General features: G+C 42.0%; 3 protein-coding genes and 1 pseudogene across 5 annotated transcripts; 3 read left to right on the forward strand and 1 right to left on the reverse strand.

Annotated features, from left to right (window-relative positions):
* Positions 1-18,927: 18,927 nt before the first annotated feature.
* Positions 18,928-21,490, forward strand: LOC120055465 (adiponectin-like). Its single transcript, XM_039003326.1, has 3 exons — positions 18,928-19,028; positions 20,053-20,419; positions 20,569-21,490. The coding sequence occupies exons 2-3, from the start codon at positions 20,095-20,097 to the stop codon at positions 21,132-21,134; spliced, it is 891 nt and encodes a 296-aa protein (XP_038859254.1). The 5' UTR covers positions 18,928-19,028; positions 20,053-20,094; the 3' UTR covers positions 21,135-21,490.
* Positions 21,491-23,207: 1,717 nt separating this feature from the next.
* LOC120055732 (WW domain-containing adapter protein with coiled-coil-like) lies at positions 23,208-39,489 on the reverse strand. Of its 3 annotated transcripts, none has more exons than XM_039003667.1 (13): positions 39,262-39,489; positions 38,977-39,010; positions 36,979-37,165; positions 36,090-36,169; positions 33,550-33,665; positions 30,781-30,875; positions 30,134-30,394; positions 29,272-29,397; positions 28,111-28,262; positions 27,750-27,835; positions 27,391-27,571; positions 25,014-25,141; positions 23,208-24,891 (listed from the first exon to the last, which is right to left on the reverse strand). In XM_039003667.1, the coding sequence occupies exons 3-13, from the start codon at positions 37,109-37,111 to the stop codon at positions 24,822-24,824; spliced, it is 1,428 nt and encodes a 475-aa protein (XP_038859595.1). In that variant the 5' UTR covers positions 37,112-37,165; positions 38,977-39,010; positions 39,262-39,489; the 3' UTR covers positions 23,208-24,821. The 3 variants fall into 3 exon arrangements, with proteins under 3 accessions (XP_038859595.1, XP_038859594.1, XP_038859593.1); XM_039003666.1 differs by having other exon boundaries at positions 27,391-27,568; positions 39,224-39,489; XM_039003665.1 differs by having other exon boundaries at positions 39,224-39,489.
* Positions 39,490-46,681: 7,192 nt separating this feature from the next.
* On the forward strand, positions 46,682-89,448 carry LOC120056236 (MAGUK p55 subfamily member 7-like). Its single transcript, XM_039004487.1, has 16 exons — positions 46,682-46,748; positions 47,400-47,518; positions 48,238-48,315; positions 53,080-53,160; positions 55,764-55,898; positions 59,516-59,597; positions 59,949-60,034; positions 61,765-61,845; positions 62,220-62,416; positions 62,653-62,717; positions 67,892-68,062; positions 81,406-81,486; positions 83,889-83,982; positions 87,177-87,285; positions 87,515-87,658; positions 89,239-89,448. The coding sequence occupies exons 1-16, from the start codon at positions 46,682-46,684 to the stop codon at positions 89,446-89,448; spliced, it is 1,800 nt and encodes a 599-aa protein (XP_038860415.1).
* Positions 89,449-96,537: 7,089 nt separating this feature from the next.
* LOC120056237 overlaps positions 96,538-144,179 on the forward strand; it is a 57,657-nt pseudogene continuing 10,015 nt past the window's right edge.

Genomic DNA, 144,179 nt, shown 5'->3' on the forward strand with positions numbered 1-144,179 from the left:
CCCACGCCCATGTTCGCCTTAGATGGTAGTCTTCTCCCCAGTATCAGATGTGAGACACTACCTTTAACCCTCACAGTATCTGGTAACCACAGTGAGACCATTTCCTTTTTGATTTTTCGTTCACCTTTTACACCTGTTGTTTTGGGTCATCCCTGGCTAGTATGTCATAATCCTTCTATTAATTGGTCTAGTAATTCTATCCTATCCTGGAACGTTTCTTGTCATGTGAAGTGTTTAATGTCTGCTATTCCTCCTGTTTCTTCTGTCCCCTCTACTCAGGAGGAACCTGGTGATTTGACAGGAGTGCCGGAGGAATATCATGATCTGCGCACGGTCTTCAGTCGGTCCAGAGCCAACTCTCTTCCTCCTCACCGGTCGTATGATTGTTGTATTGATCTCCTTCCGGGGACCACTCCCCCTCGGGGTAGACTATACTCTCTGTCGGCTCCCGAACGTAAGGCTCTCGAGGATTATCTGTCTGTTTCTCTCGACGCCGGTACCGTGGTGCCTTCTTCCTCTCCCGCCGGAGCGGGGTTTTTCTTTGTTAAGAAGAAGGACGGTACTCTGCGCCCCTGCGTGGATTATCGAGGGCTGAATGACATAACGGTTAAGAATCGTTATCCGCTTCCCCTTATGTCGTCAACCTTCGAGATTCTGCAGGGAGCCAGGTTCTTTACTAAGTTGGACCTTCGCAACGCTTACCATCTCGTGCGCATCAGAGAGGGGGACGAGTGGAAAACGGCGTTTAACACTCCGTTAGGGCATTTTGAATACCGGGTTCTGCCGTTCGGTCTCGCTAATGCTCCAGCTGTCTTTCAGGCATTAGTTAATGATGTACTGAGAGACATGCTGAACATCTTTGTTTTCGTTTACCTTGACGATATCCTGATTTTTTCACCGTCTCTCGAGATTCATGTTCAGCACGTTCGACGTGTACTCCAGCGCCTTTTAGAGAATTGTCTCTACGTGAAGGCTGAGAAGTGCGCCTTTCATGTCTCCTCTGTCACATTTCTCGGTTCTGTTATTTCCGCTGAAGGCATTCAGATGGATCCCGCTAAGGTCCAGGCTGTCAGCGATTGGCCCGTCCCTAAGTCACGTGTCGAGTTGCAGCGCTTTCTCGGTTTCGCTAATTTCTATCGGCGTTTCATTCGTAATTTCGGTCAAGTGGCTGCCCCTCTCACAGCTCTGACTTCTGTCAAGACTTGCTTTAAGTGGTCCGGTTCCGCCCAGGGAGCTTTTGATCTCCTCAAGAAGCGTTTTACATCCGCCCCTATCCTTGTTACTCTTGACGTCACTAAACAATTCATTGTCGAGGTTGACGCTTCAGAGGTGGGCGTGGGAGCCATTCTGTCCCAGCGCTTCCATTCTGACGATAAGGTCCATCCTTGCGCTTACTTTTCTCATCGCCTGTCGCCATCGGAACGCAACTACGATGTGGGTAACCGCGAACTGCTCGCCATCCGCTTAGCCTTAGGCGAATGGCGACAGTGGTTGGAGGGGGCGACCGTCCCTTTTGTCGTTTGGACTGACCATAAGAACCTTGAGTACATCCGTTCTGCCAAACGACTTAATGCTCGTCAAGCTCGTTGGGCGTTGTTTTTCGCGCGTTTCGAGTTCGTGATTTCCTATCGCCCGGGAAATAAGAACACCAAGCCTGATGCCTTATCCCGTCTCTTTAGTTCTTCTGTGGCTTCTACCGACCCCGAGGGGATTCTCCCTGAAGGGCGTGTTGTCGGGTTGACTGTCTGGGGAATTGAGAGACAGGTAAAGCAAGCACTCACTCACACTGCGTCGCCGCGCGCTTGTCCTAGTAACCTTCTGTTCGTTCCTGTCTCTACTCGTCTGGCTGTTCTTCAGTGGGCTCACTCTGCCAAGTTAGCTGGCCACCCCGGCGTTCGGGGTACGCTTGCTTCTATTCGCCAGCGGTTTTGGTGGCCTACTCAGGAGCGGGACACGCGCCGTTTCGTGGCTGCTTGTTCAGACTGCGCGCAGACTAAGTCGGGTAACTCTCCTCCTGCCGGTCGTCTCAGACCGCTTCCCATTCCTTCTCGACCATGGTCTCACATCGCCTTAGACTTTATTACCGGTCTGCCTTCGTCTGCGGGGAAGACTGTGATTCTTACGGTTATCGATAGGTTCTCTAAGGCGGCACATTTCATTCCCCTCGCTAAGCTTCCTTCCGCTAAGGAGACGGCACAAATCATCATTGAGAATGTGTTCAGAATTCATGGCCTCCCGTTAGACGCCGTTTCAGACAGAGGCCCGCAATTCACGTCACAGTTTTGGAGGGAGTTCTGTCGGTTGATCGGTGCTTCCGTCAGTCTCTCTTCCGGGTTTCATCCCCAGTCTAACGGTCAAGCAGAGAGGGCCAATCAGTCGATTGGTCGCATATTACGCAGCCTTTCGTTTCGAAACCCTGCGTCTTGGGCAGAACAGCTCCCCTGGGCTGAGTACGCCCACAACTCGCTTCCTTCGTCTGCTACCGGGCTATCTCCGTTTCAGAGTAGTCTTGGGTACCAGCCTCCTCTGTTCTCGTCCCAGCTCGCCGAGTCCAGCGTTCCCTCCGCTCAGGCTTTTGTCCAACGTTGTGAGCGCACCTGGAGGAGGGTCAGGTCTGCACTTTGCCGTTACAGGGCGCAGACTGTGAGAGCCGCCAATAAACGTAGGATTAAGAGTCCTAGGTATTGTCGCGGTCAGAGAGTGTGGCTTTCCACTCGTAACCTTCCCCTTACGACAGCTTCTCGCAAGTTGACTCCGCGGTTCATTGGTCCGTTCCGTGTCTCTCAGGTCGTTAATCCTGTCGCTGTGCGACTGCTTCTTCCGCGACATCTTCGTCGCGTCCACCCTGTCTTCCATGTCTCCTGTGTCAAGCCTTTTCTTCGCGCCCCCGTTCGTCTTCCCTCCCCCCCCCCCGTCCTTGTCGAGGGCGCACCTATTTACAAGGTACGGAAGATCATGGACATGCGTTCTCGGGGACGTGGTCACCAGTACTTAGTAGATTGGGAGGGTTACGGTCCTGAGGAGAGGAGTTGGGTTCCATCTCGGGACGTGCTGGACCGTTCGTTGATTGATGATTTCCTTCGTTGCCGCCAGGGTTCCTCCTCGAGTGCGCCAGGAGGCGCTCGGTGAGTGGGGGGGTACTGTCATGTTTTGTCATTGATCATCATGTCTTGTCCCTGTGCTTCCCTCTGCTGGTCTTATTAGGTTCTTTCCCTCTTTCTATCCCTCTCTCTCCCCCTCCCTCTCTCCCCCTCTCGCTCTCTCTCTCTATCGTTCCGTTCCTGCTCCCAGCTGTTTCCCATTCTCCTAACTACCTCAGTTACTCTTTCACACCTGTCCCCTATTTTACCCTCTGATTAGAGTCCCTATTTCTCCCTCTGTCTTCCGCTTCTGTCCTTGTCGGATTCTTGTTTGATGTTTGCTGTTCTGTGTCCTTGTTCCGCCCTGTCGTGTTTTTGCCTTCTTCAGATGCTGCGTGTGAGCAGGTGTCTATGTCAGCTACGGCCTGTGCCTTCCTGAAGCGACCTGCAGTCTGTGGTCGCGTCTCCAGTCGTTCCTCTCTACTGACGAGAGGATTTCAGTTTCCTGTTTTGGATTTACCTTTGATATATCCAGGAGAATCATTGTTTGTTTAATACTGGAATAAAGACTCTGTTTCTATTACGTCGCTTTTGGGTCCTCATTCACCAGCATAACACTACTACTGCCTGCATCACTAATGTCACTATTAACTAGAGGTGTTGCTGATGTATGGTGGATGTGTGGACCTGCCAGGCGGTTGACCCCATTTTGAAAGGAGATTATCAGGGAACATGTGTTTTGGCCAGTCTGATAAACACCATTGCCTATTATTGAGGTTACAGCTAACCAACTTTTGGGAGCTGCACATGACAGAGGCTTGGGACCAACCCAGGAGACGGCAGAAACGTGACGCTCCTTGGTCCAAGAGTACAGATAACATCCACACCAATCTGTTGGGGGTCCCAATAGGGGTCCCCCACGAATTCCAGACATTAAACAGGAATGATGGCCTGTGGCATCTGATGCCCATCATTGGCCCAGCTATTGTTGATGCTAAGCATAATGCCTGGATCAATTATATCTACTATAATTAATGATGATTTGTTAAATACACCCACACAGCACTTACGGGGATGGCTGAACAATTGGATGCTACCTCTCAAACCAGTAGACCAAGTAGACTAGCACTGGACATGATTCTGGCCGACCAGGGAGGTGTATGTAAAATGTTTGGAGAACAGTGTTAGACGTTTGTCCCTAACAATACTGGTCCGGATGGGAGCATTTCAAAAGCTCTGAGTGAGTTGGCAAGGTTATCGGTGGAGGTGAGGGGTCTTGCAGGTGTGGAGGAGAGTGGACTGTTCCCCTGGCTGGGTGGTTGGTTTGGTAAGTACACTACAGTGATGATTACTGGATTTCTGACCCTAAGTTGTTGTTTTTAATATGCTCATGTTCCGTAATGCCTGTATCATACCTTGTTTGAAGAAGTCTGTTACAGATGTGGAAAGGGCCTATGGTATGATGCCGCTGCTTGATGCTCCAGTTGGAGAGGCTGATACGATATCAAGCTTTCGCAGGAGAGTGGGCCTGACAGAGGGGGACCCTTGGTTCGCTGTAGTTGATGTTGTCGAATGAATAAAAAGTGATGTTTGTCCTCCCTGTTGTGAAGGTTTGAAGTTCCCGGGTGGCGACGAGCCCACCTGGTACAGGTTGTACAGAGGGATGGACCTGAGGGTTTAACATGATCTAGCTATTTTTGTCACGTCTCTTTTGAGACGTGAAGAGAGGGAATTAAAACTTTCTCTCTGAGAAAGTTTCCCTGGTTGTTTACTTTTGCTTTTCTTACTCTTACCTAGTTTATGTCACGTCTCTTAGGAGACGTGAAGAGAGGGCATATGAAACTTTCTCTTCAAGGAAGTTTCTGCATATACTACTCCTGCTTGATCCCATGTTTATGTCACGTCTCTTAGGAGACGTGAAGAGAGGGAATCAAAACTTTTTCTTCTGGAAAAAGTTTCCCTTCTTGTGCCCGGATTCGCTTAAAGTTTATGTCACGTCTCTTGTGAGACGTGAAGAGAGGGAATCAAAACTTTATCTTCTGATAAAGTTTACTCTAATTTTGCCATTTATAGCTTTTGTCCTAGCTTTTGTCACGTCTCTTATGAGACGTGAAGAGGGGGATTTGTAATAAATACCATTTAAAATAACACAAGCATATTGCTATTACATTGTTATAACTAACTTCTTTCTAAGCAGGGTTTCTCACACACCCAAAGACAGATGGCTGGCACAGACCTTTTATAAACACTGATAAGGAAAGGCCTTGATCAAAAGAGTGCTTGGGTCCGCATTTCACGAGATAATGAGACACACACACATACTCAAGGACAGAGGGCTGACTACGCACACACAAAATCTCCTGTTTTAGCTGAACATTTGATAACAAAGAACTTTTGCTATAAGACTCAGAAGGATGACGCCCAGCTCATCAGGACCAATCTGAGAAGACAACAACCTGTCCAGAACCAACCAAAGGACCAGAACTTCCAGACTCAACCTACTTTCTGTGTTGTATAAAATGTCTATGCATTCTGTTATCTGGGCTTTTTCTGGAGGTTCTCTATGAGCCGAAGGAACGAGACCGTATACGCTTGTACCAGATATCTTTACTCATAATTAAACTGTCGCTTGTCATACAATTTATCACCTTGTCTGAATCGATCCTTGACCGGCTCGCCCTTCTCCATATCCAATTATCAACAATCGTCATCTTGTGGTTATTTTAGGAGATTCAGAAATGTTTCTCTGGCAGTAATAAGGATGATGATCAGATAGGCTAATACAGTGCATTCGGAAAGAATTCAGACTGCATCCCTTTTTCCATATTTTGTTACATTAGAGCCTTATTCTAAAATTAATTAAATAAATAAAATCCTCAATCTCCACCCAATACCCCATAATGACAAAGCGTAAACAGGTTTTTAGAAATGTCATTTTATTCAGACCCTTTGCTATGAGACTTAAAATTGGGCTTAGGTGAATCCTGTTTACGTTGATCATCCTTGAGCTGTTTCTACAACTTGATTGGAGTCCACCTGTGGTAAATTCAATTGATTGGACATGATTTGGGAAGGAACACACTGGTCTATATAAAGGTTCCACAGAGAACCTTCCAGAAGGACAACCATCTCTGCAGCACTCCACCAATCAGGACTCCCACACCTTAATAGGATGTTTAGTATTGACAAGTTTTAAGAAACAATTCCATTAGTTCATTGTAATTTGCAAAAGAAAGCCACAAAAAGGCCAAACGTTTCAATGAATGCCACCAAAATGTTCTGTAGTGCACTACTTTTCTTCAATTGCAATATTACTGTCACAAATTCCATATTGTCTGCATAATAAAATGCAATTCAGCTCAAGACACCCATACATACTAGAGGTCGACCGATTAATCGGAATGGCCGATTAATTAGGGCCGATGTCAAGTTTTCATAACAATCGGAAATCGGTATTTTTGGATTTTTTTTTTTACACCTTTATTTAACTAGGCAAGTCAGTTAAGAACACATTTTTATTTTCAATGACGGCCTAGGAACGGTGGGTTAACTGCCTTGTTCAGGGGCAGAACGACAGATTTTTACCTTGTCAGCTCAGGGATTCAACCTTGCGACCTTACGGTTAACTAGTCCAACGCTCTAACCACCTGCCTCACGAGGAGCCTGCCTGTTACACGAATGCAGTAAGAAGCCATGGTAAGTTGCTAGCTAGCATTAAACGTATCTTATAAAAACAATCAATCAATCATAATCACTAGTTATAACTACACATGGTTGATGATATTACTAGTTTATCTAGCGTGTCCTGCGTTGCATATAATCGATGCGGTACGCATTCGCGAAAAAGGACTGTTGTTGCTCCAACGTGTACCTAACCATAAACATCAATGCGTTTCTTAAAATCAATACACAGAAGTATATATTTTTAAACCTGCATATTTAGCTAAAAGAAATCCAGGTTAGCAGGCAGTATTAACCAGGTGAAATTGTGTCACTTCTCTTGCGCTCATTGCACGCAGAGTCAGGGTATATGCAACAGTTTGGGCCGCCTGGCTCATTGCGAACTAATTTGCCAGAATTGTACGTAATTATGACGTAACATTGAAGGTTGTGCAATGTAACAGGAATATTTAGACTTATGGATGCCACCCGTTAGATCAAATACGGAATGGTTCCGCATTTCACTGAAAGAATAAACGTTTTGTTTTTTTCGAGATGATAGTTTCCGGATTCGACCATATTAATGACCTAAGGCTCGTATTTCTGTGTGTTATTATGTTATAATTAACTCTATGATTTGATAGAGCAGTCTGACTGAGCGATGGTAGGCACCAGCAGGCTCGTAAGCATTCATTCAAACAGCACTTTTGTGCGTTTTGCCAGCAGCTCTTCGCAATGCTTCAAGCATCGCGCTGTTTATGACTTCAAGCCTATCAACTCCCAAGATTAGGCTGGTGTAACCGATGTGAAATAGTTAGCGGGGTGCGAGCTAATAGCGTTTCAATCGGTGACGTCACTTGCTCTGAGACTTGGAGTAGTTGTTCCCCTTGCTCTGCATGGGTAACGCTGCTTTGAGGGTGGCTGTTGTCGATGTGCTCCTGGTTCGAGCCCAGGTAGCGGCGAGGAGAGGGATGGAAGCTATACTGTTACACTGGCAATACTAAAGTGCCTATAAGAACATCCAATAGTCAAAGGTATATGAAATACAAATCGTATAGAGAGAAATAGTGTGAAGGATGGTTTTGTTCTCTTTTTAACAAAAATATATGCCTTATAGAAATAGGACATGTTAATCACAAAACATAGCGTGACTGCAGAAAAGCTGTTGTTAATCTAGGGTGTCGACTGTGCTAACCACAAGGTTGAGACAAGATGGAAAAATGCTGAATAACAAGAAAACAGGAACTGAGCAGTGTAGCCACCGACAACTCAGCTCAAACTTCACAACAAACACTTCCGGATATCTGGATCCTGTGTGCTGTGAGGCTGGGACCAGCCTGGGCACCACCGATAGGCTAGCAAGTTTAAACCACGCTAAGCCTCTACTGTGACAGGCCAACTCTAAAGTTGGAACTACCTCTGTCACAGTATAAAAGAAGATGTCTGTACTATTTCAGTCAGTTCTCTGCTTTACCCTGCGTGGTGATACAGTGAACCTGTATATACAAAAATTGCATTTACCATTTATTGCTTATGTTAAATAAAAATACATAAAGTATATTCGGTCTCTGAATCACATTTTATCCTGATACCAGATTCGATTGACGCAACCCTTTACAATAGTCCTATAATTCCTATAATAACTACAACCTAAAACTTCTTACCTGGGAATATTGAAGACTCATGTTAAAAGGAACCACCAGCTTTCATATGTTCTCATGTTCTGAGCAAGGAACTTAAACGTTAGCTTTCTTACATGGCACATACTGCACTTTTACTTTCTTCTCCAACACTTTGTTTTGAATTATTTAAACCAAATTGAACATGTTTCATTATTTATTTGAGGCTAAATTGATTTTATTGATGTTTTATATTAAGTTACAATAAGTGTTCATTCAGTATTGTTGTAATTGTCATTATTACAAAAAAAACGGCCGATTAATCGGTATCGGGTTTTTGGTCCTCCAATAATCGGTATCGGCGTTGAAAAATCATAATCGGTCGACCTCTAATACATACCTCACAAGACATACCACTAGGGGTCTCTTCACAGTCAAAAACGAAGTCACGTCAACACACAGGATTATACAGAGCCATGATCACACGGATCTCCCTTCCATCTCAAATTACTCAAACTTATTTTTAAAAAATTACATATTACAAAAAAATCTACCATCTAATGGAACAGCGGGGACCGAGACGGGACACAGACACTTTGTTGTTGTATTGTTTGTGTATCGTTATATTTTTTATTTGTGTGACTGTCCTTGTCTATCAGTGTATCAGTATTTTGTTACTTGTCATGTTTTGTGGACCCCAGGAAGAGTAGCGGATGCTTCTGCAAAAGATGACGGTCAAATGTGTAGCAAATTCAATCCATAAGAGAAATCCCAAATATTTCCTCATAATGACAGTGAAAACATGTTTATAGAAATGTTTGCAAATGTATTGAAAATTAAATACAGAAATATTATTTCCGTAAGTATTCACCTTTTGCGGCGATTACAGCTTTGAGTCATCTTGGGTATGTCTGTATCAGCTTTGCACATCTGGATTTGGGGGATTTTCTCAAGCTCTGTTAAATTAGATGGGGAGCGGCAGTGAACAGCAATTTTCATGTCTTTCCACAGATTTTCAATGGGATTTAAGTCTGGGCTTTGGCTGGACCTCTCAAGGACTTTCACATTCTTGTTCTGAAGCCATTCCTGCGTTGCTTTGGCTTGGGGTCATTGTCCCGTTGGAATGTAAGTCTTCGCCCCCCAGTCTAAGGATGTTTGCACTCTGAAGCAGGTTCTCATCAAAGACTTGCTTGTATTTGGCTCCATTCATTGCTCCATCTATCATTACCAGTCTCCCAGCCCCTGCCGCTGAAATGCATCCCCATAGTATGATGCTGCCACCACCATTCTTCACAGTAGGGATGGTATTAAGACAGGTGATGAGCTGTGACTGATTTTCTCCAGACAAAGCACTTTGCATTCAGGCCAAAGAGTTACATTTCTGTCTCATCAGACCACAGAATCGGTCACATGCCTTTTTGCAAATTCCAGGCGTGCTGTCATGTGCCTTTTTCTCAGGACTGGCATCCGTCTGGCCACTCTCCTATAAAGCTCAGATTAGTGAAGTGCTGTAGAGACCGTTGTCCTTCTGGCACGTTCTCCTATCTCAGCCAAGGAACTGTGTAGTTCTGTCAGTGGTCATTGGTCACCTCCCTGACCAAGGTCCTTTTTAACCGGTTTCTAAGCTTGGTCGGACGGCCAGTTGTAGGCAGTCTGGGTAGTTCCATATTTTTTCAATTTCCTAATGATTAAGACCTGTGCTGTTGGAAACTTTCAACCCTCTAGAAATTGTTTTATACCCTTCCCCAGATACATGCCTCACCACAATTCTATCTCAGAGATCTACAGACAGTTTCTTGAACTCCATGGTATAGATTCTGCTCTGCTCTGACTATCAACTGTGGGACCTTAGATAGACAGGTGCGTTTCTTTCTAAATCATGTCCTAACAATTGAATTGGCCACAGGTGGACTCCAATCGAGTTGTAGTGACGAGGATGATCAAAGGAAATTGGATGTACCTGAGCTCAACTTGGAGTGTCATAGCAAAAGGATGTGAATTCTTATGTACAGTACATTTCTAAAAATTATGGGGTATTGTGCATAGATGGGTGAGAAAAAAAATATATTTAATACATTTTCAATTCAGGCTGTAACACAACAAAATGTGGAATACAGACATTGCTTCATCGCTTCTAATGTTATACCAATACGTATTTGCAAGTCTCAGTTAAGATATTTAATCTCTTGGGACTTCCCGGTTAATGAAGATCACCATAATAGTTCAAGTGTATTTGTGGTCATATAAGATGAAGACTTCGCTATTAATTGTTGTTAGTAGCGGTAAAACCTTACAATCAGGGATGCAAACTGCTGAGGGCACTGAAACATGCAAAAAATCCCTGCTAGGGGGAAATGCAGGTTTTAACTAATTAAACAACAAAGAATATGATGTACATGATCAGTCTCTGTGTGTAAAATAACAAGTGGTTCATGTGAACCTAACTCACAGCTAAAAAATGTAAAGAAAGCAATCCAGTGTTATTTGTTGCCTAGACTTTACTGCAAATTACACTCAAGTCTTGAGAAAAAGTCAAGTTCAACACAACAAAATAATATATTTGGGCTACACTGCACATTATTACATTGTACACTTTCTGCCTGTGGACATGTGTTCTACAACCTGCCAGCAAAAGTGAGAAAGAGGGAAAGTGTGTGGTGTTCCTTTCACCTCTATAGTGGCATCCAGCTAAAGCCAGGCCCAAGCTCCAGCTACACTTGTTTAGTAAGCAACGCCTCATTTTCACTTAATTCCCTCATTCTAAAAAATTAACCACATACTGTATAGGGAAACATTGCTTAACAGATAGTGGTTAGTTCGTTAGCTAATGACCTAGTTAACATTTCACACAGATTGCCAGGGTCTAGTAAGCAACTAACGCGTTATAACTTGAGGAACGGCAAGGAGTCGTATACCAGTTATAGCGAATTGGTTATGTTACTAATGTTAGCTCATCTGATGTTGTAACGTTAACGTTAGCTGTCTGACTTTATTAGCAAGCTGATTTTCACACCATAAACTCAATTATTTGATCAGATAAGTTGGCTAATGTTGCTCAACATTTCTCTGGTTAGCTAACTGTGAATTCGATCCAGCTAGCAAGATACTTAACAATGCTAATACTTGTTCCACCACACTTTCTCCCTCACCTCAAACTTTCCAAACGCAGGTGGTTTTTCGGTTACAGCTCATGAAGTACACTTCATCGCCTTCTCACCCCGTGCCCGTGGTCAGGCTTCTCGCCTAACCTCTTCGTTATCGTTCAGGGGACGCGCTGCTGTAACTGGCAAACTGCCTTTCCAGAGGGCGCGCTGATGCTGTAACTGTTCAATTGGTTGTCTCTTCTTTCTTCAGTCTCGTGCTGCGCTGCATTCTGTTATGTGAATGATTGGCTGAGCCTTGGATACAGCCATTTCTCAAAACGCACACCACTCGTTCGCTTTTTTGTAATTGCATAGTAATGGAACAAGGGTTTTGGAATAACATTACCTATTTCTCTTGTGTAATTACACAAATCGCTCAACTCCTATGCAATTACTGTAATATGTAACTGACATGTTACTACAAATCGCTGAATCAATGACAAAAGGAAAGCCTACATCTCATGTGTTGAGCTTGTAATATAGAGAAGGTCACCCCAGTTCATTGGCACTTGGGGAACCTTGGCCACAAGCCAATAAATCGCCTTATGTTTTACATAAACTATGTGGCCTCTAATGACCCCCTTGGAAAGGTTATAGAAATGCCACGTATTTCACCTGCGATTAATCACATTCGTAATATTGTCTGGAAGTTTTCACAGGTGACCTTCATTAGAAGAGGGCAGAACAATTGTGCAGACTCCCAGGGTCGGTAAATGTTTCTGGGTGCCTGTATTATTCACTTTCTGTCTCAGCCGTACACAACCTTGCCTTAATAAATGTAATTACAGACAGACAGGTTTTACATCTTTATAAAAGCCTCGCTACTCTTTCATCTTGGCCTTTTGTTGATAACGTATGCAAATAGAATTTCTCAGAACTGCTTTGCCACCTATGTGGAAATGCCCTGGCCTCCATCCACCTGTTGGTAAGGACCAGTGAAAGGAGTGAGTAAGAGACTGAGAATTTAAAAGACTGCAACAAGTGTGCAAGGGGTATTTATTTCTGCAGATTCTTTGCTATCTTTGAAGTGGCATCATATTTACAAGTGATGTGTGTATACTGTCTTTATCCACCCTATTTATTCTTCTTTGAGTAATTGTTTCATTGTGAATTGTAACATGTTGGGAGACTTGGGTATGTCTAACTTGTCAATATGGGATTCGAATAAAAAGGTCTCCAACAATTTACCAAAAAGTCTTATGATCTGCAAGCATTCGAGGACTGTCTCTACAATAAAACATTTCATTTGCTTTGGAAAAAATTACTTTGATCCTGTGCTTTATCTTTAGGAACTAGTTATTTTATTCCTTTGAACTGTAGACCTGAATAAAACTATTTCTTTGGGAGTTTTCCAGGTTATGAAATCATGACTCTCACGTTAGCAGAGAGCACACCCCTGTGGTGATTTTGTGTTAGTGCAATTTTACTATGGTTAGCATATATATACTGAACAAAAATATAAACGTAACATGCAACAATTTCAAAGATTTTACGGAGTTACAGTTCATAGAAGGAATCAGTCAATTTAAATAAATAAATTAGGCCCTAATATATGGAATTTCACATGACTGGGCAGGAGCACAGCCATGGGTGGGCCATGGAGGGCATAGGCCCACCCACTTGGGAGCCAGGTCCACCTACTGGGGAGCCAGGCCCAGCCAATCATAATGAGTTTTTCTCCATAAAAATGTTTTATTACAGAAAGAAATATTCCTCAGCACCCCCCTCCTCCTCTACATCAGTAAATTGCTTATTGTATTATTTAAATTACATTGCCTACTTGGGGGAAATGAAATAGGAATCAATCCCACCCATCTCTGTACCCAGGGAATTGTCAATTGGTTTTCAAACTTTCCGGTATATTAACCATGATGGTGATGTTTTAGATTAATGATTAAAACTTTGAGTGAAACTAGTTTTTAACCAATTCTTTAGCGCTCCTCAGTGAATTGTGCTGAGCTATTATTTTTAGCGAGTCAGAATTTAGAGGAAAGTAAAAGTTTTGCATATTTATCAACAGTCAGTTAGAAAAGGAGCAATCAACATGTTCATAGATTACTTTTCTACTGAGGCTAAGGTTGGTTTTGTAACGGCAGTCTAGCTCTTCCTCCTCCTCGGACGAGGAGAGGCGAGAAGGATCGGAGGACCAATGTGCAGCGTGGTAAGTTTCCATGATTTAATAAACACGAAAACAATATACAATTACAAAATAACAAAACATACTAACCGTCACAGTCCCGTGTGGCACAAACACTGACACAGAAAACAACCACCCACAAAATCCCAACACAAAACAAGCCACCTATATATGATTCTCAATCAGGGACAACGATTGACAGCTGCCTCTGATTGAGAACCATATTAGGCTGAACACAGAAACAGACAAACTAGACACACAACATAGAATGCCCACCCAGCTCACATCCTGACCAACACTAAACAAGCAAAACACATAAGAACTATGGTCAGGACGTGACAGTACTCCCCTCCTGAGGTGAGGACTCCGAACGCACCACTAAAACTCAAGGGGAGGGTCTGGGTGGGCATCTGTCCGCGGTGGCGGCTCCGGCGCAGGACGAGGCCACCACTCCACCACTGTCTTTGTCCCCCTCCTTAGCGTCCTTTGAGTGGCGACCCTCGACCCCGACCTTGGCATAGGAATCCTCCCCAAGGCCCCCACATGATTTAAGGACAGAGAGGTATCTCAGGACAGAGAGGTAGCTCAGGACAGAGAGGTAGCTCAGGACAGAGAGGTAGCTCAGGACAGAGGGGCAACTCAGGACAGAGGGGCAACTCAGGACAGAGGGGCAACTCAGGACAGAGGGGCAACTCAGGACAGAGGGGCAACTCCGGACTGAAGGCCAGCTCCGGACAGAGAGGCAGCTCCGGACTGAAGGGCAGCTCCGGACTACTGGCAGCTCCGGACTGAGGGGCAGCTCCGGGCTGAGGGGCAGCTCCGGGCTGAGGGGCAGCTCATGACTGGAGGGCAGCTCTGGCAGCTCCTGACTGGCTGGCGGCTCTGGTAGCTCCTGACTGGCTGGCGGCTCTGGCAGCTCCTGACTGGCTGGCGGCTCTGGCGGCTCCTGACTGGCTGGCGGCTCTGGCGGCTCCTGACTGGCTGGCGGCTCTGGCGGCTCCTGACTGACGGGCGGCTCTGGCGGCTCGGGACAGACGGGCGGCTCTGACGGCTCGGGACAGACGGGCGGCTCTGACGGCTCGGGACAGACGGGCGGCTCTGACGGCTCGGGACAGACGGGCGGCTCTGACGGCTCGGGACAGACGGGCGGCTCTGACGGCTCGGGACAGACGGGCGGCTCTGACGGCTCGGGACAGACGGGCGGCTCTGACGGCTCAGGACAGACGGGCGGCTCAGACGGCGCTGGGCAGACGGATGGCTCAGATGGCGCTGGGCAGACGGATGGCTCAGATGGCGCTGGGCAGACGGATGGCTCAGATGGCGCTGGGCAGGCGGGCAGTGTAGATGGCGCTGGGCAGACGGCCGACTCTGACCTGCTGAGGCTCACAGTAGGCCTGGTGCGTGGTGCCGGAACTGGTGGTACCGGACTGGAGACATGCACCTCAAGGCTAGTGCGGGGAGCAGGAACAGGGCACACTGGATTCTCGAGGCGCACTATAGGCCTGGTGCGTGGTACCGGCACTGGTGGTACCAGGCTGAGGGCACGCACCTCAGGGCGAGTGCGGGGAGAAGGAACAGTGCGTACAGGGCTCTGGAGACGCACAGGAGGCTTGGTGCGTGGTGCCGGAACTGGAGGTACTGGGCTGGAGACACGCACCACAGGGAGAGTGCGTGGAGGAGGAACAGGGCTCTGGAGATGCACAGGAAGCCTGGTGCGTGGTGTAGGCACTGGTGGTACTGGGCTGGGGCGGGAAGGTGGCGCCGGATATACCGGACCGTGCAGGCGTACTGGCTCCCTTGAGCACCGAGCCTGCCCAACCTTACCTGGTTGAATGCTCCCCGTAGCCCGACCAATGCGGGGAGGTGGAATAACCCGCACTGGGCTGTGTTGGCGAACCGGGGACACCATACGTAAGGCTGGTGCCATGTACACCGGCCCGAGGAGACGCACTGGAGGCCAGATACGTTGAGCCGGCTTCATGGCACCTGGCTCAATGCTCACTCTAGCCCGGCCGATACGTGGAGCTGGAATGTACCACACCGGGCTATACACACGTACAGGAGACACCGTGCGCTCTTCCGCATCACACGGTGTCTGCCCGTGGTTGGGAAAATAATATAAATAAATTAACGATTCAGACAGTGAGGGTGCATTTATTTGCAATTGGAGCAGCTCCTTACCCACAGAGGAGAGGTTGTGATTTGAATGGTGTATCAGAGAATATTTGTGTTGGATGAATAGCAAATATGAGAGTTCTCTGATTATAATTGGCAGATAAGGTTTATGACGGTGCTTCATAGTCTTTGTCCTGGAAGGCCATCTACACTTCCCTATGTTATTTATTTGGACAGTGAAGCTAAACATTTTATTTAGCTCTATAGTCCAACATTTTGGATTTGAGATCAAGGGCTCTATTTTAACAAACCTAACGGAATGGTAGATCTAAGCACTGGCTCTATAGGTCCGGAAATATTTTTGCTATTTTCACAGCCGGAATTATAAGTGCAGTAGCTGGCAGGGCCGCGAAAGGACTGGGTTTTGATGAATAAACAAGTTGTAGGTCTGATGAAGGCTTGGCCATTCACTGGCCAATTAATGAGCTCCATGGCTTAATACTGAATGCATTTGTCTCAAGTTCTGTAGGTTATTGACGGTCTTTGTGTTGTCATCAACTCTTATTCGGCTGGGTTAGTGCAACACCCGGATCTTTGGGACGTCCCTACCCTAAACCCTAACCATTTTAAATGTCAACTTCAAATGGGGTAAGGACGTCCCAAGGAACCCGGATACTAGGCTTCTGTCAATTGTATTGTTGCCTATGTGCGAGGCAGATTTTTATTTTAAATCTGCAGTTGATATGCCATTAGAGGGAGGACTGAATAGTTTGGAGGAGCCTTTGGTAATCGGACAAGGGGCGCTCTTTGAAAACGGGGACGGATAGCAGTTCTGGGAATTGTGAGTAATGAAAACGCATGAATGCAAAAACCTCGAACATTTCAAGGCACTCTCAGTAGACCATTTAAAACCCCTTTATTCATAGGCTACCTGGCTAATGGCCAGGGTAAAAATAAGCACCTTATGCGATACTGCTAAACCAGCCTTGATTAAGGGGAGGGTAGGCTATGCTTGGTTTTTAATCAAATTAAACAGAATGGGGGGAACCAATAATTTTCCAAATATGAGATTCAACGGCATAAAAGGCACATCTCTCTTCCATGGGCACTGTGCGTCATGGCAGGTTAGGCTGTGCTTCCGCCCTCAAAATCCATGCCATTACCTTAGCGCAAGTGAGCTGATGATACAGGTAAATTACCCAACCTTGCGTTAAGGCTGGAAAATACCAGTGTGTCAGTTTTTACATTACGAAATTGCAAACTAACTTGCGTTTCACACCTGCGCCTCCTTAGCGCCAGCCAAAAATAGAGCCCCAAATGTTTTATAAGGCGACAGTACAGAAGGTGAATGGTAAATAATGTAGTGTGTCATAATGTATTGTGTCATTTTCGAGTCACTTTTATTGTAAATAAGAACATAAATGTTTCTGCTAATCATGGTAACATGATTACAGATAGTCCTGAATTAATCGTGAATAATGATGAGTGAGAAAGTTAGACGCATAAATATCATACCCCCAAAGAAATGCCATCCTCTAGTGTTATTTGCAATGGTGAGAGGTTAGCATGTTCTTTGTGCATCTGTAACTTTCTCACTCATTATTAACAATTCATTCATGTTTATCCGTAATCATAGTAGCATCCACATGAATATATAAGTGTTTAGAAACATATTACATTCTTATTTACAATAAAGGTGACTCCAAAATGACACCATACATTATTTAGCATTTATTTCTATTGGGCACATCCAAAACAAACTGCAAATGCATCCAACAAGTTTGTAGAGTCACAAGCTTGATGTAGTTATTGCTTGCTACTGTAGGAACATGACAGAAAATACTTGACTAAATGTAATACACTAAGTGAATTTGTCCAAATACTTATGACACCTTCAAATAGAGCCCCACAGTTGTGGTGTCATAATACCCATAAAACCTAGTGGTCAAACAAGGAAATGGTTCCAATCGTTTTTCCATCATTCATTTTTCCCCATAGGGAATTTTAGAAACACTTAAAATTAGCAGCTAATTAACATTTCATTTTGGGGGGGTAAATACAAGCGAATATATTGATAAAAGTCACCCTGTCCTAGAGAGATTTGCACGGTTATCAAAACGTCACACCAGAGTAAGCCTACACAAAACACAGCCCTTATTTTAAGTGTTTTTAAAATCCCCTATGGGAAAAATGAATGGTGGAAAAATTATTGCAACTATTTCCTTGTTTGACCGCTAGGTTTTATGGGCATTATGATTCATACCGTGGCACTCTATGGGGGGACTAGATTCGTAGTGCATTAATTTCTAGATGTTAAAACAGATATGTATGGAAATAACCTCAAATAAAAGGTGACATTCTGCACAAATTATAGAGCCACATTAAAAGTTTTAGCTTCACTGTTCAAATACATTTGTAGGGGAGTGTATCTGATACGGTGGCTGTAAGGGGCAAAGTAACATTTCTCTAACTTGTATTTGTCGAGGCTTCTTCTTCCAGGTGTGAATCAGATGACTGAGTAATCGGTTCTAAGGTCCTCATGACTGTCGAAAATTTGAGATTTGTATCCACATTATTATAAAGCCCCACACACTCACAGTTTTCAGTTACTAATACATTGATGTCTCCAGAGAACAAATAAACCGACATTTCAGGTTTTTCAAATAACTGGCGTTAACATGTCCAGTTGATAGCGGACAATGATACAAATGTTTTCAGAAGACAATTTCCACCACAAATGTGTTAAGTGTGTCTGACAACACCATGTCTACGTGACAAGGCAAACAAGTAAAGATAGCTTTGTGGATCGGTTGTCTTGGGAACGAGATGATTCACGTCAGGGACTTTTGTGCCACACATATTTGGAATGGAAAATAAACATTAGCCCTCGTTGATCAAAGGTTTCACCAGGTAAAAAAAAAGAGATTATGCTGTTTCTGGAGAGAAATTGTTCACCTTAAGTCCCCCCCCCCCCTCTCTAAGTGACACTGTGACCAGACTGGCAGAGAGTCAGAGTGGACAGCCATGGTTAGGGGGGAGGGAAGGAGGGGGCACTCTAATCCCCACTGCCCTTTTGGATCAGCAGGCCCATAAATAAAGTAGGACAGAGATAAATATAGTGTGACCGGCAATCAGTAATAAGTTACACATGTCCCCCAAGGACACTGGCCACAGGACAACTGGACTGTGACACACTGCAGCGCTGAGTGAGGGTGGTTTTCTTAGGGGACGCCACTGAACACTCACCTCTCCGAGGGGGAAAAACATAGACAAGGTAAGGGACTGTAACCTCTGACCTTTGTGGCAGGTTTACAGGTATTGGCAAAGCATGTGATCAGATGATGTTATCGCTAGGGAGAGGAGGTCAACTGTCCAGGGGAACACTGTTTACATATTCACTGTAAACATTTTGGATAAAAAAAATTGATATTAACCTATTTTGGAATTGAATCTTATTTCATACAACTTTTGAGTTATTTTCTTTGAAGTTGTATTGTATCTTTGCTGGTAGATGGCAATGATTTTGGCCAAGAGCATTATATGTATAGCTTTTTGTTCATTCGTCTCTTAACTGCAATAGCGTCTTTCATTTAGACGTTAAATACCCGGCAGAAAACTAGTCATGGCTGTACAGCGTGTGCCTTACAATCAATAGCTGCCGGGCGCTCTGGAATTATACGTTTCACAGCATTTAGTGCATGTCCAGACCCCCCAAAAATGTTTTTCTAGCGTACATGTAGCAGGCATAAAAAAGTTTTGGGGTCTTACCATGCCTTAGAAGTATTCCATGTTGTCATAATAATGCCAGTCAAAAAATGGTCAGAGGTCAAATATGGGTCAGATTACGGTAATATTGCCAAAAAAGATCCAGTAAAACTTCTTCAACACTATACATGTCCTTTGCTCAAAGCAAGCAGTTTGCAGATGGACTCACCACCAAGTGACCTCAATATGTCATACAGTTTTAACTAAATACTAAAAGGTGGAACTTGTCAGAGGTTTCTCCTTATCCAATATCAATTTACAAGCACTCACTCTCAGGGACATTGCATGCCTTGGGCATGGGGCCTAGCCTTGACCCAAAGTGAGAGAACGCTTGCTTTATTTAAGCTTTATTTAACTAGGCAAGTCAGTTATGAACAAATTCTTATTTACAATGACGGCCTACACCGGCCTAACCAGGACGATTCTGGACCAATTTTGCGCCTCCCTATGGGACTCCCAATCACGGGCGGTTGTGATACAGCCTTGATAGCACTAACCTGTGTGATACTGATGTGTGTTTATTGTTCCATCAGTGTCAAAGGTTATACAGGTTGAGGGGTTATATAGAAAGTGCCATGAAGCTACTGTGGAGCCTGCTGCTGCTGGGCCTGCTGCTGGCTGGGAGCTTTAGCGTGGCTCAGGAGGAAGATGGAGAAGAGGCAGAGGAACCAGCCGAGGAGGCAGCTGTAGAAGATGAAGAGGCAGCTGCAGACACTGAAGAGGCGGCGGTGGAGGTGGCAGAGCCTGAGGGTCCTGGGACAGAAGCCGGCCTGACTGACGACCGGCAGCCTTGTGCCATGTGGCTGGGAGGAGTGCCAGGCACTCCAGGGCACAGTGGGCACCTAGGGAGAGACGGGAGAGACGGGCACGATGGCCCTCGAGGTGATAAAGGAGACACAGGTAAGAAGACCAACTGTACTTTGCTGTTGCTACAACATCCAAAGTTCACAGTAAATCTAATCACAGTAACCCGCATGAGGCACAGTCAACGAACACCAGTACAGGCCTCTAAGTTCGCCCCGACTCTGGTGATGTCTTTGTGTGTACAGGTGAACCAGGTGAGAAGGGAGAGCCCGGCGAAAAGGGCGACAACGGTGCTCCGGGACCTCGCGGTTTCCCGGGCAACCCCGGTCTGAAGGGGGCACAGGGCGAGAGCGCCCTGTTATATCACTCCTCCTTCAGCGTGGGCCTGACAGATCCCGTCCCCGCCACCAACGTTCCCATCCGTTTCAACAAATTCTTCCACAACGAGCAGCACCACTACAATGACGTGAGCGGAAAGTTCCATTGCCTCCTCCCAGGGGTCTACTTCTTCACATACCACCTCACAGTCTACACCAAAGATGCTCGGGTGAGCCTGTTCAAGAACGACAAGCCCGTCATGTTCACCTACGACCAGTACCACGAGGGCAACGTGGACCAGGCCTCGGGGGCCCTCATACTGAGGCTGCAGTCTGGGGACGAGGTTTGGCTGCAGATCTACGGAGATGAGGATTTTGGGGGGGTGTATGCTGACAACACCAACGACTCCACCTTCTCCGGGTTTCTTTTGTATCCCGACATGGGAGAGTTGGAGGAAAGGAGACGTCGCTCTGTTGGAGTTAGTAGACACTGAGGTTGTGCAGGACCTGAAGGGTGATATATAGAGTTGGGTGGGCTGTAGTGACTTTTTCCTGACTGCTCTATAGACATACATTGCCCTCTGACTGGGGACTGTGGGGGGAGGGGTAATAAGTAGCTTCTAAAATTAGTACATTTTTAAAAGGGTGCACCAAATGTTTTAAACTTGTGTTAGTTCTATAATCTATAACCTGTTCCGTTTCAAATGTTAGGTGGATTCTAGCATTAGAGACATTAGTATTCAATATAATAAGTTGTGCACAGACAAAAAGTTTATTGACTAGATGGCTTTATGTCAGTGTCACATATTGTATCTGTGAAATAATAAAATGTGTTATAGCAAATGTAAAATGTCATCATATATGCTTTCTTTGTCAGATAGCCATTTCACATAGCAGTGGTTTGTAAACAAGATCAGCTGCTACTATAGGGACGTGGGTAGGTTTGAGCAAATGTGTCCAAAACACTTCAGGAGTGTGGCAGGCTAGTCACCCTTTGGACATTTGCTGGCTCCCATTTAGCCAAACAGTCAGGGTTTGATGACTAGGGCTTTTATCTTTATCATTGGACAAAGTTACTTGGTGGATGCAATCCCCAAACTGAATAAATCTGTATTCTAGTAAAAACTTGCTCAAAGAAGTTTCACTGTGCTTGTCTCTATGCCAACATTGAGGCTTAAATAAAAACTGGAGATCAGTGCAAATTGTTGTAATGTGAGCAGTGGCTTCTTGATGTGACTCAGGGAACCCACCTCCAGAGCCAATGGGTGACCTCCATGTACATTGCGTCACTTGCTCATGGACCAATTATAACTAAGCTCTTCATTCTGGAGGGTCTATAGTGCTAAGACTAAATAGTAACGAAATATTATCATGCTGCTATTGGCCACTGAAAGGGTCAGGGAACCACAAGAGACTAGTCAGGTCCATATGAGTAGTCAATAGTACCAATAGATGTGTGTTGAGGAATTTCTAGAGTAGACAAGTGCCTTGTTCAGGGACTTGATACAATAAGTGTTTACATGATCGGCATGAGGGTTGCATATGTGTTGGTTTGCTAGTTAACAGACACTTATTGGTTGAGAAGAAAAAAAGACCAAGTCAATGACAGAATGCTGGCCATAACACCTGCCTATGAAGGCCCCAATGGAAAATTAATACCTACCCATCTCCTGTTCAATGTTACGACCCACTTCCTAATGTTGCTAAGGCTCTTGAACAAAACTATGACGATGAGAGACAGAAATGTAAATATGTATTTTATACCTCAACCTTCAAATCATGGTGCTCTAAAAATAGCTCTCTACCATAAATAGTAAAAAAAAAAATACACAATTGCTAGTGAAGAATGTAAATGCTTATGAAAGATAACCTCTGATTCATTGCTTTAGGCACCATCAAATCCTTAATAAGGGCCACTATTCATGCATCTATCCAGTTGCTGAGGTCCACTGATTGGATTCATATTTCCTGATTGAAACGTAGGTTGAAGATATCTTCAACCTAGATTAAAACCATCCATCAAAATTCTGAGGAATATCACAATGCAAAACTTGATGAGCTCAGACAGCTTGAACAGATAGCAATCAGCAGTGAAAGACAGGTAATGACAGGGAAGTCTATTCAGTAACCATTGAGAAATATGCAAAATGTTAATTAAATGCCTACAAGGGAATCTAGGTGACAAGCCACAGAACAGAATGATCATTGCCATTTCCAGCTGTATATTGCCATCTAGTGTCAAATGACAGGAGCAACTGAGCATCACGTTTGAATTAGCACAACTGTACTTTTGTGTTTGCAGGTTAAGTACGACCAACATTTCTGAATTCATGCAGCAATCATTAAAATGACGAGCATGTTTACAACACACAGAAAGAAGAAAGATTGTGCTTTGTCATGGAGGGCACTCGTTGAAAGGATTGGGGTGTTTTGTGTCATCTTCGGCAGGTTTTGCAGTTGGAGGCAAGGTACCATTGAGCTTTTAACCACATCTCTGGAATAATGCATATGCCTGCTTGCAAACATCCGTATAACAGTGATAAATAAAATATGAGAATATCAAGAGATTTGTGGTAGAATAATTTATTTTATTCTGATATACTTTTAAAGAAATAATATACAAAGCTATTTTCGCCCCATCCTCACAAAAACCTCTGGTCCCCCACGATCTGAAAAGTGCGTACGTCACTCCAGTTCTACAAACCAACGCTTTGGCCAGTGCCTTCCCAATTTCAGCATGCCACTGATTGATCAGAGAGGTCTTAGGAGAAGGAAGGCGAAGCTAAGTTTGTGGACGTGGAAGAGTGAGACAGCATTGTCGTGTGAACGTTTCATTGTAAAATAGTTACTTTATTTAGTGAGGCCTAAAAAAGTTTAACTCCGGTAAAACAAAATGTTGCAAAAGTTAACTACGGAGTCCATTTAATTACTGCTGTACTGGCTTAGCTAGTATAGTCAAGAGAAAGGTGAGTCCCATGAAAAAATTATCCCATCCTGTTCACAAGGACACAATGAATAATGTGCAATAATTTAGGTTTACATAACCACGTGAAACTAAAGACCCTTTAACAATTTCGCAAGAAACTGCACATGATAAGGAATGAATTATTCTGCAGACTCAAGCTAGACAAAACAGACAAGCTTACAAAACATCAAAGTTCAGGGGAAACTGGGAAAATAATCAAGTACAGATTAAATGGGAGTTTAGATGCAGGGTTAAGTCTACGGAGGGTATTCAGAGGGTGTGGAGGACGAGAACGTTGCCCTTTATTGTAGGATTCTGTTGAGGGTTTAGTGATAGGGACTGGGAGGTTACCAGAAGGTTACTCCATGGGGAGGCATGTTCTGAGAAGTCTCCTGGCCCAACGTTAGAGGGGGTCATAGTCATGTTGGGGTGGGAAGTTAAGAAGTCTACAGACTATTTCCATCCAGCAGGAAAGTGGGGAGAGAGCATGGACAGACAGACAACTTCCATCAAGCAGCTATGCATCTTTGTCAGATCACATTAAAAAAGTACTCCTAATAATGAACCCATGATCCTGGGACTGCTAAATTCATGATTCCTTACTATATGAGTCTGGAAATAATCAAAGTTGGCTCATTCAAGAATCTTCTTTGCACTCCTTCAAGTCTATGCTGAAGAAGTGTTCATGAATCAGTTGATTCATACATCTCAAGCCAATCTGAGTTCACGCTAGAAACTTCAGTTCAGCCACAAGTCAGTGGAGAAAAGTACACATTCCCAACCAAAACTGGCTATTCCAGAGGAAAAGCGAGAGATTCTCAGTTTCTCCAGTGCAACAAACAGTCCACGATTCCAAAAGGCGGCAGCTGTTTCTCAGGTAAGAAAAAGTTATGACCTGTATGTTCCTCAGAATCGACCGGTTTGGGTGTCCATGAAACGCTCAACTAGGCTTCGTATTCTTTCAGCCTGCAGTTTCATAGAAAATTGTAATCTTGGACGCCTAATAAAATATACACTTTCAGGGGCTTCGGCAATGGTACGCTTCATTGCTTGGCCCATGACGTCTTCAACAGGCCCAGACTCTTTTCCGTATTCCTCACTTGCCCTTTGGTTCATGACGTTACAGAAGTGTTCAGTCCAGGGCACAGAGGACCGCGTTGAGGGCTTCGACTGCAGTCTTAAGCAGTTCACCGTCCTTCGTCTCCCACACAGGTTCTCAGACCATGTAAGAGTTCTGATTCTTCAGCTTGTCCAGTTCTTTGCTCTGCTGTCTAAGGAACAGTATTCTGGGAGAAAGAAAAGGACACAGTTTTAAGAAAATAAGCAATTTATCGTGTGACATAGACACAATTCCTAGACAAGACAATTATGATGTGTGTTTGTGTGTGCTCGCTTGTCATGTTCTCACCTCTGTTCCCTCAGCGTGGCCTGGATCTCACACACTCTGACTAATGATCTGAGGTTTTTGAGTTCAGTGCAGATCTCAGACATGTAGAGACTGCCCATGTTGTGGGCATCTTCCCGTAACCGTGCTGCCTGAAAGAGAAAGGCGGAGCTGGTTGAGAGAATGCACCAAAACACACATGAACTTTTAGCATGGAGCAAATATCAGAAAGTAAAAATAAGCTTCTACAGAAGGAAATCACCAATCAGAAATGTGTTTCAGTACCGGTTAGTCAGACTACCGAAAAGCCTACACTCACTAAGTATAGGGTCGTAGGCCTGCCTATTGGTTCCATAACCTGCTATCAATGTGTGCAAAAGAAGTGAACCCTTGTTGTCTGTGTACCCTAAGGCAGGCAGCTTATCTGCTGCTTCTGACTAGCCAGCTCCAGCATTTTTTGGTAGTTCAGCTCTTTGTAGTTGAAGTGATGGCTAAATATATACTATAATAATAATACTATAATGTCTCTTTTCTATCCATCAGGTCTCCATGAGCAGGTGTAACTGAAATGTTTGATCATTGAAAGGCGAGTTTGGCTTTTTTGTATTCAATCAACTCCCAATATGAAATTGCCTGAGCGTGGCCTTGAGTGTAGCTACTGCCATGTACAGTTGAAGTCGGAAGTTTACATACACCTTAGCCAAATACATTTAAACTGAATTTTTCACAATTCCTGACATTTAATCCCAGTAAAAATTCCCTGTCTTAGGTCAGTTAGGATCACCACTTTATTTAAAAAATGTGAAATGTCAGAATAATAGTAGAGCGAATTATTTATTTCAGCTTTTATTTCCTTCATCACATTCCCAGTGGGTCAGAAGTTTACATACACTCAATTAGTATTTGGAAGCATTGCCTTTAAATTGTTTAACTTGGGTCAAACGTTTTGGGTAGCCTTCCACAAGCTTCCCACAATAAGTGTTTTGGCCCATTCTTCCTGACAGAGCTGGTGCAACTGAGTCAGGTTTGTAGGCCTCTTTGCTCGCACACACTTTTTCAGTTCTGCCCACAAATTTTCTATGGGATTGAGGTCAGGGCTTTGTGATAGCCACTCCAATACCTTGACTTTGTTGTCCTTAAGCTATTTTGCCACAACTTTGGAAGTATGCTTGGGGTCATTGTCCATTTGGAAGACCCATTTGCAACCAAGCTTTAACTTCCTGACTGACGGCTTGAGATGTTGCTTCAATATATCCACATAATGTTCCTTCCTCATGAAGCCATCTATTTTGTGAAGTGCACCAGTCCCTCCTGCAGAATAGCACCCCCACAACATGATGCTGCCACACTCATGCTTCACAGTTGGGATGGTGTTCTTCGGCTTGCAAGCCTCCCTCTTTTTCCTCCAAACACAACGATGGTCATTACGGCCAAACAGTTCTATTTTTGTTTCATCAGACCAGAGGACATTTCTCCAAAAGGAAAGATCTTTGTCCCATGTGCAGTTGCAAACAGTAGTCTGTATTTTTTTGGCGGCGGTTTTGGAGCAGTGGCTTCTTCCTTGCTGAGCGGCCTTTCAGGTTATTTCGATATTGGACTCGTTTTACTGTGGATATAGATACTTTGTACCCGTTTCCTCCAGCATATTAACAAGGTCCGTTGCTGTTGTTCTGGGATTGATTTGCATCCCATGATGTCAAGCAAAGAGGCACTGAGTTTGAAGGTAGGCCTTGAAATACATCCACAGGTACACCTCCAATTGACCCAAATGATGTCAATTAGCCTATCAGAAGCTTCTAAAGCCATGACATCATTTTCTGGAATTTTCAAGCTGTTTAAAGCCATAGTCAACTTAGTGCATGTAAACTTCTGACCCACTGGAATTGTGATACAGTGAATTATAAGTGAAATAATCTGTCTGTAAACAATAGTTGTAAAAATTACTTATGTCATGCACAAAGTAGACGTCGTAACCGACTTGCCAAAACTATAGTTTGTTAACAAGACATTTGTGGAGTGGTTGAAAAACTAGTTTTAATGACTCCAACCTAAGTGTATGTAAACTTCCGACCTCAACTGTAGGTACGAAATGTGATTGTATAGTAGTGCTATTTTAAACTGCTGTTACTTAATAATATGCACACAACTCAATGACATGCACATATCCTACTAACATCAATGCATGACTACTAAATTGCGATCACATAAATCTTAATTTAACTAATATGACCTTCTGTGTATTCCTGTTATATCCACACAGTGTGGTATTATTTTCATGATTAATATTGAACCCATTAAAATCTTAGTCATATAGTTGACAGATATTAACATACAAACTACTAACTCGGTGTTCCCATATGTTGATCATCCCGTTATCGCACTTAACAGTGGAGCTCCCTACCTGCTTCTCGATGTGCTCGGCGGGCCAGTTCTGGACGTGCCTGATGAGGTTCTCATCAAAGTGAGAGGCCAGCGAGGGAGTGAAGGAGCCGGGAGTGCTGGACTGGGCTGAGGCGACATTGAGAACCGAATGGCCGCCGGTGGCGTTGCCGTTAGGTCCTGATGGCGGACTCCCCTGACTGCTGGACAAGAGAGAAAGCAGAGTAGTTATAAGGAGAGTAAGGCTCCGTCCAGAAACAACCTCCAGTCACCTACACACTTGTGTTGATTGGAAAGGTTTGGATAGGTGGCTACTACAAAAACGCTTTTATACATCCAATCCTTCCAGATATACACAAGTGCCTCTATATTTCAAACTACCTCCGCTGTCGGAGAGTTCGGGGGTCCTCTGGATGTTTCTCTGCTGAAGCCTGTTGAGAAACTGGTCCTGGTTTCACTGGGGTAACCTACAGAGGCACAGAGGGGAGAGGTAGGGATGGAGAGGGTAAGCCATTAAAAAGGGAGTGTGTAAGAGATAAGAAAACAATTAAGAAAAATAAAGCAAGAAACCGGGAACGAGAGAAGAGAGCAGAGGTGAATGGAGATAAAAGAATGGTGACGTGCGGGAGAAAGAAACACAGATCACAGGGTTGAAATTATTATTATTTTTTTTTGTAAACAATACACCCCCAATCATAACAATATTATTTGACAAGTTTAGAGTTTCCGTGGAGGTGCTGACCTTTGGTTGGGAGGAGGCAGGAGGCATGCTGAGTGCAGGTTTCTGGTTAAGGAGGTTGGTCTGGGGCGTGCCGTTCCTGGGTGACACATATGAGCGGGGTGAGGAGGTGTCCGACATTAGCGATATGGGTGACTGACTTGCCTGCTGGGCCGCTATTGGTTCATGTCCAGGAGGGGAATAGGACAAAGGAGGAAATATTTTTAATGATAGCAACCTTAATCTCACATACAAAAGGTTATTACTATACGGAACAAAAATATAAACGCAACAATTTCAAAGATTTGACAGTTCATATAAGGAAATCATTTAATTTAAATAAATTCATTAGGCCCTAAACTATGGACTTCAAATGAGTGGGCAGGGGTGCAGCCATGGGTGGGCATAGGCCCACCCACTGGGGAGTCATGCCAAGCCAATCAGAATGAGTTTTCCCCACAAAAGGGCTTTATTACAGACAGAAATCCCCCCCCCCCCCCCACCCCTCCCCCTCAGATGATCAGGTGAAGAAACCAGATGTGGAGGTTCTGGGCTGGTGTGGTTACACGTGGTCTGCAGTTGTGAGATCGGTTGGACGTACTGCCAAATTCGCAAAAATTACTTTGGAGCAGCTTATGATAGAGAAACTAACATTCAATTCTCTGGCAACCACTCTGGTGGACATTCTTGCAGTCTGAGACCAACACTTTACATGTTGCGTTTATATTTTTGTTCAGTATATAAATTATGAATATGCCTATAAGGACCGTAAGGACCGTCATTTTAAAGGTTTTATTTTTCTTATGCATCCAAAACTTTGTGAAACTCAGTGGCTATTGTTGCTTTGAGGACTACCCTGGTTAAATGCGTCAATAGCAAAGTTTTCTAGATTATTCAACAGAAAACCTAATCAGATGTTGACCTGAACTGAAGGACGCCCATACTCCTTCTTGAGAGATAAGTAACATTTCCAGTTACAGATTTGAACAATAACAGCTTCCATGAAAACATTTAATAGGAGAATGCTTACAATGTATTTCTTTCTAAATAACATGTCAGAGTGCAATGTAAGCATAGCTCTTTTTACCAACCACAGGACACTGAAAAATCTGTAAAACCAGTCTAGCTAACAAAAAGAAAGGCATCAAAAAGATCACCCGAAAGGTGACATAACAGCGGCCATACCTTGGTTGGAGGATTGTTGAGCAGCTTGGGAAAGCAGAGAAGTGATGTTGAAAGCAGACGGTCCAGCAGTGAGGAGTTTATGAAGCATAGACTGCAAGGACGCTTGGGTGACAGCAGCCGCGAGGACTGTAGGAGGGAAAACACACACAGGACAATGAGAAAAATACAGATACGTACACACAGATATAAGGCAACAGACTTGTGTATGTATGTAACACATACACAGATGGGTCCATACACATACATTAACAAAGGGCAAGAGAGGAGAGGGGTTGTTGAGTGACACAGTGAAAAGGAGGTGAGCAGACATGATATAGGCTATACAAAACTGTCATTGAATGGGTGGTTTAATTTGATGATTTTATATTTACAACCCATTGGTAGGTAGGCAAGAATCCATTTTCTCAGGATCACTCATCCACAACAATAGAACCCACCAACCCTTCGCCTCGATTAAGCTACTCCCTATATCGTGAATTTAGCCTATTCAATATCTGCTCGGAGTAAGAGAAACTCTAAACCAAATGGGATCAGACTGAAGATCAAATCCACGTTGGTTTTGTGGTCATATAATGACTCCAGATATCAGAAAATCCAAATGTGTGTTTCACATTTCAGTACAGCGGTGGGGGGGAAGGGGGGTAAGTCCCATTTTTTTTTTTTTTTTTTTTTTTTTTTTAACAATACTTATGCTCCATGAACATTTACAAAGAAAACATGACACTCAGATATGCCCTTTGAGCCCAAAGTCATATTTTGTGACTTGGGGCTTGTGCCAATTAAGCCTTTTTCAACCGGTGAGCCATTTGAACTCAGGTACACTAAAGATCAAGAAGGAGAAATGTGGAATTGGCCAACTCACCCTCATTGATCTTGGCCATGTCCATGCTGCCGTTGTTCATCTGCAGGGTGGCTTGCAGCGCTGGGAGGAGCTGCCGCAGGAGGGCGGGGTCTTGGAGCAGGCCCGAGGCCTGGGTTTGGACAGAGGGGGACACCGGGACCGTGGAGGAGGAGGAAGATGAAGGGGTGGGGTTAGAGCCAGAGGCTTGGTTCAGGCCCGGATTGGTGGAGGAAGAGGACTGAGAAGGTGCAGAGTTGGAGGACTTGTCCCCTGAAGTGCCCTCTGTGGGGCAAAAAGAACAACAAGTTAGGACTGCGGACACTGGCTTGACAAACATAGGATGCACCTCTATAGTTCATAGTGACTTCCTTTCCTCAACTTTTTTCACACATTGAAAAGGTGATAGCCATAATGCATAGAATTGTCAAGTCTTTTCAGATCAGTGCAGAGGAAGGAGAGGACACAAGGAAAATAAGTAACTTCTCACTATTGACACATTGGCCATATTATAAGACTGTAGATGATTTCATATACAGGTATAGTCATAATATCACAACAAAAAGGTACTCTTTAAATAGGCAGGCAAGTCAAAATCCAGATGTTACTGCTGCATCTGAAACCTAGACTACACCTCCCATACGCTCTACCTCTGTAGTTTTCATACTCACTTGTGGTGGCTGTGTCGACAGACTCTCGTCTGTAGTCCCGGTCTTTGGGGAAAGTGTTGGACTCCCTCTTAGATGGGTCTTTCTGCCTCTGCTCTCTGGACACAATGAAACGCAAACGCAAGGTCACTGTCAGGTTTAAGTTGAATTAAACGGAGTGTAATTGCTGGTTGAATACAGATTGGGAATGTAATTTCATGTTCAGACTTCTGTCAGAATGTGTAATCTACCAATCTCCGTTTTGGGACATTTTAGCATGCTATAGTAGGGCCCAAAAACTCAGTTTTATTTGTTGCCTGTTTGGTTTTTCCCATTTAGAATTGTTCTGTTTTTTTCAGGTTTTCGCTCCCAAAATCACTTTAATAGAAAAACAAAATTGGGTGTTCCAAGTCCACAACAATGCATAAACCACATCAGGAGACCACTTTTGAGATCTGGAAAAACCCTTTAAATCAAGTTCGCAAGAGACTGTTAGGTTAGCGGTGTTTCTGTAGCACACATGTGATTGCATAGTTTGCTAAACAAATTGCCACTGGATTGATTACAATAATCATGATATCATTCTGCCAGGTAGGCATAGGATACTTTGTAGTAGAGGTCGACCGATTAATCGGAATGGCCGATTAATTAGGGCCAATTTCAAGTTTTCATAACAATCGAAAATCTGTGTTTTTGGGCACCGATTTGGCAGAATTTTTTTATTATATATTTTTCTACACCTTTATTTAACTAGGCAAGTCAGTTAAGAACACATTCTTATTTTCAATGACAGCCTAGGAACGGTGGGTTAACTGCCTTGTTCAGGGGCAGAACGACAGATTTTTACCGTGTCAGCTCGGGGATTCGTTTTTGCAACCTTCCGGTTACTAGTCCAACGCTCTAACCACCTGCCTTATATTGCACTCCACGAGGAGCCTGCGTGGCAGGCTGACTACCTGTTACGCGAAGGCAGCAAGAAGCCAAGGTAAGTTGCTAGCTAGCATTAAACTTATAAAAAACAATCAATCTTCACATAATCACTAGTTAACTACACATGGTTGATGATATTACTAGTTTATCTAGCGTGTCCTGCGTTGCATATAATCGATGCGGTGCCTGTTAATTTCCCATCGAATCACAGCCTACTTCGCCAAACGGGTGATGATTTAGCACTGTCGTTGCACCAAACCTAACCTTAAATATCAATGCCTTTCTTTAAAATCAATACACAAGTATATATTTTTAAACCTGCATATTTAGTTAATATTGCCTGCTAACATGAATTTCTTAGACTTAGGAATGCCACCCGTTAGATAAAATACGGAACAGTTCCGTATTTCACTGAAAGAATAAACGTTTTGTTTTCGAAATGATAGTTTCCGGATTCGCCCAAATTAATGACCAAAGGCTCGTATTTCTGTGTGTTATTATGTTATAATTAAGTCTAAGATTTGATATTTGATAGAGCAGTCTGACAGAGCGATGGTAGGCAGCAGCAGGCTCGTACACATTCATTCAAACAGCACTTTCGTGCGGTTTGCCAGCAGCTCTTCGCAATGCTTCAAGCCTATCAACTCCCGAGATTAGGCTGGTGTAACCGATGTGAAATGGCTAGCTAGTTAGCGGGGTGCGCACTAATAGCATTTCAATCGGTGACGTCATTCACTCTGAGACTTGGAGTAGTTGTTCCCCTTGCTCTGCATGGGTAACGCTGCTTCGAGGGTGGCTGTTGTCGATGTGTTCCTGGTTCGAGCCCAGGTAGGGGCGAGGAGAGGGACGGAAGCTATACTGTTACACTGGCAATACTGAAGTGCCTATAAGAACATCCAAAAGACTAAGGTATATGAAATACAAATGGTATACAGAAATAGTCCTATAATTCCTATAATAACTACAACCTAAAATTTCTTACCTGGGAATACTGAAGACTCATGTTAAAAGGAACCACCAGCTTTCATATGTTCTCATGTTCTGAGCAAGGAACTTAAACGTTAGCTTTCTTACATGGCACATATTGCACTTTTACTTTCTTCTCCAACACTTTGTTTTTGCATTATTTAAACCAAATTGAACATTTGGTTTTATTATCTATTTGAGGCTAAATTGATTTTATTGATGTATTATATTAAGTTAAAATAAGTGTTCATTCAGTATTCAGTATTGTTGTAATTGTCATTACATTTTTTTTTTTTTTTTTTTTTTTTTTTTTTTTTTTTTTTTTTTTTTTTAAATCGGCCGATTAATCGGATCGGCTTTTTTTGGTCCTCCAATAATCGGTATCGGCGTTGAAAAATCATAATCGGTCGACCTCTACCTCGTAGTGAAAATTTAATTGAAAAGGGTTTTGAGAAAGCCTTTCCATCGTTGTCATTAGCATCATTGCTAACGGCTAGGCATACACAAAGTAGACAGATGCACGCACAAACACAGGGGAATTCCCACATTGCTCTACAGAAGGTTGAAAGAAAATACTAATTACTGATGCATTTTGATTCTTGTGGCGTGAAAATTTTAGGCAAATTTAATACATTTAATATTGTTGAATTCCGTTTTAATGTCTGGATTCAGCGATTCCGTCTGTGTTTTCCGCATCAGGGATGTTATAGGGCCCTACAATAATTCAATCAATGAAATTAGGCTCATAAATATGTTATAATGGGCCGTCGGACTACGGCAGCCACGCGGCTGTGGATTCTGTATTGAGTTTTAGGGTAGAAACGGAAGAGTTGAGGGAAAAGAGGAGAAGAGTATGGCGCTTAGGAGTGACACTTTTTCCATGATTCAAGGCCTTACCTCTCCAGCCAGTCTTTGGGCTTCTCCCATTGAGAGACCTCAGTCCTGCAGTTGTAGTAGTACTTCTTGCCGGAGGAGCTGATGTGCTCGGACCAGTCGTCTGCAGGCTCATGAGGCTGAGGGAAGAAGGCACGACAAATAGGTTAACTAACACTCTAGGGTAGGTTTTGCAGAGTGCAAACAAAGTTCGAATCCGCATTTGGGGAAACAGCACTAATGTTCTACCTAGCACTTTTCCAATTGTTTTTATTTTGTTGATGAAACTGAGGAGAGGGGTGTCAGGCAGTGGGAATGTTTTTTCCCGTAGTACAGATCTAACGTGCATGCAATGGAAGAAAATCAGTGTTCATTGTTTGCAGTAACTTCTTTGTTGTAATATCCCAAACGGACGTGGCAGTATCACCAACTAAGGATTCTAGCTTTAAGATCAAGTAGGCTTCTTGATGGAGATGAACACCAGAGAACAACCAACCAAAATCTCATCCTTTGATTAGATTTTTTCATTTGATTTGATTTTATTACATAGACATTTGAATGTGTAGTCCAGTTTCGTGTGACAAATGACCTCAATTGGCTCTGTCATCCGGACAGAGCCAATTGAGGTCATTTGTCACACGAAACTGGACTACACATTCAAATGTCGACGTAAAATCAAATCAAATTTGATTTGCGACGTAAACAGGTGTAGACTAAACAGTGAAATGCCTACTTGTGGGCCCTTCCCAACAATGCAGAGAGAAAAAAACTAGAAAGATAAGAAATAAATACACAATGAGTTACGATAACTTGGCTATATCCATGGGGTACGAGTACCGAGTCGATGTACATATTGGAAGGGGTAAAATGAATAGGCAACAGGATAGATAATAAGCAGAAGCATATGCAGTAGCTCAGCATGTAACACCATAGTACCCTCCAAACTCGCCATTAAGCTCGAGACATTGGGTTTCGACCCCGCCCTGTGCAACTGGGTCCTGGACTTTCTGACGGGCCGCCCCCAGGTGGTGAGGGTAAGAAACAAAATAGCCACCCCGCTGATCCTCAACACTGGGACCCCACAAGGGTGCATTCTCAGCACTCTCCTGTACTCCCATGACTGCGTGGCCATGCACGCTTCCAACTCAATCATCAAGTTTGCAGACGACACTACAGTGGTAGGCTTGATTACCAACAACGACGAGACGGCCTACAGGGAGGAGGTGAGGGTCCTCGGAGTGTGGTGTAGTGAAAATAACCTCACACTCAACTTCAACAAAACAAAGGAGATGATCGTGGACTTCAGGAAACAGCAGAGGGAGCACCCCTCTATCCACATCAACGGGACAGCAGTGGAGAAGGTGGAAAGTTTTAAGTTCCTCGGCGTACACATCACGGACAAACTGAAATGGTCCACCCACACAGACAGTGTGGTGAAGAAGGCGCAACAGCGGGGGCAAACTACCTGCCCTCCAGGACACCTACATCACCCGATGTCACAGGAAGGCCAAAAAGATCATCAAGGACAACAACCACCTGAGCCACTGCCTGTTCACCCCGCTATCATCCAGAAGGCGAGGTCAGTACAGGTGCATCAAAGCTGGAACCGAGACTGAAAAACAGCTTCTACCTCAAGGCCATCAGCCATAACTAACATTGAGTGGCTGCTGCCAACATACAGACTCAAATCTCTAGCCACTTTAATAATTGATGTAATAAATGTATCACTAGTCACTTCAAACAATGGCAGTTTATAATGTTTAAATACCTTACATTACTCATCTCATATGTATACACTGTACTCTATACCATCTACTGCATCTTGCCTATGCCGCACGGCCATCGCTCATCCATATAGTTATATGTACATATTCTCATTCATCCCTTTACACTTGTGTGTATAAGGTAGTTGTTGTGAAATTGTTAGATTACTTGTTAGATATTACTGCACTGTCGGAACTAGAAGCACAAGCATTTCGCTACACTCACATTAATATCTGCTAACCATGTGTATGTGACCAATAAAATTTGAATTGGTGTCTTGAGTCAAAAGAGTTATAGTACAAAAAGGGGGGAAGAGTCAATGCAGATAGCCCGGGTAGCTTTTTGGTTAAATATTTAGCAGTGTCATGGCTTGGGGGTAGCTGTTCAGGGTCCTGTTGGTTTCAGACTTGGTGCACCGGTATCGCTTGCCATGCGGTAGCAGAGAACACTATGACTTGGGTGGCTGGAGTCTGACAATTTTTGGGGCCTTCCTCTGACACCGCCTGGTATAGAGATCCTGGGTGGCAGGGTGCTTGGCCCCAGTGATGTACTGGGCCGTACGCACTATCCTCTGTAGCGCCTTGCTGTCAGATGCCAAGCAGTTGCCATACCAAATGGTGATGCAGCCAGTGAAGATGCTCTCAATAGCGCAGCTATAGAACTTGCCTATGAATTGTATATGAGTTTGTCCTGTGGCTCAGGGGCCCATGCTATATTATTATAGCTATATTATTATAACCATAGCCTGGTGAATGCCTACTTTCAGAAATAATTTGTTCAAGAAGAAATAAGTATCTTACTGTGTCTGATGCCTTGCTTTGATTTGAGTGGGAGTTGGAGCTGTGGTTGTGCAAATTCTCTTGCGGAGAGCAGCTGGTACCTATAAAATAAACAGTATGATAACACTTCTGAGAAATAAAACAGAATTAGAAATGATAGACATGACAAGTTAGGCTACCCATACATTGAACAAAATATTTGTGGAATTTACAGCGGCTATCCATTTTATGAAGTACCCGGGTACAGTATGTCGAAAATGTATACTTTAGTGCACAAGAGAATAATACTAATATCGCCTAGGTGCATGTCAGTTTTAGCATTCTACAGCGCTTGCTCATTTGGCAAGACAGTAACAAGTTAACTAGCTACAAACTGGTGCCCAGGCTACCATATACTAGCACTTGTGGAACATCAGCTACATAACTTCTTATGTTAATGTTGCATTGATGTCTGTGTATAGACTTGACCAACAGTTGTGTGTATATCTTCAGTCAGGAATTGGACCTTAGACTAGACTTCAGTGATTTAAATATTTCCAGCGGTCAATGTCTTGTTGTACGCGAGTATCTATGCATGTTTTGAGCAGGTGACGTGTGCAGAAGTCCAAGTGATTTTAATAACCCAATCAACAGTGTATATATATTTTAAGCAGTTTGATGTATATATATTATTTTAGTTTGATGTAGGATCTCGCTAGCCTGGTCCCAGATACAGCCAACTCCAAAAGGTTGCTTGGCATAACGAAGACCACAGGAATTGGCTAAACAGCACAAACATATCTAGGACCAGGATAAGCTCTCATCTGGCTGAACAAACGTACAAGCTTCTCTGTGCACACAGTACTGTTGACAAGCATACAGAGAAGGGAACATCTGTATTGGTGTGTAGCTCGGTTCTCTTTGGGCTTACCACCATCTTTGCCTCGGAGTGTGTGAAATGTTTTTGTTTTGCTGTGCCCGTCGCTGTATTTATTGACCGGACTTTCATCAGAGCGCCGGAGCATTTTGTAGGGCGGTGTAGGATCTGATAACCCATCTCGCATTTTATCGTGACCGTGAAGGGTGGTAGACTGACTCTTTGGCTGGGATTTGTGAGTCTGCAATACAAATAGACTTGTGTTAGTCAACATATCAATACAAAGCCACCTCTTCTGTTTGATAAACACCTGACATTATACTGTAGGCCTATTATGCACTCTTGACATTGTGCTGTAATTCTCATTCCTGCCTATGTATGCACAACCGTTTGTATTGTTTTTTTATTCCCTAACCTTAACCCAATTATTTTTGCCTGCATTTGTCATTACGGTTCTGTAATTGTTGCACTTTTATAAAGCATCTTACGGTGGGTAAATCTTTGTGCAGTATTCAGACTAGAAAGCTATGTAGTTGGCTAGCTAACTTTCGGTATAGGTCGTTATCAATAAAACGCCACAACATGGTGAAGAGCGTTCGATTTGGCTGCTGGGGGGGAAAAGGAGACCCCGAGTTCTGCAAAAACCATTGACAGCTACGGTTTTAATATCATCACCTCTTGAAGAGCATAGTCAGAACTACACATTTAGCTCTGTAAGAGTTATACTGCAAGTAGCATCATGCTTTTCATGGTCAGTGGCTAAACATCAATGCATAATGTATTTTCAAATACGTGAGTGTAGCCTATCCATTTGTCACGTCGCTAGCTAAACAACCAACGTGTCATTTTGCTTGCTTCATCAGCGATTGGGATTTTGGAAAGAGCTTGACATCTGCAACTCCTCATCCTGGTAAAAAGTTGTCAGTCGGACTACTGTCATCACCACCATAGATCAAACAGTATTTGGATATCGCCATCTTGTTTATCCCCTCAAAGGTAGCTTGTTAAACTAGCCATATTGACGTGATATGTGATTAGCTAGCCAATTTGATGTGGTCCATCAATCAATGTAGCCCATCATGTCTGTCAGCAATTGTGATTAAACACTATTTAAAACAATGTTGAAAATGGGATAGCGTTATCTAACTTCGCTAGGTAACAGAGCTACGTTGGTTGGAGAGAAAAAAGTACACTCACATTAGTAGGTCTACTTACCACACTGTTTAGCCAACTGTACAACGTTTCTACCGGTAACTTGCACAATAAACATTATCAGCCAACAGTAGGGCCTACATCGGCAAATGCGCCCTTCTGCTTGACAGGCAAAGCACAAAGGCTTGTCAGGTAGCTATCGTTCACATATCAAATTAATTGTGGTTGATTTGCATGGAATAATCGGAAATGTGTATTTCTGACTATGCTCTTCAAAGGGTTATTACAACCAAATAGTTCATATTTATTTAACAATCCCTTGAAAACGTCATGTAGTTGTCAATGGTTTCAGCGCTCTGCACCTTGACGTTTTATTGATAAAGACCTAGCTATAGTTAGCTCTTACTAACGTTAGCCAGATAACGTTACCTAGCAGAATATAATTATCCAGCTACACTAGCTAGCAAATTGGCTATTTAGTTAGTTATATAAGATATGGTTATGCTACATTCGTTATCCTGCTGGCTATCAAGGCCTGCAATTTCAAGCTCTCTCGTAAAGGTAAACATGGTTAGCGTTAGCTAGCTACGTCACGGGAAACCAGTCAGCAGTTAGTTAAGTTAGCTGGCTAGTTAACCATCAGTTGTTTCTAAACACATTAACGTAGTTAGTTAGCTAGTGTAAATAGCTGACGTTAGATGTAGGCCAACGTATCTTCAGTAACGTAATTTTGCACAAAACTGAGCCATGGCTTGGGAGTTGCAAAGCCAGGCTGAGGCCTGCCTAGCTTACGAGTTAATTAGGTGGCTATTTTAACCAGTTATAGTAGCTAACTAAGTTAGCTAGATAACATACTTGTTAACCAGGCAGCTAGCTAATTAGCCTGTATTCACTATTTACCTGATAGGGTTGGGAATCCCTTCGGTCGTTGCACCTGAAATATAGGAAAATAAAGTTAGCCAAGTTATAGGGCACACATCTAAAATGTTGATGCCGTCTCTGCTCGCGCTGCAAAATATGCTACAAGTAGCTAGCTAGCGAAAAGCGAGTTAGCTGTAACTAGCTAGACATGCTAGTTGGCAGCATTATTTTAAATATGTGGAGGAGCCGTCAATGAGAAGTGGCAATAAAATGTATTGTCGTTTACCCATCGCTGAGTCTCGGTTGTTTCCTAGCATGCATTACCATCAATGCCGTGTTGATGTGTGTGTGCGCGCGAGGGGGTGAACTATGGACAACAAAATAGTATTCTCGTCTTTGGTAACTTGATCTTGGCGATGTCTCTGTATTTAGTTAGCCAGCTAGGGACGCTAGCAACTAAATTTGTACAGTGGCTAGCTACGCTATGTTGAAAACGGCCTTTGGTACATTATTTGCTCGCCTAAACTGCACAATCTATCCGGTGCAGTGCAATGAAACAGACGAAGCAATGCTAACTGCCCCGCCTCCAATGTCTTAGATATTTCCGGGATACTCCCATGTCGGAAAAGAGTCGCAAACCCTTTAAAAATTATGATTTGCAACGCAGTCTTACAAATAACTTTCTCCAAGAAAGGTGGACACAGAGGAAATACAGTGGTTGAAATAACAACACAGCCCACATAACTGCTAATGCACATGGCTAAGAAAAGGAGATGATGAAAGCAAGGTTCACAAAAGTAATTATAAAAGTGATAGGCATATGCACTTTCCCCTACCCCAGTAGCCTATTTCGATAGTCTAAAAAACTCTCAAGGTGCCCAATGCAACATTAAATTATAAATCAATCACTATCCCCTTCCCCTAGTGTTCTTAGTTCATCCATGGGCTTTGCAAAGCATTACCCAATCTAATCAAAGCGATAGTTTGTTGAATTTCACAGCACTAGGCTGAGACAAAAGCCTAAATAGACTGTGGCCCTTCGGGACCAGTAAGAACACTTCCCATATTTTGCAGGGATTGATCCTGGTCTGGATAGCCTACCAATCAGGACCAATGCTGTTTTTATGTATCGCTGTCTGTCTTGTCTGTCTAGTATGTCTGTCTGTTCATCTATATAATGGCAAGGAGACATCAGACCATGCCTTTGTTTGGCCTCTGCTTTCCAATGCCTGTTCTGGTCCACTCAGATCCAAATGAACCGACCTCGTGATATAGAACTGATGGGGAAACGTGTAGGGCGAGGGGGACATTTGCACCAAAGGTTTATTGAACCTTTACGCTTGCCTGGTAAATTTGGGTCAGAGCTGGTGACAGGTCACATGGACCAATACTGTCTGGATCAGACTGGCTCTTATTGCTTTTACTCTATGTTTGTCTCTTATTTTGTTCACGTGTGGATGTTCAAATGGACCCAACATCTCACGTTTTAGAAGGAGAAACGTCCATGGAGTCATTTTCTCTCTGGTGAGTGTTACCTAATTTGTACTGTGCTGAGCTTGCTGAATTGCATATTGACACCATCATTATTTACATTATTTTGATCCAATAGCTGTAGAGGATGGTTTGTAAAACAAATAAACAAACTGTTAGGGATGGAAAAGCCATCTGCTCTTTTCATTAAGAATAAATTCAGCACTTTTGGTCACAAACAGTGTGCAGATTTCTTTAAATTCAACACAGTTCATCTGATTTATCAAGCACCATTTTTAGTTGTTTCCGTTCTCTTTAAAGTATTGAGTCATTTTCCACTCACACAGTACAATATTCATATTTTTATTGTCAACAAAAGTCACAAACTGACTCAGTTGCTTGTTAGTCAACTGCTTAGGAATGTAGATCGCAGCCATATACTTGCTTTCATGTATCCCACAGATGCATTTGATTGATCGGTTTCAGTGTACTTTCAATCTGTGTACATCAATCAATGATGTCACATGAAGGACAGAAAAGCTATGATTCTGTGGTGAGAGAGCATATACTTGTATAATTGGTTGAGAGAACTTACAACTTCAATAACATGGCACTAGGTGGAGTGTAGAAAGAATGTGGGCTATTGAAAGATTTGGTTTCAATGAGTCACAGATCTATAACTCACATTTATATCTGAAATCAGTCAGGTCCTACACTGAACTACATTAAAAAAAAGGACATGTCAAATCTGCTAAATTGCAAACATTTAACCTATCTTATCCACTTGGTGGCAGTAATACCATAAAACAGAACATGTTTTCGGACCATAGCAGTTTTCTTTTCTTTTTCTACTCCATTAAAGGCCCATTGCAGCCATTTTTATCTCAATATCAAATCATTTCTGGGCACCTTACTGTGATTGTTTTCAATCAAAATGTTAAAAAATAAACAAAATAGCTTCTTAGCAAGAGCAATTTCTCAAACAATAATTTTGTTAGGACTGTCTGGGAGTGGTCTGAGTGGGGAGGGGAAACTGAAAACTAGCTGGTTTGGAGCTCTCTTTTTTATTGGTCTATTAGCTAATTACTGCCTGGTGATGTCATAAGTCAGGCCAAAACTCCTTCCCGCCAAAACAGACTGAAATTTGAGGCGGTCTTTTCAAACAGCTCTTACACCAAAAGGGCATTATCGTCAATTTCACAGTATTATTTCAACCTCATAGTGTGTAAATATATATAAAATACAGGAAATAATGTATTTGACTGCACTGGGCCTTTAAGATTGTTGAACACTAGAATGAAATACTGAGAACAAGACATACAGAACGGTTTCAGTGTATGCTCCAGTAATTTTAGTCTCTTATACTAGGCGAGATCATAATTCTGTTGTCCTTTGTTTAGGATGTCGTGCCAGCCACTGCAACAGTCCAAGTTGGCCAACAAGTACATATTTAATACGTTTGTGAGGCAGCCAATTGATAATAAAAAAAGGACCTGCCTTGATAGAGAATGAATGGATGAGTGAATACAGGCCAATCTCACTACAGTATGCAGATATATACATTCTCACATTGCAGTGCTATTTTCCAATTATGGAAAAGACAGAATAATTTAACAAAATTCTTATATGTTCTACCTGGAACTTGCAAATAATAAATATGGCAGAAAATACACTTACAAGATTCATAGAAGATTCTTGTAATATCTGACTTATATGGGTGGTTACCATTTAGACATAACGGAAATGTTGAATGTATTGTATAAGCCTAAGGTCTCACATACATGAGACATTCAAATTTCAAGCACTTGGATCATAGTAATAGCAAGCTGTTGCATGTATTGTATGAAAAACATACAAGAGCCATGTAAGCTAAGCCTTCTAAGGCAGAGGCGGCTCCAGGCACAAGCGGCATAAGCCATTTATTTTAGGAATTCAGTCTGGGTCTCAACTTACTGTTGAGGGTTAGAATAGTAGAATACACAGGGTGCATATCAAAATACTGTGCTTGGTTAAAACCCTGGGTATACAAATAATGTATTTTTCTTAGAGATATTGTCATGTTTCTTTTTGACCACAGTGGTCTGTGGTCACCACCTGCAGAATCACTCCTTTATTGGGGGTGTCTTGCTAATTGCCTATAATTTCCACCTTTTGTCTATTCCATTTGCACAACAGCATGTGAAATTTATTGTCAATCAGTGTTGCTTCCTAAGTGGACAGTTTGATTTCACAGAAGTGTGATTGACTTGGAGTTACATTGTGTTGTTTAAGTGTTCCCTTTATTTTTTTGAGCAGTGTATAAGGAATGCATTCCCAGAACATACCCCGTACATCAACTTTTCTTATAATATAGCCTTTTGGTGCCCTATGCGAGATCTGGTTGGGGGGCCCCCCACCTTGTGACAAAACATTTTTGTGGCTCCCCTCTTGACGGTGGAGAGAAACATTTTAAGGTTAATATCCTGCAATTCCACACATTTTGCCATGGGGCAGAGAGAAATTATTGCGGTTTTAAAGCACGTTTTCTACAATTCTACAAATGTTGTCATTGGGCGAAGACAACATTTAGCAATATTATAACAAATTTCATGCAATTATACTCATTTTCCATGGGGCAGAGATCATTTTTTGCACTTTTAATTAAAGCAAAACATGTTTTTATTTTGGGGGGTAGATCAGCTTTAATATTGCAGATAGATTGTAGCTTCCATCAAAGTAATTGTCTGCATAATTTCTAATCCCCCATATACAATATATATTTTGTAAATATATGTCAGATAACAACGCAAACATTGTTACCTGACGTGGCTAATTGAGTGACAGAGAGAAACATATCTTATATTAATAAATGAAAATAACATTTAATTAATATATTTTGTCTCAAATATGTCATATCATATCTTTGTAGGAATTGCACCACAATCATTCAATTGTGTATGTCATATAAGGTATCCCTTTACATTTAAACACGTATACAGTGTACGTACTGAAAATGGCAGATTTGGGCACTAATAAGCTCCTATGTGGTGGTGGTACAATATACTATACATGACGTCAGAGTTCTGGCTCTGCGCTTCACAGCACTGTGTGGGTTTTGACTGACAGCTGATCTGAACTTGAGCACTGAGCGACAAGTAGACCCGATCCCTCCCGGTAATAAGGCAACTTTTGCAAATGTTTTCTTGTCTGAGTGAGGGAAATGCTGTGAATTAAGATGGCTCAATATATTTTGAAAGATAATATGCTGAGGATTATAATAAATACCGCTTGGATGTTATAAAAAAATCCAAATGTGCTCTTCACGTTTCCAAATCATAAAACTTGTGGTATATACAGTGTCAACATTTCTGACACTATGTTTGATGTACAGTTACAAGATTACATGTCGTCATACCCTGGGTTGTTCTGAACAGAATGAGCATATGTTTGTTTATTATGTCGAAAATTTGCTGCGGCACGCACACTTAAATGCACTCATGACTCCTTTCTATGCGAACCCCAATTACAATCTGTTTCTCTGAATTGCCTTGTGAAAGCCAAACACTGTAATGTCGTATTTTGCAGAGATCTGTGGCCACTTGGAGACACCAGTTAGTCTTCTTACTCAAACCCTTGTAAAAAAAACAATATATATGTTTTGACTACCCCACATTTTCCAGGAATAGTCATCATGTTACTGAATGTATGCAGAGTATATTTTTCAGATTTCGTTATCAACAAATGCGTCAAAGTACAGTAAATATAAAATGCACATAAATCAACAGTGTAATGTTTTGATTCCGTCTTGTCAGGTGAACTGTTGTGTACTCACCTTTGGTCTAATATTTTTTCCCATTGTCTCCAAACTGTTCCCTTTCAATTGCTACCATGGTTACGCGTATGGTTTTCATATTTCTTCAGTAAGAATATATTTAATTTAGCCCTATTCATATACAGTGCATTCGGAAAGAATTCAGACCCCTAGACTTTTGCCACATTTTGTTACATTACAGCCTTATTAAAAAAATAGTTTTGCACACAATACTCTAAAATGACAAAGCGAAAACAGGTTTCTATACATTTTTGCAAACGTAGAAAGAAAAGAAAAATACCTTATTTACATACGTTTTCAGAGCCTTTGCTACGAGACTCGAAATTGAGCTCAGGTGCATCCTGTTTCCATTGATGATCATTGAGATGTTTCTACAACTTGATTGGAGTCTACCTGTGGTAAATTCAATTGATTGGACATAATTTGGAAGGCCTGTCTATATAGGGTCCCACAGTTGACAGTGCATGTCAGTGTAAAAACCAAGACATGTAGTCGAAGGAATCGTCCGTAGAGCTCCGAGACAGGATTGTGACGAGGCACAGATCTGGGGAAGGGTACCAAAGAATTTCTGCAGCATTGAAGGTCTCCAAGAACACAGTGGCCTCCATCATTTCTAAATGGAAGAAGTTTGAAACCACCAAGACTCTTCCTAGAGCTGGCCGCCTGGCCAAACTGAGCAATCAGGGAGGTGACCAAGAACCCTATGGTCACTCTGACAGGGCTCCAGAGTTCCTCTGTGGAGATGGGAGAACCTTCCAGAAGGACAACAACCATCTCTGCAGCATTCCACCAATCAGGCCTTTATGGTAGAGTGGCCAGCCTGAATACCAAGAGACACTTCTGGAGGAAACCTGGCACCATCCCTACAGTGAAGCATGGTGGTGGCAGCAAAATGCTGTGGGGATATTTTTCAGCGGCAGGGACTGGGACACTAGTAAGGATCGGAGCAAAGTACAGAGAGATCCTTGATGGAAAAACCTGCTCCAGAGCACACAGGACCTCAGACTGAGGTGATGGTTTATCTTCCAACAGGACAACGACCCTAAGCACACAGCCTAGACAATGCAGGAGTGGCTTTGGGACAAGTCTCTGAATGTCCTTAAGTGGCCCAGCCAGAGCCCGGACTTGAACCCGATCGAGCATCTCTGGAGAAAGCTGAAAATAGCTGTGCAGCGACATTCCAACCTGACAGAGCTTGAGAGGATCTGCAGAGAAGAATGGGAGAAACTCCCCAAATACATGTGTGCCACGCTTGTAGTGTCATACCCAGGAAGACTTGAGGCTGTGATCACTGCCAAAGGTGCTTCAACAAAGTACTGAGTAAAGGGTCTAAATACTTATGAAAATGTGATCTTTTTTTTATACATTTGCACAAATTTCTAAAAACCTGTGTTTGCTTTGTCATTATGGGGTATTGGGTGTAGATTGATTAGGGGGGAAAAACTATTACATCCATTTTAGAAGAAGGCTGTAACATAACAAAATGTGAAAAAAGTCAAGGGGTCTGAATACTTTCTGAATGCTCTGTAGGGCAATTCAGTGTATAGGGTTAACACAAATATATACAAATACACAACTGAGATATAAGGAAAAACATACCAGATCCTTATTAGATTACTTCAACAACAAAAAAATCATGATTCTTTTCGATATGGGTTTCCACAGACAAGGAGTATGCTGAGTCTTTCTTTTGGACCAGGAGGTAAGTTTGAAGGTGTGTGTTTGTCTGATGGAGCGACCTGCACATTATGAGTATTCTCCCAAAAAGTCAGGCCAGATCAGTGTTTGTGAAGGAAATGGAATAAAGGAAAGGAAGACATTGAAGACTATTTGGGCATACTGAAATGTAGATGTGGAAGAGAATCTGTCTGGGAATACCTTATATGGGCTCCCCTATTTGATGTTTTCACCACACCCTTGGTTTGACATTTGACACCTCTGACTCATCCCACATGACCCCTGACCTTGTCCTCTGACTGGCTATTTATGACCCTCCCACTGACCCTCTTGTAAATGGAGGGAGAGGAGTAGGTGGACTGCGTCTGAGTGTGTGTCACATCTACTCCCGCTCCTCCCCTACGTCGCCGGTATACTAACCACCAGTCCTGGGATTCATCATTACGCACACCTGGCATCAATCATTAGACGCACCTGCACGTCATCATGATACTCACCTGGACTCCATCACATTCCTGATTACCTCCCCTATATCTGTCACTCCCTTTTGGGTCTTTCCTCAGTCAGTATTGTTCCTGTGTTTATGCTTAGACGCTACTGTTATGTTGTCTCGGTTCATGTTTGTTGTTTTATTAAACGTTGCACCTGCTTCTCGACTCTCAGCGTCTCCGTTACAGAATACTGACTCACAACAGAAGGAGCAGGAAAACAGAATATCTCCCAGACGGTCGACGAGAGGGAAACCTAAGTCAACACCATGACCAGCTAGTACAACTGGGGACGGCTATGGAAGAGGTTCTTCGCAGTGTGCAACATCTCAAAGAACATACACTGGGTCGACTGGATGTAGAGTGTAAGCACAACAGCCCATTCAGCAACCCGCTCAGGTCAGCGACGCCTGCTTGTCCCTTCCGGATAAATATGACGGCACCCCATCTAAATGCTGTGGCTTCCTACTTCAGTGCTCCCTCTACTTTACACACAAGATGGGTGTTCCCACCACCGAGAGGTCCAAGGTTGCCACAGTTATTTCTCTGCTGACTGGGTGGGCGTTGGAATGAGTTTGACCAAGAAGGAGAGTGATGGAGTGCTGCATCAGATGACCTGGCCTCCACAATCACCCGACCTCAACCCATTTGAGATGGTTTGGGATGAGTTGGATCGCAGAGTGATGGAAAAGCAGCCAACAAGTGCTCAGCATATGTGGGAACTCCTTTAAGACTGTTAGAAAAGCATTCCTCATGAAGCTGGTTGAGAGAATGCGAAGAGTGTGCAAAGGGTGGCTACTTTGAATAATCTAAAATATAACATATTTTGATTTGTTTCACACTTTTTTGGGGGTTACTGTATGATTCCATATGTGCTATTTCATAGTTTGTCTTCACTATTATTCTACAATGTAAAAAATAAAAACCATTGAATGAGTAGGTGTGTCCAAACTTTTGACTGGTACAGTCTGTGTGTGCGTCGGCATGTTTGTTAACTCCTTTCTCCTCTACTTCAGGTGTGTTTGAACTGCTGTCCTTGGTGATCTCTGGGATGAAATCTATAATGGACAGAAATGAGGACTTTACGTTTCTTAAAAGCATGATCATGGAAAGGAGATTCCATCTACTGGTCAAGGTGAAACTGGCTTTAACTACTGTGACGTAATGGCAATGCTACAGTTATGTTATAGTAATGATATCTGAGAGTTTATCATGTACAATTACAGTATGTCATAGTGTGTAGCTATGGAAATGCAAGAGGGATGTACTGGGTAATATTCACTAGGAACTAACCGGAAGCAAACGGTCCGAAACAGGGAGGGACTACCTGAACTTTTCAAAATCAAATTTTATTTGTCACATACACATGCAGATGTTATTGCGGGTGTAGCGAAATGCGTTTTGTCTCTAGCTCCAACAGTGCAGTATTATCTAACAATGCACACAACCTAAAAGTAAAATAATGCAATTAAGGAATATAAATATTAGGATGAGCAATGTCAGAGTGGCATAGACTAAAATACAGTAGAATAGAATACAGTATATACATATGAGATGAGTAAAGCAGTATGTAAATATTATTAAAGTTACTAGTGTTCCATTATTAAAGTGGTCAGTGATTTCAAGTCTATGTATATGGGGCAGCAGCCTCTAAGGTGCAGGGTTACGTAATCGGGTGGAAGCCGCCTAGGGAATGTTCCTGAGTGGCCAAATTATAGTCGCCTTGTTTCCTCATTTTCCCTTGCAGAACGTTTGGCTGTGGTGTGCACTAATGAATACAACAGATGTACATCATCGGTGATGCACTGTAATAGTAACCCCCAGTGTCATAGCCTGACTCGTTCTCTTTCTCAGATCCACGCGAGGTTGAGGCGGTTTGGATCAAGGAATCCTGTCCCGGTCCGGGATAATGCAAAGAGTCTGGCCTGTAACGTAAGTCTTTCTCTTTGCACTCTTCCTTCGGATGGATGGATGAATGGATGGCTGGTTAAAAATATAGATAAAGGAAGAGATATTTTGCACAAGTGTCCCTACATACAGTGCCTTGCTAAAGTATTCAGACCCCTTGGATTTCTTCACATTTTATTGTGTTACAAAGTGCGATTAAAATTGACTTAATTGTCAACTACACAAACTCTGTAATGTCAAATTGTATTTAAGGTTAATAACAAAGGAATTACTAAAACATAGTTGTTGCATATGTATTCAGCTCCTTGAGTCAATACATGTCAGACACCTTTTGGCATCAAACACAGCTGTAAGTCTTCTTGGGTAGGTCTATAAGTGCTTTGCACACCTGGATTGTGCAATATTTGCCCATAATGTTTTTTTGAAATTCTTCAAGCTCTGCCAAGATGTTGGGGATCATGGCTAGACAGAAATGTTCATTTCGTGCCATAGATTTTCAAGCAGATTTAGTTAAAAAGTGTAATTTGGCCACTCAGGAACATTCACTGACTTGGTAAGCCACTCCAGTGTAGATTTGGCCTTGAGTTGTAGGTTATTGTCCTGCTGAATGGTAAATTCCTCTCCCGATCTCTGGTGTAAAGCAGGTTTTCCTCTAGGATTTTGCCTGTGCTTGGTGTCGTCCCGTTGCTTTTTATCCTGAAAACCTCGCCGGTATTTGCCGATGTAAAGCATACCCATACCATGATGCAGCCGCCACCATGCTTGAAAATAAGGTGACGTTACTCAGTGACGTGTTGTGTTGGATTTTCCCCAAACATAAGGTTTAGCATTCAGGCCCATTTAGCATTTTCTTGCAGTATTACTTTAATGCCTTGTATCATACAAGATGCATGTTTTTGAAATATTTTTTTATTCTGTATATTTGTATTTTCACTCTGTCATTGTGGAGTCACTACAATGTTGTTGATCCATCCTCAGTTTTCTCCCATTACAGCCATTGAACTCTGTAGCTGTCTTAAAATCACCAATGGCCTCATGGTAACATCCCTAAGCAGTTTATTTTCTGTCCTGCAGCTCAGTTCAGAAGGATGACTATCTTTGATGTGTCTGGGTAGTTTAGTACATAATCCACAGCATAATTATTAACTTGACCGTGCTTAGAGATATTCAGTGTCTGATTCGCTATTGTTACCCATCTAGCAATCACCACCCTTCTTTATGAGGCTTTCAAAAACCTCCCTGGTCTTTGTAGTTGAATCTGTGCTTGAAATTCAATGCTTGACTAAGGGACCTTACATATGTTGTATGTATGGGGGACAGAGAAAGGGTTAGTCATTCAAAAATCTTATCAACCCCTATTTATGAATTCATGTAACTTATTGTGTGATTTGTTAAGCCACATTTTATTCCTGAATTATTTTAGGCTTGCCTCAACAAAGGGGCTGACGCTATATTGTAGTTATGAATGTTGTGTTCTTTTTTGTGTGTGAATTGTTCTGTCACTTTGACATTAGAGTATTTTGTATAGATTGAAATTGAATTGTCTTTTTTTTGGTCTTGTGACAAATTGTGACAAAGTGAATATTTTTCATGACATCCATTGACTATGCAACTGAGGCAAAGCCTTGTTTTACAGTGATATTATTTTACATATCTCCTTTATACAGAGTGACATCATGGGACAGTTTTCAGCATTAAGGTGTTAAAATAATTTCACCCCAAGTGTAATGTTTCAGCCTTGAACTACCATTAATGTCAACTCTATAAAGTGACACTGAGAATTCCCACTCTCCCATAATCCTCTACTTCAAACCTCCCCTTTAAGTACCTTTCCTTATCTCACTCCCCTACCCCACTGTTCTGTAGTATGTCCAATGTGGGCATCCTTACTTGTGTCTAAAATGCAGAGTTCAGTAAACGGGTGGAAAAGATACAGTTGCGGTCAGTGACTCCTCATTTAATTTCACTATAGTTCCAATCCCTTTTCCTCTTTCCTTATGCCCTATCCTTGTTCCACCTCCCAGTCCCCTTACTCAAGGTCCTGTCTGACAGCCACTCCAGGCCTGGTTTAAATCGTCAATGTCTACTGAAGGGGCCAAACCAAAGAGCTGTTTTTCTTCAAAATGGCTTCTGTTTGCTCACAGCGGGAAAGTAATGACCTTCAGGCAGACTTATGGATTCTTTTGTGTGTGCACATAACAGCTTGAAGCACATTCTTAGAAAAAGGATTCTAAAACCGAAGGGTTCTTCGGTTGTCCCTATAGGACAGGCATTCCCAAACTGGGATACGCGCAATGCCGTCAGGGGTATACCAACTTAAAAACGTGATTCACATTTGGAAAAAATAAATCATTCTTCACATTTTCAAACAGTACATTTATATTTTCCAACTGGCTATACATTTGGGTGAGATTTTTTTTCCTCGCCTGAGCTGCCTCGTTTCACTGCCAAAAAATAAAATTAAACCATCTAGTATTCAGCGAAATAACACAATGTCAAATACAGGTAGTCTAGTCAAATAATTAACATCCAATCACATTAACTGTTACTCTCTCGCGGGAAACCTTCACTCATGCACAGACATTTAGAAACGAAACATGACAATTTGAAAAATAAGCCAAAGGAGTTTTTTGAGCGAGAATTAAGATGACTTTCGACTAGTAAGACATGTATGAAAGCAACAGATACCATTTAATAAGAAGGGGCTAGAAGCGTCTATCGTGAGCTACCGAGTGGTTAGGACAGGTAAGCCCCATACTATTGTGGAGGACTTAATTGTTCCTGCGGCTGAGGATATGGCTGGGACAATGCTGGGGAAAAAGGCCCAAAAAACTATACAGACAATGTCTTCATCAAACAACACTGTTTCACAACGCATCAGTGACATGGCAGGAGTTGTTTTGAAACAATTACTGTTTTGCATACAAACAAGTGAATTCTATGCGTTACAGCTGGATGAGTCAACAGACGTGGCAGGCCTGGCACAGCTCCTGGTATATGTCCGTTACGTTTATGGGGGGTCAACTAAGGAAGACATCCTCTATTGCAAACCACTGGAAACCAGGACATGAGGATATTTTTAAAGTACTGGACAGCTTTGTGACATCAAATAGACTTTGGTGGTCAAGATGTGTTGGTATCTGTACAGATGGCGCAAAAGCCATGACAGGGAGACATAGTGGAGTGGTAACGCGCGTGCAAGCAGTTGCTCCCGACGCCACTTGGGTACACTGCAGCATCCACCGAGGGGCTCTTGCTGCCAAGGGAATGCCTGACAGCTTGAAAGATGTTTTGGACACTACAGTGAAAATGGTTAACTTTGTTAAAGCAAGGCCCCTGCACTCTCGTGTATTTTCTGCACTGTACAATGATATGGGCAGCAACCATGTAACGCTTTTACAACGTACAGAAGTGCGCTAGTTATCAAGGGGCAAAGTATTGACACGTTTAAAAAAAAAAATAAGAGTCTAGCTTAAAGTTTTCTTTACTGACCATAATTTTCACTTGTCTGACTGCTTGCATGATGAAGAGTTTCTCACAAGACTGGCCTATCTGGGTGATGTTTTTTCTCACCTGAATGTTCTGAATCTAGGATTACAGGGACTCTCCGCAACTATATTCAATGTGCGGGACAAAATTGAGGCTATGATTAAGAAGTTGGAGCTCTTTTCTGTCTGCATTAACAAGGACAACACACAGGTCTTTCCATCATTGTATGATTTCTTTTGGTGCAAATGAACTCAAGCTAACGGACAATGTCAAGTGATATAGCGAAGCACCTGAGTGAGCTGGGTGCGCAATTACGCAGGTACTTTCCCGAAACAGACGACACAAACATCTGGATTCGTTATTCCTTGCATGCCCTGCCTCCAGTCCACTTACTGATATCTGATCAAGAGAGCCTCATCGAAATTGCAACAAGCGGTTCTGTAAAAATGTTATTTAATCAGAAGCCCTGCCAGATTTCTGGATAGTGCTGCGCTCAGAGTTTCTTGCCTTGGCAAATCGCGCTGTTAAGACACTGATGCCCTTTGCAACCACGTACCTGTGTGAGAGTGGGTTCTCGGCCCTCACTAGCATGAAATCTAAATATAGGCACAGACTGTGTGTGGAAAATGAATAAAGAGCAAAATTATTGATTATTATTATTTGTGCCCTGGTCCTATAAGAGCTCTTTGTCACAACCTGGCTCGTGGGAAGTGACAAACTCACACTCATTCTTATGTTTAATAAATGTATCGTATAGTGGGTGTGTGGCAGGCTTACAATGATGGCAAAAAACAACATTTGAGAGTGCTCTGACCCTGGTGCTAGAGGGTATGCAGCTGGAGGTTGAATGTTTGAAGGGGTACGGGACTATAAAAAGTTTAGGAACCACTGCTATAGGAGAACCCTTTTTGGTTCCAGGTAGAACCCTTTTTGGTGCCAGGTAGAACCCCTTTTGGTTCCAGGTAGAACCCTCTGTGTAAAGGGTTCAACATGGAAGTCAAAACGGTTCTACCTGGAACAAAAGGGTTCTACTTGGAAGCAAAACGGTTTCTACCTGGAACCAAAAAGGGTTCTTCAAAGGGTTTCCTATGGGGACAGCCGAAGAACCCTTTTAGATTCTAGATACACCTTTCCCCCCCACTGGAGGCTGTTCTTATCTGCCTTGGATGCATCTATGGGGAAACATTGCAACTGTCTTGAAGCAATAAGTTACAACAGTATCCCCCTAGACATCTTACCACAAAACACACCATCCTCATTGTTATATCAGAGGCTGCATACTGTGTCTGTGTGTCATAGTTGGCTGAGGAGCTGTGGACTCAAGTGGCTAGTGCGGAATGTTCAGAGTTGATCAGCCTGCTGTCCAACCCGCACATCAAGGTGAGTCTCCCATAAAGGATATGAAAGTAAATAATGTCAGACTTTCTCATTCAGTCAAACACACGCCTCATTCCGTTTCTTTTAGAGACACATTAAGGCTAGGCACCACACCCTAATAAGGTATTTTCCCCTCCCTTAATCATTTCACAATCAACTTTTACCAGAATGTGGACACAAATATAATAATTTTGGGGATTGCAATTCTTCTGAAATATTGTATTCAAATTTGCAAATTTGGTGATATTTGTATATACTGTATTTGCACATTACGCAAATACCTTTTTCTGGACACTAGATGAAGTCAGCCTACATTTTTGGGTTTCATGTTGTCAAGACACTCCAGGACTGAACTTACACATAGCCGATTGTGGATAAATAGGCCTACTTTTATCAACTTTCTATCTGTAAAAAATAAGTCTTATGATAACCACACAAATTGTGGGGAATGCAGATTCTTCTGAGGCTGAGAAAAATGAGTTGGCATGAAAATTTGCTTTTAAATTATGTGTGATTCAATATAGCAAGCTTTGAAATGATGGAAGTATGTCCATTTAAGTGGTTACAATTCATGACATTTTGATGTAATATGATAAACAAACGAAAGTATACATTTATCCCCAAAAAGGTACTTTTTGAAAATACAAATTTTAATGGACCAAAATACAAAGAATAAGTAGATGCAATAATGTAATTTTAGTCTGTGGTGCCTGGCCTTAAAGTAATCTGTTCCTCCTGCCAATGTTATTGCATGCATGTAAACACAAACATGGACGCACACACCCACCCACACACACACACAACCTCTGCGGACTAATCAACAGGTGCTGTTTCAGTATAGCCTATAATTACTACTAACACGGCCCATGTAGTTGGCGAAAAATGTATCCAGGTGTGAAATGTAGTTTTGTTTCCCCCTCCCTTCATCTTCCCTTTACACAAAGCTATTAGCATCTTCAAATTAGCATCATTAGCAGCAAAGGTAACATAACCAATCATGTTCATTATTGTCATTACAACTGCAGCCAGTCTGCATCGGGCAGAGAAAGAAACTGAGCGAATAAAGGTGCAATCTAGGTTTGGTGCAGCAATTTTTGGACTTAAGTTAATTATATATACCAACTGAGTCTTGAAATAACAACCTGTTTGAATCCCATATTGCCCTTTAATGCATGTGTTTCTATTCAATCCTATTGACAGCATCAGAAGCACTAATATTCTGGAACTGTTCAGTCGAATTAAAAAGCAGACACAGCCTGGTTTTCCAGGGCTGCAGTGGAGCTCGTTTATTAACGAGGGATTGTTGGCAGCCCAGGAATGCGTCCCAAATAGCACCCTACTCCCTATGGGCCCTGATCAAAAGTAGTGCACTATATAGGGCAAAAGATGTCATTTGGGACAACCCAGGACTTCACTGCAGATTTATTTGGATAGCTTTAACGACCTGTTTGTTCCTGGCTCTCACTTGGTGGCTCACACGTATGCGTGTTACTGGATGTTTTTTTAGTTTTTTTTAAACCTGCTATGAACTGACCAGTATTGTATTGGCCTTTTTATTCTCATCACTATGGACAGACGTATCACAAAGAGACCGACAGAGGGATAGATAGATATGTGTATTCTCTTCTTCCTACCTGGACCGACCGTCACTAATAGACACAGGGTGCAAAATGACTGACACCCTTGATGAAGATGAGCAAAAATGATAAGTAGAAAATAAATAATTGACGTGTGCTTAGGGTTATTGTCTTACTGGAAGATTCACTTGCGGCCAAGTTTCAGCCGTCTGGCAGAAGCAACCAGATTTTTGGCTAAAAATATCTTGGTACTATGTATAGTTCTTGCCGTTGATGCCGTTGACCTCAACAAGGGCCCCAGGAACAGTGGAAGTGAAATAGCCCAATAACATCACAGATCCATCACCATATTTTACAGTAGGTATGGGGTTCTTTTCTGCTCGTGCATTCTCATTTCCACACAAAACCCACCACTGGTGTGCGTGACTAAATAGCTCTATTTTCACGTCATCCAACAAATGTAAACGCCTGACGTTTGCTAAATGGCATTGGCACTTGGATTATAAAGGGAAAGGTAAAGAGGGATACCTAGTCAGTTGTTCAACTGAAATGTGTGTTCCGCATTTAACCCAACCCCTTCTGAATCAGAGCGGTGCAGAGGGCTGCTTTAATCGACATCCACGTCTTCGGCGCCCAACTGGTGCTTCGGTCAGATGACGTGAAAATAGAGCTCTTCGGCCATGCACACCAGTGGTGGGTTTGACTTCGAAATAAGAATGCATTATAGAAAAAGGCTCAGTGCCGTTAACCCTCGCATGGTGAGGTTTTGAAAACGAGGGTGTCAATCATTTTGACCCCTACATTTTTGAGAAATACAAATATTACTTGTTAAACTAAATCTATTTATCTGAGCAACTGTATTAGTATAAAATAATATGAATTCCCCCCCCAAAAATTAACATTATAGCTCAATATTTGACTTTATTTTATACAGTTGTTTTTGCTCGTCTTCATCAAGGGTGTCAATAAATTCAGACGTCGCTGTATATGAAAAGCTACTCTCGCTGTTTTCTAACGTCCTCTGTCCAGGGCCTTCTCTCTGTTCACGACATAGTAGCACAGAAAGGTTATGACCCCGAGCTGCCACCCCTACCTGATAACATCGAAGAAGAGGATGAGGACTCTGTGAAGATTATAAGCCTGTTCAAAAGCCAGGAGCCACTGGTGAGTGGATCATGGTCGTAGGGATGAATCCTTAATTGAGATCTCTCGTTAGGATTGTGCTCATGCAGCCTGAAATCAGTGCCATATGTAGGATATTTGTGCACCTCCATTTAGTATGATGTATTACATTTTTGTTACGTTACAAATTAAATAAAAGGATGTTGGTCGGGGATGATGGGTGGGAGTATAATATGACTGTCTGGCAACCCAAAGTTTGCATGTTTGAATCTTGTCGGGGACAACTGTATGATTTGACCTAACCGTTTTCTAACCTTCCTTATTCTCCTAACTGATACGTGAATTCTCGCTACATTAGCCGCTAACATTAGCCACAAATGCTAACAGCTAGCGGGATATATGCTGCACCGGCAAGATGGAACAGCACACTCCGGTAAGACGAGGGGGGGAGGTCTGTGCATATTTGTAAACAACAGCTGGTCCACAAAATCTAAGGAAGTCTCTAGATTTTGCTCGCCTGAAGTAGAGTATATTGTGATAAATTGCAGGCCACACTACTTGCCTAGAGAGTTTTCAGCTATACTTTTCGTGGCTGTTTATTTACCACCACAGACAGATGCTGGCACTAAGACCGCACTCAGTCAGCTGTATAAGGAAATAAGCAAACAGGAAACCGCTCACCCAGAGGCGGCTCTCCTAGTGGCCGGAGACTTTAATGCAGGGAAACTTAAATCAGTTCTACCAAATTTCTATCAATATGTTAAATGTGCAACCAGAGGGGGAAAATTTCTAGATCACCTGTACTCCACACACAGAGACGCGTACAAAGCTCTCCCTCGCCCTCCATTTGGTAAATCTGAACACAACTCTATCCTCCTGATTCCTGCTTACAAGCAAAAATTAAAGCAGGAAACACCAGTGACTCGGTCTATAAAAAAGTGGTCAGATGAAGCAGATGCCAAACTACAGGACTGTTTTGCTATCACAGACTGGAACATGTTCCGGGATTCTTCCGAAGGCATTGAGGAGTACACCACATCCGTCACTGGCTTTATCAATAAGTGCATCGAGGACGTTGTCCCCACAGTGACTGTACGTACATACCCCAACCAGAAGCCATGGATTACAGGCAACATTCACACTGAGCTAAAGGGTAGAGCTGCCGCTTTCAAGGTGCTGGACTCTAACCCGGAAGCTTACCAGAAATCCTGCTATGCCCTCCGACGAACCATCAAACAGGCAAAGCGTCAATACATGGCTAAGATTGAATCATACTACACCGGCTCCGACGCTCGTCTTATGTGGCAGGGCTTGCAAACTATTACAGACTACAAAGGGAAGCACAGCCGCGAGCTGCCCAGTGACACAAGCCTACCAGACGAGCTAAACCACTTCTATGCTCGCTTCGAGGTAAGCAACACTGAGGCATGCATGAGAGCATCAGCTGTTCTGGATGACTGTGTGATCACGCTCTCCGTAGCCGACCTGAGTAAGACTTTTAAACAGGTCAACATACACAAGGCTGCGGGGCTAGACGGGTTACCAGGACGTGTGCTCCAGGCATGTGCTGACCAACTGGCAGGTGTCATCACTGACATTTTCAACATGTCCCTGATTTAAGTCTGTAATACCAACATGTTTCAAGCAGACCACTATAATCCCTGTGCCCATGAACACAAAGGCAGGCCTAAATGACTACAGACCCGTAGCACTCACGTCCGTAGCCATGAAGTGCTTTGAAAGGTTGGTAATGGCTCACATCAACACCATTATCCCAGAAACCCTAGACCCACTCCAATTTGCATACCAACCAAACAGATCCACAGATGATGCAATCTCTATTGCACTCCACACTGCCCTTTCCCACCTGAACAAAAGGAACACTTATGTGAGAATGCTATTCATTGACTACAGCTCAGCGTTCAAGCTCATCACTAAGCTAAGGATCCTGGGACTAAACACCTCCCTCTGCAACTGGATCCTGGACTTCCTGACGGGCCGCCCCCAGGTGGTGAGGGTAGGTAACAACACATCTGCCACGCTGATCCTCAACACGGGAGCTCCCCAAGGGTGCGTGCTCAGTCCCCTCCTGTACTCCCTGTTCACCCACGACTGCATGGTCAGGCACGACTCCAACACCATCATTAAGTTTGCAGACGACACAGTGGTAGGCCTGATCACCGACAACGATGAAACAGCCTATAGGGAGGAGGTCAGAGACCTGGCCGGGTGGTGCCAGAATAACAACCTATCCCTCAACATAACCAAGACTAAGGAGATGATTGTGGACTACAGGAAAAGGAGGACAGCGCACACCCCCATTCTCATCAACGGGGCTGTAGTGGAGCAGGTTGAGAGCTTCAAGTTCCTTGGTGTCCACATCAACAACAAACTAGAATGGTCCAAACACACCAAGACAGTCGTGAAGAGGGCACGACAAAGCCTATTCCCCCTCAGGAAACTAAAAAGATTTGGCATGGGTCCTGAGATCCTCAAAAGGTTCTACAGCTGCAACATCGAGAGCATCCTGACTGGTTGCATCACTGCCTGGTACGGCAATTGCTCGGCCTCTGACCGCAAGGCACTACAGAGGGTAGTGCGTACGGCCCAGTACATCACTGGGGCTATGTTGCCTGCCATGGTACACCCAAGTGATCATTGTGCGTCAGGACGTCAGAGTCGCAGCACATAAGAGCCTAGTGTGTGCCAATGCTACTTCTCGATTATCGCTTTTAAGAAAATACTGCAATCATGTCTACGTCCCTTGGCGTGTTTTACTGTACCGCGATTTTTACCCCCTACACCTTTCAGATATAAAGAAAAGGCGGTATAGAGAAGTTTGTATGGTAAAGATTGCAGGTTTTGTCTACATATAAAAGGGGTAAAATAAGCAAACCAAATCATACGAATTGCCCTGAGGCCAGGTTGGCTCATGCTGCAACAATATGGGACATGTGCTGAGGGTTAAAGCCATAGAAAATAGCTTTTAAGAACATTCCTATTGTCAATTTATTGTAGTCTATCTACAGTGACACATTGCAGAGTTTGAGCATTGTTGTGTGTGGGTCTCTCTCTCTGTGTGTGTGAACAATCGCGGTTGGATGGTATTTCCGGCCAATAATAGAAAACATACCGTTATGCAGACTGATAAGTATTACCAAACTTACACGTATGGAAGTTTCTGGATCTGTTTTATTGATGCAATGTGCCGCCATTTTTCTGAGCCGTAATGCAAAGTTCTCCACCCCGACGTGACCTGATTGTTGGTAATGGCATGAGATGCTGTGTTTCCAATGTGTTTCCCCCCCATTGATAACATCTGGTAAAAAATTAAAAAGGTGTGATAACCTCTCCAGCTATGTGATTATGTCCATCACACACTCCCAAAATGGTTCTGTCTCTAAAATTGCAGTGGCAATAAGTGACATTTAAGGCCTGGGGTAACAGCATCAATGTTCATGGCTTTATTAGAAGATTGCTTATTGGGAGCAGCAAACGTTGAGCAGACATGATTGTTTTCTCTGTTATTAACGTCAATGAAGACCTTGTTGTACCATTCCGTCTATCTTTGTGGCCCTCACTCACTTTCTCATCCCTCCTTTTTTTCTTCATGCTCCCTTTGTTTATCCAGCTGTCTTCTCTCTCTCACTCTCTTTCAGGGGGCCACCATAAAGAGAGATGAATCCACTGGAGCTATAGTTGTAGCAAGGATCATGAGAGGGGGTGCTGCAGACAGAAGTGGTAAAAATAATTAAAAAGTGAATTGATGAACAATGAAATTGTATCGATAATATATTACATTGGGATGCGTGAAGCTTACTCCCCAGCCTGAAGTGTCCCCACTTGCGCCAGCAAATAGCTAGCTTTTTGAGTGGCGCCAATTGGTAAGACACTTCAGGAGGGTGGTCACGTGTGCTTGCAAGGCAGAGGTCCCGAGTTCTTGCCAGGTATGGGCCGAAACAGGAGGAAATGGTACTCACTAAGCAAGCAGAGTGATGTCCTTTACATATATACAATGTAATAGCAGTGTAATCATACATTTATAAAACGTTACAGAGAAATTAGTGCTCTTTAATCAAAGATATTTTGCAGGTCTGATTCATGAGGGCGATGAGCTAAGGGAAGTCAATGGAGTCCAAATGGAGGATAAGACACCGGAGGAAATCATTCCTATTATGGTGTGAGTGTGTGGTCTGTAAGTCTGGCCAAGTGTCACAGGAATTTCATAATTCCTATATGTGTTCATTAATTAACATCACTCTGTCTGTTTATAAGAATTTGTAAGATTCTTATTTGTATAAAATAGACAGGGACCAGTCTTATTAAAATTAGATAATAGTATTTATTCTCGGAGCACGCTCCCATTGAACCACGAACAACAGTTTATATACAAAATATGACATCATTGGTCACAAAATGAAGCTCCTCCTCTCGACCAAGACAAAACAGGTTCAAAAGTTCATTCCAACTCCCCAGCGCACACACATGACACACAATATAACTAGATTAACTCCTGAAGTTTCACCATAATTTATTACCACTTTAGCAGACAGCTCAAGATAATGGAAGACCTAAGGAGTCACTCGCTGCCTTATCTAAACATCCCAGGGCTAAGTTGAGTCGGTTCAACCATAGGTTAACAATCCTTTTTGCTTACTTAATAACCCACAGCACATACTTCTTTAACTAAGTTGGAATGGTGTTTATTATGTTTTAATTACACCTTGTTCATGCTACATAATCCCTTCCTTATGAATTAACATTATTAATCAGATATAATAATACAGTGTAGAGTTCAATTAATTATAGTTTTATCTAAATGTAGACATTGTTTAGTCATTATTCATAAAATTCCTAACACCAAGTGAGGCTAGTGTCTAGCTTAGATGTAATGTCAAAATTTTGATTTCCGCCTAAATAGACATACCCAAAAGTAACTGCTATTCGTGTGTAAATACATGATTCTGACATGCCCAAACTTGGTATATTTGGAAAGAAGACATCTGGGAGATTATGAGGAAATGATCAGAAGATAGATAAGAGTTACATAGTTCAGAATACACAAGATCAAGCATACACAAAACAATCCTTTTTTAAAATGTTTTAAAGTAATCTTTCATTGACAACCTATAAATGAATTATTGATGCCCAGAGCTGGAAACACATCAGATGGCTTCCACAACATGTGAACAATATCAGAAAAAACTGGGATTGATAGACCTAACAACTAGAAACGGGCAGATGTTTAAGTGGTGTCAGTGTTATTAATTCCAGTGCTATTACACATTTACAATCCCTAAATGCTATTTGTTCAGTATAAAAACACAATTTCTACCATATCAACCTCACTCAAACATTGTGGTGGTGTTATGGGGTATATAGGGTACATTCAAGTGTCCTTTCAACCTCTCCAAAGTGTCTGCATGTGATAATTGCACTGTTTTTGCACACTGGATGTGCCTAAATGTTATTGTTCACTATAAAAACTAAATGTCTACAACACCAACCTCTCACAAACATTGTGGTGGTGTCGGGGACATACAGGGGATATCCAAGTGTTTTCATCACATTTTTCATGGCCTGCCCTTATACATTCGTATTCCCATATATGGTAGTAAGACACCAAATATTTTAAGACACAGATCAATAGCCAAGATACTCAGCTTTCCGCAGACGCCCTGCTTTTGCAGATAGGAGCTACCGTTCTCACACCAGACTGAATTGAATACAATAAATCAAATAGGGTCACCAAATATGGGGACTTTACATTTAAGAGGCTAGCTGCTTGTAAGCTTGGATCATTGTATGTATTTGCTTGCATCACACATCACTGATGTGTTTGTGTGGTCTAATGTGTACCTGTCTGTGTGTCAGTCAAGTCTACATTCTGTGATAATTTTTGTGCCAGGCTCAATCGCAGGGAGAGGTGACGTTTAAAGTGATACCGGTACCTGGCATCAAGGAAGAGCTGTCAGCCAATGAGACTATGGTAAAGCTATCGTGCTCTGCTTATATTGGTTCTTTGGCATTTCAGACAAATAACAGTATCAGAGTATGAGATAGCAACATGACAACCATATACCACCTTCACAGCACTTTCTCCTGTTGTTGAATCATTGGTAGCAGGTAGCCTAGCAGTTAGAGCATTGGGCCAGTAACCGAACGTTGCTGGTTCCAATACCTGAGCCCGAGACAAGGTGAAAAATCTGCCGATGTGCCCTTGATCAAAGCACCTAACCCCAATTTGATCCAGGGGCGCCGTACTGTTATTGCTGACTATGTAAATTAACATATTTCATTGCACGTATCTGGTAAAAAAAAATTATGAAGTAAAGCTCTTGTGTTTTTTGTTGTGGTTCTCAGTTATTTGTGCGGTCGCTCTTTGACTACAATCCTGAGGAGGACCCTGCCATCCCCTGCAGACAGGCAGGGCTGGGCTTCAAGAGGGGGGACATCCTTCAGATCGTTAACCAGGAGGACGACACCTGGTGGCAAGCCTGTCGTCATGGTGACAGCAACTCCCGAGCAGGACTCATCCCCTCCAGGCAACTTCAGGAGAGGTGGGCCTCCATGTCCATGGTCAATCTATGCACAGCCATTCATAACTACCCTCACATCAGCGTTTGTGTTAGTTTGACTTGTTGTGTAGTTTTCTTAACTCCAATCTTAACCATTTTATGAACTCGAGAAAAGTTATTTGACAGCAATACAAACCGCTATTGTACGTCTATATCACTTTGAGATGACATCTCAAACACGAGAACAGGCGTAACTGTTCTCTTTTTCTTTCCTTTAGGAGAGTCGCTCTCCAGCGGCCCAAAGCCTTATTTAAACCTCAGAGAGTCCCCAAAAAAGTGACAGGTGATGATCTCTCCAATAAACCCCCACCTGCAGGGAATAAACAGTCATTTAACACTCTCCCAGGACAAAGGCTGAAGGTCTAAGGTCATACCTGAAGGTCAAGGTGAAAGTCACACGTCAGGGCAATGCCACATTTACATTTAAGTCATTTAGCAGACGCTCTTATCCAGAGCGACTTACAAATTGGAAAGTTCATCCTGGTCCCCCCGTGGGAATTGAACCCACAACCCTGGCGTTGCAAGCGCCATGCTCTACCAACTGAGCCACACGGGACCACATGTGCAAGGGAATCCCTTAGGACCGCACCAAGGTCAATCCATAAAGCATCTCAGAAAAGGTCCTAGGAATCCTGTTAAAACCTGTTTGAAGACATAGCTTTTATTTTTTACCCATAAGAGTATTCTCAGCACTTACAACCAATGTTCTATTCTGTTTGGATACAGGTCCAGATCTGGGTTAAATACACAATACTTTGAAATACTATACTGTAATACCATATTACTTATCAAATTTTCACAAGGAGTAGCTCAGTTAATCAGTTAACATACTCAAGCACTATGTACTATGTCAGTGTTTCCCAAATGGTAGCAACTGATGGGTCTTGAATAGTTCATCTAGGGCAGTGGTCCCAAAACTTTTCTGAGCCGAGATCACTTCTGAGTCAAAATGAAGGCTGAGATCTGCCGCTCAGATTTTTAAAAACATGACTTAAAAACAGTTCTGTAGCAATGACGTCTGTAGTAGGCTATATGCCCAGTACATGATCACTGCATATTGGATATGCTTGAATTGCCCTGCCAATGTTGTTCTTCTTATACCATTTAAAAAATTATATTTCAAAACTTGAGGTATATGATCACACCGGTAATAGATAGATCATCATTTGTTGTGTTACTTGTGAGGCAAGGCTGAGTGAGCATAAATGTAAATTATGTGCTTTCTTTATTTTACTTGACTGATTGTGCCTGCTGCATCTGATTGCCAGTCTCAGCGGAGGGAGAGCGAGCATCAGAGGGTGAAGGCGGCTAGGCGAACCGAACAAATGTGCTTGCATACTCTCTTAAAAGACCTTCACTTGAAAACAATTAAAAGTGTCAATAGTACTGTTTGTCCATCTTGAGATGCCATAGCCTGTATATACTTCCTCAAAGTAGTCAGAATTATTCTAAGATAACACAAGAATCATTAATTGACATTTTTGTTAAGGAGATCTTAGTCACACAATTTAGCATTTAATTAAGATGTTTGGTGCAGTATTTCTCAAGTGAGAAAATGTGTATGGAAACAAGTCGTCTATCGTTGAATGACAACAAATACTTAATTGAAGAATCCTTACCAATGACCGACGAAGGGGCGTAGACTTCAGCTCCCAAACTTCGGCTTGCCCCGAGAAAATATTTTGAGCGCACGAACAACCCAAAAAATCCATTGCCAAAGACCAAAACGAACAAACACGTGACAAAATGTCATCACAATATAGTTTTCATGAACTGTAACGAACTGTTTCGGATGGGAAGCATGCGGGCGCTTGCACAAATGTATGTTACTTCTTTGACCAGAGAAAGTAAAATATCACTTGATATTAAAAACACATAGTCGCTAATAATAATAATGCAAGCCTATCGATACACTTTGCTGCTCATACATTGAAGCTGCAATGCTGGATGCAGCATAAGTGTAGGAGCACATTTCATGGCTTATAAAAGTGTTGAATAAAACTTAAACATGAACTCACTCACAAAAACAGCAGCTTTTTGCTGTATTCCTTAATGGTCTGTCTCTAGTTAAGGTTTAAGACGTTTTTAAATCACATTATCAATTTATTTTGACACTGTGATCTAAGCAATCCGATTGGTTAGTGGTAGGTCTATAGGTGCACTTGATTTGCTCTCCGGGCATGCCGAATAGGCAGAGTTTGTACCTTCAGACACATTAAATGGTTCAAAATGCCAGAGCGAATGTTTGGGGGCCGGGAAAATAAATATAATAATTTCGACACTGCAAATTGAACATAAATAAGCCCAAATCAGATTGTATTTGAAAATAACAAAAATGTTATAGCTTGATTGAGACACGATCACATATCTCTTTTTTTATTTTGTGGGAATACTTGGGAATAGATTTCCTAAATTAAACACATTTTTAGCTGAATTCCTGGTGATTTTACAGTCTTTTTTTACCCAAAACATTTGTATTCTTATTTTTTGTTACTAAACTTTCGGGCCCCCCAAAAAATCACTCGTGGGCTGATTTTGGCCTGCGGACTGCCTGATGCCAACCCCTGCTTTATGGGCCTATTTATGAACCACTGTTTTATAAGTGTAGAGACATAACTAACTACTGTCTCCATGATTCACTATTCTTGTTTTGTATCCATGCTTCTCAGAAAAGGAGGAAGGTACTGCTTGCTTGTCATAGTTGGTCTTCTTTCGCTTTATGTTTCTATCGAACAATGTAAAAAAAACTTTTTACCCCCTGTGTTCAAAGTAATAATATAAAAAAAGTAATGCACTGTACTGATTTGATTAGGAATTAAAATTATGTTCTGTTCCCTCCCTCTCTCCAGTGTTCTGCTCTCTCTCTACAGTGGTGGAGGATGCAGACTATGGAGCTATTACTGGAATCCACATCGGTGAGATGTTACCTTTTCCAGGGATAGGGATGAGGAAAATGTATCACCTCCTTACTACCAATAAGATCCAGACACGGAATGAAAAACCAAGCAGGGGTTGAACTTGAGACGGACTAGAACCAAAAATCGACCCGGGCATTTCTAACATACCTGCCCATTTCTAGACAGACCCATTAGGTTAAAGATGGACCAGCCCATCTGGCATTATCCCGAACTGCCATATGGCCAGTCTGTTTCTGGTTTGAAAAAAAGCTCTATTTACAAACCAGATTATTCAATCCGTATGTACTCCCCAGAGATATAGGGGAAGCCAAGGAAAGATAATGAGTTTTAAACAGCCAGATCATTTTCCCCATTTCTTCAGATCCCTTGGATGTGTTTGATGTCGGTTTAGCAATAGTGTGTGTGTCAGTGCGTTTGTGTGTGTGAGAGAGAGAGAGAATGTGTGTGTGTGTGTGTGTGTTTTGCTTTATCAAAACTTAAAATGCATTTCCCAGACAGAATAATAGAAACAATGGGTAGCTGTCTGATCCTTGTTCATGGTCACCGGTGCATTATTAGGTTTCAAGCAGCAAAATCATGAGAAGAATAGATACCCACATATTTGAATAGAAACCTGCATATTTGAATAGATACCTGCATATTTGATGTCAATGGAATCCTCGTGTATCATTTTGCACTCCTGCTTTAGGTGTGACTGAGTTAAGTGTCAGGTGTTGTTTATTATTGGCTACTGAAGTTACAGCATGTCATATCTTTGTACTGCGCATGTGTAGTGTCTGTCCAGATTCCAGAACAGGATGTGGTAGCGCTCTGTACTTTCTCTGAGTCTCAGCTCCAAAGTGCTATTGATTGTTTAATGGATGCCACACGACTGACAGCACGCTAGCTATCAATCAAATGTATTTATAAAGCCCTTTTTATATCAGCAGATGTCACAAAGTGCTATAAGAAACCCAGCCTAAAACCCCAAACAGCAAGCAATGCAGATGTAGAATCACGGTGGCAAGGGAAAACTCCCTAGAAAGGCAGGAACCTAGGAAGAAACCTAGAGAGGAACCAGGCTCTGAGGGGTGGCCTGTCCTCTTCTGGCTGTGCCGGGTGGAGATTATAAGAGTACGTGGCCATTTAAGATTATTCTTCAAGATGTTCAAATGTTCATAGATGACCAGCAGGGTCAAATAATAATCACAGTGGTTGTAGAGGGTGCAACAGGTCAGTACCTCAGGAGTAAATGTCAGTTGGCTTTTCATAGCGGAGCATTCAGAGGTCGAGACAGCAGGTGCGGTTAGAGAGAGGGAGAGAGAGAGTCGAAAACAGCAGAATTTGGAAGAGGAGATACTGGAGAGGACCACCTGGTGTGGTATCACATGCATGTGCACTACATGTGAAGTGCACTGAAGTACTCTAGATTATTTAGGGGGAAAGGAACATAGGTAAACTTCAGAGTGAAGGAGGATGTAGTGTGCACTTCATAGTAGTTTAGTGCTGTAGGAGGAAGTTTGAATTTGAAAGTGAAGCAAAATAATACACGCACTGACTGCATAGGTTTTAGTATGTTCAGAACAGTACAGTACTATATGGAGGGTGTTTGGCATGGCAGCTAGAAGAGAAACACATAATTATTTTTCCTATTTTAGATTCTGTCGATAATTTCAGACTGACTCTTGGTGACAGCGTCTTGGAGATTGTTTTCAGCATGCTCAATATCCTATTTCCTTAAACTACATGAATATCCTGTTGTCACTGTAATAAAATTAATCAAATCTGATATTGGTTTAATTCGATCTCTGCCACCCTCTTCCAACTGTGCTGATTGATAAAGTCAGGTAAACTCATTCTTTAAAAGTGAAGTCAACACAGACAAAATGACAGTAATTGTAGCATGCAACAAGGAAAACAGGCCCAAAATCCTGTTCTGCTTACTGATTTAAACTGCAACTGATGTCAAAGCAATGTAAGACCCACATCTATAGCAGGCAGTTACACCATGGAGGACATGCTAATCCGGGCCAGACCACATACACATGGCATAGGCTCTGTTTTCATTCAAGCGAATGCATGAAAGAACATTCAATCGTATGTTGTCCTCTCCTTAGTCTCCTCAGAGTGGTGGAGTTGAGATGGTCGACAGTGCTTGTCAACAGGTTTGGTGGTGAGACTGGTGACAGTTCTGTGTGATGCTCTTTTAAATCTCATACACATTTGCCTGTCTGCAGTTCTTCCTTCTCCTCATTGCTGTATGTCATCATACCCAGCACTCGAGAGCCGCTTTTATTTTGCTCCCTGTTTGTGTAATTGCAGACATCCACCAGTCTGCTCATCTTACATTAAATATGGTGACTATATGCAGTAGGATTCATGTATGACATGTACAGTACCAGTCAAAAGTTTGGACAAACCTACTCATTCAAGGGTTTTTATTTTGATTTACTATTTTCTACATTGTAGAATAATAGTAAAGACATAACATTCACACACACCCACACCCACACACATGCACACAGTGACAGGTGTGTGACAGGTATCTCTATCCCTGCAGCTGGTCTGAGAAGGAGTTTCCGGCTGGGCAGGAGGGGCGGTAGGAGTGGGAGTGTTGAGTCTAAAAGGAAGAGCCAGGAGATGGGAGGAGCCACACAGACACCCACCTACCTGGAGGTGGCCCCATACTGCAGGGACCCCAAAGAGGGACGTCGGCTGGTCCTGCTGGTTGGTGAGTAGGAGATAAGCATATACCAAGAAATACAGCCATCTAAAGACCAGTACAGCCATCTAAAGACCACCACAGCCATCTAAAGACCACCACAGCCATATGAAGACAAACACAGCCATATGAAGACCAACACAGCCATATAAAGCTTGTTCATGCTTGGGTATACAGTGCATTCAGAAAGTTTTCAGACCCCTTCTGTTTTTCCACATTTTGTTACGTTACAGCCTTATTCTAAAATGTGTTCCTCATCAATCTACACACAATACCCCATAATGAAAAAACAAAACAGGTTTTTAGAAACCTTCAATTGATACGGGAAAAAAATAATTTAATCCACTTTAGAATAAGGCTTAATATACCAAAATGTGGAGAAAGTCAAGGGGTCTGAAAACTTTCCAAATGTGAACTTTCCTGGCTGCTTTTAGCAACGCCGAGTGGCACAGCGGTCTAAGCAGTTCGAATCCAGGCTGTATCACAACCGGCCATGATTGGGAGTCCCATAGGGCGGTGCAAAATTGCCCCAGCGTCGTCCAAGTTTGGCTGGTGTAGGCCGTCATTGTAAATAAGAATTTGTTCTTAACTGACTTACCTAGTTAAAAAAAAGGTTAAAATAAAAATACAGTAGTGTTGCTCCCTATTGGGTTGAAAAAAACTGAACAGTCCGGGTAAGCCAGAAGTTAAATTAAATGTCAACTTACTGTGCCGGTGGGCAGGACGGTTGTTCTTAAAACAGGGCGAATTTGAGACAAAATATCTAAAGGTCAGTCTTATTTCCAAAGGTGGGTTTGTTGTAGACCAACTTCCTCTTTGCTTACCTCATGTCAAAATAAAAGTCCCCTCCAAGTTATTCATTTTTTTGTGCACATATGGCACACCTGCAGGATTTTAAATTTAACATGAGGTAAGCAGAGAGGACCACGTTTTGAAAAGTCTGTTTTAATAATATGTTCCTTTAGATATTTTGACTCAATTTTCCGCCGTTTTAAGCACCAACCTTCCTGCCCACTGGCACAGTAAGTTAAAATGGAATTTTATTGAACTTTTGGCTTCCCATGGACATTTTGTATTTAACCCAATAGGGAGCAACGCTAGAGTAAATACACAAACGTTGCTAAAAAAAGCAGCTATGGTATAGCAGGCATCAAACGGCATGGGCGGTTACAGTGGAATTGGAATGAAATTGTAACATGCTCACTCCAAAATCGTTATATGCCTAAAGCATGGGTGTCAAACTCATTTTTCCCTGAGAGCCACATTCGCTCTTCAACGAGGTCCGGAGGGCTGCACTGAAAATTTGTTACGAAAAAATAGTCCTCTATCCATAAGTTTTGGCATTTTGTTTATGTGTAACGACTGTCCTCGCTGACAGAAGGAGAGGACCAAAACGCAGAGTGGTTAGTGTTCATTATTTACTGAAAGTCAACAAAACACTTCAAAATACAAAACAACCAACAAACGTGACAAAACCGAAACAGTCCTGTGTGGCACAAAACCTGACACAGGAACAAACACCCACAAAACACACGTGAATCCCAGGCTGCCTAAGTATGATTCTCAATCAGGGACAACGATTGACAGCTGTCTCTGATTGAGAATCATACCCGGCCGAACACAGAAAATAACACATCGACAACCCACCCCAACTCACGCCCTGACCAACTAAATAAATACAAGAAAAAGGAAAAACAGGTCAGGAACGTGACATTATGCTTCCTGGCTGTTTCTAGCTTTCATTTCGGTGATTATAAGCGAGCAGAACATAGTCAAGAAACTATGAATGTAGGTCCATTATAATTTCTACATTGTTTCGATTTGGTTGTAGTAATTTTGAAGTATACTGAGTTTGTCTCCTCCCCAAACAAATTATATATTTCTAATAATAAATACTGGATAAAAAAAACATGAGCTGGCGCACACCCTGAATAATAGTTTGTGTGGAGGTGCTGACTAACGGCGAATTAACTATCAAAATAAAGTCGCACACTCCACGTATAATCTCCCAGCTATTTAATAAGTATTTACCAACGTTTCGGCATCGCTGTGCCTTCCTCCGAGTAATGTCATGAATACTTGAACCAGGTTATGTAGACACACAGTGCAAATAGTGTAACCAATGACAGTAGTGAGGGGTGTGTCATAATGATTAAGTTAATTAAAATGAATTAGTGAAACTGTTAAAAAATAGTATATGGCATATGAAATATATTACGCTATTGTTATCATATAAAAACATAATGGAATATTGTACATCATATTAGCATCAACATACATTCAACATACATACAGCATCAATCTACTTAGTCTTTGAGTTAGACTTTTTCCTTCAAATTCGGGGTGTAGCCGTGGGCTCCCCCTTTTCCCCCCAACTATGCAAACCTGTATGTGGGACAATTTGAAGAAGCATTCCTTTTTAAAACAGACACACCCCTTACTTTCTAAAATACTTCTATGGAAGAGATACATAGATGATGTCTTTGTGCTCTGAGAAGGAAGTCAGCAGGAACTAAATGAATTCCAAACTCTACTAAACGAGAGCTCTGAATACCTCAAATTCACCATGCAGACTGATGAGAGATAAATAAACTACCTGGACTTATGGATTATCAAAGAGGAATGGCGCATTACACACAGACTTATACACAAAGCCCACAGATCGCAATACCTTGCTATGTGCGGATAGTATGCATTCCTTTAAGAATGGTCGACCATATAGCCGGTTATGCAGTTACCAGTCAGATTTTGACAACAATGCAAAAAAAATGACAGAAATTCAAAATGAGAGGCTACAAGGACAAAAGTCTTGATGCTGCCATGATGAAAATATCTCAAAAACCAAGAGAGGAATTACTAAAAACTCAACCAAAGAAGAAAAACAACACAATCGTCTTTTGCATTAAGTACACCAAGGGTTCGGAGAAAATGAAAGCAATCCTGAAAAAGCACTGGCAAATTCTGCAATCGGACAAAAAAATGGCACACCCCTTCAAGGAACCCCCACTGGTGGTCTATAAACGTGGTTGCAATATTGGAGATAGTTTGGTGAGATCTGACATGCCCGTGAATATTTAAATTATGTATCCAATATAGACAAGTAAAATACAATAATTTGTGTGTTATTAGTTTAAGCACACTATGTTTGTCTATTGTTATGACTTAGATAAAGATCAGATCAAATTTTATGACCAATTTATGCAGAAATCCAGGTAATTCCAAAGGGTTCACATACTTTTTCTTGCCACTGTAGCATGCTTCTGTCTATTTGAGCTGGTCAGTATGTCTAGGTAATCCTGTCTAACGCTGCTTTTTTATTGTATTGTGTATTAAAACTTAAGTGTTGCTCTCCACTTTCTGGAGGACTGAGTTTTGAAATCAGTAGAATTCGAGTATGATAGCTAAGGAGATGGAGAAAACACCTGTCTCCGGATTACATCTTCAAACTGAGGGTAACCATGGCATCCGACAGGAGACGTGTCCAACCATGAATGATGTATACGGGTAAAATAGTCTAGCTACCTATATTTTCAGATATTACACGTTTCTAATTTTGACAAAGAGCCATTTGCTTGGCTAGCTATAGCCTAATGTTAGCTAGCTAACATTGAACCTGGTTGGTTAGCTACCTGCAGATTCATGCAGGGTAGTAATGTCATGAGTTGTGATTATGGCTTGCTAGCTAACGTTACGTGTATGACCTTATTATTCGTATCTCAGAGCCATTTGCTTAGCTAGCTATAGCCTAATGTTAGCTAGATAACATTGAACCTGGTTGGTTAGCTACATGCAGTGTAGTAACGTCATGAGTTGTGATTATGCTTCATTGTCTTCCTAGCTAGCTAACAGTAGCTGGCTGGCTCGCTAGCTAACATTACATGTATGACCTTATTAAACGTATCTCAGAGCCATTTGCTTAGCTAGCTATAGCCTAATGTTAGTTAGCTAACATTGCACCTGGTTGGTTAGCTACCCGCATATTCATGCAGGGTAGTAACGTCATGAGTTGGGATTATGCTTCATTGTTTAGCTAGCTAGCTAGCTAGCTAGCTACATGTCTTAACAAAAGACACCACTATGCAAGTAACCATTTTGGGTGCGTTCGTAAATTCAGTCTGGCCATCTACTCCAATTTCAGATGACTCTCGTCTGAGTGTGCAAGAGAGCGCAGAACAACTGAATTTACGAACGCCCAACACCCGTTGAATATGGCAAGTGTCAGTAAATGTTAAGTTGTTGCCAGCAGCACAGTTCTACTAACCAACGCTCTGGATAACATGAAAACAGCCTAACCAGCTCTGCTAGGGTGAGTAAAATGATCTGAGTGGGGAGTTAGCTAGCAAGCAAGCCAGTGTTAGCCAGTTAAGTTGGGTGCTTGACTGCCATTGTGAGGTCAGAACATTCGGATCAACCCTACTCATCGGCCAGAGCGTCCAGTGAATTTACGAACGGACAATCTGACAGCACAGTTGCAGCCACCAACGCTCTGGATAACAAAAGCCTAACCAGCTCTGCTAGGACGAGTAATGTTCAGTGAGCTGTTCTCTCTCACTTAGATGTCTGGAAGTAGCTAGCAAGTTAGCTTGGGTGCTTGACTGCTGTTAGTACATTCGGATCAACCCTTAAAGGGATGAGTGGGGTTAAAGCTTAAGATGGTGTGAACGATGCAGAATGGGTGTAGACAAAGGACTCCAGTAGTAGTACCAAAATATTCAAAGGCCATTTTCTTAAAGTCTACCAACTTTCAAAGCAAAGTTACTTTCCCATTGTTCAACTGTAGTGTATGATATACCATTTTGTAGCTCTGAGTCTACTTTTATCCATTGTAAAAAATAAAATAAAAATGTAATTGCTACATAAGACCGATTTCAGTGACCGACCGGCTCTATTCGGTCTAATGTAGCAAAATTTGAAATGCCGTTTTTTAAATTGGATAAAAGTAGAGATTCAGAGCTAGAAAATGGTATATCATACACTAGAGTTGAGGAACAATGGGAAAGTAATTCTGCTTTGAAAGTTAATAAACCATCACTGGTAAAAGGTGAGCCCATTGAAATAGTGGAGGAGTACAAATACCTTGGGATAGACATTGACAACAAGCTGTCCTGGGATCAGTGTACTGACGCTATTTTTAAGAAAGGCCAACAGAGACTGTATTTCCTTAAAAGAAACTGCACTTTTTTAACATTGATCTAACCATCATGGTTCTCTTTTATAAATCATTCATTGAGAGCAATCTGTCCTACTGCTTGACCTGCTGGTTTGGGAATATCAAGTTTGCACAGAAATATTGGTTGGGAAAGATAGTCAGGACTTGTGGAAAAATCATGGGGCAGCAACAGCAAGAACGGTCAACTCTCTACCTGGGCAGAGCCAATAAAATAGAGGTTGACTCTTCCCATCCACTCCACCCTGAATTCCATCTCCTTCCCTCTGGATGCAGGTACAGACTACCTAAGGTTAAAAAAAATAGGGCCAAGTTCTCTGTTATTCCGAATGCAATTCTGCAACTTAACAAATGTTGGATTAATTGCACTTAGCACTTGCACTATGAAATTGCACTTACCCTGCCTATTTGTTTGTAAATATCCTTTGCTATTTATTTTATATTTTTACATGTTATATGTTTTATGACTGCTGCAAGATGAATTGCCTCTTTGAGGACATTAAAGTTTTCTGAATCTGAAAACCTTGAATGGCCCCACAAACCGGGGGCTCAGCTTCTTGCAGGGCAGGCGGGGTGGGAGGTTCCTGGTAGAGAGCCAGACATGATCCCCAGGGTGGTACACGGGGGTCGCACAGCAGTGGCGGTCTGCCTGCTCCTTTTGATGGTGGATGGCACACTGGAGTCGCACGTGAGCGTCACTCCACACTTCTTCTGCATGCCTGAACCACACGGTCTGGCCCGGGGTCCACGGAGCCAGGATTGGCTGAAGACCCTCTTCCAGTGTGTTCTGGGTTAACCCAGTAGAGGAGTGACGTAGCGAGTTCTGGGCATACTCCCCCGCCCATGGAAAGAATCGAGCCCACGCTCCCTACCGGTACTGACAATGACTCCTCAGGAACCTCCCCAGCTCCTGGTTCCTCCTCTCCACCTGCCTGTTGGACTGAGGCTATACCCGGAAGTGAGGCTAACTGTGACACCGAGCTTCTCCATAAAGGCTCTTCAGACCCGTGATGTGAATTGGGGGCCACGGTCGGAGACGATGTCCTCCGGAAGGCCATAATGCTGGAATAGTGCCCCAGCGACCTGGAGAGCAGTAGGGAGACCAGAAAGAGGGATTAAACGACAGGATTTTGAAAATCTATCCACAACCACCAAAATGATGGTGAAACTGTCAGAGAGGAGATCAGTACCAAAGTCAATGGATAGATGGGACCAGGGACGCTGAGGCACAGGAAGGGGAAGGAGTTTCCCTGCTGGAGCGTTCCGGGGTTATTTGGTTTGGGCACATACGGAACAGGACTTGACGTAGTGAGTGACGTCCTGCGCCAAGGTGGACTACCAGTACCTCTAAGAGATGGATTGGTTAGTGCGAGAAATACCTGGATGTCCAGCGACGACCGCTGTGTGTGCCCAGGTAAGCAGCCGATCCCTTATCCCCGTGGGAACGTAGATGCTTTCGGGAAGACAGTTAGTGGGTGTGGGCTCCATCTCCAGAGCCTGGTGAATGTCCACATCTACGTCCCAGACCATAGGAGCTACAACTCGGGAGGATGGGATTATAGGTGTATTTTGGACAGGACCCTCTCTCGAATCGTAGAGACGGTACAGGGCCTTCATGTTTTTTAAAAACCTGGGCGATAGGTCAGTGTGAAGTCGAAACTTGTGAAGGAAAGGGCCCACCTTGCTTGGTGCAGATTCAGCCTCCTCGCTGTCCGTATGTACTCCAGTTTCCGATGGTTGGTGAGGATGACAAATGGTTCCTTGGCGCCCTCCAGCCAGTGTCTTCACTCCTCTAATGACAACTTCACCACCAGGAGCTCTCGATGACCGACGTCGTAATTCCTCTCTGCAAGGGAAAGTTTCTTTGAGTAATATGCACACGGATACAATTACCGTAGATTACACTGTCGTTTAGACAGAACTGTCTAAAGGAGATCAGTACCACCTCTGGAGCATTCACCTCCACCACAAAGGATATCGTGGGATCTGGGTGTTTGAGCAAAGGGGTGGAGGTGAAACGTCCCTTGAGTAGATGGAAGGCCTTGTCGGCTGCTGGGCTCCACACCAACCTACGGGGACCACCCTTGAGGAGAGAGGTGAGAGGGGCGGCGACGGAGCTGAAGTTCCTGACGAAATGGCAGTAGAAGTTGGCAAACCCCAAAAACCATTGTAACCCCTTTATGGTGGTTGGGACTGGCCATGACCTGACCGCATCTACCTTCTTGCCGTCCATCGTCACTTCCTGTGGGCTGATTCGGTAGCTTAAGAAGGAGACAGCCTTCTGATGAAATTGGCTATTTTCAGCCTTGATGAACAGGTGGTTAGACAGGAGGCGTTCCAGGACTGCTCAAACGTGAGTGATGTGATCATCCAGGGTAGCCGAGTAGACCAGGATGTCATTGATATAGATGACCACCTGGTGTCCGAGCATGTCCCTGAACACCTCATTAATGAATGCCTGGAACACTGATTGAGCATTGGCTATGCCAAATGGCATCACCAAGTACTCGTAGTGGCCAGACATCATGCTAAATGCAGTTTTCCACTCATCCCCCTCCCGGATGCGGATGATATTGTATGCACTCCACAGGTCCAGTTTGCTAAAGAACCGGGCCCGTCGTAGCTGTTCGTGAGAGGGTAACGGTACTTCGTGGTGATTTCGTTGAGTCCTCTGTAATCAATACATGGACGTAACCCTCCATTCTTCTTGGCTACGAAGAAGAAACAAGTCGATGCAGGAGAAGTGGAAGTGCAGATGAAACCTTGTTGGAGCTTCTCTTCTCTAATCCTCCATGGCCTGGGTCTCAGCCACCAGCAGAGGGTAGATGCGTCTGCGCGGAAGCGCAAGACCCTGCCAGTAAGTCGATGGCACACTCCCAAGGGTGATGATGAGTAAGACAGGTGGCGTGGGTCTTGGAGAATACCTCTCGCAGTTATTGGTATGCCTCCGGGATGTTGGGCTGAAGGGCAACCACATGACTCTCAACCGATGGGATGGGGAAGCAGGTACTCTGGCATTCAGATGACCAGTCTGTGATTCTCATTCTCGACCATGAGGTGGTGGGGTTAGGCGTGGAAGCCAAGGGAGGCCGAGGATGATCTTGTGAACTGGTGCACTGGTGATGAAGAAAGGGATGCTCTCCTGATGAATGGACTCCACGGTCAGGGTTAGTGGTTGGGTGATGTGTGTGATGGTTCTGAATCCTAGTGGCCGACAATCGAGGGCTTGAACCGGGAAAGGAGAGCGGGTATGAGATGATGTTAAGAGAGGAGGCAAGGGTCTGGTCAATAAAGTTCCCTGCGGCACCGGAATCCAGTAACGCTGTAGACACAGTACATGAGGAACAGTCAACTAGTCTGATGGACATCAAAAAGTGTTCAGCAGAAAGTGATGAAGATGGAATACTCACTCCTGCCCCAGGAGGTGGAAGATCACGTGAACATCCCTTTGCTCTTGTAGATCCTGGATTAGAAAGTGCCGTACATCACTGGAGCTGGTGCCCTCCTTGACCACAATACAGACAGAGCCCCAGCTGACTCCATCTGCGTTGCTCCACCGCGGGGAGGCGTGTGATCCATACCTCCATGGGTTCAGGCTCTGATCCAGAGTGTTCACTGAGGGAGGGAGAGATGCGATGAGAGTACCGACGCTCCCGAAATAGGTTATCCAGATGGATGGCCATCACAATGAGTGCATCCAAGGAGAGGTTGTCATCTTGACTGGCCAGTTCCGTCTGGACCTCGATCATCCCCCAGCCGTCCTCTGGGGGATGATCGAAGATGCATTTGAACAGAGCCATGAACCCCTCATATGAATCTAGCTCCTCCTCTCCTCTCTCCCAGACGGCCGTGGCCCATTCCAATTGGACCTCTCATGGTGGGAGCTCCCATCTGTTGCGTAAAGAAGAGGGAGCACTGAAGTAGGAAGCCACAGCATTTAGATGGGGTGCCGTCATATTTATCCGGGAGAGACAAACAGGCATTGCTGACCTGAGTGGGTTGCTGAATGGGCTGTTGTGCTGGTTCGACTGGGTGTAGAGTATCCTCCGCTAATAACGGAAACGCCACCCGGGTATGTTTGAGACATTGCACACTGCGAAGAACCTCTTCCATAGCCGTCCCCAGTTGTGCCAGCTGGTCATGGTGTTGACTTAGAAGGTATCCCTGCTCGTCGACCATCTGGGAGATATTCTGTTTTCCTGCTGCTTCCATTGTTGGAGTCAGTATTCTGTAACGGAGACGCTGAGAGTCGAGAAGCAGGTGCAACGTTTAATAAAACAACAAACATGGAATGAGACAACATAACAGTATCGTCTACACATAAACACAGGAACAATACTGACTGGGGAAAGAACCTAAGGGAGTGCCAGATATAGGGGAGTTAATAAGTGAGGTAATGGATGACATGCAGGTGTGCATAATGATTGATTGCCAGGTGTGCGTAATGATGGATCCCAAGACCGGTGGTTAGTATACTGGTGACGTTGAACGCCGGAGGGGAGGAGCAGGAGTAGACGTAACACTCTTGGAGCGTTCAGAGCGCACAGTGAATGCTCTGACCAAGGAGTAGAGTTGATCCGAGCGTTCTGACCTAACAGCAGCAGTTACCCAAGCTAACTGGCTAAGGTTGGATAGCTTGCTAGCTACTTCCAGGCACAAATGAGAGAACAGCTCACTCTGACCATTTTCTGACAATTAGAAATGTATAATATCTCAAAATGTAGCTAGCTAGACTATCTTACCTGTATACATGGATGGACGCTTCTCCCTCTGTCACAGATGCCATGGTTGCCCGTAGTTTGAATATGTAATCCGTAGACAGGCGTTTTATACAACAGCCTTCTGTGTGTTCTCTTTTCAACTCCGTCTGCATATTTGTAATCAAATGGCAGAATTTTCTCCATCTCCTAGCTATCATACTCTAATTCCACTGATTTAAAAACTTGGTCCTCCAGAAAGTGGAGAGCAACACTTATGCAGTTCTACTACGTGATATCTTTAAGAATATCAGTGCTAGAAAGGGTTACCTGGACATACTGACCAGCTCATGTTTTTGCTCATGGCTAGGGGTAATGTTTCTTTCTTTTTCCGTGGCTAAACCAACTAGGCTCGTAATTTAAGAATTGTATTTGTATTTACAGATGGCATACAAGTTTGTTAATACGGCACATGAAAGCTCACGTTCCAGAAGGCATTTCTGCCAAAAAAAGTTTAGTCACATATATAGATAGATATTTTTTGTTAAAACTCGCGGGGCCGTATGTTTGAAAACCCTGGTCTAAAGAATGGGTTGCTGGTTCTGTGTAAGACCACAATTAAACAATAGGGCAACTCTCCAAATTTGGAGAGTGCTAGGTTTGCTAAATGTGTTGGTGTAGCTAAGCAATCCAGACCAAGTACCAAGAAGTTAAATAAATGTTAAATACATTTTTTTTTACATTATATAAACTATAAGGAAATGTTGAGGAACGTTACTTAAAGTTTTCACTTATTTAGAATGCCTCTACGGTCATCCTTGGTTTTTAGTCTCGCATTGACCTTGCCATAATCTTGGTGTGGATAACTGTTTCCTGTCTGATGTCTGATCCATGGCTGTCATCATTCTTAAATTACACTCACATATATAGTTCTGGCTCTGATCAGATGTTTATTTAATGTCTATTTAATTAATGACTCAATCAATAAAATCTAGGCAACCAAATGCATGGTCTTTGTCAGAAAGCACTCCAATTCTCTCCTTTCATACTAATGTAAATATTTTCGGACAGATTATATTTGGAACTCACCTTCAGGGCTTTCCTACGGCCAGGGAATCTAGTCTGGTGTATGTATCTTTTACTATGTCTCTCTCAATGGGGTTCAGACATAGGCTTTGCTGAGAGCTCTTTGTAATGTAATCTCTATTGGCAACCTCTGGTCGTAACTGAAGAGGGAATATTATTTTGTGTCACATACAGAATAATTTACTTTGAGCCTGTCTGGAGTGCCACTTTTGGGACTATTGCATTGGTTCCATTGTGCCAGACAAGCTCAATCGAGCTCAGTTTCTGTAAGAAAACAAATGCTATTTGAACCCAGGTCTGGGCTGGACTGTGAACAGGATCACAGATAATGACAGGCAAGCTCATCATCCAGACGTACAGTAAGGGATGTAAAGAAAATAAAAAAAATGTTAATCCAGATTTCACCCTGTAATTGAGTTGGACCAACTCCACCACCGGTTTCTGTTTGATGTCATGTAGTCTCCATCCACCATTGCCAGAAGTCATCATTGGGGAGGGAGATAAATGACCCATATATATCTCTTATGAGTGGGAAGTCCTTGCCTGGGCACAAATCCACAAGTGACACATTTATTGACGGATCAGGTTTGCTAATTAGGTGGACGTTTTGCCATTTGTTTCATTTAGATATTTATGAGCGGATACAGACACATGCACACGCGCATACACAAGCATTCTCTCTCTTTCTCAATCTTTCTAGCTTCCAAAGTAAATGGCAGCGTTCGATTAAGCTGAACCGCGATGCTCTGGTCTATGGCCCATGATGTGAACGGGCAAAAGTGTTGAGGGAGGAGCGCCCTTTGCAAATGAATGCACCTGGTGAAAACTCCTCCCACCCGGGAAACCTGGGCCAAATGATCTAGTTCCCTATCTGATCTAGAATCAGATATGTGAGGGGGGAGTAAAGTATATTTTTCATGCTCGTGGTTCCACATCCACCTTTTAATAAGCGGTTGTGAAAAGCATAATAAAAACCTTAAACTGATCTGCAAACTTAAGACTGCATGTGCTGAAGTCATGCAACGGGTGATCGAGATGGCATGTATTTCTGAATCTTACTTTGAGACAATACTCGGTGACATCGACCTGGGTAGCATTCAGTAGGGCACAGTGTTGTGGAGAGCGGAGATATAAATATTTACATAGAACAGACATGCCTCTCATATGTACAGTAAGAAATCATGGCAGCTTTATTCATGGTTTTTCTGTCTGCAATGTTCAGTAGAGCAGAGCGTTGTGGAACTATCAGATAGAAATACGTTACATAAAACAGTCATGCCTCCCCGACATTGTTTAGGTAGGTTATCATGGCAGCTACTGTAAATTCATGGGGTTTCTATCTGAAATTGTCACACTGGTATAAAGGACTTGGAGACAGGCGCAGGAATACATCTGGGTTTTTAATACACCCAAAACAAACACATATACAAAACACTGGGATGTACCCAAACAAAAGAGCGAGGGTAAACCTCATAGAATGACACGGGACGAGACCCGTAATAGACAATGCACAAAACACGCAGCACAGGCTGAGACAATGCTTAGGTACTCACACGACAAACAGACATGGGAACAATAATCGACAGCCCAATGGGGAAACAAAGTGCACATTTATACAAACACAATCAGTGAGGAATTGGAACCAGGTGTGTGTAACGACACAGTTCAGTGCAGCCTAGAAGGCCGGTGATGTCGACCTCCGGAACTGGTGAACAGAATGAGCAGCAGTACCCTGGGGATCTGTGACAGAAATGCTCAGTACGTTGCACTCTACTACTTTCCTGAGCGCAACCCAGATCCTTAAAGATGTTCCCAGATGCTGCGTGTGCGTGTATGTAATCCTGTCCAAAGACGTGCCATGACATTGATATTATGTGGAGTCATTGAAGGAATCGCATCAGTTCATCTAGATGGGGCGATATTGCTTTTCCAGAGCATCTGTGGACAGATACTGAACTGCCTGGATAGAGAAGCAAGGTCTTTGGAGCAGTATAGTCACAGTCTAAAATCAAAATAGCATCAACCTCTCTCTTTCACGCACGCACACAAGCACAGACACACACATACACGGACACACACACACACACACACACACACTTATCCTCTCAATGATTTGAATCACAGCTGTATCACTAGGATAAGGGACTTATTTCATCTCGAGGGTTGTTCATTCTGATGTTTTTATGTGAATGAAAGATCACTTTGTAATTTAAGAGGGTGGTATTATGGAGGAAAAGTGCAGGTTGACAATATGAAAGGAAGAGATTTGAGAGCGTTTTTGTACAGAATATGCTGACTGTTGTTGTTTTAAGTGCTGTTGATATAATGTGTTGTGGTAGTTAACATTTTATTATGGCCCAATGAAGCTGCTGCTCTGTAATGTGTTGTGGTTAACCCTTTAGGTCCCAGTGGAGTTGGGCTGAGTGAGATGAAGAGGAGACTCCTGCTCTCTGACCCTGACCACTATGGTGTCACTGTTCCACGTGAGTTAAAACACCTAAAAGTCTGAGCCTTTTGGATTTGGGGGGAGGGGTTATACTAAGCTAACATATGGAATTATTTTAAGATGATCATACCGTACATCATTTTGCTATTTGATTTAGCATTTTTGGACCTCTGTAGGCATAAAGAAATATCATTTTTTATTTTATTTTATTGAACTTTATTGCTATTAGCCCATAGAAACACATTGAATAACATTCATACATGGCAAAACAGATGGTCAAAAGGAAGTTTGTTTTGAAGTGTCTGTCCAACTCTATATCTGAGCGATATAAGAAAGAGCAGGAAATTATTATGTTTTTTTTTACTCATATTTAACACCTTTTTCTGGAACTAAACTATTTCCATATACTGTACTTCCATTAACTGGTACTGGGCTACCTTCAGACAAGTCTTGTGAGTCATGTTGGCGTCCTAGAGCAAAACAGCCGACATGTACAGTAACAGTCAAAAGTTTGCACACACCTACTCATTCAAGGGTTTTTCTTTATTTTTACTATTTTCTACATTGTAGAATACTAGTGAAGACATCAAAACTATGAAATAACAGATGAAATCATGTAGTAACCAAAAAAGTGTTTAACAAATCAAAATATATTTTATATTTGAGATTCTTAAAAGTAGCCACCCTTTGCCTTGATGACAGGTTTGCACACTTTTGGCATTCCCTCAACCAGCTACACCAGGTAGTTACCTGGAATGTATTTCAATTAACAGGTGTGCCTTGTTAAAAGTTCATTAGTGGAATTTATTTCCTTCTTAATGCGTTTGAGCCAATCAGTTGTGTTGTGACAAGGTAGGTGTGGTATACAGAAGATAGCCCTATTTGGTAAAAGACCAAGTGCATATTATGGCAAGAACATCTCAAATCAGCAAAGAGAAACGACAGTCCATCATCACTTTTAGACATGAAGGTCAGTCAATCTGGTTCTTCAAGTGCAGTCGCAAAAACCATCAAGCACTATGAGGAAACTGTCTCTCATGAGGACCGACATAGGAAAGGAAGACCCAGTTACCTCTGCTGCAGAGGATAAGTTCATTAGAATGAACTGCAACTCAGATTGCAGCCCAAATAAATGTTTCACAGAGTTCAAGTAACAGACACATGTCAACATCAACTGTTCAGAGGAAACTGCATGAATCAGGCCTTCATGGTTGAATTTCTGCAAACAAACTACTACTAAAGGACACCAATAAGAAGAGACTTGCTTGGGCCAAGAAACACGAGCAATGGACATTAGACCGGTGGATATCTGTCCTTTGGTGAGACGCAGAGTAGGTGAACGGATGATATCCGCATGTGTAGTTCCCACCGTGAAGCATGGAGGACGAGGTGTGACGGTGTGGGGGTGCTATGCTGGTGACACTGTCAGTGATTTATTTAGAATTCCAGGCACATTTAACCAGCATGGCTACCACAGCATTCTGCAGCGATACACCATCCTATCTGGTTTGTGCTTAGTCCCACTATCATTTGTTTTTCAACAGGACAATGACCCAAAACACACCTCCAGGCTGTGTATGGGCTATTTGACCAACAAGACTGTTGGAAAAGCATTGCAGGTGAAGCTGGTTGAGAGAATGCCAGGAGTGTGCAAAGTTGTCCTGAAACAAAGGGTGGCTACTTTGAAGAATCTGCAATCTAAAATGCACTTTTTTGCTTAGTACATGATTCCATGTGTAATTTCATAGTTTTGATGTCTTCACTATTATTCTACAATGTAGAAAATAGTAAAAAATAAAGAAAAACCCTTGAATTAATAGGTTAGTGCAAACTTTAGACTGGTACTGTACGTGCTCGTGAGAGTCTCACGTTTCGCTGGTGGGGTCATATTACTTTGTAGCCCAAACTTTTTGTACGCTACAGACAGAAGTTGGTAGACCGGCGCTACCGACTTCAGATGAGTCCCATGATGCTTGTGGGGGTCGTAGAGCAAAACAGAGAACACCATCGTGTTCGCGAGAGTCCCATAAAGGGATCATATTAGTTTGTAGCCCAAACGGTTCGGACGCTACAGGTGTTTTTGTGAAAAGACAGATTCTCGGGATGTCTCCTGGTCTGCCATTTTCCACTGCAGGCGCGGACATCAACTCTAGGGGGGGATTTATTAAACCACATTAGGGCCCAGAAGTTTTCCTGACCTTTTGATCTGTAACAACTCTGGATCCTAAACCATGTTTCACTCCTACTGCTCCTAAGGCCAGGATCTAGGGTCAGGGTTGTTTTTGCTCTCCTCATGGTCACGGTGAATTGGGGGTACGGCGAGCTGATTCTAGAACTGTAATTAGGCTATTTTAAATTCACCTCTATTTCTTCCCCACAGTGATGCTTTTTTCCACAACATTACTCCACAATGTAAATTACAAAGTACTCCCTTTTTAGACACCACCAGAGAGAAGAGGAAGCAGGAGAAAGATGGGGTAGAGTACCACTTTGTCTCAAGGCAGACGTTTGAAATGGACATCGTCAACCACAAGTACGTATTTCTTGATGGGAGAGAAAGTAGCCAGTGACCTTTACTGATTATGCTGTGCAATAGGCAGTGATCACCATATGGTTCAAGGCAGTTACTACATTAGTACTTTGTTACTTTTTACCCTTTTTTTTCTCCCCAATCTCGTGATATCCAATTGGTAGTTAGTCTTGTCTCATCGCTGAAACTCTCATACGGACATGGGAGAGGCAAAGGTCGTGAGCGATACGTCCTCTGAAAACACGACTCCGCCAAGCCGCGCTGCTTCTTGACACACTGCTCGCTTAACCCGGAAGCCAGCCGCACCAATGTGTCGGAGGAAACACCGTACAGCTGTGAATGTGCCCGGCCGCCACAAGGAGTCGATAGAGCGTGCTGGGACAAGAACATCCCAGCTGGCCAAACCCTCCCCTAACCCGGACAACGCTGGGCCCAGGATTGAACCCGGATCTGTAGTGACGCCTCTAGCACTGTGATGCAGTGCCTGAGACCGATGCGCCACTCGGGAGGCTCCAGTTATACCCTTTTCAGTAAGGTGTTAACATGCAAATTTGCATCGTTGGTTGAGTGCAGTGCTACCACACAAGCATTTCATTTGTTGGCATTCCATTTCACTAGAGCCTTGGATAAGACACATCCAGGCATCTAGTCATTGAACAATAAAACAAGCAGGTAGTTCCCATTTAATATGCAACAAGGGAGATCAGCTGAAACGCAAACATTCTAAGATATTTGGAACAGGCAGGGCTCTGCAAAATGCTATATCTTAAGCGAAAAACCAGAAGCGGGTTGGCGGAGCAAGCAGAGTGAGGTGGATGGAAAGGACGGGACAGGCAGAGCAGTTGACTGTATGCTAGCAGGATAGTCTAAATCTCCAATCATCTTTGCTGGTAGCGATGTTGTGTTTCCTCAAGTGGATAAATTGTTCTACTTTAGCATGTATGGTAAAGCCTCAACCCTTACCTACCTTCATCATTTGTATAGCGATTAAAATGCAAAAATAGAGACACGTTCTAATTGAGGAATGCGTCAACGCGGACATCCCGCCCACCTTGTTTCGGTTAGGTCATTATAATTCAAAACAACGGATTCTAAAATAAATCACACACATGCCTTGCATGCTCGCCTTTGGTGAGTTTAGGCCATTGCTCAAAGAGAACTAGTGAGCCTGATATTCCAATGTTTTCATGGCATTTACTATCTCTAATGCTGAACCAGGACAGGAGAGGAAGAAAGGAGTAAGACGTGGCATTCCAGTAATTCCCTGGGATGGATTCCCGTTTTCTCAACCTTATGTTATGTGTCTTAATGCGAAGACATCAATGTAGGCAAGTATAAGGGTTGATAGTTCATTACAACCAGAACTGGTAGCAAGCGACAGAGAATGAGATAATTAGGGATTTTTTCTTAATCAGGAATGACATGTTATTAAAGACAATTCCAATAGTTAAAGGGATAGTTCAGTTCAGGGATAGTTCAATTCCCCATGTAAGTCTCCTCCATTTAGCATGTACATTTGAAGTCAGAAGTTTACATACACTTAGGTTGGAGTCATTAAAACTCATTTTTCAACCACTCCACAAATTTCTTGTTAACAAACTATAGTTTTGGCAAGTCAGTTAGGACATCTACTTTGTGCATGACACAAGTCATTTTTCCAACAATTGTTTACAGACAGATTATTTCACTTATAATTCACTGTATCACAATTCCAGTGGATCAGAAGTTTACATACACAAAGTTGACTGTGCCTTTAAACAGCTTGGAAAATTCCAGAAATTTTGTCAATGCTTTAGAAGCTTCTGATAGGCTATTGAGTCATTTGAGTCAATTGGAGGTGTATCTGGGGATGTATTTCAAGGCCTACCTTCAAACGCAGTGCCTCTTTGCTTGACATCATGGGAAAATCAAAGACCGCAGATATTTCTTTTAGACCTTCACAAGTCTAGTTCATCCTTGGGAGCAATTTCTAAATGCCTGAAGGTACCACGTTCATCTGTACAAACAATAGTATGCAAGTATAAACACCATTGGACCACGCAGCCACCAAACCGCTCAGGAAGGAGACCCGTTCTGTCTCCTAGAGATGAAAGTACTTTGGTGCGAAAAGTGCAAATCAATCCCAGAACAACAGCAAAGGACCTTGTGAAGATGCTGGAGGAAACGGGTACAAAAGTATCTATATCCACAGTTAAACGAGTCCTATATCGAAATAACATGAAAGGCCGCTCAGCAAGGAAGAAGCCACTGCTCCAAAACCGCCATATAAAAGCCAGATTATCATTTGCAACTGCACATGGAGACAGAGATCGTACTTTTTGGAGAAATAACCTCTGGTCTGAGGAAACAAAAATAGAACTGTTTGGCCATAATGACCATCGTTATGTTTGGAGGAAAAAGGGGGAGGCTTGCAAGCCGAAGAACACCATCCCAACTGTGAAGCACGGGGGTGGCAGCATCATGTTGTGGGGGTGCTTTGCTGCAGGAGGGACTGGTGCACTTCACAAAATAGATGGCATCATGAGGTAGGAAAATGATGTGGATATATTGAAGCAACATCTCAAGACATCAGTCAGGAAGTTAAAGCTTGGTCGCAAATGGGTCTTCCAAATGGACAATGACCCCAAGCATACTTCCAAAGTTGTGGAAAAATAGCTTAAGGACAACAAAGTCAAGGTATTGGAGTGGCCACAAAGCCCTTACCTCGATCCTATATAAAGTTTGTAGGCAGAACTGAAAAAGTGTGTGCAAGGAAGGAGGCCTACACACTTGACTCAGTTACACCAGCTCTGTCAGGAGGAATGAGCCAAAATTCACCCAACTTATTGTGGGAAGCTTGTGGAAAGCTATCCAAAACGTTTGATCCAAGTTAAACAATTTTAAGGCAATGCTACCAAATACTAATTGAATGTATGTAAACTTCTGACCCACTGGGGATATGATGAAAGAAATAAAAGCTGAAATAAATCATTCTCTCTACTATTATTCTGACATTTCACATTCTTAAAATAAGGTGGTGATCCTAACTGACCTAAGACAGGGAATTTTTATTAGGATAAAATGTCAGGAATTGTATTAAATGTATTTGGCTAAGGTGTATGTAAACTTCCGACTTCAACTGTATGAAAGTATTCCATTAAGTTCATATTTGTTTGGCTCAAGTTTAACTAGTGTTTCTGTACGGTTTTGTGTCTCAGGTTTTTAGAGTATGGGGATCACAGAGGGAACTACTACGGGACCAGTCTGGAGTCGGTGCACAAGGTCATAGGGGAGGACAAGGTGTGCCTACTGGATGTGCAGCCTCATGTGAGTGACAGGCCAGCAGGCCAATCACAATCCCAGACCAGTAAATGACAGGTCAAGGAGCCAATGATTTGATTGATTTAGATTTATTGGTCTTTTTAGGATCACATCATGAAAATGGTGACATGGGGCCTAATTTATGTGCTTCTTAACTCTAATTGAATTCAAATCTCTCTTTGCCTCTCTCTCTATCCCTCTGCCTGGCTCTTTCTCCCTCTTTTCAATACCACAGACTGTACAGCGCTTACACACAACCGAGTTCAAACCATGTGTTGTTTTTGTGAAGCCACCATCGATTCAGGAGCTACGTTTTAGCCGAAGGAAAGCTACATTCATTGCCACCCAAGATATGACGAAACTGACAAAGACATTTTCGGTAATGTCAAGGCTGGGTGAAACTGTTTTTGGTAACAGTTTAGAATAACTTTCAGTAACAAACCATTTATAAGACATTTATAAATAGTTTACATCATTTATTAATCATTACTCCTACATTTGTAAATGTACGGGTTTCTCTTTACTTTGAAAGCTAGTTATTCACACATGTATTAATAATTCCTAAGATCATTCATAAGATGTTTAATATAGATCCTTATAAATCATTTCCCTAATCGTTAGTCGTTGTAAATAACTAGCTTACTAACATTTATGATGATTAATATATGGTGCTCAAATTGTTTAAATGCATAATAAATGTTTTACCCAGTTTTTTATTGATTACGTATGTTTGAATGGAAACCGTTCTTTATGTTTTTGCTGCAATGCAGTTTTCCTACACGTCATCATTGAGGTGGAGGGGAATACAGAAAAAATGTATCTGTTCTCACTTGTCGTATACACACACATGATCAAACATGTTTGTGTCCCAGGTCTTGTAACATGGCAGCATCAGGTGGTGTGAGGTTACACACAACTTAGTTTAAACATGGTTGACCCTCTGACTTATAAGAGTAGCCAGTGGCCAAAAGGTCACAAATAAAATGGCTGCGGGGTGGGCTGCATATACAGTGGCGTCCAAAATGATTGGAATCCTTGATAAAAATGAGCAAAAAAGACTGTATATTGTAGGACATTTTAGCCAAAAAACTGTTTGCCTCTGCCAGGACGCTGACACTTGGCCGCAAGACAATAACCCCAAGGACACATCATAATCCACAAAGAAATGGTTAATTGACCACAAAATCAACATTTTGCATTGACCATCCCAGTCTCCTGACTTGAACCCCATTAAATACCTGTGGTTTGAATTGAAAAAGACAGTCCGTAAGCACAGACGAAGGATATCAAGGATCTGGAATGATTCTGTATGGAGGAATGGTCTAAGGTCCCTCCCAATGTGTTCTCCAATAGCATTAAACAGTTTAGAAAAAGGCTATTTTGTTATCCTCGCAAGGGGAGGGTGCTGGAGTACTGAAAACAAGGGTGTATAATTAATTTACAACTTAGAAGATGTAATTTCCAAATTTGGTTGTTCATCAGCAGTCACTCAATTATCCCATGTCAGCTCATTTTCTTTTGATTTGTAAGTTAGTCTAGCGGACAGCTATCTAAACTTGTAGTAAGCATGGTTGAATTATCGACTGAGGTAGGGCCCATTTGATCATAAGTTATCATATTAAAAACTGCAAACATTTGTCTCAACCCTATGGCAAAATGTGTTGAATTGCATGATGATGAGTTAGGTTTTCTGTGGCCCCCACCCCCGTCAAAGTTGCCCATCCCTGCCTTATGTGATGCTGGTCTTTATTGGCCACGTGATGTGATGTTTTCAACATAAACCCCTTTGCAGCTAAAGGCAGGGTCACCTGACAATGACCTGACAGTGATAAAGGTCATGTTTTTGGATGGAAATACCCGTACTACCATCCTTCCAAAGCATGACCTACAATTGGCCTACAGGTGAGAATTCAGCTGTAGAATTTATAAACTCACACATTTACTTCCTGTTTCTCACAGGAAGAGGACTTTGAAGATATGATTAGCGCAGCAGAAGCCATGGATAGCCAATACGGCCACCTGTTTGAGATGGTCGTCGTCAATGGCGATTTCGCCGTGGCATTCAACAAACTGAGGGCGGAGCTGGAAAAGCTTGAGACGGAGGCGCCTCAGTGGATTCCTGTGGAGTGGACCAGTCACACCGAACAGAACACAGAGAGCTTGTGCTGAACACACTAAGAGCCTGGTCATACATGTCTCATTCCCCTGCTGAGGGGAGGATGGCTCATAATAATGGCTGGAATGGAATGAATGGAATGATATCAAATACATGGAAACCATGTTCAATACCATTCCATTTATTCTGTTCCAGCCATTACTATGAGCTGGTCCTCCCCAATTAAGGTGCCACCGGCCACCTGTGCTCACACTATAGTGTCAAACCGTACTGTGTGGGGTCAGATATTTTGTTTTCACATTTTCCTTTACAGCACAGTTCCAGCCACTTTGATGGATGCATAACCAGGCCAACCTGGTATAGCTAGGCCTGGCCCTATAGTGTGATTCAGGCAACAGAGACTGAAGAAACGTAGGGAGAGAGCATTTCACATCCATTTTTTCTTCATAAGTTCAACTCACTTCACCTTTTGACGCACATAAAAAAAACTGATAGATTACACATGGCCGTCAACTGTTTTTAGTCAACATTGAGAGTGGTTACATTTCTCAAGCCCCATCCCTTACCTGTGGGGTGACCCCTATCATTACAAACATTTCCATTCAACAATGACATATTTCACGGTTAATGAGGAGAATGACGTACAGCACACAACACGCCCAGTAAATCTTTCAGTAATTCCATTTAATGGATGCATTCCTGTGAGTACAGGGGGATTTCCTTCCTCTTTTGGATCATGCTGTCAATTGGGTGTGAAAGAGTGTAAATGTGTCCATCATGTCTTAAAGACGAAACCGCCGTCATGTGAAGTCAGTTATGTGTTCCCCAGCGATATAGGCTCTCGAGCCGCCTAACATGCTGCACACACCACTCGCGCGAACTTGCGTCTGCGTGCGCCATCGCGAGCATTTTGATTTTGTCCACCCACACCAGACGCGATCAGGACACGCAGGTTGAAATATCAAAGTAATATTAGTTTGGGGACAGGTTGAAAAGCATTAAACATTTATGGCAATTTAGCTAGCTAGCTTGCTGTTTCTAGCTAATTTGTCCTGGCATATAAACATTGGGTTGTTATTTTACCAGAAGTGGTCCTGTACTCCGACAAGTAATCCACAGATAAACGGTTAACCGAGTTTGTTTCTAAACGCAGCAAAAAAAGAAATGTCCCTCTCACTGTTAACTGCATTTATTTTCAGCAAACTTAACATGTGTAAATATTTGTATGAACATAACAAGATTCAACAACTGAGACATAAGCTGAACAAGTTCCACAGACATGACTAACAGAAATTGAATAATGTGTCCCTGAACAAAGGGGGGGTCAAAATCAAAAGTAACAGTCGGTATCTGGTGTGGCCACCAGCTGCATTAAGTACTGCAGTGCATCTCCTCCTCATGGACTGCACCAGATTTGCCAGTTCTTACTGTGAGATATTACCCCACTCTTCCACCAAGGCACCTGCAAGTTCCCGGACATTTCTGGGGGGAATGCCCCTAGCCCTCACCCTCCGATCCAACAGGTCCCAGACGTACTCAATGGGATTGAGATCTGGGCTCTTCGCTGGCCATGGCAGAACACTGACATTCCTGTCTTGCGGGAAATCACGCACAGAACGAGCAGTATGGCTGGTGGCATTGTCATGCTGGAGGGTCATGTCAGGATGAGCCTGCAGGAAGGGTACCACATGAGGGAGGAGGATGTCTGCCCTGTAACTCACAGCGCTGAGATTGCCGATGATGCTGTGACACACCGCCCCAGACCATGACGGACCCTCCACCTCCAAATCGATCCCGCTCCAGAGTACAGGCCTCAGTGTAACGCTCATTCCTTCAACGATAAACGCGAATCCGACCATCACCCCTTGGTGAGACAAAACCGCGACTCGTCAGTGAAGAGCACTTTTTGCCAGTCCTGTCTGGTCCAGCGACGGTGGGTTTGTGCCCATAGGCGACATTGTTGCCGGTGATGTCTGGTGAGAACCTGCCTTACAACAAGCCTACAGTCTGAGCACTGATGGAGGGATTGTGCGTTCCTGGTGTAACTTGGGCAGTTGTTGTTGCCATCCTGTACCTGTCCCGCAGTTGTGATGTTCGGATGTACCGATCCTGTGCAGGTGTTGTTACACATTGTCTGCCACTGCGAGGACGATCAGCTGTCCATCCTGTCTCCCTGTAGCGCTGTCTTAGGCGTCAGTCCTCATGCCTCCTTGCAGCATGCCTAAGGCACGTTCACACAGATGAGCAGGGACCCTGGGCATCTTTCTTTGGGTGTTTTTCAGAGTCAGTAGAAAGGCCTCTTTTTTGTCCAAAGTTTTCATAACTGTGACCTTAATTGCCTACCGTCTGTAAGCTGTTAGTTCCTTAACGACCGTTCCACAGGTGCATGTTCATTAATTGTTTATGGTTCATTGAACAAGCATGGGAAACAGTGTTTAAACCCTTTACAGTGAAGATTTGTGAAGTTATTTGGATTTTTATGAATTATCTTTGAAAGACAGGGTCCTGAAAAAGGGACGTTTCTTTTTTTGCTGAGTTTAGTAATCGCTCCTCCTTCAGGCTTCTTCTTCTTTGGACTTTATATGGTGGTTGGCAACCAACTTTAAGGTGCATTACAACCACCAACTGGACTGGAGTGTGGACTTCAGTTCATCTTTCAATCACCCACGTGGGTATATGATCCTAAAAACCAATGAGGAGATTGAAGAGATGGGACTCGCATCGCGTCAAGCGTCACAAATATAACCAAGTTCTATTTTAGCGCCTGACTACGCAGACGCTCATTGACTTGCGCGAGCAGTGTTGGTGCAATGATTTAATAGCATGTATTTTGCAACGCTAGCTGTGTGGTCAGCATGTAAGAGGTATTAGAAACATAAAAAGCCATACTTTATTGGATGTGGAGTCTCGACAAGTAGAATTAGACTGAGATTACCAAATCACGGACCTTACTGCAATTGGTCCTGCTCACTTAGGAGTTAGGAATTTAGTAATTGTATAAGATTGTTTGATGAAAATATGGCTGAATCGTCCAAAAGCATTGAAATAGAAATATTAAGAAAAAATGTGTTGTCTTGCCATCAAGTCAACTATTACAAGGCAACTATTACAATGGAAATCATGTGATTTAATGCAAATATTGCTAAGTTAAAGATACAGGCTTACTGTTGGATGTTTTCAACGGCTAAATTATTTGATGAGGAAATAGTGGTTTATGGTTCCTAATCTTGCCGACCGTCTAATACCAAACTTTTGGACACTGTCCGTGGCAGCCTTGCTGCTAGACACTAGCCATGGATCCATCTGAGCGTGGCAATATCATTTTATAACCGCATTGAGCATCCACAGGCACCCTCTGACATCATAACAATCCTATTAAAAAGAGTGTAATGATCCAAGGAAAATCCTTCTATTCTTTGTTTACTGTGGCTCGCAGTTCACCTATGATCTATTTTAGAGCACAAAGGAATGTCCAGGGCAATACTTTACTTTAAGCATCCGGGTATAATGCTTTATAACTTGTTATAAGCGTGTATGAGCCTTTGTAATGTCTCTATAAAGTAGACTGGTCATTAGAACCATTGATTTCAGTACAGTTAAATATACACAGTGATATGATCGATTCTTATTTTGTAAACGTGCAATATTTCACAAGCTAAAAGTATACGCTGTCATGCTTCTTTGAGGATCCTAACTAAGAATAGAGGGCAATTGGACATGTTACATTTAGTTACATTTTCAGAATTGAACGAGTCGAAATGGAATTGACTCTGACTCTGACCCCTCAATGGAATTGACTCTGACCCTCTGAACCGTGTCCGAGCAGGATAGGTCCTTAACGCTCTCAAAGCATACAGACAGTTTTAAAAAGTAAGGTAACCAATTTGCTTCGTTTTACTGTGGAACATAACAGCTCCAAGCTACCTAAAAAGAGACAAAGTCAATTCCCAATGTGTTTATTCCACAGGTCTCCAAGCTACTGAATGAAGAAAGAGCAGTCTAATGTATCGCTAAGGGACAGGACTTTATGAGCTGTGATGCCATGTAATATTCTCGGACTACCGCTAAGGAATGCATGTGTGAAATGTATGCTACCTGATGGGAGATGCTGCATGTGTTTTTCAGCTTTGAGATGTTTAAACCGAACCTTCCCCGTTGTTGCTGAATTATGTGTGTGGTTGAGTGTCATGGGAAGTCTACCTGTACTTTGGTACAAGCTGCCCTATCATTCCAAGTGTGTGTGACAAGTAGCCTAGTGCAGAGACAGGGATCGTGTAGTGTTTTGGTAATCTGGTGTTCAATAGGGTATAAAACTTTATTTTAGCGTCAAACTGCAGTGGAAGGTATGCGCTGTCGGCGATACAGATTTGCGATTGAGAAAAAACACATTTTCTGCTTGTGTTGGGAGTATTTGCAGGCCTTTTATTTGACTCTTTTTCACTTGAGGGATTACTGTAAAAGCTAAGTGCCCAACATTGTGCTGGGCACAGAGCCTGAAGGTTGTCATAAAGTAACTTATGAACAGTCAAATGTCTCTGTTAGAGTGAGTTTTCATCACCGCACAGCTGACTATCAATTATACTGCTGCTTATTTTTTTTTTTACACATAAGTGTGCTCACCACTATATTTACACTCACTCTTCTCTATCTCACTCGCTCTCACTAATGCACACACACTGTTGCTTGGGGTGGGGTCGGCGCACCGATGTTGTAAAAGAAAGCATATATGTTTTTCAAATGTCTGGTAACACTACATTGAGTTACTCTTACCCCTGTGTAGTAATGCTGTTATTACAGTAACACTGATCTGACATAGTACTTTAGTTACATGTGAAATTAGGAACCATCCCCTATTACTCTTACAACAACCGCTCAACTCTATTTCTATGTAATTACTTTGGTACTATCTAACAACATGTTAAAAATTGTTTCTAGTGCAATTACAGTGTTACTACACAGGTGTAAGGGCAACTTAATGTAAAGTGTTCCGTCAAATGGTTCCTTTTCTACTGTCTTCATTGTGAGTGCCCAACATAACTACCTCTCACTCTTATGATGACTCTTATGCTGATTTGTGTTGATTTCCAGTTATAGACCCAGTTGAGCTAATACAAAACACAGCTGAGGGGTTTCAGTGGACATTAGAAACCGTGTCATTACACCTATACATTCCCAGAATCCCTTCGTAAAACGTATGTTATCCGCAGACATGGCAGTTGAGGAGAAACACAAGGTTTCATGATCCTTATGAAGGAAATATCGGGAGCATGTGTCAGATGACTTAAGAACGTATGATGGCCTACATTCTTAATGCTTACAAACTTCAAAAGAGCTCAGTAAAGTGCCCAAGATGTGCTGATCCCCGTCACAATCCATACACGCTAGTTCATCTATTGGCGTTCTTGTTGCATGGTATTCATCCCAAGTCTTGGTACGACATACAGTGAACAGCTACCTCCACAGAGCAGAGAAATCTGACTTTAATTGGATGTTGAAAGAGCCATAGCCAGCCAGTTAGACACAGGAGAGCAGGTTACTTGAACTACCCAGACAACACTCTCTCATTGGTAAAGGCAAGACTGGCATCAGCGTCTGGTTTGTAAAGGTCTGGTTCCAAGAGGCTCCTCCAGATGAGCTGTCTTTTGGACAGGTGGCTTAAATCCTGAGCGCACCGAGACCTCTGGGTTACTTCTCTGCTTGTATGTCACAGTGAGGATGGAAAGCTACTGCATGTATTCGGATTTGAACTTCTGCAGTTGCGTCTGTTGTTGTTTGGATAAAACGAGCAATCAAAAGATGAACAACATTGTTGTGAAGAGGTCAAATGGACAAAATATTTTGGAGGAGCGCAGGAGAAACGGTGTGGACTGTCTGGTAACAGATAGACAGCATACAGACTTACAACCATGCCAAGAGGCAATAGAAGATAACCCTGTTGTTAAGTATAGGAGGTATGGGTAAGCACAATTTATATTTTTTTGTCATTTACATCGCAATTTACAAAGGGCAAAATAAAAAAAACCTGTAGCTAGGTTTCCATCCAATTAAGTGGTGGGTTTCCACTAAATGTAGTGCACACAAAATGTACTTTTCCGCTTAAGTTTTCATGTACCGAATAAAAATATAAAGTTCAACATGTTTCCCGTGCATGTTCAACTCTAACGAAAGTTTTGTCACAAAAACTGTTCGAGTTAAATGGCAAATGGCCAAGACTGGTCTTGGCACGTGCGCTCTAGCCAACAGCTCGCGGATACAGATACTGATGAGATTATTATGGATAAGAGCGAGAATATTTCTATTTGTCAAATGGTAGTCAAGTATCGATCGTCATGTCACCAGAATAAGACCCTAAATATATATTGTAAAGGAGCATCAAGCTCCATCACCATAATTTATTTAATCGGTAGCCTAATAAACTTCACGGTTTCCCGAGTCCTAGTGGAACACACATCATATCCCCGAGTGACTCCAAGTTTACTTCTGGTTATTATATCAATATTTGCGCATGAAGGTGCTTCCACCACCGTTTCTCACATTAACTCATTTTACAGACACAAAAAGATCCCATCATGTCGAACAAACAAATTCTCTGTCGGCATTTATAAAATTGTACCGACATCACCTGTTTCCATCACAGCTGTCGTGATTTGTTATATACAATTTGACTTTACTCTCAATATAACTGTGGATGGAAACGTGGTAATTGATCAGATGTATTTTTACACCGTTTAAATATCTTCAGTGCAGCCTCTTTTTTGCATCTATACATTTTTTTTCACACAAAAAAACACTTTATATTTTATGAAATATATTGAACATTGTCTGTAATGCTGCAAAAATGTTGTCATATGGAAAATAAATTGTAAGTGTTGTGTATGTTAGACATTACTTATTCAAATTGCAATGAGATGACATATATGATCATGATCAAAAAGCATGTTTGAAATAATTGGGAGAACCAGGTTATATCTGTATATTTAAGGAACCTGACCCACACATCCCCATCACTGAGAGCAAACTTTAGATGGCTTACACAGCCCAACAGTGACATCTATGGATTCCCACCAAAAAGACATTTACGTAACATTTACATTTTAGTAATTTAGCAGACACTTTTATCCAGAGCGATTTACAGTTAGTGCATGGATCTTAAGATCGCTAAGAGACAACTACATATCACATTCGTAGAAAGTACATTTTTCAACGAAGTTATCAGCAAAGTTAGTGCTATGCGCGGGCTGATTTTTGGTCCTAGTCCGTTCCTGAAATATCAGCAACCCTATCCTTGTAATAAACCATGAAATGGTGACAACTCCTCTCCCATCAGAAGATTAAGCGTAGTTCTATCATATATCACCTTACACACAGGTCTTGTCTGGGCGGGGTCAAAGTTTGCCACAAGCGACAGGCGCTTCAGGACATGGCGAGGCCTCTTAAGCAGTGGCTGTACAAACACAAGGACAACCCCTACCCCACCAAGACAGAGAAGGTCCTGCTCTCCCTGGGGTCCCGCATGACTTTAGTACAGGTGAGCTGAGGCAAACCACACACCCCTCAAAGCAAGGTATGGGTTTGGTCATATGGATACTACCATGGAAGTAAAAGCAGAAGCCGGTCGGACATTTTTTTAGCTGACAAGTTGAAGTTCTGAAATTCATCAAATTAATGTTCCTTTTTTAATTTCTTTATGCTTATGTTGCAGGTCTCGAACTGGTTTGCCAATGCCCGGCGGAGGTTGAAGAACACAGTGAGTCAGCCAGACTTGAGTTGGGCTCTACGGATCAAACTCTACAATAAATACATCCAGGGCAACGCTGAGAGAATGAGTGTCAGCAGTGAAGACACCAGCTCTGAGGGTAAGAGAGACTGGGGGTAGGCTAAGCAGGGTTATAGCTGGGGATGTAATCTCAAAAATTCAAAGTGTTCATTTTAGCACTCCCCAAGTGTCTATAGTGTCACCACACAGAGTTAATGTTACACTTTTTTAAATTTCTGTAACTCTGTAAAAAGTAGAAAATGATCACCAGCCATTAACAAAAGATTCACGCTACAATAACACTGTAGGGTGTGAATTTATGCAGTGGTGGAAAAAGTACTAAATTGTCATACTTGAGTAAAAGTAAAGATACCTTTAATAGAAAATGACTCAAGTAAAAGTAAAAGTCACCCAGTAAAATACTAATTGAGTAAAAGTCTAAAAGTATTTGGTTTAAAAAAATACTTAAGTCTCAAAAGTAAATGGAATTGCTAAGATGTACTTAAGTGTCAAAAGTAAAAGTATAAATTATTTGAAATTCCTTATATTAAGCAAACCAGACAGCACAATGTAATTTTTTTTCCATTGATGGATGGGCACACTCACTCAGACATAATTTACAAACGAAGCATTTGTGTTTAGTGAGTCTGCCAGATCAGATGCAGTAGGGATGACCAGGGACATTCTCTTGATAAGTGTGTGAATTGGACCATTTTCCTTTCAAAATGTAATGAGTACTTTTGGGTGTCAGGGAAAATGTAAAAAGTACATTATCTTCTTTCGGAATGTAGTGAAGTAAAAGTAAAAGTTGCCAGAAATATAAATAGTAAAGTAAAGTACAGATACCCAAAAAAATACTTAAGTAGTACTTTAAAGTATTTTAACTTAAGTACTTTACACCACTGAATTTATGTTATGCAAAATCTACTCTCTGTGTATTTTTTTTACTAATAGAGTTGCTGACCTTTTAACACTGCAGTTGAAACTTAAAAATGTATGTTTGAGATATTCAGCCTCTTTTGGAGACCAAAGGTAGTTGACGGAGGACAAACACTATTATTATTATTACATTTTTTTGCAGATGATGAGTGTCACTTACAAACTCCATCTAGCCAATCAGAGCTCTCCAGGCCCTCACTTAAGAGTGTCATCAAACAGGAGAACAGGACTGATCCTGCCTTCAGTGACGACTATGTCTCTCCACCCCCCAAGTACAAGAGCAGCTTGCTGAACCGGTACCTTAACGACACCCTGCGACACGTGATGGCAACCTCTGATGACGTCACAAATTCCCACCTGAGGAACCACTCAGGGTCGTTCAGCTCCAACGAGTGTGACGACGACCTCGTCTCGCCTTCTTCCTCTGAAGCAGAGGCAAACTCTCTCTACCATATGGGTAAGAGGTTTCTTTGGAGACACTTTACTTGAAACGCTGAACAAAGTCTACAGAACGCTGCCATACGCAGGATATAAGAGATGTCATATGCAGACATACTAGCTAACGTACTGTAGCTTTACAATGACTGGACTCGGTTGTGGCTCAGTGACTTGGCATAACGCTAACCAACTAGCTTACTTCAAGGGTTAACGGTAGAATATGCAGAAATAGCTCCACCATTTCCTGGTTGCTAAAATTTGAATAGTTTGCCTAATTTTAGTTTACGTGACAAAACAAGCAGTCATTATGTAGAGAATCATTGTATCGTCTAAACCAGGGATGGGCAACTCTGATGGGGGTGGGGTGTGTGACGCACTTAAGCGTAGTGGGTGCGGAGTCAGGCGCATGAGGCAGAAAGTACTGAGTAGTGTTTTAATTAGGCACAGGGAAAAAATCGTGCGTGCCAACACTCATGGGCGCAACAAACACAATACCCAAAACCAGGACCTAAATAGTCCAGAGGGAAATCCCAAAACGTAACACGCTACCAATACACTACCACACACAAAACACAGTGGAAAAATTAAGCCCGCACAAAGAGCAGGCGGGCCGACCAGCTTAAATAGCCCAACTAAACGTAAACAAGAAACAGGTGTAACTAATAAGACATAACCAACAGAAAAGGGAAAAGGGATCGGTGGCAGCTAGTAGACCCCGCCGAGCACCGCCTGAACAGGAAGAGGAGCCACCTTCGGTAGGAGTCGTGACAGGGGGCCACAAAGTTACATTTTAGAGTTCATTTTGTGTAATTCTGCACAATTTGCCATGGCGTTTAGAGAACATTTTGCTGTTTTACAGCAAGCTTGCTGCATTTCTACACATTTTGCTATGGGGCGGAGAGAAGATTTAGCAATTTTATAACAAATTTCATGCAATTCTGCAAATTTTGCCATGAGGCGGAGGCATAGCTATGGGAAGATATTTTGCATAGGAGGGTGCTGTGAGGTGTAGCCTAAGCATAGGAAAAGATTTGCAGCCTAAAGTAAATGGAAATACATTTGCCAAAAATATATAATTACTCCTGTCTACTGTATACAGAAATAAAATTATTCAAAATACTTCACCAGAGAGCATGACTTTATTAGCTTATTTTAAAGTTTTATTGTTTCAAACCTCAAGCGTGTAGGCCTATGCCTAGTTGGGAGGCCCTCAATTTGGGCAGCGCCAGTGGCAACAGGTCTAGCTGATTATTAAGGTGTGGCTGTCAGTGAACCGCAATGCATCTAAAATATGTGAAGATTATGTGTCTTCAGTATAATTTGAAATGTTGAGACAAGAAGAAGGGGAGGGGTGTGTGTGGCAAAGATTTAGGCAAGTCTCCCTCCAGAATGGCTCAGCTGTCTCCTGCCAGTTCTTGCACATTATTGTTTTGTGTTAATTGTTTGCCCTTTGATTGTTAATTTTCATAAATTCCCCATTACACGTCACCAGTAGTAAATTTATCGTTAATCCCCGTCATTTGGTTACATTCATTTCTGTTAATGCAAGGATTAATTAGGCCTACAGTCATTTACTGTGAAGTTGGAGTGAAAGCGTCACAACCTGCTACACTTGTGAGAAACACGTTTTGGTTTATTTCATACCATCATTTCCGAGTTTTGTCAATGTTTTCATTGTATTTTGTTTGAAGCGCTCCATGTGAGCAATGAGCACGTGTCTGGTTTTTCTGTCCTCTTAATGTTGATGGAGCGTGCGAGCATTAGCACACATAGGCTAACTGGATGTCTGCTTTCTGATTGTCTTAACTCACCACCACTAATAAGCTAAGCTTCTTAGTAATTTTTGTCAATAAAGTTAGTTAATTTAAAAAAAATCCATTGTGAACAATATTTCCTCACAGTATTTGAAAAATCTTTCCAACACTCTCCCCCTCGATAATCACCAGGCTTCGGTGTGAAAGAGCAAAATGTCATGCTCCGAGTATCCCATATATCCAGTGCCTCATAAATTAGCCTACCTGAACATGTTTCCTTTTGCGCATAAACAGCTGTGTCTGTCCGGAGCTCACTGGTGTGGAAACTCTTAGGGCCCGGAATAGGCTAGTTGATATAATGTTGCAAGTTCGCAAGCTTTGAGAAACAAAAAGCATAGATATAGCATACATAGAACAGATCTACCGCATCATAGACTTGCTTTCAATGCGAATGGCAGATCTATAACTCACATTTCTATGTGCATTTGGTCGCGTCGCCCAAAAAGTTATATTGCAGCTTTAAGATTTGCCGCTTTAGGTTTGCAGAACTTCTGTTCATTCAGTTGGTCTTATCTGTCAATGTTGAAAGCTTTAACAAGACACAACTAGGTTAGAGGGAGATATCTTTGATATCTTTTGGGTGCATTTCAGGACCTGAAGTTAGGAGCACTGCCCTGAATCAGGTTGTCACGCCCTGGCCTTAGTTATCTTTGTTTTCTTTATTATTTTAGTTAGGTCAGGGTGTGACATGGGGGATGTTTGTGTGTTTTTGTCTAGTCGAGGGTGTTTGTAGTGTCTAGGGGGTTTTGGTAGAGTTTATGGGGTTGTGTTCAGTGTAGGTGTCTAGGTATGTCTATGGTTGCCTGAGTGGTTCTCAATCAGAGACAGCTGTCTATCGTTGTCTCTGATTGGGAGCCATATTTAAGGCAGCCATAGGCATTAGACAGGTTGTGGGTAATTGTCTATGTCTAAACGTTAGTAGCTTGTGTCTGCACTTTCGTTTTGTAGCTTCACGGTTTTTTGTTAGTTTGTAAAAGTGTTTCGTGTTCATCTTCGTCAATAAAAGGGAAGATGTATTCGTATCACGCTGCGCCTTGGTCCACTCTTTCACCAGAAGACGATCGTGACACAGGTTGACAATTCTAAACTCCAGGAAGGTCCTGGAACAAAAGCAATAGCTAATAAGAACTTGTGCTGACATCTAAATCCAATGCTTATAAAATCCTTGATCTTGTTTAGCCAAAGACAAAGTAGTAGACTACTTCATCAGTCCTATGATTTCCATGATCCATATTCTAGAGTGCGTTGTTTCCTTGCCATGGTGGAAAATAGCAGATCTCAGGGTCAATTACAGAATGTCTGAGATTTTATTGTCCCCAAGGTGAGACATAAGGACCTTTGCCAAAGTTTCTGGTACAAATGGCGTTTTCAATGTGGATTTTTGCTTAGACCCTAATACTAAAGCACCACAGACTTGCTTCTGGAAGTTCGAATAACTATATCCACACTCAAAGTTGCAAGTATAGTTTCTCAAATTGGTTTATAAGCACATTACAGTATATATCACATTAATTTCTTAACTCATTAGCCTATTTCACAAAATACCTAGTTTTAGGGTAGGCTACCAACAGAACATTGGTAGAACAGAACATTACATTCAGATATCAAGAAACATTTCGGATTTCTATACAGGCACACAGCAATTTTGTGGGTGTGTCCCTGGAGTATTTAGATGGTGCTTAGAGCTTCTCTGGAATGGGAGTGGAGAGCAGTGCTGAACCTTGATGCAGTCTCGAAAGAACTCAGAACGTTAACGCTTTTTTACACTGCACTAGGGAGGGGTAAAAGAGTCACTACGCCTATCTGGGACATGCTAATTAGTGTTGTTTCTTGGATGTCCAATATAACGACAGGTCATCAAACACTAAATTTGCCTGCCAAGTGAAAGTCTTCAGAAAGCGTCTACACACTGGGGATCTTGACGTTGAAATATGCTGTTAAACTATAACAAGTGGTCGTTCCCTTCGAGGAGCCAGAGACGAATAAATCTTACTGGATTCATGTTTTATATGGAGTGAGGACACTGCACACTTTTTTTTAACCTAGTTTGTTGCAAAATGAAAACATTCATGCTGAGACAGAAGTTCCTCGTTTTCTGATACCCTAGATGAGCAGTTCTAATTCTTGGTAGCTTGGTTTCAATCTGTCTCTCAATTAGCAACTGATTTCGAATCTGTAGTGCCAATCCAGCTCTGACTAACTTTTGAGGGCAAGTGAAAACTATCTGCCCTGCATCCCCTTATGCAACACTACTGTATGAGTTCATGACTTCTATGATCAGAATGGAAATGTTATTTTCAGAGTAAGCCAAGGAATTTCATATTTGTTGTAGTTGATGTCCCAGGTCAGACTTGGTCTGAGAGACGCTAACATGATTGTTAAGGTCTTGTACAAAACACTATTTCAGTCAAATGAATGGAGAATTCTTGTAAAACATAAATGACGCAGGGACAAACACAGCAGAGTCCAATTTCCCCATAATGATTTACATGTGCATTTGTATTTAGTGATAGGTTTCCAGAAAGTACTGTTTTATTTTTTAAAACATAAATGTCAGAACCACCAAGAAAGAGTAGAGACATTCAGTAGCAAAATGTGAGAGGCGTCAAATGATTTATTGTCTGCCTATAGTTGCTCTTGGCCTGGGCCTTGTTATAGAAATAGGAGTCTGAGATGTTTCAGGCAGCGAATATTGAAAGCGGCATTTTGTATGCTCGCAATTGGCCTCTAATTTCCCTGCTCACAGCTCCCTGAAGATAAATATACTTGACTTTTCTGACTTGTCTCAACAAAACAGATAGCCCTACTGCTGTGTTCACATGAAAAACATGTGCGCAAACATGCAAATGAACACACTATTTCTTACTAATTTATAAACCGAATCATAAAAAAAAGGATGATAACACCCAAACTATAAACAAAGTGCATTTTGTAGATTGATAAACCAACATTTGAGCTCAAACCAATATGTTTAGTGGAACCAAAGACATCCAGAAGGTGAGACACTGCCCACTAAAGATCCATAGAGGGAGTATTACAGTACATGTCGCTCATTCACACAATACTCCCATACACATTTCTATGGTGTATGATGATCTGCAGTACTCAGCCAAACATAAAGGGAGAGAGGGCAGAGGGTGGATTGAAAAACAGTTAAAAAACTTTCTGGATGCAAACGAGCTCTGGAGACCTGGAAACAGAGTGTCTGCGTTCATGACACTGCACAGATATTGTATTTTTCCATCTGAAAAGGCACAGGAGAAACATAATTGCATTTGTTTTGGCCGGAGTGCTTATGAGCAGCCAGACTGGAGTACTTCAGTGAGTTAAGGCCCTCTGGCGCAGTTAAAGTGCACATGTGCGCACACACACACACACACACACACACACACACACACACACACACACACACACACACACACACACACACACACACACACACACACACACACACACACACACACACACATAGACACATAGAGAGAGAACACATATGCAAACACTGTAATGCACACAGAAACTGAAAATTATGAATAGAAAACACAATGCCAACACACACTCATACACAGTACCAGTCAAAAGTTTGGACACACCTACTCATTGGTTACTACATCATTCCATATGTGTTATTTCATAGTTATGATGTCTTCACTATTATTCTACAATGTGTGCAAACTTTTGACTGGTACTGTATGTAAATAAATATATGCGAAGTATAGGTTCCAGAAACTCCATACTTTATCATTAATTGGCCTTTCCTGTACAATAAATGTAATTCGGGCTTTTTTTCTATCCATGTTTTCAGACACAGTGAACTATGCATCAACTAGATGTGACAGGTAAGAGTATGTTTGTTTGTTTGTTTATGGACCCCTTCTATCCAGTGTACCATTCTTTATATCGAGTAGAAGCGCTCCAGATGCATAAGAAAGAAGACATATTCAATTCACAAGTCCAGCATAAAGATGTAGTATTATTCATAAACATGTACTAATGCAACATTTCGCTGTAGCACACCCACATTGGGATGAGCAAATAATGGCAGTCTAGGATGATGCATTTCTATTGATACCTGCTGTTGTCTGTTAGTAGGAAGTCTCCCTGTTGTGAATGATGATTTCATCTTGGGGAGTGTGCATTAATGATACGGTCTAGGCTCTAAATCTCTAAATCTCTCCTTGACGTCGTTCGCAGTGAGGGGAAGAGTGAGAGAGGCCAGAGGAGGGAGGAGGCAGAGTGGAGAGAGATCCACGCTGCAATGGCTCTGACTAACTTGGCCCAGGGGCAGTGCTGCGCCACAGGGACTACCACCACCAGCTGCATCATCCAAAAGTCCTCCCACATCTCAGAAATAAAGACTGTCAAAGTGTCCCTGCCAAACAATGTCTAGACCACTCCGGGGTGAAGTTTCTCTTGATCTAGGCTTCCCCTCCGCCAATCATAACCTTAACCATTAGTGGGGACAACGCAAAACTGACCCAAGATCAGCGTCTAGGGACAACTTTACCCTTCACCGTCTGGACCAGGGCCACTCTGGTCCCTTGAATGACATATCATTTAAATAAGAAGTGTTTACACCCTCGTGTTAAATGGTAGTAAGTAAAAAAAATATAAAATACTAAGATGAAATCGATTTAACACTTAATACCAATGTAGAGTGAAGGCAATAATAACCAGTGTTGGCCAACTTTACAGAGTTACATAAACTCTGTGAAAATGTTAAAAGTGCACTATGGCATTTTCTGGTTGTTAAAATTCTAATACTTCACCTAATTTCAGTTTGTGAAAAAACAAGCAATTATAGAATCATTGTACCATCTAAACCGCTGTGAAATATATTTTCCATATCCAACAATATTGTATTTTCAGATGTTTGAAGTTTGTACAAAACTGAAAGTGAAAGATGCAAAAGCTAAACTTAACCGGAAGCATAGAAATAGTGCACATACAACAGATATACTGCTTCTTAGACTTGCTTTCAATGAAATGACAGACACAGTAACTCCCAATTCTATGTGAATTAGGTTGAGTCGCCCAAAAAGTTACATATTGCCATTTTTAAAAAGCTTACACTTTCGAAGGCATGAAAATGTATTGTGGGGCAATAGACAGTGTACATTTTTATAATTTTAGAGTTGATTTAACACTTTCGATATTGTTGTGAAAGAGAAATCTGAAAGGACAAATGGTTACCTAAATGTAAATAGATCAATAGTGCTGTAGCAGTAATGCATAATAATGTGCTATTGAGAGCAGCAAATTTCAGAGTAAAAACAGAACTTTATAACACTAAATACCTGTTTTGGAAACCTTTCCTTTGGTAGTCTCACCTCATGGTCTGGGTAACATTGTTTTGCTTAGTTTCTCGCAGTAAACAATGTCCATGTAACCATATAGCTTTACATCTGCTTAAAGTGCAGACACAGTGTTGATTCTTGTTTCTTTAGAATTGTCAAGAGTCAGTGTGCAGCAGGTAGGACGGAGTCAGGCGCAGGACACAGAAGTGAGTAACAACGTACTTTACTCGGAAAATCACAAACAAATTCCATACAGGGAAAAATATTCTAGCTCGACACAACAGAGCGACTACTTAACAAAGAACAAACACGCACAAAACCATGTGGGAACCAGAGGGTTAAATAGGGAATAAATGATAACGTAATGGAAACCAGGTGTGTACAATCAAGACAAAACAAATGGAAAAAGAAACGTAGATCGATGGCGGCTAGAATGCTGGTGACGTCGACCGCCGAATGCCGCCCGAACAAGGAGAGGCACCAACTTCGGCGGAAGTCGTGACAAGAATGCTGCTGGCTAGGGATATTTCCTCCAGAAACCAGAAACCTACAAGCCTACAAGAAAGCATATATTTAACCTGCCGAAAAGATCATAGTTCTTTCCATTAACCACGCTATGCCTTAAGGTATTCTTCTGAGTCAGTATTTCTATCGGCTGGTAGATGGTGACATTTGTTGGGTCAATGTGTGTATTTTTCTATTTGTAACCATGATATTTGTTTGATTACATGAGAACTATATTTTTCACTATATACTGTATATACTGTATAACCATTTTCTATTTTTCTCAATTACTTAATTTATATTAACTTTAGGAGACTGGATTTGTATCCTAAGAAAAACTATTATCACAAAGTAGAGGTGGAAATACTTTGAATGAACTGCAGCTATTTGAATAAATACTTAACTCTTGTTAATCCTATCCTACTATACGTCACAAAAAATGATGAAACATGCATTTTGTTCTTTGCTCAAAAACCACTTGTGTCTTGGTCTTATAGAATGAGTTTTAAGGCTGCACAACCATATAACATATGCTAGTATTAGCTGGATAAAGGACATGGGAAGCCTTTGACATTTGACAGAGTGGACTTATCGTGTTCTATTTGGGAAAATTCTCCTGACACTGAACATAAGCACATAATCATACATTGGGCTCTGAGACGATTCCCTAAAACATAGCTTAGTAGTATTTTCCACTGGTCCCTTTCTCAATCAATCAATCAAATTTATTTATAAAGCCTTTTTTACATCAGCCGATGTTACAAAGTGCTATACAGAAACCCAGCCTAAAACCCCAAACAGCAAGCAATGCAGATGTAGTATGACGGTGGCTAGGAAAAACTCCCTAGAAAGGCGGGAACCTGCTTTGGTGACATCTTGAGAAGTGTGTTCTCAGTCTTGAATGTTGAGGTAGGCTTGTGGACATACACTACCGGTCAAAAGTCTTAGAACACCTTCTAATTCAAGGGTTTTTCTTTATTTTTACTATTTTCTACATTGTAGAATAATAATGAAGACATCAAAACTATGAAATAACATAAACATAAAGTGGAATTATGTTTACAAATGAATTAAAACTGAAAAGCTGAAATGTCTGGAGTCAATAAGTATTCAACCCCTTTGTTATGGCAAACTTAAATACGGTGCATTCGGAAAGTATTCAGACCCCTTGACTTCTTCCACATTTTGTTACATTACAGTCTTATTCTAAAATGGATAAAAAAGTTGTTTTCTGTTCATCAATCTACACACAATACCCCACAATGACAAAGCAAAAAAGGTTTTGGGGAATTTTTTGCAAATGTATTAAAAATACCAAAACTGAAATATCATATTTACATAAGTATTCAGACCCTTTACTCAGTACTTTGTTGATGCACATTTGACAGCAATTACAGCCTCAAGTCTTCTTGGGTACGCTACAAGTTTGGCACACCTGTATTTGGGGAGTTTCTCCCATTCTTCTCTGCAGATCCTCTCAGGTTGGATGGGGAGCGTCGTTGCACAGCTATTTTCAGGTCTCTCCAGAGATGTTAGATCGGGTTCAAGTCCAGGCTCTGACTGGGCCACTCAAGGACATTCAGAGACTTGTTCCGAAGCCAATCCTGTGTTTTCTTGGCTGTGTGCTTAGGGGCTTTGTCCTGTTGGACGGTGAACCTTCACAACAGTCTGAGGTCCTGAGCGCCCTGGAACATGTTTTCATCAAGGATCTCTCTGTACTTTGCTCAGTTCATCTTTCCCTCGATCCTGACTAGTCTCCCAGTCCCTCCCGCTTAAAAACAATCCCACAGCATGATGCTGCCACCATCATGCTTCACCGTAGGGATGGTGCCAGATTTCCTCCAGATGTGACGCTTGGCATTCAGGCCAAAGAGTTCAATTTTGGTTTCATCAGACCAGAAAATTTTATTTGTAGATATGAGATTCCTTATATAAATAAAGTATATATATTTTTTTACATTTATACATTTGCAAAAAATCTAAAAACCTGTTTTCACTTTGTCATTATGGGGTATTGTGTGTAGAATGATGAGATTTTTTATTTATTTAATCAATTTTAGAATAAGGCTGTAATGTAACAAAATGTGGAAAAAGCCAAGGGGTCTGAACACTTTCTGAATGCACTGTTCAGGAGTTAACAAGTCACATAATAAGTTGCATGGACTAGTTGTGTTTAATAATGGTGTTTAACAAGATTTTTGAACCCCTACCTAATCTCTGTACCCCACACATACAGTATTTATACCTGTGTTCTCTGTTTGTCTGCCAGTTAGTTTTGTTCGTCAAGCCTACCAGCGTTTTTCCCCTTGCTGTTTTTAGTTCCTGTTTTGTCCATTCTGCCTGCCCTAACCTTGAGCCTGCCTGCTGTCCTGTACCTTGCCCCACCACACTGGATTATTGACCTCTGCCTACCCTGAGACTACCTGCCTTTCTGCACCTTTTGGACTCTGATCTGGATTACTGACCTCTGCCTGCCCTTGACCTGTCATTTTGCCTGCCCCCTGTTCTAGTAAAACAACTTGTGTTACTTCGACACTGTCTGCATCTGGGTCTTCCCTAAAACATGATAGAAGCTGTGGCATGTTACATTTCACTGTAGAACATGTCCTGTACATTGTGTCTCAATAAAAGAGGGTGTATTATACACCTGTTAGCATAAGAGAGAGCTGATGGAAGCATGCTATTGTACATACAAGAATAACATTTATTTTTTAAAGTAGCAGACAAAGAGAACAGCAGACACACAGCTGCACATTACCATCAAACACAGTTGATAAACTATCCTTCCTAAATAGGCCTATGTTGCATGAACTATTTAACTTGTTCAATCAGTCATTTACATATACACAGGCTCAAAATACAATGTTTTGCGAGATAAAATTGAACCGGTATTGAAAAAGATCCCAAGAAACTGGAGGAGGAGATGAGGATGTGAGACAGAGGTGACGGGTGTGGTCTCCTGCTCCTATCCCATCCCACCAAATCCCCCTGTGGTCCTCCTCTCTCTCCCAGTGGTATCATTTCCAGCCCTCGCTCTCCTCCTCTTGAACGGTCTACTCTTCCTGAACGCTCTCCTCCTCTTCCTCTCCTGCCTCCTTTGGTAAACACAGAACAGGGCATGATTCACCCCTGGGTTATGCTTCTTCAAATAGACAATGCACTCTTAGAAAAAAATGTGATATCTAGAACCTACTGTACCTTACAGAAAAAAACATGATTTCACATGTGGAAAATCACATGAAAAAAATGATTTCTGAACACTTCACGTGATCACGTTTTCACATGTGTAGTTTCATGTTATCACGTTGCTTTACATGTCACATGTTATCATATAAGGCCACATGTGATCACATGAAAACGTGTTCATGTGGTTTTTCTGTAAGGACTAAAAGGGTTCTTTGGCTGTCCTCATAAGAGAACCCTTTGAAGAACCTTTTTTGGTTTCAGGTAGAATCAATCCTTTTGGATCCAGGTAGAAGCCTTTTGGGTTCCATGTAGAACCCTTTCCACAGAGGGTTCTACATGGAACCCAAAAGGGTTCTAGCTGGAACCAAAAAACAGTTCTCCTATTTGGACAGCCACAAGCACGGTGGTTGTTATATCCCTGTGTGCCTCATTGTTCATGTGCCAATAACAGTATCTGAAGATGATGATTGAAAAAGTCAAGATGATGCTGGGAGGGCCGTGGAGTTGTTATGCAGGAATGACGCTCAAGGACGGCTGCCAGAACCACTCTTTAAGGCTCACCAATCCAATGAGTAGGTTCATCACCAGAGAAAAGAGAAAAATAATCACAATAATCTAAGAAATATTTGTATCCCCTGGAACAATGTGCCAGAAAAGTCTAGATCAAGCATACCTTGAACTTCTTTCTACAGTCCACAGACTCATCAGATGTATCTTTTACATCTTATGTGTCGTATACTCTATGTACACTAAGTGTACAAAACATTAGGAACACCTTCCTAATATTGAGTTGCACCTTTTGCGCTCTGAACAGCTTCAATTCGTCGGGGTATAGACTCTACAAGGTGTTGAAAGCGTTCCACAGGGATACTGGCCCCAATGTTGACGCAAATGCTTCCCACAGCTGTGTCAAGTTGGCTGGATGTCCTTCGGGTGGTGGACCATTCATGATACACACGGGAAATTGTTGAGCACAAAAAACCCTGCAGTGTTGAAGTTCTTGATTCACTCAAACCGGTGCGCCTGGCACCTACTACCATACCCCGTTCAAAGGCACTTAAATCGTTTGTCTTGCCTATTCACCCTTTGAATGGCACACATACACAATCCATGTCTCAATTGTCTCAAGGCTTAAAAATCCGTCTTTAACCTGTCTCCTCCCCTTCATCTACACTGATTGAAGTGGATTTAACAGGGATCAAAGCTTTCACCTGGCCAGTCTATGTCATGGAAAGAGCTAGTGTTCTTAATGTTTTGTACACTCAGTGTACGTAGGCGTGTGGTGGGACATTGCTTGTCAGTGATTATTGAACTTAAACATAATAAACCACAGCAACGTATAAGACCTTGCTTGCTCAGTGGAAAAGCAGGTTTAGGTGGCATATACTGTAGAATCTGCAGTGAATACAATACAATGTACATGGGCTGCTCTCACACATAAAGAATGGACGTGAATATGGACATGCTTGAAAAGTAGCCTTGAAAAGCAGCCTTTCCTTTCAGTCTCTCTTTGCTTATCAGAAAGGCATTTGGAGAGGTCCGCCACACATTAATGGTACCCTGGTTACCATGTTAAAAAGGGGTTTTGAGGCTCTTGAGTGAAATGTCAAACCTAATTACCATAAATGATGTGTGAAAGATGGGTCCATTAAACCTCCCGCTTTAGGCTGGATGTGTCAATGTGCAGTTCATATATGCATAATCTATGAGCACAATTATTGTATTACCTCAATTAGCCACGGAATCTCTATTTTGAAAGCGACTATTTTTCTGGAAGCTTTGCTGCGCCATTTTCCCAACATTCTTCCCCACCTGGGCCAGCCCCCTAACAATTTGTGTTCATAGCCAATGAGCTTAGCTCCTCGACATTAGAGCGACAGCTAGCAAGATGCACACACAGCAGTGAGAGAGAGACCAAGGACGGGGTGCACATATCTGCATGTGACATAGTACGCGATTTTCGGGGATCACTTTTGACTCGTGAGCACTACTTTCAGAACTACTGGCTAAAAAGTATGCAAAAGTACTGGAGAATCTTTTATTACATTACCGGCATTTAACCTCCCTACAGATTGAAAAACATCTACATATTTCAGATCCGCTTATGTTTATTACTCACTGATATGCATATGGAACATGGAGAACCATTACCATAATAATAATTGTAAAATTAATTAAATAATTACTTTGTTGATCATGTTTAAGAATATTCCAACTCTGTTAAGCATATGCCGTTTACTACTACATCTTTGGTACGAATTTTGACAATATGTAACATTTTGTACCAGTTTCATCGCAGGACTTTTATTTTGAAAGGGAATCACAGCGATCACGTTCTTGTTCTTCTTACTCTTGCTTGGATCACACAGCTGACAGTGGATGCTTTTTGTGCCAGGCAGCTTCCGTTCTGTTCCCATCCCAGAATGCATTGTGACTGTCAACAGACCAAAATAAAGCCACTTACAAAACCTCTGGGTGGACATTGTGCACTGCTGAAGGAAAAACACAACAGTGATTGATAACAGAAAACAAAACATTTTTTAAAAAGTCTAAGTAGTTGTGTCATATGCAAAACCGAGCGGACCAAGTAACACTATGAGCAGAGTCACTATCCTGGCATCCACAGCGCTGGTCGGTGCACTAGGTGTTGGATATACAATGTTTTTAGTGATTTCCCCAGGAGAAGAAAGAAAGAAGGAATTAATTCAACATTTCCCTGAAGCTAACCCAGTGAGAATGGAGGATATAAGGAGGAGAAATGCCCTTGTGATGCAGTCGCTTAAAGATGCTGCTGAGGACAGTGACTTGGACAGAGCATTTGCGGTGGCCAGAAATGGACCATGGGTGTGCAGAAAATGACACCAGAAATAGAGGCATGCTCAACCTGCTGTCTTCTATTGAACGTCCAGATGAAGGGACAGATGACTTCAGTAGAGTGATAGTGTAGGCCCTGCCTCAAACTTACGTGCTCTCCGTCACCTGGGGCTGCATGGCAATTTGCCCTAAAACAGCCCTTCCCCCCTAAAATGTATCTCTCTCTCTCTACAGTATCCAGCGGACTGACTATTGGAATGTGTGAGAATAATACTATAGCATTCATGTTTGTTATCTATTTGAAAGTTGTTCATTGAGAATAACTAATTAATACCTTGGATTCTCTTCTCATTACCATTTCTTAATCTTATTGCACATGGTTTCACTATATTAAATGGAGTCAGATAGTAAGATGTATTAAATGTAGATTGTTAAATATTATTTTCCCTACAGTAGTTACTGAGGCAAATCGTCTGCCATAGGCCTATAATCTTGAAGTTCATTTCCTGTTTAAAGACACAAGATGTTTGCTCTGACTTTGGGTATGAATGTAAAGGAGTGCAAGTGCTTTGTTTCATCACATAAGATAGTGTTCAAAATAAAAACATCCGTTTGCAAAATCCATTAATTGACCAAATCCTGTGTTACAGGGAAACAAAACATGTATTATAAGAATATTGTTGTTGGGTGATTAGCCATTATTGCTTCTAGATACTTTATTGTATGATGAGAGATCGTAAGGCACCTATAGGGTCATTACAGATAAGATAGTACTTTATTAATCCCCCAGAAGGGAAATGTTGATTACACCAGCCAATACAGAGAACGCCAATAAATACACAATAAAACACAACTAAAAACACACTAAAAGCAGCACATACAGTACCAGTCAAAAGGTTAGACACACCTACTCATTCAAGGGTTTTTCTTTATTTTTACTATTTTTCCAAACTATAAAATAACACATGGAATCATGTAGTAACAGAAAAAGTGTTATATTTGAGATTCTTCAAAGTATCCACCCTTTGCCTTGATGGCAGCTTTGCATACTCTTGGCATTATCTCAACCAAATTCATGAGGAATCCTTTTCCAGCAGTCTTGAAGGAGTTCCCACATATGCTGAGCACTTGTTGGCTGCTTTTCCTTCACTCTAAAGTCCAACTCATCCCAAGCCATCCCAAGCCATCTCATCTCATCTCATTGTGGAGGCCAGGTCATCTGATGCAGCACTCCATCACTCTCCTTCTTGGTCAAATAGCCCTTACACAGCCTGGAGGTGTGTTTTGAGTCATTGTCCTGTTGAAAAACAAATTATAGTCCCACTAAGCGCAAATCAGATGGGATGGCGGGTCGCTGCAGAATGCTGTGGTAGCTATGTTGTCTTGAACTCTAAATAAATCACTGACAGTGTCACCATCAAGCAACCCCACACCATCATACCTTATCCTCCATGGTTCACTGTGGGAGCCACACATACGGAAATCATCCGTTTATCTACTCTGTGTCTCACAAAGACACGGCGGTTGGAACCAAAAATCTCTCATTTGGAGTCATCTGACCAAAGGACAGATTTATACCGGTCTAATGTCCATTGCTCGCGTTTCTTGGCCCAAGCAAGTCTCTTCTTCTTATTGGTGTCCTTTAGTAGTGGTTTGTTTGCAGCAATTAGGACAATGAAGGCCTGAATCGTGCAGTCTCCTCTGAACAGTTGATGTTGAGATGTGTCTGTTACCGAACTCTGTGAAGCGTTTATTTGGGCTGCAATCTGAGGTGCAGTTAACTCTAATGAATTTATCCTCTGCAGCAGAAGTAACTCTGGGTCTTCCTTTCCTATGGCGGTCCTCATGAGAGCCAGTTTCATCATAACGCTTGTTGTTGTTTTCTGACTGACCTTCATGTCTTAAAGTAATGATAGACTGCTGTTTCTCTTTGCTTATTTGGTCTGTTCTTGCCATAATATGGACTTGGTCTTTTACCAAATAGGGCTGTCTTCTGTATACCACCCTTACCTTGTCACAACACAACTGATTGGCTCAAACGCATTAAGGAAATCAATTCCACAAATGAACTTTTAACAAGGCACACATGTTAATTGAAATGCATTCCAGGTGACTACCTCATGAAGCTGGTTGAGAGAAGGCCAAGAGTGTGCAAGGCTTGCTACTTTGAAAAATATCAAAAATAAAATATATTTTGATTTGTTTTTACACTTTTTTGGTTACTACATGATTCCATATGTGTCATTTCATCGTTTTGATGTCTTCACTATTATTCCACAATGTAGAAAATAGTAAAAATAAAGAAAAACCCTTGAATGAGTAGGTGTGTCCAAACTTTTGACTGGTACTGTAAGTGTTCATGTTAATAACCCTCATAGGATAAGGTAAAAAAAGATCTGTGGAAACATTGTTTGACTCCTAGGTAAAATAAATCTGTCTAACATTACACTGAATGGTCCAAACAGATACTGTGGAGGGCGTGGCTAGTGTTGGTCTCTATGCTCTTGAGCTGCTTGACGATCGGCTTATTCAGAATGGGTTCTAGATTGTCCATGTGGGTGCTGATGGAAGAACCAGCTTTCTTTATAATTTTGTTCAACCTGTTGGCATCCTCCCTTGTGATGTTAATCCTTAACAGCACATCATTACAATAATTTTATATTGACAAATTCCATGGTCCAAAATATAATCAGTCAAATAAAGCTATTTCATAAGATACCTTTCAAATGGAAACACATGGACCTTCATAGTGGAGACTGAACCACCACTAGAGGGCAGCAAATGCTTGGCTGTTACTCTACAGGTTGTGGAGGTATGACACTGGCAAATCCTATTTAAACCTACAACATATGAGAGAGTGAGTGTGTGTGTCTTTGTCTGTCTATTTGTCTGTGTGTGTGCAGGTGCTCTGTCCCAGCTGTGGAAGCGGGTGGGTTGTGCTGTTGTGTTAGCACTTCCAAGTTCTCAGGAGGCCTTTCTGTGATTTTACACCTGCCTGTTCACACTTTGTCACTACCGCACCTCTCAACACTCCATCACACATTTCAGCCCATCTATGGGAAGACTGGCCGCTATTTTCAACTGACTGATATTTTTCCTGTTATACTCCTCACAAAAGTAACACATTCTTCGAGTAATTTGATTGACAGTGATATAGAAGGGCTTAATTAAGAAAGGTGTTCCTGGACCATGCGGACTGTGTGTGTGTGTGTGTGTGTCCAAATGGGTACGTTTGTACGTACTGTGTGTTTGCATGCATATGTACTGTGTGTATGTTTTTACATTTGTTTGTACAGGGAGTAATTTAGTTTAATTTAACTGTACAGGGAGGATCCGATGAAGGATTAAAAGGAAGGGGAAGCTAAGCCTGGGAAAAAAGGCATATTACAACCTACGTGTTAATGATAATTGCATAATTGTGATAATTGCATTGTTTGCTCTATAACCAATTAGTTAATACACCACTGTGATATGCAGTGCCTTCAGAAAAAAATTCATACTCCTTGACTAATTCCACATTTTGTTGTGTTACAGCCTGAATTCATAGTTTATTAAATTGATTGTTTTTCTCACCAATCTACATGCAATACACCATAATGACAAATTGAAAACTTGTTGAACATGAAATACAGAAATATATCATTAATATAAATATTCACACCCCTGGGTCAATACATGTTAGAATCTCTCTGGGTAAGTCTCAGAGCTTTGCACACCTGGACGGTACAATATTTGCCCATTATTCTTTTTTAAATGATTTAAGCTCTGTCGAGTTGGAGAAGCAAGAGAGAGAGAGAGAGCTAGAGAGACATTTCGTCATTCTTTCCCCCAGTTTCACCTACATAGATAGCCTACATAGATAGAAAATGTAGCTGGCTAGTTAAATTAATCAAACCACACTGCTCAAACAGAGGGATGCTATCTTAGCTAGCTGGCACTCTTCCAAGTCATGGTAAGCTTTTTGTTTTATTAAGTTATTACCACCGGGGCCCGCCTGTCTAACTGCTTACTGACTATACACTGTAACGTTACTGCATGATTGTAGCGGGTTTACTAACGCATTAGTTATATTAGCTATGTTGACTAGGATGTTATTTTAGCTAATATGGGGACAATGATGTAGGCTGTGTGTAGCGGTTATGACATGGTTGGGCTTCTAAAGGGTTTTTCGTCTGGTCACATACAGCTGATGTGTTGTTCAAGTCCACAAACGAAGGGAAGAGGGGGAGTGCATAGAGGCTAGAATGAATACAACGTGGCTGCTATGAAAGTGAACTCCGTTCCGCTGATTCTGTTGAAAAATGTTTCTTAAACGGAAGCAAGCGAAACGGGGATAAAAATACCTGAATTTGTCCAATAGAAACTCTCATTTGCACCCTAGATAAGCTAGATGCAGGAAAGAGTGTGCCAAGCGGTATTGAATGTGTCACTGTCTGTCCATGTGTCACTGTCTGTCATCTCAAATTTTTCTCTCGACCTTTGTGCACCTACGTTGTAAACTTTCATTCATAGGCTAGGTTGTAGCAACCCCATTGATGTGTATAGGGAAAATGTGAGTATCATGTAGGGGCCTAAACCTATCGATGTTACATTGAACTGGGTGAATGGAATATGAACGACAGTCATCCAACATGCTGTAATAGAAATAAGGCCATGCTTATGAAAAATAAATTGTCCTCCCTCATCATAAACGGCACAGATCGCCACTGACACGTCTTGTGTTCAAGATCCTAAATGGCCTGGCTCCCCCTCCACTTAGTACTTTTACTAAAACAGAAAACCCAAACCCATGGCAGCAGATCCAAAACGTCTGCCATGACAGGTGACTGTATAGTTCAATCTGCTTTCTTTGTGAGAGCTTCCCATGTCTGGAACACATTGCCATCAGACACAACTGCACCACCTATCACATCTTCACAAAAACATAAAGACATGGCTAAAGGCCAATCAGACTTGTGAACATAATCCCTAGCTGTGTATTGCTGCTCTCCATGTTATCTGCGCCATGTTATTGGGGCTCCCGAGTGAGGTAGCGGTCTAAGGCACTGCATCTCAGTGCTAGAGGCATCGCTACAGACCCTGGTTCAATTCCAGGCTGTATCACAACTAGCCGTGATTGGGAGCCCCATAGGGCGGCACACAATTGGCCCAGCGTCGTCAGAGTTTGGCCGGGACAGGCTGTCATTGTAAATAATAATTTGTTCTTAACTGACTTGCCTAGTTAAATAAAGGTTAAATAAAATAAAAATAGTCCAAGAGGTGACAACCTTGGTTTTAATGGTTTATTTGGTTTTGTGTAATCTTTCAGTGCAAGATATTGCTTCCATTTCTGTCTTGCTGAGAAAGACGACGTTCAGACAGAGTTTAGTGAAGACAGTCCCAAGATAGTACTGCAAACTAAAGAGATGCATGTGGAACAGTGCCAAACAATGGAGAGAAATCCCACTCTGCCCTATGGGATGGGTGTTAAAATAATCTTGCCTGCTAAATTCATTACAGTACTTTCATACAAGTGAGAATTTTTCAGTTGATATCATGCATGAGGATTTTGGGCAATGTGAGGTGAAATTGCTACAACACATGCAAAATGAGCATTTAACCTCAAAAGAAATTGACATGGGAATTTAGAGCTTCAACTATGGTTATACGGAAAGAAACAACAGACCCCCTGCAGTGAAGTTACTCGAGGGTTCCAATGATTTGGGCTTAAATGCCATTCAGTCTTGGCGTCGACTATGCAATCTACCACTTACCTTTGGTGACTTGGTGTCTCCAAATGATCAACACTGGCATTTGCTGCTTTTGTTGCTTCAAATAGTCAACATTGTATTTTATCTAGTGTTCTCAGATAGTATTACAGCCTATTTGAGTTTGAGTTTATTTTTACAGGGACAGTGCACATTAATCAACGTTTCAGTAAAAGTGCCGGTTTTAGCCAGCCAGCCGTTAAGAACAAATTCTTATAGAAAATGACGGCCTACCCCGGCCAAACCCGGACAACGCTTGGCCAATTGTGCCCCACCCTATGGGACTCCCAATCACGGCCGGTTGTGATACACCATGAATTTGGTGATTGTACAAGGGAACCTTACAGTAACTCACTTTCCAAAATGTTTATATCTCGTACAATTGGGTCAAGTAGTGAGTGAAACCCATAGGTTTTTATGTCTTGAGCATGAAATAGAGAAACCAGGTGAATATTGAACAGAGAAATTCCAATTTGGAGAGACAGTTCTTAAAGTAAAGTAAATTGAACCCAATTTATGCATGCCACGCGTCGATCCAAGAGGATTAGCGTCAAGCTAAAGAGTCAGTCTTTACAGGAAACTGGCAACAATTATATTGGGTGTAAAATAGAATCAGTGTTTTGGGCAAATTGAAAATTCTTTCAGTGTATTGAATTCTGAAACCAAAAGGCTGAAATATTTCTCAGAAGTGGGGAACTGTAAATCCAGTTGAATATGTTCAAAGTCTTTTTGTAAATAAACTCTAACATCTACAAAATGGGGTACGTACATGAATTTATCTGTAACAATAAACTGGTCATATGTTCCAGTGGTTCTATTGCATTGTGCCAAGAACATATTCAACTGAATTTACAGTCCCCCACTTCTGAGAAATATTTCAACCTTTTGGTTTCAGAATTCAATACACTGAAAGAATTTTCAATTTGCCCAAAACACTGATTCTATTTTACACCCAATATAATTGTTGCCAGTTTCCTGTAAAGACTGACTCTTTAGCTTGACTGTGGATATCATCAACTATCTTTTAAATGGAACTGACTAAAGTGTTCACTGTTGTTTTACCAACTCCCGCTGATTTGAGTTGAGCTATTGTTGCGGCACAATTATCTGCAATACTCTTATTATACAGAGCTGAATCACAATGTGAGCTTGGGGCTGGCACATCACCAAAATAGTTTGCTGCAGAACTGTTAGTGGGTGTTAGAGGGGCCTCCACCATAATTAACAGAAACTGCTACGGATCGCTCTTCATATTCCCTGTTAAGATACTTTCTAAATCCAGACAAAAGTGACAAATACATGTGAACAACCAACCTGACCACACTATAAACAGAGATTTCCCTGGACAAAGACTGTGGATTAACTTCAGATGTTTTACAATGCTATTGGCATTTGCCTGGCGGCATTCGCAAACAAAACAAAACATTTCTGTCTCGAACAGATCTGTTTAATGCAACATCCTGGCCCTCAGCTCTGCTACCCTGCGATTCGCCTTTGTTGTATCGACGTCAATGTCGGAAATTGTCATTTGGAGAAATGTGTACATGTTTGCCAGACCCTGACTGTATGAGGTACCAAAGAAAAAGTGAGCTTTGAAAAGCTCATCAAAACAGCCCAGTGAGCCAGATGCCTTACACGGTACTGCATGTTTGTCAATCACTACTTCCGGTGATGCCATCAAGATGCTGCTGGATGCTGGTCCCTGCCTATAAGACAATAATGTATTGTTAGAACATCTACTATTAATTATCACATCTACTAATAGTCTCCCAAGCCAGACAGTAGTGATTCTAATATGTATTACGGTGTTATAATGCCACATAGGTATTATAGGGAGAGGGGTGAAGGGGAAGAGGGTGAAGGAAAGGGGGGGTCGGGGATCAGTATAGCGCAACAGTTTGTCTACAGCAAATTTGTGTTGAATTGTAGCCTGACCTTGATGAACTTCATAAGATGTTCAGCTGCGTGTCTTGCTGACATCTTTCCCGTCTTGTTGCGGCCTTGAGAGGAGGGATGCAGAAGACGGATGATAAGAAGAATGGACGACATGCCACTGTCACAGCCTAGAAACACACATTTTAATTTAACTTTCAGAACATGTCTGCCAGTGCTGGTGTGGGTTAACATTTAACCCACTTCCCTTTCAACCACAATCCTAAAATTCTTCTCCCTCCCACATGTACATACTAGAACTTCATATTACAGTTTAAAGTGGTATGCCTGTGCCATTTTCCACATCAGCTGTGGACTCAGCGTTGTGTATCAGGTCCTGAAGCACAGTTGGGCCATGGACAATTTTTTGGTAGTAGGCAAAGGTCAACTTCATCTTTTCTTTAACGGTTGCTTCATCAGAAGTGTGTTTCATCAGCGCGATGGCCTCTGGACACTGCCCTTCTTCACTCAGCCAGTCTTTATCCGTGAAGAGGTCTCTGTTCAGCAGCTGGTCCACCTTCAACCAAAGATTAAAAAGGAGAGGAACACACAACACTGGTATAAACAGTCCAAACAAACCCCATTACACTGAATCTTGAGGAAAAACCATTAACAAAAAAGTCTCACTCGGTTGTGAACACACCCTCACATGCCTGCATCCAAGCGAGCACAAACCATACACACATAAATAAAATACAATTACTGTATGTATGCCAACCACCTGACCCGCCTGTTAGTGATCTACGAGGGGACTTTATTCTTCCCTCTGCAGGCTCCTTTTGCAGGTGCTTCAGTCTCCATGCCAAGTAGCCACTCCCGTCTTCTGCATTGTAATAGTAGGCCTTGATAAACAGGCAAATAAGAAACAAACCTTTGCTGGAAGAAAAGTTTAACAGTTGCAGGGACTGTTTAATGTTTAATGCTCCTCAGTCACCTTCACATACACAAAGCCTGATTTATGTCATTTTCAATTGCAAGTGACCGAGGAGGAGCATGTAAACAACAACAGTGCTATGTTAGACAGCTTTGTAACTTGAAAAGTGATTCGAAAAATGCTGTTTACCATTTGAACATCTGGTGATGTGAGTGAATTGGGACCCAGAATTATTTCGTACTCACAGTCAGTTGATTTTGGGGTCGGCCAGGTACGGAAAGAAGGAAACTATTCCTCTTGCATATGCTTCCTTCACATGTCGTGGGGGACTTGTCATGATCCTAAAAGAATAATAATGACTAGATTGATCGTATTACGTCTGGTGCGGTCAGTCAAGCTTTATGTCCGAGCACACTCGTTCATGATCCTTTCCCCCTCCAGCTTTTCACTGGAGAATGTCCTCAATCATCTAACAAAAGGCACAACAGACACAGACCCTAGTACACCAGGGTTCTTTCTCAAAATAGTTTTGGGTGATTCCTCGCCTCCCTTCTCAAATCACATTTGATAATAAGACCCAATGTCCCTCTTCTAATTCATTGTTCCGTAGTTGGTTTTCAGAAGGATGAGACGAGGACACAAGGAGGCAAGGATAGACAAATTGAGAAAGAGCTCAGTGGTAGCCAGCCATCCTCCTGGAGAGCTACTGTGCAAGCGTTGGTTTCAGCCCTGCTCCAACACCTGGCTATATCACTAAGCTGCACATTAGGATCTTCCAAGATGATTTAAGTTGATAAGAGCAGGACTGGAAAAAGCCTACATACTAAGTAACTCTCCTGGAGTAGGCCAACCCAATATCACAAAGATGGAACCTCAGGAAGATCAATACAGTTTTGAATGATAAAAAAGACAATCAAAGCAAATAACGAAAGGCTTACTTTGGCTGCACTATCTTCCTCTGCTCTCCTGTTTCTGCTAGGACTTTGTGTCAGAGTAACAGTGTCATCAGAATCTGATGAAACAACAACATCCACAGAGCAGCTTGCAGAAGAGCTAAAAGAATCTGCTGATCACATGAATAAATAAATGCTCTGTTCTCAACAATGCTACAGGGATTATACAACCAAATTGCATATCTGTGTCTTTACATTTGATTGTTAGTGATACACTAAACCCCATTTAGCATGCTATAAATGTCAGGCCCAAATAATCTGTTAAGAAATCATTAACCTACAATTCTATATAGGATGTTGAGATAAGACATACAATTAATGGGGCCTGATGTGATCTGTGACATGCCACAGAATGTGTGACGTGTGACTCCATCCCTCCAAACCTTGGACCCCTGGCAAATTTCCCCCTCTGAAAAGTGTGTTTGGTTTTTAAATGTCTCAGCGGTGCCCCCCGTAGGCTTTGGGGGACGAGGTGGCCCCCCATTTACTGTACCATGCCTGCAAACACCAGACCTCCGTCTGGATCCGGGTGCCAGAACTGGGCAAACAGTTGTGCTTGTATGAACGAATACATTAATCACATCTCTGTACTTTTGACAACTGCTACTCATTTCAGGAAACTAAGCGTATGTCTTGCGTCACTACTCTACAGGAGAGGCATTTGAATGTAAACAAAACATTTTTGTTGCATAATGCATTTTTGGGGCAGAAATGCCTTCTGGAAAATGTGAACTTTCATGTGCCTCAACAACAAACTTGTATGCCATCTGTAAATACTAATAAAATTGTTAAATTACGAGCCTAGTTGGTTTAGCCACTAAAAAAGACAGGAAGACACTTCTGTCTATAACATGAGCTGCTCAGGATGTGTAGGTGATCCTTTTTAACTATGCTATTTTGAAACAAATTACGAAGAACTGCATAAGTGTTGCTAATGCTCTCCACTTTCTGAAGGACAGAGTTTTAAAATCAGTGGAATGCCCGGTGGAAGCAGAGTATGACAGTGCATTCAGAAAGTATTCAGACCCCTTGACTTTTCCCACATTTTGTTACATTACAGGCTTATTCTAAAATTGATTAAATAAAACAAAATCCTCATCAATTTACACACAATACTCCATAATGACAAAACGAAAACAGGTTTTTAGAAATGTTGGCAAAAAAATAAAGAAAGAAATACCTTGTTCAGACCCTTTGCTATGAGACTCAAAATTGAGCTCAGGTGCATCCTGTTTCCATTGGTCATCCTTGAGATGTTTCTACAACTTGATTGGAGTTCACCTGTGGTAAATTCAATTGATAGAACATGATTTGGAAAGGCACACACTTGTCTACATAAGGTCCCACAGTTGACAGTGCATGTCAGAGCAAAAACCAAGCAGTGAGATCAACGGAATTGTATGTAGAGCTCCGAGACAGGATTGTGGCAAGGCACAGATCTGGGGAAGGGTACCAAAACATTTCTGCAGGATTGAAGGTCCCCAAGAACACAGTGGTCTTGATCACTCTTAAATGGAAGAAGTTTGGAACCACCATAACTCTTCCTAGAGCTGGCCGCCCAGCCAAACTGAGCAATTGGGGGTGAAGGGCCTTGGTCATGGAGGTGACAAGAACCCGATAGTCACTTTGACAGAGCTCTAGAGTTCCTCTGTGGAGATGGGAGAACCTTCCATAACGACCATCATCTCTGCAGCACTCCACCAATCAGGCCTTCATGGTAGAGTGGCCAGACGGATGCCACTCCTCAATAAAAGGCACATGTACTTTGCTCCGTTCATCTTTGCCTCGATCCTGACTAGTCTCCCAGTCCCTGCCGCTGAAAAACATCCCCCACCACCATGCTTCACTGTAGGGATGGTGCCAGGTTTACTCCAGACGTGACCCTTGGCATTCAGGCCAAAGAGTTCAATCTTGGTTTCATCAGGCCAGAGAATCTTGTTTCTCATGGTCTGAGTCTTTAGGTGCCTTTTGGCAAACTCCAAGCGGGCTGTCATGTGCTTTTTACTGAGTAGTGGCTTCCGTCTGGCCACTCTGCCATAAAGGCCGGATTGATGGAATGCTGCAGAGATGGTTGTCCTTCTGGAAGGTTATCCCATCTCCAGAGGAACTCCAGAGCTCTGTCAGAGTAAACATAGGGATCTTGGTCTCCTCCCTAACCAAGGCCCTTCTCCGCCGATTGCTCAGTTTGGCCGGGGGTCGGCCAGCACTTGGAAGTTTTGGTGGTTCTGAACTTCTTCCATTTAAGAATGATGGAGGCCATTGTGTTCTTGGGGACCTTCAATGATGCAGAAATGTTTTGGTACCCTTCCCCAGATCTGTGCCTCGAAACAATCCTGTCTCGGAGTTCTATGGAAAATTCCTTCAACCTCATGGCTTGGTTTTTGTTCTGACATGCACTGTCAACTATGGACCTTATATAGACAGGTGTGTGTCTTTTCAATTAATGTCCAATCAATTTAATTTACCACAGGTGGACTCCAATCAGTTCTATAAACATCTTAAGGATGATCAATGGAAACAGGATGCACCTGAGCTCAATTTCGAGTCAGAGTAAATGGTCTGAATAGTTATGTAAATAAGGTATTTCTTTTTTCTTTTAAAAGAAATAGATTTGCAAAAAATTCTAAAAACCTGTTTTCGCTTTGTCATTATGGGGTATTGTGTGTAGATTGCTGAGAAAAAAATAGTATTTAATCCATTTTAGAATAAGGCTGTAACGTAACAAAATATGGAAAAAGTCAAGTGGTCTGAATACTTTCCGAAGGCACTGTAAATCTTTGGTAGTAGTAGTGTTGATAGTTGATTTGGCTTTACCACGAATTAGCATTGGAGTCCTGCCATTTACTTTCCATTCGAGGATGTCTCCAGCAGAGGCTACCACGGTACTGTTGGCTTTGGGTAATGTGAGAGACGATGGATATAGTTATGGACTGTGGACACAAGCTAGCTGTGGACACAAGCTAGTTGTGCTAGCTAGCTAGTGCAGCCTATCATGTGATGCACGGAATGGCATAGCTGGCACAATACATTTGGTTATCAAAAGTAACTAGATGAGATGTGAAACAGTTGATTATACTAAAACCTAGCTTTTATATTTGTTTACTTAGCTATACAAGCCAGCTAAAACTGCACACCTCTTAGAACAAGCCATCTAATTATGATAGCTAGCTAAATCAATGACGAGGGTGTGAGAGACATCCGCACGAGCTCAGCCATGCACACAAAGAGACCCGCTTGCAATTATTGACTGGGAGCATTTTTAAGCTGTGATATGTTTTACAACATGACGTCACAATCACAACACAATCAGAACGATTGGGAACTATTTCACGCTGGGAAGATTTTTACATGACACCCTGCAGTTAAATGCTTTTGGGACAAAGTTATAAAATTAATTTTAAAGAGCATTATGTTACAGCACCTTCATAAAGTAGTCACACCCCTTGACTTTTCCCACATTTTGTTGTGTTACAGCCTGAATTTAAAATCGATTGAATCAAGATGTTGTGCCACTGATCTACACACAATACCCCACAACGTCAAAGTGGATTTTTTAAATATTCATTTTTACAAATTAATAAAAAATTTACAATTTAAATGTCTTGAGTCAATAAGTATTCAACCCCTTTGTTATGGAAAGCCTAAATACGTTCAGGAGTAAAAATTTGCTTAATAAGTTGCACGGACATTATTTTTGAACGATAACCCCATCTCTGTGCCTCACATTTATCAGTAAGGTCCCTCAGTCGAGTAGTACATTTCAAGCACAGATTCAACCACAAAGACCAGGGAGGTTTTCTAGTGCCTCGTAAAGAAGGGCACCTATTGGTAGATGGGTAAAAAAAAAAAAAAGCAGACACTGAATATCCCTTTGAGCATGGTGAAGTTATTAATTACACTTTTAATTTAAACCCAGTAACTACAAAGATACAGGCGTCCCTCCTCACTCAGTTGCGGAGAGGAAGGAAACCTCAGGGAGTTCACCATGAGGCCAATGGTCATTTTAAAACAGTTACAGAGTTGGAGTCAACATGGGCAAGCATCCCTGTGGAACGCTGTCGAGACCTTATAGAGTCCATGCCGCAAACTGAGGCTGTTCTGAGGGCAAAAAGGGGGTGCAACTATGGCTGTTATGACCATATTACCGCCACACCACCGGTCAAAATCCACAGGTCAAATTCCACGGTTTAGTAACTGTAATTAGGCTTATCCAAGCTCTAATGCTACTGATGGTCATTAGTAGCCTACCAAAATTGCTAACTGACTGGTACTCTGCACTCTATTATCCCTCTAAACACTCTGACATCAATGCAAATGTAATTGAAAATCTAATCAAACACTTCATGAGAGCCCATGAGCTCCTGTTGCGCAACATTTCTATAGGCCGTCAGCTTTCTATAGGCTAGGCCTACTATATTTATTTCTCAACTTTCCTAATATTAAGCACGTTGCTTCTCTTTACAACAGGAGTATAGCCTACCTGGCTGGCATGAAAATGAACCATGGGAAAAGCGTCCTCCCATTTGCTATTTAAGTGCATAGATGACATGTATTTTTCCGCTGCCCCTGTTTCGAGACAGGTGCATGATAACGGTCCATTTTAAATCATAAGAAATTTCACACATATATTATTTAGTATTGTAGCGGGTCTTATATGTCCCACAGGAGAACCAAGAAATGAAGAGTGACACCACGGCTGTTTTTTTGGCTTTTATGTTGATCTGCAATAGTATTGTGAAAAGACAGGACAGGAACACATCAGTCTCCAATGCACCATCTGACAAGTTGTTCTTTCTCTCTCAGTGTTTTCTCAGACTCACACAAATCACATTCATACATAAAGCCATAATGTATAGTATAAAATAATAACCAGTCCTTAATACAACAAATGTATAATCTTCATTCTTAGACAATAGAACCATACCTGCAATAGTATTGTGAAAAGACAGGACAGGAACACATCAGTCTCCAATGCACCATCTGACAAGTTGTTCTATACAGGAGCATGAAGAAAGGTAAAACACATATCTTGTCTCACATCCCCAATACATTGCTAGGTGCTTTCAGTGTTGACAGTACCAAAATACAGTACCAAAATACAACAACTCATGTACAAAAACACTGCAACACAAACAAGTTACAACGTGAAATCGCCTCTATCCTATTCAGACCTTAGAGGGCCAAAACTACATCTCCCAAAATGCAACGCCAGCACCAGTCGGCAGCTCAGCTAACCGTCTGCATCACAGAAAGGCATGCTAGCTAGCAACAGATGCACTTTTAGCACTCTGTAAACTATATTAATAACAACAATAAAACTCTGAAAGTTACATGTTTCAATAGGCTCACACTCCCTTATAACAATATATACAGCATTAACCTTGGGATGTTTTATTTATTTCACGTTATGGACTTCTACAAAGGAGTAATCTGCAACACATACCTTTCTCTAAGTGTTTTCTCGGACTGAGGAGAACGGGAGCAACGGGTGTTAGTAGGTGACGCAAGCAACCAGATTAAATAAAATGCATTTAATGAAACAAAACCCGAAGATGTTAACATCATTCAGTTACTGTAGCTGCCTACCTAACATCAACAGGCAGCACCAGTAGCGCAACAATTGAAATGAGAAAACAAAAGTAAAGTTCCTGGCAATCATAGCGATCTGACTCCCCCCTTCTGTCTGAACTTGGAATATTCCTGTTCGTGGGCTTTGGCCACTGACCCTCAACCTGGTTGTTATGTTCTGCGTTGTGTACTATTCTAATAACTTGAAGTTTGATGGAATAACCTTTTAACTCTCCTACAGTATATGTAAAGACAAGATAAAATCAATAATAGTGTGATGCGTGGCAATATTAGCCTATCACTTGTGAATTATATATTATCACTTGTGAATGATGCCCAGTTTAAGGCAAACTTCACATGCTTTTTTTTTTGCAACTTTATCGAATCATAGTCGACCACCTCATGTAACGTCAACTCACGTAAACTCGTACATCGCCTTGGTCCGTGCAATTGCCCTTATTTTAGCGCCCCAAAAATGTAATACTTCCAGATCAACTGTAATGTCAATACCATTGTAAAGCACAATTTCTCCCCTTTCCAACAGAATCAATTACATGACCTAAACGCTGCCCGTTTCTGCATAATTCAAGCAGGCAATGAGCCCCGTCGGGTCTTTATAAAAATGGCGGGTGGGGAAGTGAAACTAATGCGTGATAGTGAGAAGGAGAGATGTGTGGGAAAATAGCTTTTTTTCACTCGATCTGTCCAACCTATCACCTTATCGCCTCTAAAATGTAAATAAAACACTATAAAGAGTTTATATAATGTGTCATTACATACCTATTTGAAGGTTTGTGTCGAATTTGAATCAGGTTTTTAGGGCGGTGCTAAAGTGATCTTAGAAGTAAACAGCGGCTTTGAGAATGATGATCGCATGCAATGATGACACAAAAAATGACTAAGTATCCCCCCTTACCCCCGTCACTGTCCATTTCATGTTTTTAAACGATGAGAGAAGTGCTACACTGGGTGGAGAGAGATTGTAAGACAGAAATAGTTGCTTTATGCGTGCTGTACGTTACGACATGACACGTCACGATGTAACGGAGGGTCCGTTTTTTCAACTTTTCTCCAATACTATAGAGCCATTACCATGTCGATCAACGTTTGAATAGAAACCTAGTTCACACCCCCGATTTTGAAGTCAACACAGTAGCTACAGTCCCATTAGTTTTCTTTGTAGCCTCGTTTGAATGTCGCGGTTGCGCACATTTGTACGGAATGGGGTGAGTTTACGTTAGCCTAGCCAAAATGCCGATATATTTTGATAAGGTTTGTATCAACTAAAGTGGTAAATAACATTAGTCTGCTTTACAACGGGTGTAGAGGCCAATTGGCATACATACGCGGCTTGTGAGTTTTAAGTTTGGGGAAGATAATTTTCACCATAAAAATTCCCTTTTTTAATAATCGCATTTGTGGTCCCGTTTGAGAATGGTGTTTTCCTGCTACTGGAACATTTGCGCTTATAGCCTACTGCCGTGTGGCCATTGCTGTGCTTATAATGCGAAGAAATAGCCTAATAGTTTATCAACATTTTAAGCTAAACGTTCACATCTGTTGCATCAGGCTCATTGCTTAAAACAGTTTTTTTGATGCTAGTGGTTGTATTCATCTGGGATCTATTGCATCCCACAACTGTCCCAGACTATGTTTGGAAAATGTATTTCTCGCACAGAACAGGTCAACTTTTGTACTATGGGGTTAGTAGATTGACATAGGCTAGTGCTTTTGCTGTTCATTAGGCCTACTTATCTTGTTGGCTGACAAAAAGTAAATGTGGACAGTTATTCCAATATCATCAATATGCGCATCGGAATTGGATAAGGACGCGCGCAGTTGCATCCCATATGTGTCTGTCTTCACTTGTAGCCTGTGAGAAAGAACCGATCACGTGACTGAGAGCCATGTGAGTGAGAGGTGCTTCAGCACACAGCCAGGAGAAGGGAATTATAATTATTATATTCAACCTAAGGGCACAACGGCCAATGGCATGGATTTTGTTAGGTGGCATTACGGCCACACAAAGGATGTAGCCGGAAAATCAAGTGCTTGTCAAATTGTGAATGAGAAACTGATGAAGTGTGTACAGCCTGCGCAAAAAAACAAAGTAGAGCTCATGCCTTTCATGCAACTTTTTTCAAATCGTCATTAGAGTCGCATCATGGAGCCTTAGAATGTATTGAAAATCTAAACATATAGCCAAACATTTGTATTACAACTACAGTTACATAAATAACTGTAAATTAAGCATACTGTATAGGAGTACTTGTTTCTTAACCACTCAACACAGAAGAGCCGCATATCAAATATTTTGGATAAAATATAATTCTTATTTTGTTCAGCTATTTTCAATTGTATTCTTCATACTATAAAATAATATAAAATAATGCCATGGAATTCTAAGCAAATTATGTCTGCTAAATGAACTAGTGTAGCCTACAGGTATATGGCATAGCCAGATCAGGGCCTAACATAAGGACAACTCAGAGTATGCTATTCTGTTCTTCTGAAATAGACTAAATTTTTCTTCCTATCATGTTTCTTTAGACCTGTCAAAAAAAATAATGGATTTATTGTGATGGTGTAGGCTATATACCATGGATTTATTAGACTTTCTAAAACGTAGATGTTCCAAAGGTATGCATCAGTGGCTTGTAGGCTATGTGTGGAAGCCAGAAGATGATAAATGTGTTTATGTTAATTAATGGTCAATTACCAAGAGGCCGGCAGTTATTTATTTGACAATCACCGGATGACAAAATGTCATGTTCACCCCAGCCCAAGGTACAACTCAATATTAGGAAGGTGTCCTTAATAATGTTTTGTATGCATTTCGCAGATATTTTATTTTTACCACAGGTACAAGAATATATATGAAAATATGAAATGCAAATATGATAACTGAATATATCTGAATTAATATGACTTTTAATGTTATACCTACAGTGGGGCAAAAAAGTATTTAGTCAGCCACCAATTGTGCAAGTTCTCCCACTTAAAAAGATGAGAGAGGCCTGTAATTTTCATCATAGGTACACTTCAACTATGACAGACAAAATGAGAAAAAAAATCCAGAAAATCACATTGTAGGATTTTTATGAATTTATTTGCAAATTATGGTGGAAAATAAGTATTTGGTCACCTACAAACAAGCAAGATTTCTGGCTCTCACAGACCTGTAACTTCTTCTTTAAGAGGCTCCTCTGTCCTCCACTCATTACCTGTATTAATGGCACCTGTTTGAACTTGTTATCAGTATAAAAGACACCTGTCCACAACCTCAAACAGTCACACTCCAAACTCCACTATGGCCAAGACCAAAGAGCTGTCAAAGGACACCAGAAACAAAATTGTAGACCTGCACAAGGCTGGGAAGACTGAATCTGCAATAGGTAAGCAGCTTGGTTTGAAGAAATCAACTGTGGGAGCAATTATTAGGAAATGGAAGACATACAAGACCACTGATAATCTCCCTCGATCTGGGGCTCCACGCAAGATCTCACCCAGTGGGGTCAAAATGATCACAAGAACGGTGAGCAAAAATCCCAGAATCACACGGGGGGACCTAGTGAATGACCTGCAGAGAGCTGGGACCAAAGTAACAACGCCTACCATCAGCAAGGGCATTGAAGATGAAACGTGGCTGGGTCTTTCAGCATGACAATGATCCCAAACACACCGCCCGGGCAACGAAGGAGTGGCTTCGTAAGAAGCATTTCAAGGTCCTGGAGTGGCTTAGCCAGTCTCCAGATCTCAACCCCATAGAAAATCTTTGGAGGGAGTTGAAAGTCCGTGTTGCCCAGCAACAGCCCCAAAACATCACTGCTCTAGAGGAGATCTGCATGGAGGAATGGGCCAAAATACCAGCAACAGTGTGTGAAAACCTTGTGAAGACTTACAGAAAACGTTTGACCTCTGTCATTGCCAACAAAGGGTATATAACAAAGTATTGAGATAAACTTTTGTTATTGACCAAATACTTATTTTCCACCATAATTTGCAAATAAATTCATAAAAAATCCTACAATGTGATTTTCTGGATTTTTTTGTCTCATTTTGTCTGTCATAGTTGAAGTGTACCTATGATGAAAATTACAGGCCTCTCTCATCTTTTTAAGTGGGAGAACTTGCACAATTGGTGGCTGACTAAATACTTTTTTGCCCCACTGTATATCTGTAACCGTCTTCTGAAAAAAACTAAATAAAAAGTTGGTCCAAAAAAAACAAACTATTCTTGATCTCTTGTCTAAATAACCGATGGAAAGGTTTGTTGATACCCACTCTATAGACATTTCTGTCAGTAAAGAATATCGGCACACACTTCTAATCAAGCCCCTGCAATATCGGCAGCTCTTCTAATCAAGCCCCTGCAGCTGGACTACCGGGGAGAAAGGTGACATTTACCAGTGTGGCATAGTGATTGATCACTTTAGGAGCCTGCCTTGAACCCACCAAAATGAATGTGTGAGAATGTTTACTACTTTGAACTAAATATCCCTATCTGTGTATCTGCCTTCCTACTGTTAAACTGTGAAATGCTTATGTATTCTGGACAGTTGATTAAATAAGAAATTAGACTAGATTTAAAATGGGGCGGCAGGTAGTCTAGTGGTTAGAGCGTTGGGCCAGTAACCGAAAGGTTGCTAGACCAAATCCCCGAGCTGACAAGGTAAAAATCTGTCGTTCTACCCCTGAACAAGGCAGTTAACCCACTGTTCCTAGGCCGTCATTATAAATAAGAATTTGTTCTTAACTGACTTGCCTGGTTAAATAAAAAATAAAAATGACAGACATGAATATTGAACCTAATATTGAAATAAAATCATAAAAGTAATCAAATCATAATCATGACCCCATAAAAGCGCAGCCAACAAACAATTACTTAATAGGGCATTGCCTACTATGGCTGATTAAGCAATTGCCAACTTAAGTATCAGATCTTCTTTATTCTTCATGGCTGTGTCGATGAATATCAAAAAGGAATTCAAAAAAGATGTATGTTGATTGTAATTACAATATAGCTTTAAACTAGATGTGGGGTAACATCTCAAAGACGTGATCATGTAGATGCACATCACGTTCAGTATGACGTCTCATTTGCTTTAAAAGCTAGCTGTGTGATGTGTTGACAGCCCTATAACTTATCAATTAACAAGGTAAGCTTTATAATTAAAACAGTGTCTGTCTCTGACACCTAGACACTGATGTGATGAAAATGCCCTCAAGGCTTCCAACAGCAAAATAAGCATTTATAAGAATGCTGTAGGTACAGAAATGGTTTTCTAAGTGTGAAATGAATATCCAACTAGTCAGTGACAACTGTGTGGAGTTTGGAGTTTGTGACAGAAACTATGTGAGCGTATTACAGTATTATAGACACCATGTCCTGGGATTTCCTATGATCTTCTATGTAGAAGAACTCCTTACCTACTAACTATTTTTGTGTGACAAATTTGTACTACAGTACAAGGTATGCTAGACAGGTGGTGAAGGAAAGCGCCAGCCCCTGGGCAGCCCTGGTAAGAAAGACTATCGCAAAACGGAATGCTTTGACTCACAAGAATGCCTTCCCTCTACCCAGAATAGAGGATCCCTTGCCCTGCCTGAAAGAATCCCTGTGGAACTCGACGCTGGACTTGGCCAGTGGAGAGACCAAGAGAAGACAGCCTTCACCACGCCTCTTGATCTCTATAAGATCGAACGGATGTCCGTCGGTCTGTGTAATGCCCCTGCCACGTTCCAGCATCTGATGCAGCCGTGCCTCTGGGAAAAGGTAAACGATTTCTTCAGCTGGTACCTTCAATATCTTAGCTCTATGCACCATATCATAAAAATGTCCATGAGCTACAGTGCCAGTCAAAAGTTTGGACACACCTACTCATTCAAGGGTTTTTCTTTATTTTGACTATTTCTTGCTTTGTTGAATAATAGTGAAGACATCAAAACTATGAAATAACACATATGGAATAATGTAGAAACCAAAAAAGTGTTAAACAAAGCAAAATACATTTTAGATTTTAGATTAGCCATCCTTTGCCTTGATGGCAGCTTTGCACACTCTTGGCATTCTCTCAACCAGCTTCATGAGGAATGCTTTTTCAACAGTTTTGAAGGAGTTCCCACATATGCTGAGCACTTGTTGGCTGCTTTTCCTTCACTCTGCGGTCCATCTCATCCCAAACCATCTCAATTGGGTTGTGGAGGCCAGGTCATCTGATGCAGCACTCCATCGCTCTCCTTCTTTGTCAAATAGCCCTTACACAGCCTGGAGGTGTGTTTTGGGTCATTGTCCTGTTGAAAAACAAATCATAGTCCCACTAAGCGCAAACCAGATGGGATGACGGATCACTGCAGAATGCTGTGGTAGCCATGCTAGTTAAGGGTGCCTTGAATTCTAAATAAATCACAGACAGTGTCACCAGCAAAGCACCTCCACACCATCACACCTCCTCCATGCTTCATGGTGGGAACCACACATGCAGAGATCATCCGTTCACCTACTCTGCATCTTACAAAGACACAGCGGTTGGAACCAAAAATCTCCAATTTGGACTCATTAGACCAAAGGACAGATTTCCACCATGAAGGCCTGATTCACGCATACTCCTCTGAACAGTTGATGTTGAGATGTGTCAGTTACTTGAACTCTGAAGCATTTATTTGGGCTGCAATCTGATGTCTAGTTTTCTCTAATGAACTTATCCTCTGCAGCAGAGGTAACTCTGGGTCTTCCTTTTCCTGTGGTGGTCCTCACGAGAGCCAGTTTCATCATAGCACTTGATGTTTTTTGCGAATGCACTTGAAGAAATGATGGACTGATATTTCTCTTTGCTTATTTGAGCTGTTCTTGCCATAATATGGACTTGGTCTTTTACCAAATAGGGCTATCTTCTGTATACCACCCCTACCTTGTCACAATACAACTGATTGGCTCAAATGCATTAAGAAGGAAGGAAATTCCATAAATTAACTTTTAACAAGGCACACCTGTTAATTGAAATGCATTCCAGGCTGGTTGAGAGAACGCCAAGAGTGTGCAACGTTGTCATCAAGGCAAAGGGTGGCTACTTTGAAGAATCTCAAATATACAATTTTTAGATTTGTTTAACAATTTTTTTGGTTACTACATGATTCCATATATGTTATTTCATAGTTTTGATGTCTACACTATTATTCTACAATGTAGAAAATAGTAAAAATAAAGAAAAATCCTTGAAGGAGTAGGTGTGTACAAACGTTTGACTGGTACCGTACATCGTTTTGAAATTAAACCAACCTGGTTAGTTGAAATCAAGGGGTGAAACACTTTCCTAAGTCTGTTTGAAAATCAATTTGAAAGTTTCTTAAAATCAACATTCTACGGGACGGTTGAGCTAACGTGATTAGCATGACGTTTTAAGTAACAAGAAAATTTCCCAGGACATAGACATACAGTGGGGCAAAAAAGTATTTAGTCAGCCACCAATTGTGCAAGTTCTCCCACTTAAAAAGATGAGAGAGGCCTGTAATTTTCATCATAGGTACACTTCAACTATGACAGACAAAATGAGAAAAAAAATCCAGAAAATCACATTGTAGGATTTTTTATGAATTTATTTGCAAATTATGGTGGAAAATAAGTATTTGGTCAATAACAAAAGTTTCTCAATACTTTGTTATTAACCCTTTGTTGGCAATGACAGAGGTCAAACGTTTTCTGTAAGTCTTCACAAGGGTTTCACACACTGTTGCTGGTATTTTGGCCCATTCCTCCATGCAGATCTCCTCTAGAGCAGTGATGTTTTGGGGCTGTTGCTGGGAAACACGGACTTTCAACTCCCTCCAAAGATTTTCTATGGGGTTGAGATCTGGAGACTGGCTAGGCCACTCCAGGACCTTGAAATGCTTCTTACGAAGCCACTCCTTCGTTGCCCGGGCGGTGTGTTTGGGATCATTGTCATGCTGAAAGACCCAGCCACGTTTCATCTTCAATGCCCTTGCTGATGGAAGGAGGTTTACACTCAAAATCTCACAATACATGGCCCCATTCATTCTGTCCTTTACACGGATCAGTCGTCCTGGTCCCTTTGCAGAAAAACAGCCCCAAAGCATGATGTTTCCACCCCCATGCTTCACAGTAGGCATGGTGTTCTTTGGATGCAACTCAGCATTCTTTGTCCTCCAAACACGACAAGTTGAGTTTTTACCAAAAAGTTCTATTTTGGTTTCATCTGACCAGATGACATTCACCCAATCTTCTTCTGGATCATCCAAATGCTCTCTAGCAAACTTCAGACGGGCCTGGACATGTACTGGCTTAAGCAGGGGGACACGTCTTGCACTACGGGATTTGAGTCCCTGGCGGCGTAGTGTGTTACTGATGGTAGGCTTTGTTACTTTGGTCCCAGCTCTCTGCAGGTCATTCACTAGGTCCCCCCGTGTGGTTCTGGGATTTTTGCTCACCGTTCTTGTGATAATTTTGACCCCACGGGGTGAGATCTTGCGTGGAGCCCCAGATCGAGGGAGATTATCAGTGGTCTTGTATGTCTTCCATTTCCTAATAATTGCTCCCACAGTTGATTTCTTCAAACAAAGCTGCTTACCTATTGCAGATTCAGTCTTCCCAGCCTGGTGCAGGTCTACAATTTTGTTTCTGGTGTCCTTTGAGAGCTCTTTGGTCTTGGCCATAGTGGAGTTTGGAGTGTGACTGTTTGAGGTTGTGGACAGGTGTCTTTTATACTGATAACAAGTTCAAACAGGTGCCATTAATACAGGTAACGAGTGGAGGACAGAGGAGCCTCTTAAAGAAGAAGTTACAGGTCTGTGAGAGCCAGAAATCTTGCTTGTTTGTAGGTGACCAAATACTTATTTTCCACCATAATTTGCAAATAAATTTATTAAAAATCCTACAATGTGATTATCTGGATTTTTTTTTCTCATTTTGTCTGTCATAGTTGAAGTGTACCTATGATGAAAATTACAGGCCTCTCATCTTTTTAAGTGGGAGAACTTGCACAATTGGTGGCTGACTAAATACTTTTTTTGTCCCACTGTATCTGATATGGGCAGAAAGCTTAAATTCTTGTTAATCAAACTGCACTGTCCAATTTATAGTAGCTATTACAGTGAAATAATGGCAAGCTATTGTTTGAGGAGAGTGCATAGTTATGTACTTGAAAATGTATCAATAAACCAATTAGGCACATTTGGGCAGCATTTTGAACAGTAATGCAATGGTTCATTGGATCAGTCTAAAACTTTGCACATACACTGCTGCCATCTAGTGGCCAAAAGTCTAAATTGTCTAAACTGCAATAATACATTGTGGCCTTTCCTTTTCATTTAAAAAATGATGAAAAAAATGTGTTATGCATTTATCTAGTGTGTTATATTCTCCTACATTAATTTCACATTTCCAAAAACATCAAAGTGTATCCTTTCAAATGGTATCAATAATATGCATATCCTTGCTTCAGGTCCTGAGCTACAGGCAGTTAGATTTGGGTATGTCATTTTTGGCGCGAATGGAAAAAAAGGGTCCGATCCTAAAATATATAGATTTTTTTTTTTGTGCACAATTTCTCTGTTACATTAATCTATAACGAGCCTTTGGCTGATCAGTGGGCAATGGCCGACCACCCTACCAAGATGGGCCAGCCCGGTTTTCTTATAGGCTGAGATGAGCTGAGCTGAGCTGAGGTCACATTCAAAGTCAAACACGGCCTCAGCAAAGAAACCTTTTCATGGACGGGTGGGAAGAGTACTGAAATATCCTACTCAAGTAGAAGTACTGTTACTTACATAACATTTTGCTCAACTAGAAGTCAAACTACTGATGTAAAAAACTACTCAAGTAAAAGTAAAAAGTAGCTAATAAAAAAAATTACTCAGAGCTAAAGTTATTTATTTATTTTTAAAATAAAACATTGAACTTATAGATAATTTCGCTAAGGTTACCTGAACGTTGTTACACCTTATCTTTTCCATGCAATAAATGTAAAAAGGAAGAGAGGAAATTAATGTATAGTGTGAACTAAGTTCATTTATGGTTTGAGTTGCAGCATGGCACGTAAATACTATAAATATTTGAAAAAAAATAAACATTCAAAGCAATTCAAATGTATTGATGAATTATAAGCAATACAAACTAAAGTACATAATCCTTCACACACTCACTCACTCACCTACTCACTCACTCACTCACTCACTCACTCACTCACTCACTCACTCACTCACTCACTCACTCACTCACTCACTCACTCACTCACTCACTCACTCACTCACTCACTCACTCACTCACTCACTCACTCACTCACCCACCCATACAAGCCCAAATGGGGAGTGCCAGGGCACACTGGACATACCTGAAAGATTTTATGTCTAATTAGCTCTGGAGGCAACAACAGAATGCCATGGAAATACAAATGTATGAGCAAACCCCCCTGAAAAAGAGAACGGACTATAGATCTTACATTAGATTGATAAGCTATATATACAGTGCTTTCAGAAAGTATTCACACCCGTTGACTTTTTCCACATTGAGATTGTTTTGTCACTGGCCTACACACAATAACCCATAATGTGAAAGTGGAATTATGTTTTTCATATTTTTCACAAATGAATTAAAAATGAAAAGCTGAAATGTCTTGAGTCACTAAGTATTCAACCCCTTTGTTACGGCAAGCCTAACTTCTTGAGAATACAGGGGGTGCTATTTTCCCATTAGCATAATTTGCTCAACAGATTAAACTGCCTCTTATTCAATTATTGCTCTTACTACATGCATATAAATAATACCATTGGAAAGAAAACAATCTCTAGTTTCTAAAACCGTTTCAATTTTGTCTCTGAGTGATACAGAAGTCATTTCACAGCACTTTCCATGACCAAGAACATAAAATCAAGATGTGTTATGCTGGCTTCAAAGCTCTGCCTATATATGGTCGTGCCCCCTATGACCCGAAACACACCTCATTCGCCTTCCTCTGGGTGTCAAGAGGACGTCAGAGGAGAAATTCTTTGTTTATCTGGTACTGACGTGAAATAAGACCTATTTCTTTGGCGTGACCGACAACTTCCGGTTTGCTGATTCGCACGAGTTGGAGCTGCGATTGTGTACTGTTTTGCTGGCGTTATGGATGAAAACTATCTCCGTGTCGAATTTTGTTTGATACATGTGACCATATCATCGTAATGTATGTTTTTTCAATATAGTTTAATCAGATTATTTGAATTTTTTTGGGAGTTTTGCGGTGTTCCGTTGTCACAATTTATTTACATTTGAGAGATCTGTGCCACTCGACCGGTACCTGTGCTAAATGGAGTGGGAAAGGAAGATTTCTGAACGGAACCAACGACTCATCTTGACAAAGGACACTTTGATCAACATTCTGATGAAAGATCAGCCATAGTAAGACCCAATTTACGATGTTATATCATATCTGTTGTGCATGTGAACTGACCGTGGGCGCCTAGCCGAATCTGCCTTGTATAGCTATGCTAATTTAGCGCTACATTTTGTTTTCGTTATAAAACATTTAATAAATCTGAAATATTGTTTGGATTCACCAGATGTTGGGCTTTCAATATCTGTACGCTGTGTATTTTTCTGAAATGTTTTAAGATGAGTAATTCGTTATATGACGTTGGTCTCTGTAATTGTTCTGGCTGGGTCAGCACTATTTCAGATTGCAGCTGCAATGTAGAACTGTGATTTATACCTGAAAAATGCACATTTTTCCCAAAAAAAACTATGCTATACCATAAATATGTTATCAGACTGTCATATTATGAAGTTGTTTCTTGGTTAGTGGCTATATATATTTTTATCTAGTCGAATTAGTGATAGCTACTGACGCAGGAAAAAGCTGTTGGGAGTAAAAAAATCGTGTCCTTTGCTAACGTGGTTAGCTAATAGATTTACATATTGTGTCTTCCCTGTAAAACATTTTAAAAATCTGAAATGGTGGCTTTATTCACAAGATCTGTATCTTTCATTAGGTGGCTTGGACTTGTGATTTAATGATATTTAGATGCTACTATTTAATTGTGACGCTATGCTAGCGATGCTAATCAGTGTGGGGGGGGTGGGGGGTGATCCCGGATCCGGGGTTGAGGCTCGTTAGAGGCTAACTAAGTTCAGGAGTAAAAATGTGCTTAGCAAGTCACATAATATGTTGCATGGACTCACCCTGTGTGCAATAATAGTGTTAAACATGATTTTTGAATGATTAGCTCCTCTCTGTGCCCCACACATACAGTTATCTTTAAGGTCCCTCAGTCGAGCAGTGCATTTCTAACACAGGTTCAACCACAAAGACCAGGGAGGTTTTCCAATGGCTCGCAAAGAAGGGCACCTATTGGTAGATGGGTAAGAAACATTGAATATCCCTTTGAGCATGGTGACGTTATTAATTACACTTTGGATGGTGTATCAATACACCCAGTCACTACAACGATACAGGCGTCCTTCCTAACCTATTGCCGGAGAGGAAGGAAACCTCTCAGGGATTTCACCATGAGGCCAATGGTGACATTAAAACAGTTACAGAGTTCAATGGCTGTGATAGGAGACAACTGAAGATGGATCAACATCATTGTAGTTTCTCCACAATACTAACCTAATTGACAGAGTGAAAAGAAGGAAGCCTGTACAGAATACAAATATTCCAAAACATGCATCCTGTTTGCAACAAGCCACTAAAGTAATACTGCAAAAAATGTGGCAATGCAATTCACTTTTTGCCCTGAATGCAAAGTGTTTGGGGCAAATCCAATACAACACATTACTGAGTATCACTCTCCATATTTTCAAGCATAGTGGTGTCTGCATTATGTTATGGGTATGTTTGTAAAGACTAGGGAGTTTATCAGGATAAAAAATAAATGGAATGGAGCTCAACACAGGCAAAATTCTAGAGGAAAACCTGGTTCACCAGACACTGTGAGATGAATTCAACTTTCAGGAGGACAATAATCTAAAACACAAGGAGGCCATATCTACACTGGAGATGCTTGCCGAGAAGACAGTGAATGTTCCTGAGTGGCCGAGGTACAGTTTTGACTTAATTCTACTTGAAAATATATGGCAAGACCTGAAAATGGTTGTGTAGCAGTGATCAACAACCAATTTGACAGGGCTTGAACAATTTTGAAAATAATAATGGGCAAATATTGTACAATCCATGTGTGGAATTTTATTTGAGATTTACCTAGAAAGACTCACGGCTGTAGCGCCGCAGAAGGGGCAGACGGAGTGGTCTTCTGGTCAGGCTCCATAGACGGGCACATCGCCCACCGCTCCCGAGTATACTACTCGCCAATGTCCAGTCTCTTGGCAACAAGGTAGACGAAATCTGAGCAAGGGTTGCTTTCCAGAAAGACATCAGAGATTGTAACATTCTCTGTTTCACGGAAACATGGCTCACTCGGAATACATTATCAGAGTCGGTATAGCCACCTGGTTTCTTCACGCATTGCGCTGACAGAAACAAGCATCTCTCTGGTAAGAAGAAGGGCGGGGGTGTATGCCTTATGATTAACGAGTTGTGGTGTGATCATAACAACATACAGGAACTCAAGTCCTTTTGTTCACCTGACCTAGAATTCCTTACAATCAAATGCCGACCGCATTATCTACCAAGAGAATTCTCTTCGATTATAATCACAGTCGTGTATATCCTCCCCCAAGCAGACACCTCGACGGCCCTAAAAGAACTTCCTTGAACTCTATGTAAACTGGAAACTACATATCCCGAGGCTGCATTTACTGTAGCTGGGGATTTTAACAAGGCTAATCTGAAAACAACGCTCCCTAAACTTTAGCAGCATATCGAATGCGCGACCCGGGCTGGCAAAATTCTGGATCATTGTTACTCTAACTTCCACGAAGCATACAACGCCCTCCGTCGCCCTCCTTTCAGCAAATCTGACCACGACTCCATTTTGTTGCTCCCTGCCTATAGACAGAAACTAAAACAGGAAACGCCCGTGCTCATGTCTGTTCAACGCTGGTCCAACCAATCCGATTCCACGCTTCAAGATTCCTTCGGTCACGTGGACTGGGATATGTTCCGCATAACGTCGAACAACAACATTGATGTATACACTGATTCGGTGAGCGAGTTTATTAGCAAGTGCATTGGTGATGTTGTACCAACGGTGACTATTAAAACCTTCCCCAACTAGAAACCGTGGATTGATGGCAGCATTCGTGCAAAACTGAAAGCGTGAACAACTGCTTTTAATCAGGGCAAAGCGACCGGAAACATGACCAAATACAAACAAACTATTCCCTCCGCAAGGCAATCAAACAAGCTAAGCGTCAGTATACAGACAAAGTAGAGTAGCAATTCAACGGCTCAGACACAAGAGGTATGTGGGTCTACAGTCAATCGCGGACTACAAAAAGAAAACCAGCCCCGTGGCGGACCCCGATGTCTTGCTCCCAGACAAACTAAACAACTCCTTTGGTCGCTTTGAGGACAATACAGTGCCACCGACATGGCCTGCTACCAAAACCTGTGGGCTCTCCTTCACCACAGCCAACGTGAGTAAAACATTTAAACGTGTTAACCCTCGCAAGGCTGCCGGCCCAGACGGCATCCCTAGCAGCGTCCTCAGAGCATGCGCAGACCAGCTTGCTGGTGTGTTTATGGACATATTCAATCAATCCCTATCCCAGTCTGCTGTTCCCACATGCTTCAAGAGGGCCACCATTGTTCCTGTTCCCAAGAAAGCTAAGGTAACTGAGCTAAATGACTATCGCCCCGTAACACTGACTTCCGTCATCATGAAGTGCTTTGAGAGACTAGTTAAGGATTATATCACCTCCACCCTACCTGATACCCTAAACCCACTCCTATTTGCTTACCGCCCCAAAAGGTCCACAGACGACGCAATCGCAATCACACTGCACACTGCCCTAACCCATCTGGACAAGAGGAATACCTATGTAAGAATGCGTTTCATCGACTACAGCTCAGCATTTAACACCATAGTACCCTCCAAACTCGTCATTAAGCTGGGTCTCGACCCCACCCTGGGTCTCGACCCCGCCCTGTGCAACTGGGTCCTGGACTTTCTGACGGGACGCCCCCAGGTGGTGAGGGTAGGAAACAACATCTCCACCCCACTGATCCTCAACACTGGGGCCCCACAAGGGTGCGTTCTCAGCCCTGTCCTGTACTCCCTGTTCACCCTTGACTGCGTGGCCATGCACGCCTCCAACTCAATCATCAAGTTTGCAGACTACACTACAGTGGTAGGCTTGATTACCAACAACGATGAGACGGCCTACAGGGAGGAGTTGAGGGCCCTCAGAGTGTGGTGTCAGGAAAATAATCTCACACTCAACGTCAACAAAACAAAGGAGCTGATTGTGGACTTCAGGAAACAGCAGAGGGAGCACCCCCCTATCCACATCGACGGGACAGTAGTGGAGAAGGTGGAAAGCTTTAAGTTCCTCGGTGTACACCACGGACAAGCTGAAATCGTCCACCCACTCAGACAGCATGGTGAAGAAGGCGCCTCTTCAACCTCAGGAGGCTGAAGAAATTTGGCAAACTTTTACAGATGCACAATCGAGAGCATCCTGTCGGGCTGTATCACCACCTTGTACGGCAACTGCTCCATCCACAACCGTAAGGCTCTCCAGAGGGTAATGAGGTCTGCCCTCTAGGACACCTGCACTACCCGATGTCACAGGAAGGCCAAAAAGATCATCAAGGACAACAACCACCTGAGCCACTGCCTGTTCACCCCGCTAATATCCAGAAGGCGAGGTCAGTACAGGTGCATCAAAGCTAGGACTGAGAGACTGAAAAACAGCTTCTATCTCAAGGCCATCAGACTGTTAAACAGCCATCACTAACATTGATTGGCTGCTGCCAACATACTGACTCAAATCTCTAGCCACTTTAATAATTAAAAATTGAATGTAATAAATGTATCACTAGTCACTTTAAACAATGCCACTTCATATAAGTTGGAGTCTGTTTGATTGAGTGTGTGGACAGGTGTCTTTTATACAGGTAACGAGTTCAAACAGGTGCAGTTAATACAGGTAATGAGTGGAGAACAGGAGGGCTTCTTAAAGAAAAACTAACAGGTCTGTGAGAGCCGGAATTCTTACTGGTTGGTAGGTGATCAAATACTTATGTCATGCAATAAAATGCAAATGAATTACTTAAAAATCATACAATGTGATTTTCTGAATTTTGAATATCTCAGCAAATTCTGCTTTATGTGGTAACTTAATTAATTATATCACTGACATTACAATAGCTTAAACATATACTTTCCGTACTTGTTATTCTCAGATACTGAGATTGAAGTTAGTTTGTCAGATGTTCTCAGACCTTAAAAGTTGTCAAAAGTTGTCTGATGTTGAGACTCACACAGTAATATGCACAGTTAGACCTACTGAGTCTCTGGCTTTCAGATGAACGCTATCCTAATTTACGTAGACAAAGTACAGTACATAGCAAAAAATCGTAGGTCTCTCTAAATACTTTGTGTCATGACCAAGCAAGCTATAAGCTATAAAATAAAGAGAGTCGCACACTCCATATATAAACTCCCAGTAATTTATTGGGTAAATCACCAACGTTTTGGCATCACTGTGCATTCTTCAGGGTAATGTCATGAATGCTTGAAACAGGTTATATAGACAAACAATGCAATTAGTGCAATCAATGACAATAGTTAGGGGTGTGTCAAAATTATTACGTTCAAATCAAACATTATTTGTCACATGCGCCGAATACAACAAGTGCAGACCTTACAGTAAAATGCTTACTTACAAGCCCTTAACCAACAGTGCAGTTCAAGAAGGGTTAAGAAATATTTACCAAATAAACTCAAGTAAAAAATAATAAAAAGTAACAATAAAATAACGAGGCTATATACAGGGGGTACCGCTTGCCGCGAGGTAGCAGAGAAAACAGTCTATGACTTGGGTGACTGGAGTCCCTGACAATT

The sequence above is a fragment of the Salvelinus namaycush genome, chromosome 11 (assembly GCF_016432855.1).
Source record: "Salvelinus namaycush isolate Seneca chromosome 11, SaNama_1.0, whole genome shotgun sequence".
Classification (NCBI taxonomy): domain Eukaryota; kingdom Metazoa; phylum Chordata; class Actinopteri; order Salmoniformes; family Salmonidae; genus Salvelinus; species Salvelinus namaycush.

Coding starts and splice junctions, on each gene's coding strand:
- LOC120055465 (XM_039003326.1), top strand. CDS start 20,095: ATGAAGCTACTGTGGAGCCTGCTGCTGCTGGGCCTGCTGCTGGCTGGG. Junction 20,420..20,568: donor AGGTGATAAAGGAGACACAG/GTAAGAAGACCA, acceptor TTGTGTGTACAG/GTGAACCAGGTGAGAAGGGA.
- LOC120055732 (XM_039003665.1), bottom strand. CDS start 39,264: ATGGTAATGCATGCTAGGAAACAACCGAGACTCAGCGATGG. Junction 28,263..29,271: donor TCAACAATCCTCCAACCAAG/GTATGGCCGCTG, acceptor ATGAACCAATAG/CGGCCCAGCAGGCAAGTCAG. Junction 25,142..27,390: donor CCGAGCACATCGAGAAGCAG/GTAGGGAGCTCC, acceptor TTTCTCTTTCAG/GCAGCACGGTTACGGGAAGA.
- LOC120056236 (XM_039004487.1), top strand. CDS start 46,682: ATGGAAGAGGTTCTTCGCAGTGTGCAACATCTCAAAGAACATACACTG. Junction 59,598..59,948: donor GGGTGCTGCAGACAGAAGTG/GTAAAAATAATT, acceptor GATATTTTGCAG/GTCTGATTCATGAGGGCGAT. Junction 62,718..67,891: donor AGTCCCCAAAAAAGTGACAG/GTGATGATCTCT, acceptor CTATCCCTGCAG/CTGGTCTGAGAAGGAGTTTC.